A 124,681-nucleotide genomic window follows, 5' to 3' on the forward strand; every position below is an offset into this window, starting at 1 on the left:
CCCCCCCCCCCCCCCCCCTTCTCCTCTCTCCTGTCTCCATGACCTTGGCAGCTGGCATGCCTTATCAAGCAAGAGACAAGAACAAAGACCTAGAAGAATAGCAGAAGGTTATGGCAGCTCTTTAAAGCATTTCAGAGGCTTAAACATAAGTTGTGCCTCTTATAAGAGTGAAAACAAAGTCAGTGTAGCCAGTGATGCTGAGCTCATTAGGTGAAGCCAAGATGTAGGCAGAGGACTGTGCATCTTTACAAAGAGGTCAATAAAGGACAAAGATCTGAATATCATTAATCACCTCTTTGCCTCCACAAAGAGCATCCATGCTGTGATGTAACTCCTTAGTTCCATGGAAGGTGTTCTAAATTGTAATATACTTTATTATGAGAGTGCTACTTATTTTCACATCACATATTCACATCCTAGAAAAGACAAACACAAAACACTATATTTAGTGTACATGCAGGACTGATTAATGACCTGAAGGTTGTTGTGATGTGTCACCGTTCTTTGTGACTCTCCTCTGAGGCTGCACATGTGGAGTGTCCCTCAGCTTCTAGACTCAATACCCAGGCCAGACTGAAACGAGGGAGTGGGGAACTAAGGAGATCGTAGGGAACGGGAAAAAAGGTAGAAAGCAAGGAAGAGGAGTGCATGAAGGGAACATCGGAACCGTCCTGCTGCTACAGAGTCAGCTGGCTCAGTTGTGGAGCTGTTCGTCATCCTTTCCCTAGTGGCAGCGACCTGTGAACCCTTCCCTGGGAAGGCAAGAGAGGAGAGAGGCTGGGAGTTACAGAGACAGAGATAGATGGAGTGAGATAGACAGAGAGGCGGAAAGATTTTTAAAAAAAATCAGAGAATGGGAATGGTCTCTCCCTCCTGTGTAGTCCAGATGTCAGACTGTGTGCAGGCCTCCCACTACAGGCCTTTGGGACAGGCTCAGCCTGGTGAAGCCCACTGACAGCATGGGGAGAACAGCTGTGCACAGGTCTTCAGCGTTGCCGCTCACAGCTCAGATGTGGGACAAACAGCTACCGCTTTTTGTTTACACATAGTCGTTGTGTACGTATTGTGCCTGTTTACTTGCCTTTTGTATATGTGTTGTTTTTTGATGGTGTCCCATGACAGCCATTGTTCTGCATGGTCATCTTTTTTTCTTTCTTTTTTTAAGTTTTAGCGTCTGGCAGCTGATGGCCTAAGGTGTTGGGGGTACACGCCACAATGAACATTTTTAAGAGACTTTTACATTTACCTCTTATTGGGCAAGACTGCACCTGATGTCTGGGGTCTGTAATTCTTGTAACTGAGATGGACTATCATTTTACAGTTTGCCATATATATTGTCTTCAATTTCCTTTTCTTAGTTGCATTCAGTGTTACACTGTTACATGTAAACCACGATTAAAAATTAACCTGGCTTCTATAACCTTAGTTTCGTCATTTGCCATCTCCTATTCATGATCACAAGGCCAACAATAGGAATCAATGTTGCTTCTTGTTTACAAAACAAAAAGTTTAAAATTAAAACGTAATCTGTCCTCATAATGAGCACAACAGCAATTGGATTTGATGTCTGTAAGTGACTTCAGCTGTTTTTGAGATCCATCACTGAATTTTCAGCCATTGATAGACTCTTGGTGATAGTAACCCAAAAAGCTATCCATTATGAATGAAGCAGTGAGAAAGAAGACTGAAATTGAGTGAAACTGAAGAAGGCCAGGCTGAGTGCCTGACATCACTGCACACTTGACTGAGACCAGAGACAGGATTGCTTCAATAATGTTGTACAAAGAACAATGAATGTCTACACTTTCCCCTTAAGTAGTGGATGGCGATGGGGTCAAACGTAACTGGTTTCTGTAGCTCCGCTGTCTCCTGGGATTCCTTTTCACGTTTTAAATGAAATAGTGGTATATGAGTATTAAAACCCAAATGCTGTTTATGTAATTTTTGTTTATTGGACAGTTTACACCAAAGTGGGGATAGATTTACCTGTGTGTGTGTGTGTGTGTGTGTGTGTGTGTGTGTGTGCGTGTGTGTGTGTGTGTATTTTAGCACACACTTTACACAGTGTCCATGTACATAAAGTATTCAGCTACATAATAAGTTGCTTGAAGAGAGAGAAAGACCAAGAAGTTAATTATTGCAGCTAAATATCCTCACTAACTATATTATCAGTATGTGTGCAGGAACCTAGCAGTTCCTGGCTTTCTCCTCTTAAATGATGACCTGATGACCTGTCCTGAGCCCCTCCTGTGATAACTTCAAGGTCCAAGGGGGTCTGCCAGCACTGCATCCCCACAAGAGAAGGGGGAGCTGGGCCACAGGCATTCTGAAGACTGTTTTTATGGAGGGAAAACACAGGCGAACAAAGGGGTCTGCAGCCAGGAAGCCTTAATCACTGTCACTACCATTAGAGTAATGAGGGCTGATGGACGCAGAGTCTAGTAAGAGACGAGGGAAGGGGGGGCTTTCCTCTCAGATGAGGGCTGATTACCCCCCTCTCAGTCTTCTGCTACTGCCACCGTACTCTCAGGGGCATATTAATAAAACAACAGTGCCCCTCTCTCTTTCTTTAAAGGGTTTCTTTTCTTCCTGAGATTAGTAGGGTATTGTTTGAAGGAGCTCTGTGTTGTTTTAAAGGAGACCCTGGTCAGACAAGTTTGAGGGAGAAGTACATAAGAGAAAAGGTAGCACTTGTAACTTCCATCAGAAAAATCGACATCAGATGATTGTAGCCGTTAAAGATGTCACAATTAAAGAGTCAGACTTTGGTGAAAAAATGGATACCAATCCCTTTAAAAAATTACATTATATAGAATGCCATCAAATAACTGTCAAACGTGTACACATATGTTAGAGGATAATTCTGGTAAATTTCAACATGTAGGTCTGTTTGTAAATTTGGAGTGCTGTCAGTAGACAGGGTTAAACAGGCCAAGTCTTAAACGTGTTTTTAGCCTCTAAACCTGTTGAAAATGTCATTAAGGGTGCCTACCCATGTGCACGGATTCCTTCCTAGTGAACACAGTGAATTTCACTGCTGTAGGTGTGAAAGAAATGCATGAAAGAAGTGCTAATGTAGCTGTGGTTAGTTCCTGTGTTGATACTGCAAGGAGTGCATGGGGACTTTCTACAAACTACAAAACCAAAAAGAGTGCTCTAGTACAACTAGCAGGAGACACGTTATAAGTTTGGAGACACTTCCTTATTTAATCATTACATTGATAGCCTACATATTTTTTTTTAATCTCTTTTCAGTGTTGTAGTCTGTAGACAGTCCCTAAGCTCTCTAACTGCCATCTCAACACAGGAACTAAAAACAGCACAATTATTAGCACAACTTTCATGCATTTCTTTCACATCTACTGCAGTCAGATTCACTGTGTTTGCTCAGAAGGAGTAACTGTCCAAGGCTAAGAACCTTTAATGACATTTTGAATATAAAAAGAGGCTAAAAACACATTTAAAACTTGCCCTGTTCAAGCCTGTTGGGTGCAATTTCTAGCAGGAGGATAACTCAATGTATGCAGCAGCGATTGTTTTAGTTTTTCTCTCTACAGACAGCACTCCAAAATTACAAACAACAAACCTAAATGTTGGAATCAACCGGAAGTCTCCTTTAAAGACACTATTGATTTTAACAGTAAGCTTCAGAAATGATGCTTGGCTGTGGTTAAATGTGACCACAGTGCTTTGTGAGCTGTGTTGTGACCATCACTATCCAGGGATTGCCTGTTGTGTACTCTCCTGTTTATGGATCTCATAGCTCTTTACAACACACTTCAAAAATTAATCACCCCAGAGGCCCATACAAGTCTCTCGCATGCATCTGGTGAACTGCTCTGGCCAAGCTTGTTCACACTGGAAGCAGCCACCAGTGAACAAACATTTCAATATATAAAAAGGGAAAAATATATAGATCTGGCTCTTTTATATGAAGATTGCAATTAAATCACCCTAGAGAAAAATTAGTAACTCCCTCGTGTGTGTCTGGTGTAACATCACAAAGCATAGTTGACACTGATGGCTTGTCACAACACAGTTTGCTAATGGTGCATGTTGCTGGACCTCCTGTCTGCCTGTATTGGCTAATATTTCCAGCAGGTTTTAGTTTTAATGCTCTCAGGTGGGCCTTGAAACAGTCAGACGACGGCAAAGGCCTCCCTCCAATTTTCCATCTCTCTCTCCTCCTGTCCACTGTCCTTTTCAATGGCTGATTTATGGCCCACATAAGTGTGCAGGAGATGTCAAGATTTCAGAGGAAGTCATAAATAGAACAAAACCAAAGAAGAGTGGAGGGAAGAGGAAACCAACTGAAGAGGTGACGGGGACATGCAGAGTGAAAGCGAGAGTGTGAGAGAGAGAGACAGACACAGACTGATTATTTCAGTCAGTTTGACTGTAGAAAGAAGGCTTTCTCTGCTGCTGTATTTACTGTACTTGACGTCTGTCTTACCGCCTTTTTTCTTTCCTTTCCGTCAGCTGACCATTGAACTCTGATTTTGGGTATGCCTCCCTGTGGTTTGTTCTCCTAATTGGAGTCAGGATGCAGATGCTCTGGGAGCTCGAGAGCAGTTTATCTACACACCTTCTTTTTGAGATAAAACCAACACAGGAGAAGGAGGATGAACTGAGGGAGGTCGGTGTAGGAGGGAAGGTAAAAGAAGAGGGGGGTGGGGTGTCTGTTGTTGTTTACATGAGCTGGGATTTTCCCCAGCATACATCACAGGTAAACTTTTTTTTAAGGTGGCTTTCCAAGAAATGGTGCTAAAGATTTTTTTTTTTTTTTTATCATAAAAAGATACAACAGGCATTGGCACAATAAATCTGATGCAAATCAGTGAAGTAAATGTGAGTTCTGATTTTTCATGTGGGTTCAAGAGGAAAACAGTTAACCTTGAACAACTCTTCAAAATGAGCAATACCCAGTAATCGTCCCTTGTCTCCTTAACACCACACTGAAAAAGGGTTTACCTATCAGATGACCTCTTTATCATACTAATGATGAGGGGGCTACTGTGTCCAGAGAAGGACTAACTATCCAACCTATCATCTGTCAGCCACGCAGGCACTAATCCAGGGTGGTGTTTACCAAAATAGCTGGTAATCACTCACGCATGCAGGCACGCACATCCCATATTAGCCATTATTAGGAAAATAAACATAGTATTGAATTTCTAGAAAGATATCTAACAAAGAGTATGGCTTGCAAAACATGTTTTAAGTGTGCTCCTGTGATTTTCACCGCGGTAAAATTTTCACCACTGACTTATTTGTGCTTTGAAAGCAATACCACCTTGCAAATCAAGACAGAGAGAAACCTCTGAAACAACAACATATTACTTATGATTGTGGCAGCCGGTAGGTTACAGTGACCTTTAATTGACCTTTTTGTAATAATCAGCTCGGTTCTACACTAGAGGAAACTTTGTCTTCTTGTCATGTTCATTTGCAGTTGTTAAACCTTTGGCTTGATCAGAACTTTTGCAGAAATCCGCTCCTTGTTTCTGAGATCCTCTCTTGTATTATACACTGAAGTGCGTGCTGAAAGTGTGGATGTATTTCTGTGTGCATTGTGTGAATGTCTCTCTAGCATCTTGATTTATTTTTTTACACTCCAATCAGCTGCTTTCCCCGCAGTGAACTTTTCAAAGGGAAATATGAGTTACGTGAGCAATGGTGTTTGTCACAGTGATCATTGTGAGATTAAGCAAAATGCAAGGACAGCACCAATCTAATATATTTTACACTATCAAACATCAGGTAATGTATTCATATTGGTAATTATAGGGGAACAAAGAAAAAAGCAGACTATTTCTTTAGCTTGTTCATTGTGTGTGTGTGTGTGTGTGTGTGTGTGTGTGTGTGGTGCACAGACGGCCCATACATCACATCCTCTTTACAGTGTTTCCCTGTGAGTCATTTGCATGTCGTTACAGCTTTGTTTTATAAGTGAGTGGCTATTAAGGAAGCTGCTCCATAAAACGCCTGTTAAAATTGAGGAAGGCAGCAATACGGATCTTAAAAAGCCAAGAGCATTCTTTTTTTCTCACCTTACGTTGTTGATGAAAAGTGTGCATGTGAGTGAGAGAGGGACAAAGAGGGAGAGGGGACCCAGATGTCTCTCCTTTGGGACTCACACATCTGTTGGGTATTTTAATGACAGCAAAATTTATGCAATCCCATTTCTCTGCCCACTTTTCTCTACCCTCCCTTCTGCTGCAGTCCCTCTGTTCTTCCTTTTTTCACACATCTGTACTTAGTTTTGTGAGCCCTGGTGTTTTCCCCATCTGTGAAGGACAACACAACTGTTAGCAGGATTATTATATGCTGGGCCCAAGATTGGACAGGGCATCCATGGAGTCTGTGCATTCAAATGGCCCCTCCTTGACAATTTAATTACATTTTACATTAATCTGATTATCTGTTCTGTTGGTATTGAATATTCCTATGTTGTGATCATAACTGTAAATATACTGTGTGTGTATATATATATATATATATATATATATATATATATATATATATATATATATATATATATATATATAGTGTACTATACACTGTGTGTGTGTGTGTGTGTATATATATATGTATATAAATGAATATACATATATTCTTCATCTTCTCTTTGTTTGGAGCATATGTGTGGGTTTTTCCATAAAAATGCAGTGTATGAGTTAGGCTCTTATACATGTCAATTAAGAACTTAATCGCCAAACTAGTTACAAATTTAACAACTGGTTCTTGGTCTTACAAGATTTTAAATGTCAGGACCAAAATGAGTCCAGTCACAAAACTACATACAATGTTTGTTTTCTTGTAAGAAGTTAAACCATTTTGCCAATGAAGCTGCACGGATTGAGTGTGAGACCTGACTCTCAGTTGGTAAGGGTTAGGTGGTTTGGGGTGTAGTAGGTAAGCCTCACTTTGGTATTGGAAGCATCTGGTTCACATCTGGATCTGCTTACAGTGTGAAGGAGGGCGCTTTCGTGACAGCCAGGCACGTGGCAACAAAGTAAATCCTTGGCAGAGAATATTTCCCTGTAACTCATTTGTGAAAGAAATGTTAGTATGGCAAGCAATTTTGACAAGCTTAGTAATGTATTTCTAAGAGATAAAGGAGGAGAGTTTTTGCAAAGTTTAACCAATTTTGGTATTAGGAGGAAGCTCTCCACTAGGCCTGCACGATTTAGGGAAAAATATGAAACACAATTTTTTAGCATATTGACAATTCACTGTCAAAATTATTTATCTTGCGAAGTGTAATGTTTATTGCATACATGAACCATGACACAACAAAACAAATTGACAGTACCAAACATAGATTTATTTTGGCACATATACCACACTCCGCATCCCCACAAGCCTGTAAACATAGAGGCTTCAGTGAAGAGAAGGGAGAGCCTTGTAGCGCTTTAAAACCTATTTTATACAGTTTATACATGCTTAAAACTCACAGAAGATAGTAGTAGCGTTTGTGATGCAGTTGGCTTGTAAAACTAAATGAGAATCAAAATCATTAAAAAAATTCTTACAGTGCGCATTTAAAACTATAGCTTCCATGTTAATGCATAAGTCAAGCATAAATTGGTGTCATGTGAATGTTACAAAGTTGTTTTTTTGCCTCAAAGGGTCAGTAGACCTCGCTAATTCCTGTCTTGTCAAGCAGTTAAGAAAGCTGTGGTCAGAACAACTGGTTCTCATTTGCAGCACAAAGACGGGTCTGTTTTAAAGAGGTGTATTTGTGAGATTACATTCCTTTCCGTCGTTACATGCATATGGTGTATTAAAAAGTCTGAGTGCTTTTTTCCTTCCTCACTTATATGTAACAAGTCTTATTTGGTACACTGCTGTATGTACTACATACTATTCATATGTTACACTTTGTCCTTTCATGACTGTTCTTCACGAGCACTTTCTCCTTCTCTCCTTCTAACTCCTCTGTCCTCTCAGTCCACTCTCTCAACACTGTTTCTCACAGCGATTTCTCTCCCTCCCCCTCTGCCCCACTCGCTCTCATGGACATGACAGTGCGGGGGGATAAGGGAAGAGTAATTATGGTTCAGTGAGGCTGCCAGGTGTGATAAATGACTAATAAGGGGAGCGAAGCCCTGGGTCCTCTAAGGAGGACTATTACAGTCTTATCAGCACAGGGCTGCAGCTCTCTGCCTGGCCTGGGACAGAGGCCCTTGTAGCTGTGCTCGCTCCTCTCCTAACCCCTTCACCTCAGTCATCCTCCACAGCCAGCATCAGACCAGCCCACCCCGGAGACAAGCTCCAGCTTTAACACCTTAGCTGCTGGTTCTGAAACTGCTCATTCATTTCTTTTCAATTAGTTCTCTTTCCATACACATTGTAGGACAAGCAAATTTAAAATGAGGTGACACTATCATTGTGGTTTTTATGTTGTTGATATAAAATAACCCCAAGAAAATGCAGTTAGACCCCGACAACAACAAAAGTCTGGGCTATAGTCAGCATTGAACTGTAAAGCTGCAATGAGAGTCAATCTGAAAAAGACTACCTTCAAGCATGTCAAGCTGTGTGTGTGTGTGTGTGTGTGTGTGTGTGTGTGTGTGTGTGTGTGTGTGTGTGTGTGTGTGTGTGTGTGTGTGTGTGTGTGTGTGTGTGTGTGTGTGTGTGTGTGTGTGTGTGTGTGTGTGTGTGTGTGTGTGTGTGTGTGTGTGTGTGTGTGTGTGTGTGTGTGCATGTCTGTTTGTGGGACGCCGTTTCCAAGTGAACTACAGATAGTACTTCTGATAAATAGTGAGAACACTCTCTGTGGCATAAACACCTCCAACGAAGCCTCGCTGACATTTTTATTGGCCATTTAAAAGCTCAGTTTCCTTGCAAATATATAAAGGGTAATCTATAGTACTGACTGTTGCTTATAAGTGACCTATTATTTCCACTGGGTGGTTATCATGCATCTCTTGCAATTACTACATGGAATAGCAATCGTTTTCCTTCACTTTGGTACATTATATTATGTGTCTATTTTTAGCTTTTGAGAGCTTTGCAACTTCTCATAACGCTTAAAAAGGATTCGTAGGACTGAACTGAATAACAATTAAGTAGACAACACAACCAACTGAGACAATGGAAAATGTCCTTACACTGACCATGCAGCCAATGAATGGAAGACATTCAAATTTGGCCTAATTGCATAAGCTGATACATTTATATCACAGCTTTTCTTTTAATGCCAGTCCACTTTTTATCTCATTTTGTGGTAAACAGCAGGAAGAAAATTTGTTATGTATCTCTGATATAACTAAGCCACACAAGTTCTTTATGAAAAATGTCCATGAAGGAACAACTGCTCAGGGCACACAATGTGTACTTTCTTAGGCAGTTAAAAGATATCATGGTTTAAATTGCCTTGCAGCAGGTTCTATCTGATTGTAGTATCTCCATGCATTGTAACAGAAAGATGGTGTGATAAGGCCCTTCAAAAAAATTTTAATAAAACTTCAATGTGACAAATGTTTCTGTATGCTCATCTATGTCTCCTCCCTCCAACCATATATCCCTCCAGCCATCATATTCTAACCAGTATGCTTGTTTATCAACCCAAAACAGCAGTATACATGTACATACAGTCTACATTTATTGGCAACAAGAAACCACAAAGCTTTTTGAGTCTTTCCAGTAAGAGGGAGCCTCGATGTAGGAACAAACATTTTGGCCACTCATATCTGCAGTCTGACATGTTCTGTCGTAATGCAAAGCCTACATTCAAGACCCCAAGATCCTTTCTGCTCTCCACTTTAGCCAGCAACTCCTTCCCAAACCAGAGAGGGAAGTCCACGTTTTTTTCAGCAGTGGAAAAGTGCACTGTGCAAGAGTGCAAGTGGATCAGATTAGAAGTGTTGACACTCATCCTGACAGCTTCACACATGGCTACAGACTGTAGAGTTAAAAGCAAGCTTGAGGCTATCAACCTGGACATTCCCTACTGTATTTAACCTGGCATCCTTACTGTATATATAACAACTGAACAAAGCACAACCTTTCCAATACGCAACACACACACTACGAACATGTTTGAATAATTGTTGAGGATGTGGATTCATGTCTTACTGGCATACCTCACAGGACACACCAAGGGAAACAGTAAGTCCTCCACCAAATCCACAAACAGTGGTTGATTGGATGGGTATTAAAAGAGTAAGGGTAAAGAGCTGATCCACCAGGACCAACATTTGCTTCTTTTTTTTTTTGTACTTTTTAATTTGAGATTCTTCTTTTCCTGTACCTTGTCTTAAGCTTTAAAAACAGAACGAGCAGTGTTTAATTTCAACACACCTTTACATTTTCATCTTTTAAAATAGAAGCCGCCACATTGCATGTACCAGAAGTAGCCTAAGCCTTTTGTCCGCTGATCTAGGCAAGGTAGCTCTGTTCTCATTCTGCTTCTTTTTAAATGGTCTTCAAATTGTTTGCTTTCTAAACTTGAATCAACCGTGTTGACCAGGAGCAGTTGCGCTTGACAACACAACTTCCATGGAGGTGATTTTGGAAGAGAAGGGGATTCACTGAATCCAAATCTGGGATTAATCCGTTCTGCCAGATTTCGCTCTTTTGTCTCCATTACCTTTTGCTTTTTCGGTGTTGTAATTTAACATCCCAGAAAGCTGTGTGGACGAGCAAGACTAAGGGCTTGATTAAGCTGGTGCTGTGGCCCAGCCATGATCAGACTATTATGAATGTAAACTGTATGCATACACATTATAACTATCTATAAAAGAGATCTAACACAGATGGGGGGAGTTTAGCTACATAGATGAGTTGATGAGCTCTTAATTATCAAGTGTTTTTTATTCAGTAGATAATTTGCATGTTTTAAATACTGTTGGCCATTGGTCCTGCCTGACCATCTCAGGTTTGTCTTCCCCAAGAAAGGGAATCCATTCAATGCTGACTTTAGCACAGGGGAAGGTTAATTTGTTAACCCCAGCCCCAGGCTAGTGGATGGTGGGTTGATGGTTGCTTCACTATTAAATGGAAGCCATCATCCTGTGAACCATAATCCACAGGAGAAAACCAAATGACCCCAACATTTACCAAAAGAAAAGGTGAACATGATAACCTGTGCATTACACCCAGGGAACGTGTACAAAGGATTTTAGAAGAGACTGAATGGCAATTTTTAAATGTCAACAAGTGCCAATGCCTTCTCCTTTAACCATTGGTTGGAGAGTATGAAGTTGCTTATAGCCTCCTCTCTGGACTAATGTTTTCAGAAGGAATGAACAACAAATGAGTTAAACGTGCACCCCATCCTTCCCCCACATCTAAAACTCGTGGCTAATTCATAGCCCTGTTGATTACCCAGGGGAATTCTTTTATCTCCCCCATTTCATTCCTGAAGCCCTTGGCGGACATTTTAATGGCTGCACTTTCATTGTCTGTCAGATATTTAAATGGAAAGGTGCGTGTGTGTGGTGAGGAGTGAGGCAGCGTGGGGGCCTTCTCAGATTCTGCATGTCAATCTTTAATGCCTAGAGATATGGGCAAGCTCTGACCTCTCACTTTGTCTTTCTGCCTCTCCCTTGCATAAATTGACCTCCTGATAATCATTTCCTACTCCTATCAGCTGTAACGAGTGTTCCAGAGCACTATGCAGTCACATGATCCAAAGACAGCCATTAGGGTTGAGAGATTGGCCCCTTCTGCAAGGGCTAGGCCATAGAGCCTTCCACTCACATATGCACTACAGTAAGACTGTTATGGCAAGTGAATTGCACTCTGCCTGTTTGGTCATGAACATCACAGAATCACATGTAGTAAAAGGGGGAACCATTGGTATAATGGAACTGCCAGAGCGATTTATTTGCCATTGCTGCTATCTGTTGGTAGTTAGAGCTAAAGGAATGGCTAACATCGGAGGGAGAATGTAGGGTGTGCCTAAAGAACGATAAATGTAAAGTCCATAAATATTATAATATATGGACACGTTCATATTGTTTGTATTGCATTGCTAGCGCTGAGTACCGACTTTTAGGCACTGCCCAAATTGCCGCCATAGTATCGGAAAATGCCTTGTCATTCAATACCAAATTCCAATACCTAAAGGAGTAAATCTTATCAACGTCAGTAAGCAAAGCAAGACAAGATCTATCAATGCTTGTGATTGGCCCCCTGACATTACGTTGTAGTGGCATGCAGGAAAACGTACGTTCTGTACAGAGACAGGGATCACGTGTGTGTGCTGTTGTGTGTTGAGAGGCTTGACAGTGTGTGTTGAAAAGGTGTAAAGGTAAAAAATTGTAGTTATGTTTAATCGTATAATTTATTTTTGTTAAAAGGGATTTTATAAAATTGCTGTTGAAAAAAAGAATCTTCCACGAACTGGTACTGAAAAAACACGGCATCGGTATAAAATTTATTTGAATGATGCAGCCTTATGTAGCTCAGTGTTAATTCTTTCAATAAGACCTAAATATTAATCAATGCCCTCCTAAATCAATTCAGCTGTTATCCAAATAAATGTATATTTTATTTAACTGTGTATAACTGTCGCATAGCATCTGCAACTAGTCTCTGCTGATCAAAATGGATCTCAGCGTAAATCCTTTCAGGAAGGCCTCACTCTTAATCAATGTTCTACCTAACTCGAATCAGCTGTTGGAGGCGTTCACCTTCCTTCTAAACCAATCAGAATTGTACACAAATGGCAGGGCGATTCACAGAGTCACAACCCTTCTTTAAATACAAATTTCTCTCTTTGCTAATCACTTGGGGTTGCAGGTAAAGAGTGCAGCCCTCTACCTCCCCTTCCAGTCATCTACTCCAGCTGACCGGTCCGGAGCCTCCTTAGATCTGGTCTTTGGGCGTCTTTTTTGCCACCACCAGTGTCTAAATTCCATCCTCGGGGGGGGTATACCCCTATACACATATATACAAATGAATTGCAACGCAATGGAGTCTAATCGCCAAAAACATTTTATTTGATCTGTAAAATAAATCTTATTTGCATGTCTGCAAACATGTTTCTTCTGATTGAAATGCATTGCTCGGGCATTCTCCAATATTTTGGCTTGAAATTGTCCCCTGATGGTGCTGCCTTTTGAGCACTGCTGCTTACCTGGTTTAGCACCAGTTTAATGAGGCCCCAGTTTCCTGTCTTTCCCCTTCCCAGGCCACACTGCATATGGCTAAACACCTGCTCCACAGCAGTGGCTGTTTACAGATGACCAGACACTTCCAACAGGGGCTAGGCCAATAGGGCCGGTATTAGCATAGTATTTTATTTTTTCAAACCAACTAATCAGTCTTGTTTTTTCGTCCATAAGGCCCCCTACCTCATCCGTAAGGGTTTTCTAATGCTCTGGTTGACATTTTCATGTTTCACATGAAATACATACATAATACATAATTCCTTCAGTTTCATTTGATTTGTCACCATCTTTCTCACCACATAGGACCACAATTTAAAAGCAGACAATTTTAATTGATTTGAATGATAAAAAAGAAGGAATAAACAACCCTGACCTTCTGGATCTCTCTGATTCTCTAAACGTATATGTCTAATTAGCTCCAGATGTAAATTCTTCTTAATTAGTTTACTTAATCCTTTCAAGAGTTATGGCCACACGCTAGTGGTCCTCGAATGCACATTTATTCCTTTTGGGGACACCTCTAATCTTTTCATATTAAATGCTAAATAGTTAAACGTGAGTATTGATCTAATTACACACGGATTGGTCTGGAGAGGGTTACAAATTAAAGTTTGTGTTGTATCTGATGATGTGTAGTTCTGAGCTAGACCCCATGGTTAGCATTCATTTATAATTTGAGGCTATTAGTTGCCAGTGAAAATACAGTATTAATTATTTAAGTTCACAGATAGTTACCCTTTAATTCCCTAGGTTTACATCTTACATCTACATCATCTTACATCTAGTTTTACATCTTACATTGTACGTACGTAGCTAGCTGTTTTATGAATTAATCAGTCATCACTTTACTCAGTTTTTTGGATTGTTTTATTCTTATATATAGAAACCTTTTAGTCAGCACAGGCCCTGCTCTACTTATGCTTTTTATTGATTCAATATGATAGGAATTAAGACAATATTCTAAGGTGGTGTTGTATGTATGTACAGTGCATATACTGAGATATGTTTAAAAGTAGTATTTACATATGTGAAAGAACACATTATTACAAAGACTGTTGGGTTTTAGATTTTTCAATTACTAAATTAGTGTGAATTAAGAGGTGGTGAGTTTTATCATTGGAACAATGGGGACACTTCTGCCAAATGCTTATCTTTTTGTGTAATTTGTTCATAAACTGGATTAAAATGTCCAATGACATAGAACTAACGTAAGGGATTTCTTTCCCCCTGTAAAACATTTTTGAATTGCTAAAGGGCACGTATTGTGCCCTTGATAGTATGCGGTGCACTGGACTGGAAATGTAATTGGTTTTGTTTATTTAGTTAGGAAATGTAGTTTTGTGCTTATGTAAGTGAATAATTTTTAGACAAATATGTACCTCCGACTTGGCTGGCTCACAGGAATACCACAGCTGTGGTGTTGAAAAATAAATGTTTGGTATAATCGCTGAGCAAGAATAATGCGTAGAGGCAAAGCTCAAAATCTTTTTAAACCATAATGTTTGTTCTGAGCAAGAGGGCCAGAGACATCTATAGATCTTGTAAACGATAGCATTATTTTAAAAAAACCTTTTAAATTTAGTTTCAAGTGATGTGTTTCCTTTTATGTGATAATGTATAGATGTATTTTATATGAACAACAGCTGTCCAAAGAGGTATAAGAAGACTGAAAATATCCAAAGTGCAAAATCATAAGTAAAGTTTAGGTTTTTAAGTTAAAACACTAAATGACATTGTTACCACTTGAATCAACACAACTGAAAATAAACATTAATTAATATCAGGTTTAATTAGTAACATAATCAAGATATTTTACAATTGTTTTCCCGAAATACTTCTGTGTGTTTGACTATTCCTAGTATCAAAATATATGGGCAGTGTATTCAGTATGGAGAAGGTCAGTAATTTCACCATCATAAGTTTTCCTTTGCATTATTTACGGTTTTAGATTTTGGGATGTCTTCATGCTTCTTTTCCACACAGTCATCTTCTTTTCATTTCTGAATGGTGTAACAATCGATCGGCAAAGTAAAGCAGAATAGAACTTGCTTTGGTTGCGTAATCAATCGTAATAATTCTCAAGTCTAATTTTTCTCATTGTCAATTTTTTTCTTGGACAGTAAATGCTAAAAAGTTTATTTGAAAAATCTACACTCTTTTGACCTGATAACACCAATAGACACCTGGAATGGTAGAAAAATACATCCACATTTTGGATAGACATGAAAGGCGGAGAGAGATGGGGGATGACACGCAGCAAAGGGCCGCAGGTCGGATTCAAACCCTGGCTGTTGCAGGACTCAGCCAACATGGGGAGCACGCTTTAACTGGGTGAGCTAGAGGCTGCCCCCCAGCAGAATAAAAAAAAAAAAAAAAGTGATGTACAGAATATGTGAAATGTAATGAATAGGCTGAGACTCGCACAAGCACTGGTATGGTCCTTTTAAAGAGCCGTGCGATGCTGATGAGGTCTGATGTGAGTTCTTAGAAGTGTGGAGCACTAAACTGTTGATTCCTCCAGTCTAAGAGAGCTCCCGGCCTGTCAATGTTATCTCCTTTTCCCTGGTGGTAGGATACATGCTCCTTGGGAAGGGCTAGCACCATGGTCTGGTGTGGAATCAGATTCTCCTATGAAAGCCCCTGACCTCACTGTTATATGATAGAAAGTGAAAGTTAAACTGTATCAGTGCCCAGGGACAGTGTCTGCCTTTGTTGTGGGAATATGATGTTTCACCACGTTCTGAGACTTCTCTCTCCTCACTCTCGGACTTGCATGTGTGTGGCTGTGTGCGCACACACACACACACACACACACACACACACACACACACACACACACACACACCTTACCTATCTAGCTATCTAAAGCTAGACCAGCCTAGAGAGCAGGTTTCTGAGTCAGTGCAGATCACATACGCTTTTTTGTGGACCTTTGTATATTTGTCAAGTACTCTTATATTTCCTATTTCATCATTCCCCTGTTTACTCGCTAAAATCATACCCCTTTTACAATAAGCTTGCTTGTGAAAAATTGCTAAATGCAAGATAAAGAGTAAGGGATAGTAGAGAACAGTACACACAACCATTTTACTGTTGACTATTAATACTTATGATAATAATAAAAATAAATAATGTAATAAATTCAGCTTTAAAAAATGAAACATTAGGTTCTCTAAACAACTACAGTGGCCCTTCTTAATGAGGAACAAATCCTCTATAATGAGGACCATAAAGAGTGATTGCAGCTCAGTCTATAGTCCTGTTGGGTTCGGCTATTGTTTAGCAGTTGCAGTCTTCACTGAGTATCACTATTTATGTTGGGCAAGTGCCAACACTTAATGCAAACCACAAAAGCCATGACGGGTATCACCAAAGCTGCACCTAAAATCTAGGAAAAAAAGAATTTGCTAGATTATCACCTTAAACTTTTACGCAGTGCAGCTGTACCTTTCAGTAGATGTGTGGGAGGACTACTGCTTATAATCCGCTGGGAAAGATCTGTACATGCACTGTTCTGTGTAAAGGTTAATGAAATAACGCAGGGGGCTGGTACCACAGCTGCAGGTGTGCTCTCTCTCTCACACAGGCACACTTAACAGAAACAGTGAAAAACAGGACAAGCTGAGTTCCTTTGTTGCAAAATAAACTCTGTACATCTGCATTTGCAGATTGCTAAATCTGCACACCTGACAACTGACCAGATTGAGAGATGTTAGTACACAGACGTAGTTTTACTAGGCTTGTGGACATGGTCATGTTAACTTTGAATTTTCTCATAATATTCTCATTATAAAAGCATTGATAATTTTCTCCATCTTTCATCTTCCCTTCCTGTATACCTCTTTTGTTCAGACCTTTTACAGGAGAGTATGTGATTCTATGTGGGTAGTTGTACATTGACAGTGACACTGCTAAACATAGTTTTGTGATATTGCCACTTCTACATCATAAAGTTCCACGCACATTACATTATTGATGAACCTTATTTACAATATATTTAAACCGCAAGTTGGACATGGTATTGAAAATGTAGCAAAATATCGTTCTTTTTTTCTTTTCTATTTTTTACAATTGCAGGCCATATGTTTTGTGGTATTTTTCATAATCTCTTGGTTTGCTGCAGCTGGTCACAGAACACATAGTGATGACTACATCCGTGCCCTAGCGATCAAGAGTGAACCAAGGATTAGAAGGAGCAAAAATACGAAAATAACAGCAGGACAAAGATATTAAGTTTCACTGTCTTCAGTCTGTTCTCTATTCTTAAAGCTGTTTACAGCTATGTCTGATCCCAGGGAACAGATGGCGGTCTCCCCCTCACTGTTTTGTGTAACGCCCTTTGCTCATGCATGTTCAAATGATCATATGTCACTTTTTTGTATGGGTTATATTTATAATCAATATCTTATTCACTTTACAGTTACAACTATCTAATGCTTTGCATATTGTCAGCCACTTTACAACAAATGTGTTATGGTGTTTTAGAGTAAATCCCATTTATAGTTTATTAGCAGTTTTGGTTGTTTAGACTGTTTTACTGTGTACAAAAAAATAAATGGAAAGGTGAGGTGACAAGTAAGACAAGTTTCTGACATCATACAATGACAGGGCCAATGATGAAATGATAGACAAAAATGTCATGGCCCGACAAAAGAAAGGAGATTGCAAGAAAGGAATAGATGGAAAGGGAAAACAGATGAGATAGAGTTGCATAGAGAGAGTTGCGTAGAGAGATGAAGTTAGAGACCGGGAGGGCTAGAGGGATTCAGGCAGTGTTCTAATGACTTCACACCCCATTAGCTACTTAGTCTGATGCGTCACACCTCATTATGCTGCTGGAGCAGCAGTGCATGAACGCGTGAAACCGTCCACTCAGCCAGACCTGTCCACCCGCTCCAAACGTTCACTCACTTACAGCAATTAGCGTGTGTGTGTTTGTGTTTCTGTGTTGCTTGCATGCTCGCATGTGTGCATGTGTGCGTAAAGGTAAAATCCAACTGGACTGCCTTATTCTGAAAACAAATGGTTAAAATTGATTGTTTAAAGTCCAATGAAGACCTTCTCAAAAGAAATATAGCAGCTTCCACTATGTGGCATTTCAACACAAGTTCACCATGACTACCCTGCTGCTCAAACTGGAAATGCTGTGAATAGTCCAGAGCAGGGCTTTCTTTGTCAGCCTACATAGGGGAGGAGGACCGAGTAGCGCGCTCCAGAAGCCTCTCTTTAATCACTATTCCTTAAACACGTGAGTGCACATGCACCACACACACACACACACTCTGATAAGGAGATGGGAGAAAATAAGTCTCCCAATGGCATTCCCTGCACAGGCAGCCCCAGTTGGCAGAGTGTGAAGTGTTCCTCTCCAGGACAAGGCCTGCTAACTCAAATCCCTGGCCAGCGGCCACACTCCTCTCCATTACAAACACTGGGCCCATTTATCCCAGTGCCCCGCCCCCCCTCCAGTCACACTGCCACCCTAGGGGGAATGCTACATAATGGCTCTGTAGCCACTGTAACTGACATCTCCATTCAGCTAATGTTTATTGTTTTGCTCTGCTTGGTTTGTTGATATTCAACAAAAAATGAACAGCACACAAGAAAAACCAAAATGAGTAGATAATTGTTTCATTGCGCCAAGCTTTGTATAATTCATGTATCCCAAACAAATATTTCATATTTAATCTGAGCAGTCTTCCGTTTCCAGCCAAGTTAGACTGTGTTAATACCAGGGAGATGAAGGAGCTCCTTTATTATGCAGTTTACCTCTGACTGGCATTTCACTGTGAGGTTGAACACTTGAGTTGCTGACCTTAAATGATCTTATATTTCCCGTTTTCATTATCCATCCTGGACAAATTTTGTCCCATGCCAAATCTGATCGCTCTCACTTGTTTTACTCTTTGGACTTCATTCATGTGCCAAGATGATAACATTTAAGCATTGTTTGACTCATCTCAGCAGCCTTTGCTTGCTTATAACATGCTGGGAACAGAATCCTTCTATGCGTGGCTCCTCGCAAGGTCACTGTCAGTTTGATTTTGCAAATGAGGTTTTTTTTTATGAGTCTTTTCCACATGAATTCCTTTTGTTCTAACTGAGGGTTAAGATTTGATATGTCCTGGGGCGGCCTCTAGCTCACTTGGTAGAGCGCGAGCCCTATGTAGGGTCCTCTCCAGCGGCCCAGGTTCGAATTGGACCTGAGGCCCTTTGCTGCATGTCATCCCCCTTGTCTTTCCCCTAGTTCCTGTCTGTCTTCAGCTGTTCTAAATAAAGGAAAAGCCCTATAAATAAAAGGTTTGTGTCTAGAGACAAAACATTGTTATCAATTTTTTTTTTAATAAAGTGTGGCTTAGTTTAGCGTTTATTAGCACTACCATGTGCAGTGCATCACCATCATTAAGGAACACAGTAAACATAGAAGTAGCAATGATAGCAGACTAGATGATTTGTCTATGCAAATGTCACAAATTGAAAAAAACAAAAAAACATTTAATGCAGTCTTTTGGCACCACTGTCTTACATGTGTTTGATTTTGTTCGCTAGCTGGTTCTCCCCCCTGACCTTCAGCAGCACTCCGAGAGATAATGTAATCATGGTCAGGGAGTCGCTGCTGTCAAACACGTCTCCTCCCTGTGATGAACGGATGCTGTGTGAGCATGTCAACCATCACACACCTGAACACCTGTCTGTTTCTGTCTCCAACCCCAACTTGCCCAACTCCCCTTCACCCCCCCTTCATACAGGACGAGCATAAAGGAAAGGACAAAAAACGGGGGAGGGGTTGTTCAAAATTGCAATGAAAGAGAAGAAATCCTCCGCTTAGAGCCAAATGGATGTCAGCACACATTAAATTACAACTCACAATAATTGCATTGTTAATTTACTGAAATGGTGGTTTAATTACAGAGCCCTTATCAGTGTGAAGTTCACATGGTGGGGTACATAAATAACATAATTTGTCAGTTATCAAACCTGGCTGACTGGCAGCTGTGACCGTGGGCACAGCTTGCAGTGTGTTGGCCCCTGCAGTGTCCTGTTACTGGGTCATTGAGGCCTTGCTGTGGCGCTGTGCACTGCAGACAGGGGGTGGCCTTTAGTGTCACATTCTTCTGTGACCTCCCTCTTGCATCCTGCCCCCTTTCCACCCTCCTCATCTTTGCCTTCTGTCCTCTGGGATAAAAATTGGGTAACCCTTATCAGCTGGGGGACCTGGCATGCAAAACATGGCTCGTATTTCATGCTGGGCTAAGAGTTTAGAAGGAGTGGATTGATTGCATAGCACACTCATGGATGTGTCTATTGTTGTGTGTGTGTGTGTGTGTGTGTGTGTGTGTGTGTGTGTATTTAATTGTGAGTGTAAAAGGTGTGTGCTGAACTGTGAGTGTAAAAGGATAACAGGGTGAATAAGTAATATCGTGCTCTGTCATCTTCAGAAATCCTTTACACAAGCAGGCTGTGGCTGCTCAGCCTTTGAACTTAACCCTTGCTGCCGGGGCGAACCAGCGTCAACAGACATCTGATGAACATGCCCTTGCCCCGTCCAGATGTACAAAGAATAAATATTACATTTTATTTTGAAGACACAGGCATGTGTGGGAGGGGTGATAAAACGTTCTACGGTCAAATATTCTCATAATCCCTCTCAGTTCATTATTCCCTCCACTGCTTCCATTTGCCGATCCCAAGCCTGCGGTTTCTCTCTCCGCCTCCCTCCTCCTCTTTCTCATTCACCCTCTCTTACTCGTTCTCTATCACACTTCTTCTATCCTTTTGGGCAGAGGTATGGGTGAGATCATAATTATGTTTTGACACATGGCGTTAGCCTCTAGAGTGCTTGGATTTTAACTCAAAGTGGGAGTTGTCAGTGCAACAGCCCTTACTGCTCTTAATTGGAGGGGAGGACCAGGAGGTCCGCCCACAGACCAGGGTGGCAGTTTTAATGAGGTTATGTTTGTACAGGAAGTCAGAGTTGTGACAGGAGGAAACTGTCATTGGCCTGTTAAAGAGTGCGGCTGACATCTCAAAGCCTACTGTGTTCGCCAGTGAGAGGGGAACACCTCTCCACTTCTCTCTCTACAGGTGGAAGCAGGCAATTAAAACAGAAAAAAGTAACTAAAAAAACAAGGCCAGCCACACCAACTTGAGTGCATCGCCCATAAACAACAATCAGAAGAGGAAAAGCTGCTGATAGCATAAAAATTGCCCAAAAAAAACGTATTAACCCCCTTGGCCTCACTTCAACAGGACTAAGTTAAAACGTAGCAATGATTACCCCAACTAAATGGCAATTAACAGAAATCAGCAAGAGTGTGTTTCATTGTGTACCTGCTGGTGAACACATACGTACATATGCATTTTCCAATGTTGCAGGTGCATGCATTCTGTATTTTATTACATGTCTATAGGCCTATGCATGTTGTGTGCAGTTTAGTGACTTTGGGCTAATGTTCTTCAGTCTTTAGTCTGCCTTCAGTCTCAGAAAAGGGGGAGCAAGGTGTTAAAAGCAAAGCTGCAGACTTCTCTAGCCAAACACTGCCTTTAGTGTTCTCCAGGTGCACCCTGTTGTGAAAGAGCGCTGTTGCCAGAGTTATATGGCTGTTGGTAGTCTGCCCTAACAAACAAGCAGTGCATAACCTTTGATCTGCACCACCCTCCAAGTGAGATTCCCCTGAGCCACCATTTCTACGAAAAGTCCATTTACAAAATGTTTTCCATTCTTTCTCCAGGTTATAACCGAAGCCAAAATATTGCTCCAACATTTCATTTCAAACAGACATTTATTTGGAATGGGAGCTGTGTTTATTTTCCTAAGTAGTTTTTGAACAGGTTTGAGTTTCACCAATGCTTTTAAGCACACACACGATGTGTGCCGGGGTCCAACCAAAATCATCACAGAGATGATAGCCATTTCCTCTCTGCGTGTCTCTCTACAGGACTCTGCATGTTTTAGACAAACCAGTTTGTTTTGAAGACAAGGCTAACTTTGATGGCCAGGAATTTTGTGGGATGTTGAAAAGGGATTTTACAAGAAATAAAAAGAAAAAAAGGAGATGGTCCAAGTTTCACACTGTTGGTGTTTTGTTTGGCGGAGCTCAAGTCTTATAAGAGAGAGATGGTTTCCTTTGTGTTTCTTTATTAGCTATATAAAAAACAATAGTGTTTGTATCAGTGGAGAAATGTGAAGACACTGTTTATGCCACATTCATTTCTGTGACACATGTGTCTGAGGCACACACACACACACACAGCTGATGGCAGCCGGCTTGGTTTTGACACATGGCCCAGTCTTTGGTTTGCTTTAGCTGAACCTTATATCATGAACGTAATAGACTCTCTTTGTCCACAATGACAATATGTGGCTTCACACAATTAGGGAAGACTCTTTCCTCCCATACCAGAGATAAGCATCGCCTGCTGGTTCTATAGATTGAAACAGGCCTTCCAAGGTTGTCTGGAGGTCTTTCTGTGTTTAGCTCTGCTTTCACATAAACACCATTGAGCTTGCTTCTCTGAGGAGATGGACGGGAACATGGGAGGATCTGTCATGACCTTGTGTGGCACTAGTCGGGGGAAGTAAGATGGGGATGAGGTAGAGAGCATGGTCCTAAGCAGAATGGGACAAGGTCACTGTGTATTTGGATGGGCAGGAGGAGGCTGTTTAGTTAGTGGACCTGGACCACAGCAAATGAGCTTATCGGGAGATGTAGACACCGAGGTGAGAAGGGGCAAAGTCCCATTTAAATCCAATCTGAATTTAACGCTATGGTGAACATGGTTCTTTCCCACGTTGCACATCAAAGCATTCTGTGAGTGTTATCCTGTGATCCAATCTGAAAAAAGAAGCAAGAGAGCAAGGTGCCTTTTAATAGCTACTCTGTCAAGATGCAGGATATGTAAGATCTAACAAGTACATTGAGTGGCTGCTACCCTCCGGCATGCAGGCTCCAGTGATATTGTTTGGTTTCAGCTTGTGACAATTGTTCTGCTGTCGGACGAATCTGTGAGAACTGAGAAATGTGGAGATGTGACTTTTGAGGTGAAACTGCAACAAGAGTGAGAGGTGTGCTATTCTTGAGCTGGATTGTGTGTGTGTGTCTGTAAAATGAATGCATTTGTGTGCTTGCATTTTGCTCAGAGCTGAAGTCATCACACCCACATGGTATCTCTCAATACGCTGGGATCAGGTCTGACTGTAATCTTACCACAACTCGTAGCTCAATCTGCTCACATTCAACTCCGAAACATTGTCATGAGTTTCAGTGGAGAGCACTATTACCCAACTGAGAGAAAATACTAATTCTCCGCGTGAGAGCTGTTAGATTGTGAGAACTGTCATGCTAATGTCATCACACAGTACTTTTGTGGTGTGTCAATGATGGAAAAGCATGTGCTAGAAAAAATGAACACGCTCAAATAGCTACAATATGCAACGCTGTAATCACTTCTATTATAAATTGGATTTTTACGTATGTATTTCAATGTTGTTTGACATGATCAGGAAACATTTGAAAAGTCCACAACTCAGAAAGAAATATGACAAATTGGACTAAATGTCGAGGTTTTTTCATTTGTTTTTCACCAGGGTTGAATAACTGCAGATTCATTAGGCTGACGGTTTCCTGTAAATCCTTCTGTCACACTGTTGTAGAAACATGTTGTACAGTATATACTTTGTGAGTCTACAGTGATCACCTCTGGTTAAACGAAGAATCCTTAATGCTCTAAGGTCCACTTAGCCCGGCCTCCACTAACATTAATAATGCAGAACATTTTCTTAATGAAGGAACATATTTTTTCTTTTCCATTTTTCTTTCAACATGTTGGATAACTGTGTTAATCAAGGCTTTACTTTCAGATTTCCTCTCTAATGGCATATCCAGTGGAGGGAAAAGGTCATGGTGGTAATAGACTGATGTGTAGTCCTCAGGGAGATTTTCTCTCTCTCTCTCTCTCTCTCTCTCTCTCTCTCTCTCTCTCTCTTCTCCTTCTGCTCAGTCCCAGACAGACTGTCTCAGTCCCAGACATCCTCATCTGCCTCCCACTGCGCTCAGCCCAGCTCGCCAGGATTTCAATCACAGGGCCAAATGAAATTATTAAGAGGTGTTAAACTTATTAATCATTAAATTAGCTAAATGATCCTCCAAGTACAGCCCAGATGAATGACATGTCATTCTCTAATGCAATTTGCCTCTCTGGCAGGTGAAGGTCAGGAGAGGGCCCACAGCATGGCAATTGATGGCTTCTTTTCTTTCTTATTATTCTCATTTAATCCCTTTCTTTTTTCATGTCAACTCTAAAGCTTTTTACAAGCTTTAATGGAAGAATATTTCCACTACACACTTTGCTTTGAGAATACAATACATGCAGTGACCGAATCAAAAACTGCAAAAGCGAAGTCATTTAATGAAGAAAGAAATGAATTGCATGAATACCTGACACTTCCTGTCATCATTTCCCATTTGAAATTACACACGTATACCATACCAGCTTAAAGTTCCTTCTTATCTGGAGTTGATCGGTAAGAAAGTAGGCGAGTGTATGTGAAACACACCATCTACACAACGCCTACAGTATAAGTCCTCTGTGTTTATTATGGGGTGACATTCTCTTGATATTATTTATTCAAATACTACGAAGTTAATGTCAGCTTATCTCGTCATGGCTGATTCACATTTCGTGTACGCCAAGTGTCACCGTGCACTGGCATAGGCGTAAGTGGTTTAGTTTTATGCAAAATATTAGGACTCCCCTGCCTAAATTTATTTTTACTCTTAGTTGGAGAACATCAGATTCAGCACTTATTTAATATTATTTCATTTGGTCATTTACATAGTGATGATATGTGATAAGCCTTTTTTCTCCTCTTCCCTTTCTAATTCATCAGCATCAACAGAGCAATTGAAAATACAACAGTGCCAGGCAATCAGTTAAGTTATTTAAGAATTAACAGAAGGCAAACAAAGAATTCCTTTGGTCCACCAATCACAACTGCAGTTAAGGTCAGTGCCGCTCATGAGCCGGCTGAGTGGATGGGGGGTTTGAGGCGGGACACATTGGTCAAATCGGCTCAATATAAAAGGTTTTACACTGAAAACCTCTTCACAATTAAACATTTTAATGCCAGCTTTGATTTTTCTTCAATGTGGGATTCTCTCACTTTGTCTCTCACATTGATTTATTTATTTATTTTATTGCATACTGTTTATTGATTCCCAGTATGGAAATTACAATTGACAATATGTTTTGTTAGAAATCACTACACATAGGCCTTAAATACACACACACACACACACACACACACACACACACACACACAAACACACAGACACACACGCGCTCAACACCTGCCTGACGGTGCCCTGCTCAAGAGCAACTGGCAGCACCCAGGAGGTGAACTGACATCTCTCCAGCTACCAATCCACACTCTGTACTTATTATGGAAACGTGAACTCTGGTATCATAGATGTCCTTGCTTATGCATACAGGTCACACAAATGTTTCTGTTTACCTGCAAATTACTTATCTTGTCCCCACCACTCATTCCTATGCAATGTTTGCTGCCATACCTGTTTGTGTGTGTGTGTGTGTGTGTGTGTGTGTGTGACAGACACACCAGTAGTGCAGATTACAGTCCTGAGGGATTTAAATATCATTTTAATTAATCTGCTCACGTGAATTTAATGAGACATGTCCAAGGGGCTGCATGCATGTGTAAATATGTGTGTGTCCATATATGAGAAGGTGTTTGCATGGTATGTTTAAGTGTGCATGCCTGTGACTAATGAAGTTCATTGCTGGACTTTAAATTGCCTCCTTAATTTGGTCCTCACAAAGATTTGCATATATTACCTGTACTTTAGCCAGAGAGAGATGAGATGCGGGATCAATGATAGCACTTCCTGTGTATTTACCTTTGCACTACTACACTACTTTTATATAACAAATGAGTTTCTAGAAATCAATTCCATCCGTATTAATACTAGTATAATATATAATAGGTCGGTGATCAATACGACATTGATTCCAATGCAAACAAGGGATTAGAGCTTTCTGTGTTCTCTGGACAGTTCAGCAGGCATGATCTGGACATGTTCGACAGGCTGACCAGCTGGTCTGTACAACCTTGACCTAGTTTACGTCAATATGTGATTGAACAGAACACAGAGGTTATGGGAAAATATAGAGTTAGAAGTTACCGAAAAGAAAACTTCTTTCAACATCCTGTCAATACACATTCAGAGTTAGGCATAATCCAGTGATTTATTTTGACTTATTGTATGGTTCATGATAGCACAAACTTAGCTGAAACCGTCATGGCAAGAGAAGAAAGTTGCAATGCAAATCCGTGCCTGCACTGGCACACGCTTCCAACTAACATAGGCTTCTTAGCACTTTACAAACATATCTTGCAGATCAACAAATCAGTAATATTCTAGTAAAACCTGGATGTGGTATTACCACAAAAACTTGGTTTTATCATCACTTTTAAGATGATTATTTGGGTTTTTCCAATGCTCTTCAATGTTGCATAAGGACAGAAGGAAGGAAGGAAGGAAGATTGGGTAGGAGAAAAGAAAGAAACTGGTAAAAGACTAGTTATATTCAAAATCAATCAGTCATTCAAAAGATCTATCTGGTATAAAATAGAATGGTTATATACACCAATGTATATATATTTTTACATATTTATTTATGTATATATTATGTATGTATTATGTTTCTGTTTCATTTAAAGGCCTGTACCATTATTGTGTGTGTGCTTGTTTGTGTTTAGTGTGACTGTTGTCAAAACGGGGTTGTCAGTGTGAAAGACGACAACAAACATGCAAAAACGTTGCCAGACATTACACAATAGGCGTGCATAAAACCCTCCCTCCTTCTATCACAATTGCCTGTTTCCCGCTGTTGTGCTTTTGTTTTGTCCGGCCTCATTTGTGATGGTATTTATCTTGGTAAAGGATACAAAACCCTCGCTGTTGTCTGAATGAAGAGTCATTTACAATCATTTACATTAACAAAAACTGTATTTTACCATTACAATAACCTCAGACAATAGCATATATCTGCCTTGTTCATTCTGAGCAATATATGAACAGAGGTACACACGCTCCCATTGTTCTGGGTAAAATGTGCCATATACGTAATCATCTCCCCCTGCACTTTGCGTATTAGATAATGAGTAGATGCTGATACGTTCCTCAACACAATCTGCTCCCCATTGGCTAATCCACATCATTCAGTATTGTAAGGATCACAATGATGGTTTATTATTGCTCATTCAGAGCTCAACAATGATTTAAACATTTGCAATATAGGAACAAACACACAGTCTCAGATCACTCATCCATTTAAGAGGATGCCAGTTCTGCTTAGTAGCAGCTGCGTGTCGCTTGGAGGGTGTAAATCAGTGTTAGTCTCACAGTTCTACAGTAGATACCTTCCTTCGAAAAAGCAGCATGATGGAGAGAATGTTTTGTAGAAAAATAAACACACCAAGGATCCCTGTCCCTGTGAAATGAGATGCAAGTGTGCTTAATTATACAATTGAATACATATAGGTATACAGTAAAACGCAGAAAATGAATCAAGAATGGAACTTTGACCTAACATGGTTGCAGTAAATGTTTCCATTTCCCCAGGATCTTATAAAGAGAAAATATCTTCTGTTTAGCTCAAATATCCCTCCTCTGTCAGGCATCTGGGGTATGGAATTTCACTGACACTCAAGCCCATAATGAGAAGCAGAACGACACCTTCATATTATAGCTTGTGCCCTACCTCTCTCCATTTCTATGACTTGCTTTAATAAATTACTGTCCAATAAGAACTTTTATGATCTTGGCATATGTTGCCTTTTATAGGTGAAAATAATTGCGTTCCCAGATCACCCTGCCCCTTCTGAACATGAGAATGAGACTAGCAGAGCCTACAAAATGAGATAGTTTCACAGTGTCTGCACAAGTCCTTCTCATTTGGGTTGTTACGCCTCCCCCTCCTTCTTTGTCGGTTTCCTGGTATACCTTTACAAGCACCATCCCCCCACCCTTTGCCACTCTCGACTCCACTCATGCCTAAAGAGGCCTGCGCTTGCATGCCAACCGGCACTCTCAAACCCACAACACCATCCCCCAATCAACTTCTCATACACACACACACACACACACACACACACACACACACACACACACACAGAGAGTCTTGTTTTTGAGTTCCCTCGGAAGTATGACAGAAGCCACTTGACAGGTGACACACACACTTGATGTTATCGGGTCAGGGCCAGAGATTCAGCCTCTTGAGTGATGAGAGACTGTCACTCACATTGTTTATCTATGCTACAGGAGGGAAGAGAGGTGAATGAATGATTCTTTCCTTCTTTGCCATATATCATTCCAGGAGAAAGGAAGGGGGGGACTGAGTCTACCTGTGAAATTTCTGGGCCAAGACCAGTGACTAAATCAATTTTTGAACACTTACTATTAATTATATTATCACGGTGTACACAGTTCATTGTATGTTTTCTTTTTGCTTAAAAAAACTCATGGGGCCTAAAACAGAAATGCTCTTCAATCATTTAGAGAAATGTGCTGGAGTTGGCTCACAAATTGATGTTGCTTTGTTATTGGCATTGTCAATTGATTACACCTAGGGCGATAATGAAATAACTAATTGAATGTGTCCTCTTGTAAACAATTTGTTGAAACGTACAAAACACAAATGACCGTATCTTGCCTTGCTCTGCGCTTGCAGCTTCTAATTAATTGAAAACTGATTCTGATAACCTTCACAAAACTATTAGCCATGCCTTTTGTTGCAGACAAGGAGTGATCTCATTGATGATTCAAAAAATGCTTCTACGATTATCCTAAGAATCACTTGTGGTGTTTGACAAATAATCAACAGCGTGGTGTGATATCTGGTGTTTGCCCAAGGCCAAGGTAAAGTGAAATTTAAACTCCCTTCTCCATCTTTCACAACTGGGAGCCAGGGGTCAAAGGTCATTGTTTCTGAGACTGTTGTTTCTTTGTATTTAATCATTGATTTAATGAGTAAAAAGAAAAGCGAGCACTTTAGCACAACACACATGTCCCCAAAGGGCCTTTATAACTAAACTCTGTCTCTTCAGGTTCTCTTTCTCTCACTTGTCTTCTTGTCTTTATTAATTGCATCCTTCACATCCATACAATGTCATCATGGGAAAGATACACAAGTTAAGAGGATAGTTCAGAACACGACACACATTTTCTTGTTACAATAATTATTTATTAAATTTAAAATATCTTTAGCACAGGTTAAAAATTAGACACTTCCATCTACCATGAGCGCCTAGGGATTTAACATGGTTCTAACATGGTTGAAAATAAACACTCTTAGAAACCAAAAAGATTTCTCCCTACTTTATCATTATCTTCATAAAATGCCACATTACAGGTGCTAGGGCAGAGGCAAATTTGGCATATATATATAGAATAATAATTTTCACTTCATATAGTATTAGAAATGAGAAGAAAAAAAAATTGTGAAAGTTTTCAAAATGTCTTTCCCTTGCAAATCATCATTTGGGGATTTTGCAATAAGTCAAAATTGCATGTTTTACTAGCTTCATAGTTTGTGTAATGGTTATGAGTTCTTTTATCAGAAAGAAATATTGTATATGCCATTTCAAAATAACAGCACACTTGACTTAAATGGCAGCCCATTTTCTACTGCTTTTAAGCAAAGATTTTGCCATGGAATTATATTGGTTGTGTTAGACACTAAGGATATGTAATTAATTCTTATCTGTATGCATGTGAACGTGCAGTGGCAATGAAAAAACTACAAAGAGTATGGTCAGACATCCATCCTTCCCCTCACCTTCTTTTCCCCCGACCTGACTAATCCACAAACCAGTGATTTATGGTCCTTTTTGCCTCAGCCCTACCTTATGAAGCATAAAAAGATAACCGGTAACATGAGCAGAGCACTGTAGTAAATGGCAGGCCAATGCGTTAGTTATCAGTAAGAAAACATTAAGAGCAAATACATATATTTTCCACTTTTGAAGTTGTTTACAAACCATATCCGTGTTCACAATTTATTATGTTTTTTTATGTTCAACTTTTTCATCATTACATGCCATATGAGAAGTCTGGATTACAAAAGTACCTGAACAAATTGCTTGTATATTAGCATGCATAGCTGTTTGGTATTTACATCCTATTTACAGACTTGAACTAAGAAGAGAATGATCTACAATACATTTTCTTTCATGTTTCATTTACATTTCTAGGATGGAGAACAAAAAGCAGCCTCATACCGATTTGCCGAGTACACAGGACATGCATATGAAATAGAATGTCTTTGACTGAACAAAGTGTTTTGTTTCATTTTCTATCACTGAAAAAGGAATAGCTTAATTCTGTAACTGGCTATGTCTCTGACCAGTGCTACTGCATTGCATAACACAGATCTACTTCTTTCCCTTTGTCTGTATTGCACACCAGTCTCTGAGCACAGGGGGCTTGGAAAGGTTAATTTATGATGTTAACCGTGCCGTGAAGGGAAAAACAAATAGGAAAGAGCATGCACAGCACCAGAGAAGGACATTAAGCTGCGGCTACATCTCTCTCTTTTGTGCTCCCTCTATCTGTCCAGTGACAACAGTAGGGCCCCCTGATGTGTACAAAGACACAGGGCTATCACCATCCATCATTGCAGACATACTGAAAGCATCTTTCACCAGTGATCAGCCTGTAAGCAGCCGCACACTACTGACACCTCAGTATTTTTTGTAATCCTATAGTGTCGTTCATAGCCACAGGAATATCCCCATATTAACTAAACAATTGAAAGAAAAAAAAGAAAAAAATACATCCATTAGACAACTTAGTCAACAGGATCAGTGTAACGGTAAAGGAAATTTCTGTAACCTACTGTTTACAGTTAAGCTAACAGACTAAATTATTACAAATTACAATGCTACATAATGTCTATATGTATACTTTACATCTCTTACATTATAATAGTTTCCGGTTTTGTAGAAAGAATGGATATATTTAGATGCAGACAGTATTTGTAATCCAGCTCATGGTGGGTTGCAGTCATTAAAGATATTGCTCATTTAGTGAAAATAAAATCAGTATTACATCCTTATTTCTCCCCACTGCTACAGGTTCTTTGTCCACCTCTGGCTCATTCACACTCAACCTCTAAAATAGGCAATCAGCAGCACTGTACCCTCACTGGGGTTCCATGAACACTTGATTCCACAGAACTGTCTTTGATAAAGAAGAGAGGTGACTGCAGGAGCATGTTAATGTGATTTCCCATAAAGCTTATCTCTGACTGGAGTCAAGGAGGCCAAGTGGCAAGGGGCTGATTGCCATAGCAATAAGACCCTAGAAGCTGTTACTGCAGCTTACGACCCCTTTGACAATAACGGAGTGAACCAAGGCCTACCTTTGGATAATCAAACCCGTCCACCATGCCCATGTGGGAAATGATGTGGACATTTACTACAGTACAATTGAAATAAGGGGTTAGCACAAATTAACCTCAAGTAACAGAGAAGGGGTTCATTGGGATAGGAATTGTACATGTTTAATTGTCCCTTTTAAAAACGATATAAATACAAAATCATGAGTGGACTCACACTGTTGGGACATGGCTAGTGTTTCAACAAAGTTTAAACAAAGTCATTCCAGGAAAAAATACAGTTCAAAGGCAACACATTTCACATATTTCAAAGGAATGTATTGTTTTTTTCTGTTAGTGTGTTGAGCTGCATGATTATTTTTCGTCTATTTTTGTCAGGTATATGTGATGATACTGTGTAATTTAGTGGACTAAAGATGGGAGCTTTGAAGAACACTTTGATAGCATATGGTTATCCCCTGCTGTCGCACACTCTCTGCTCTGTGGGGGGCCCACAAGGGATGTATGCGTAACTTTCTGGACTCTGCAAACTTTTCACTTCTCTGAAACTGAAGGATTACACCCTGTTCACAGCAGGGGGAACAGCATGCAGCCTAGCATCTCCCCTAGAGCCACTTTAATCTCTGTTTTACACCCTAAAGACAAATCCTAATGTCCCCCCAAAGCATAACCAGGCTCAGATGGGCAGAGAGTAAGGGTGAATCAAATCAATGCTGTTGTCTTCCTTACTTCCCAGTGTACCTGACCCTGAATGAGTGCACACTGTCTTTGCACGATCACAATAAGCTTGGTACAGCTACCAGAAAGTCCATTCTGTGTTTTCCATATACATTAGCTTCATCAATAGTGTTTCAACGCGGGCAGATTGGAATCTAGTTAAGCTTTTATTCCTGCCGTTAATTTTCTTTCTTTTCTGGCGCAGGTGCAAGAGACTAAATCAAGCTGTCAGAAACCAGACTGCACAGCTAAACGGTGCATGCTGAAATGCCACATGTCCACAGCTTTTGGCAATTTATTATTTCCCTATTTATTTATATCTATAGTGGCATTGGGTATTTGTAAAAGTACTTGCTTCTTATGGAAAACCCACTCTGTTTGTGTTTTGATACATTCATGTACAACCCTTGCGTGAAGGAATGTGCTATTTCACCAGCTAATGGTTGCTTAAAAGCTGTCTTTTCCTCCATTACCTAATCCAATGCTATAGATTTGCTTTACAAGATTTATCAATAGTATACAACTGAGGCCAAACCAAAGCATGTACTCCAACTGAGGCATTTTGGTTAATCCGATCTCTCCCCCAAATCTTCTTGGGAGCCCATCTCATCTCAGTGAGGGGCTTGATGGCTAACTGCTCACCCAAAGAACAAGCTTATGCGCAGGCCAGAGTGGGGCGGGAGTAAGGGCTTTAAAGTCTGTATAATTCCTCCTTGTCATTAGCTATGTGACAGAAGGAAGTCTGCTCTCTCTTTGCTGCTGTCTGGCTATTAGAACAACCCTCATCCACTCTATGTCTAAATTCAAATCCGTTTTGCTTTAAATGCAACATTTTAATCATTTTACAAGTTATTTTTAAATCAAATTACCAAAACAAGTCAGTAATTCATTTAGTAATGTCTGGGTGGACACGCATTATGTTGGGCTCTTTCATTTTTCACGAGTCTCGGGTCGGCTTGGAGGTCAGGAATAAAGCAGAGCAGTTGACACGGGTTGCCTCACTGTAATCCTTTCCCCCTTGACCCAACTCCCACTACCCCAACCATTTCTGTTTTGAGGTCACTGTTAATCATGGCACCCTATCAGATACACGTACATTTGTGTCCATGTGCATTAAAGAGAGAGAGTAAAAGAGCATGGATTTGTAGCTCAGCATTTTTCAATACTCTAGAGTTGGTAAGCGAGCCGCTGGTTGCTTTTTTTTCCATGATACATTCCCATTTCAAATTTTTCTTTTAACAACATCCTCAATACAAACACAGGTTTGTGTTGTGGCTGCCAGTTTTATTTATTTAAACTTTGAATCTAATAAATAATGTGTTTGCCATGACGGAAAGCTCTAACAGCGAATTAAAAGACTTTAGTAGCAGTTGGGAACAAAACATGGCGCTATAGTTGCTGAAATCAACCAAAATGTATCCAGAATTCAAAAGTACACTAATAAGCTGGGGGATGGATGTCTCTTCCTAAACGGCACATTGAGAGTTGTTGTTGACGTCTAGAACTAAACCCTTAAGGTTTTTATATACACATGCTTCTACCTTCTATCTTGTTCTTAGAAGAGCAGATATTTTTGAACGCAGTTGTAAATCTTTTGAACTGATGATTTTTGCGGGAGAGTTTCATGCACATACAAGCTTTAAAAGCGCCTCAACTGTATGTCACGTAACATTGTCCACGGCACACAAATATTGTGACTTTCAAATGGCTCTTTACACTAACCAACTCTGTTATTGACTGTGAAGTGGATCTAGCTTTTTGACTGTCCAAAAATGTTGTGTTATATACTTATGCCACCGTATTTTTACATTCTTACTAGTCAAAATGAAATCGTTACTGGTAGGCCTGGTTGAAATTGAATAACAAATATAATAATAATAATAATAATAAAATATTTAGACATTGTATCTCTATGGTCATCTTGATTTGTCTCTGTTACTGTGTTCGTATTTTATATTGGTTGTCCATACAAAAGCCTTAAAGGGGACGTACTATACTTTTCTGTCATATCTACAATGTTATAATGTTGGATTTTCATGTTACCTCAAATAATAAGGTAAACGTACAGTATTTTAGACAAATCCTTGAGTAAACAGTTTTTACTCACGGCCAAGTCTTAGGCAGATCTAAGCTGGACTGCTATGCTTGATTTTCTGCTCCAAGTAGGCAGGACTGGAGTGTTTTTTGTTTTTAAGCCACTACGGTGTTAAAATTGTTGCATGTAACCACATGCTAACGACAGTAAAATATGTCATCTTGGCTGCCAGAGTCGTTAAATGCTCCCTAATTCCGGGTCACATTACTGAATTCCTGAAACATTTTCAGTTTAAGTCGTATTTGGTTTAAAAGCCTTTGTTTTGATTGTAGAAATTGCTGCTATATTCTATTAATTGTCCACTGCTAACAATAGTAGCTACATGGCTAATGGCAATAAACAATGTCATCTGGGCTGCCAATGTTGTTAAGCTTTCCCCAATTCCGGGTTGCATTAATGCTGAGACATGTTTGTTGGGTAGTGTTTTGTTCAGAGGCCTTTTCTGCCTTTATTTTTTTGACAGTAGGAAGTGCTGCTTTGTTCCATTACAATCTCACGTAAGAATGCTGCTAACTATTAAGCAACTGCATGCTAACGCGACATTGCTGTAATCTTATCGAATGCTGGTCATTTCTCCCCAAATTCCGGTCACTTTACTGCTGGGACATGTTCGGTTGTGTAATATTTGGTTAAGAAGCCTTAATCTATAATATTTAACGTTACAAACTCCTGCTATATACTCCATTGCAGTAGCTCCTGCTTCAACTAGTGAAAGACCATAGACAGTATGAGAAATGGACAATGGCTGAGCATTACTGCGCAGCCTCCAACTGAGCTTGAAGACATTGATGTGACATGAGCAGCCTGTCAGTCAGTCTTCTGGTAGTTCTGCCAAGAGAAATATCAATCATTCCCAATCTCAAGAGACGAAGAGCAGGTATAAGTAAGGAGATAACATAGGCACAGGGTAATTATTGCTAACTAAAATGCTAGCTAACATTAGTAATTAAACTAAAAACAAAACTGCCTGCAAGCTTGTCTTGACTATATGGTAATTTGTCAACTTTGCAACAGTAAGTTGTTTGGTTATAATACAATTGTTACTAATGTTACCTATTTTTACTAACAAGTCTGCTATGGGGTCATTACATGAGTTACTTTAGAATTTTTTTTAGAAATAAGCAATAGACAAATAAAGTCTTTAAACGATAAAAAGTTATTTGCTGTCAAAGTGATGCCAAAATGAATGACAGTCAATGGAATGCCTTGGCGGGGAATGGCTTGATAGCACCAAAATGGCTCTATAGGAGGCGCGCTTTGTCGAGGCTTGCTTACCCCCTTATGAAACAGGGTGTCACTACCAGATGTAAGTCGAAGGCAGATGGGGGTTTCACTTTGCGACAAGTGCAGATTGGGGTTGCGCATGCGTCACTTTGCGACAAGTAGCTTACAAGATGCTAACGAGAGACTTCTGTAATGTCAAAAATATAAATATGGACCTACATAATTCGCTCACTGCTGGACACAAGTTAGCAATCAAACACAACAAAAGCTGTCACTTGAATGACATGCTGACATTCAAATGCTATATAATAGTTGACCATCAAACCACATCTGAACCAAATGTCAATGGGGCCAGTTACTGTCATCCGACTGGCCACCTTTGCACCGATTGCCTGTCTTGCAGGTTGTTTTTCTCCCCAGTGTTCTGCATCTATGTTTACTCTGTTACTTGGCTCCAATGTGTATGTGCCCCAGTGGTCCACAAATGTACGCAACACACAGACACACACACACACACACACACACACACACACACACACACACACAAGCTAGCCAATGATGACACTAATGGAGTGTTTAGTCAGGAGGACTTATACTTATTAACCAGTTGAGAGAATGGGCTAGATGGTAATCAAATAAAGCGGAGACAAGTTGCTCAGATGTATGCACAATGAAGTAAGCTACACAGGATTTATCTTGACTGACATGGCGCTAGTGTGCTGCTACTCATTGAGACACAAAAGCATGGTGCTTTTAACATGGTAAAGTAGAGATAAGGCTTGGGTGTTTAGATGTATCTCTATCTCTAACTTGATGCTACAAAAACGCTGTCCTCCTGTCTTATCCATGCTCTTTTGCTCACCCACACCCTCTTTTGCTTAATCCAAAAACAAGATTGTGGAGCTGCTTTATCCGGCTCCCACACTGACCTCAGAGATGCATGGATCGCTTTGCTGAAACAGATTATATCCATCCCAAAAAACAGAGAAATGGAAGGAGGGAATGAAGATAGAAAAGGTATTAGAGCAGAGAAATGGTACAGAAAGGTAAGAACCTAGTATCTAAAAAGGAGGTGGGTGAATAGGGGAAGCAGCAATAAGAGAATGAGGAAGGCTGATTAAGTGGGGCTCATACGAGGGAGGTGGGGGGGAGAGAGGCTGCGGACAGGGCCCAATAGGGGGTATATCTGAGTTGGTAGCGCTCTATATCTTTCATATCCCTGCCCCCCTCCTCTCTCCAACATATCCATCATGTTAATATACCTCCAGTGTGGCCTTTTGGGTAATATATCTTTGACCTGTGATTACGCTAACAGCTTATTGTTTGCACACTGAACAATCCCATTATGTCGACGAACTGTTTACATACAGCCTTGCTGTTTATATTAGCATGGTTTGTGTGTGTGTGTGTGTGTGTGTGTGTGTGTGTTTGTTTGTGTGGTTTGCACTTTTACACATTCTGTCTATGAACATGTACATCACTGCATATTTACATACAGTATGTGTGCTGCTGACCCCGGTCAGTGTCATTGCCAGGTAAAACAGTCATGCTCCCTGACTATCAGGGCAGAACAATGCAGTACTTGCATTCAAAAGCAAAGAAAAACAAATCAACCTGTCACACACTGCCTGCAGCTGTGCAGGAATTGAGTTTTGTTTGTCTTCTAAAAAAGTGGAAAGCCTTGAGGCTCAGAGAAGACAAGCACTTGCTCAGTGTCTTGTTTCCTACCAAATACAACGTCTCATGTTTGAGTGACATCTTCATCCTTCCTCTATTATAAATCTTTTTTAACTCATCACTGCTAAGTCAAGTTTGTTTACATGTTGACTGTAAATACCCTCATCTGATACAGTGTGCCCTGACAGTATTTGAATTAAGAAGATTTCTTTATTTAAATTGCCCGCACAAGGGGACATACAAATTAATGAATGTACTGTAACTGTATTCTAAATTACTATTTTTCTTGATAATAAATGCATAGACTAGAATTTAATCAGTTTGATTATGTTCTGTAAAAGGGGAAACACACCTGTTATACACAGTTTTAATCTAATTTCTCCTTACTTAACATGATCTTTCACATGTTAAATTGTTACTGGAGCTTCATCTGTGAAAGAGTACAGCTGTTGTGGACAGGCATTGAAGAACCATTGGTATAGAAGGGTAACAGGTATTTAACCACAGGGCTGAACATCTGGTAGAGCTGAGGGCCATGCTCATTAACACAGTGTTAACCTCAGACAGGACGTGAGGTCACGACAGCCCAGAGAGCTGCATAACGGTCTAACAGTTTGAGGTTAAGGGGTTATTGAACTCTCCAAGGTGGCTGCCGATCAGAAAAGAATATTATATAGGCCATCTGTTCATAGACCGACAAGGAGAATATTTGTATATAAGCTTAGTACAAGCTTAAATTTTGGTCAAAATAGTCTCTTTTCCTTTCATATCCTTTCTCCCCAGCCTTGCTGCCGTCCTCAGCTTTGCTCTCGGACTTCTCTGGCAGTGCGTAGACTCATTGAGATGTGCAAATCCCTTTGACATAGGATGAATAGACAGTTGCTGGAAGGATGCCCCATGCCACTTTGTGTGCTGCCACTTAATTGGAGCGCCCCAGTTTGCCTTCTCTCCTCTCTCTCCTAACCACGCTCACTGTGACCAGGTTCTGTCTGACATCAAAGGCGAGGTTATGTGTTCCTTCAGAGAGTTTAAAATCTATCAGTGCTGCTGTTTGGCGGAAGAGGACCTTTCACAATAGAAACGGGGGTCTGTTAAACAGTTTATTTTGTGTTTTGTGTTTGTTACCAAAAATAAGTAGATGCAAAGCTGACAAAGAGCTTGCATTGGCTTAGTGAGTCAATCTCAAAAAAGAGTGACTAGGCCTACCTGCACAACCTCTTTTATGAGTAATGGTCACTTGCCATCTACAAGTCAACATGCAAAGTACAGCATCTGAGACTATTCATAGGGGATACTCTGTACATATATACAGCAACATATTTGAGCGCTCTTTAATGATGCGCTCCTATTTGAGGGTGCGTTGGTGTCAAAGTGAACCAGTGTTTGTTTTTTCCCCATCGCAATGTGCATCCATAAGAATGGACACTTTTCTCATGAGGCTCTGGGAACATGCAGTATTGACGTGGGCTGTTGAGATAGTAGAGGAGTCACAGATAAGTCATGGTTTCCTAATGTAGATGCACAGCAAACAGTGAGAGGTAGAGGATGCACAAGTGGAGATGAGGTGTTCAACAAGTAGTATTATCCCTGTTGTCCATGCAAAGGTTTTCTGTCTTCTCCAGTGACGGGGTAACCTGTGAGGTTGTCTCTTCATTGGCTTGGCATATTATGTCAGTCCATTTGGTTATCTTTGTAGTCCATAGAAGACGGAGGTCAGAGTCCTCGTGTCTACATTGCAATCAATAAAGTGTTCTTTTCCCCCATGTGTAGGCTCAGGATCCGAGCACCGTATCAAACAATGCAAAGAAGAAAATGGCCCTCACAGGCTGACAGCAACTTTGCCACAGCAGTTACAACCCACACATGTGGATGCAGAGGGCTATTATTGCCATGGGAAAGATTAAATAAGTAGGTATTGGGGCATAAAGTGTAAATAACAATATAAAACAATATAAAAAGTTAAAAAATAACATTTAGTAGTACCAAGGTAGACTGGCACTGGCTTTAGTGAATTGTCTTTTCCTCTTCATTTTGACCATTTGTTAACTGATGGAACTGATTGATGATACCAAATGGATTGCTGCCTTTGACTACCCTAAGGCCCTAAGGTAGTCAAATAATATAATTACCTATAGCTAATGCCTTTATGCATCTATTTAAATACATAGGAAAAGTCAAGATACCTAGGACTATGTCTTAACTATCAGAAAATAAGTTCAAGTATTTAAAACTTTTAAAATGGTTAACTGAAATATCCACATATTGCGATTTGTGATCTACTAGGGGAGTGGTAAATATACACTAAAGTCTGTTCCATGCTGTTGTCCTCATTCATCTCTATTTACATGTTCTAGTGTGGATATTGGAAAGGAAGACTAGGCTGTTATGTTAAGAGAATAAGAAGATTAGGAAGTACACTTTTTACAGTCCAAATAACTCCAAAGAGTAGAGAAATGATATTGGAAACAATAAGTACATGGTCTCTGAGGAGATAAGAAGAATACCTATTTTATATGGAAAATATTGAACCATGAGTACTCAATCCACAGACATGAAGATTTGTGAAGTTGATGAGAACGACTTGTTATGTTTCCTATACTAGGAATAAGAATTGGGTTTTATTATGATCTATTTACAGAGGCATGCATTAATGATCTTCCCTCCGAAGAGAAAATAGTCCTTCCAGTGTATTTATCTGACATTGTCAACCATCTCAGGAGTATGAGTCTTTTTTTTTTCTTTCGTGTTTTGTAGAAAAAAGCTGGAGGTAAAATATTAGGGAGAGAATCAGGAGTAGTAAGAGGCTTTCAAGAATTTCACTGTAGGACTTTCAGCGGGTCTTGTCTTTTGTTCTTCAGTGTTATTTTTGAACGTTGTGCTTTGTAGGTGTCTTCGTGCAATTGGTCAGCCGGTCTGATGTCATCACTGCTCAGTCATTGGGTTATCTGTTAACAGAAAGAGGAAGAGAGGAGGGGTTAGACCAGGAAAGAAAAAGAAGGCATCAAAGTGTGACCTCGACAACAATTCTCTCACACGCTTTAGTGTAGTGATTCCATTCCTACACGCACGCACACACACACAGACACATAAAGTGCACCATGGGGCAATGAGTGAAGTCCTTATTGTGAGCTATACAGAACCCTCTAAACTCCATCCCCCAGTCCAGAGTTTATGGTGACACACAGTGAATCACAGTCACAGTATTTGTGGGGGGGGAGTTGGCTCCGCTGTCCCTGGTGCCAGTGTAAAAACAAAGGCAGAGTGACCACCCTGTGAGTGGACATGGCAAACCCAGTTGGCTGAGATTCAGAGTGACAGTGGCGTCAGCATAGGGGGTGACTCTTTAATCAACTTCAATTAGGGCCAAGGAGAGACGAGCAAGTTCAGTGTGGATGAATCTACTCCATGTCTAAATCCTTCTATTATTCAGATTGTTTCACTCACAAAACACTGTTCATTATTCTGTTTTTGTGTCTTGGAATGCACCAAGTTTGTTGGGACCCCTCAGCAGCTTGTGCACTGTGTAAGGATGATTCATGTAGCCAGAAGGAGCACTTTGTGGGTGGGCCATTAGACACAGACTATAGTGGAATTCAGCTACTATCTACTGGAGATCCAATTACATGACCCTACTGTAAAGGTGCCTAGCCTGGACCCATTATAAATCACCATAAACAAAGCAGGTATTGACATTGCATTGCATAGTGTTACAGCTCCACTCAGACCAGTAGAATCAGAAATTATTATCTTAGTTTGATACACTGATTTCTTTCAAAGATGGTGTTATTTATTAGCCATAGGATATTTAACTTTTATAATCGCCAACACAATTATAGTATTGCAAAAGAGCTAGAGACAACTTGTACAACATATGTTAATAAAGGATAGAATCAAGACTATAATTTAATTCCTAACAGTATTACAGTATTATCAACAGTTATTTCCAAGATTACTGTCATTTGTGGTATCATCACACTCACTCAGTTTCTCAATGGCCTCTCTCCATGTGACATTATCCCTGAGTGCCCTTCACCCCCACAGCACAAATAACTGCAAGCTATATGTCTCTGTTTTGTCCACCTTTTGCGCAGCAGTGAGCCATGTTCTATGAGCTAATATCCTTACAACTGAGATCACAGCCATTGCCCCCGGGGCATGCTACATCCACTCCCAGAGAACAGCAACAGTCAAGACTCTAACCATTCAAGTCTGAATGTGGTCCCAGGGTGTGTGATAACTGAGTATGTGATGGGAATGCAGGGCTATTTGGACCTCCAAAGCCAGGTGTTAGCACTTCAGCTCACTGCCTCATCAATAATTGACAGAGGCAAACCAATCAGAACAATTTGCTCCCCACAGCGAAGTGCTGGAGCCTCCTAACACCGGTGAATCATTAATGAGACAATTAGCTGAAATGGTTAGACAGTTAGCCCTCACTGGCAGCGCTCCTGTGATGCTACTGCGACGGTTAATCTTATACAAGAGCGGCACATGATGGACTGATATGCTGGCTAACACAGGCTGAGGGAGAGAGAGTGGAGTCACACAACAGTGCTTGGAGACAAAGCTGAGCCTCTTTAAGGTTGGAGTGTAACTTGTGTCAGAGATGGTAGCTCTCCATCTGTTGACCACGGATCAGAGGGCCAATAATGGGAACAAACCCAATTGGCCATTACCATGGGAGATTGACCTTTATTGGTTGTTGTTACCATTGCACAGACCAGCAGAAGCCGTCTCCCGGGTGATTCAAGTGTGGGAGAGCCTTTATGGACATGGATAAAATCGACCTCAGTGACATCACTCAAACACGGGGGAAGGAACAACAACAATAACAGCAGAGATGGAGTTTGCCTTTGAAGAGCAGAGATCCTGGATTGTTGTTTGAGAGGAAAATCAAAGCCCCAAGAGAGCTGCTCACAAAGCCTCATCGATTGGCCATATTGGAACCATTTCATAGTTTATCGATGCTCCTCTGCCTGCTCTCTCAGCCCTGGGTCCAGTGCATGCTCAATTAAACCAGCAACCTTGATGTCAGGAACAAACCATACAAACATTAAAAGCTAAATGGATTATTCCCAAACACACTCCTGCACACTCCTGTCTAAAGTAAATATTTCACACACGTCATATAAGATTAAAATTGTGTTGTTTATTGTACCAAATTTACAGCTTTTCCCTGCAAAAAATACAGTATTTCCTTTTTAATTTGTCAGCTTCCCAATCATCCTAATGCATTCTCAGTTTCAATATATCTTTGTGATGGAAGGATTTGGAATGAGAGTGAAAAAGCTGGAGCAATAGAAAGGGTGGGAGCAAGGCTAAAGGAGGGGAGGGAGAGAAAAGCATACTGAGCTCATAGGGTTCATTTCTGGATTATAACCTTATACCAGGCAAATTCTACTTTCCAATTCTGATGGCACAAACTGCAACACTTGTTCACGCTTCCGGGATTATTTCAGTGCCACAGGAAATTATGCCGGATTCATATATTTTCGCTGATGTCTGTTTCCTTCCGCTCTCTTTGTGTTGGAATTTTAAACTCCGGTAGTTTTATGAGGACTCTTGTTGACTGCTCCTAATGTAAACTCACGTGAGTGCAGAACAGAAAAGAAATACAAAACATCTTTCTCAGGCAGTCAGAACAGTCACCTATTGTAGCTAATAACCACATTCAACAGTAAGTCCATGATCCTTCATTAATACACTGCTGTCAAATTACTAACTGTATGATGGCATATTTTAATGCCAGTGGGAGATAAAGCAATTTGCAGAAGGAAGAAAATAGCTCCAGTTATCTGTTCCATTATTTGCCCCCATTTCAACAATCTTGGGTTCCCTCTGGTGTATTGGCAAGTTACGCTTCACAAAGCAATCAGTTTGGGAAATAATTAAGAATGGTGATAGCCAGCGCTTCACAAGCGCTATAGAACATAGATAATGGTGGTTATCTAAATTTATTTGATAATCAGAAATTTAGATGTCTTTTGTCCCCAAAACTATTGTGTCAATTAAGAGTCCAAGTGTTCACCTCAACCTCAGATTGCAGTTTATGGAAGGCAGTTCTGACATTTTCACATAACCTGTTGACCCCAACTGTATGGAGAACAATTAAGGTTGCATGGGTACTCCCATTGTGAAAGCTGCAGAGTGAAAGAGTTGTAGATTAGTAACCACTGTAGCAGGTCTTTAGCCTGGTTATCTAATCTGTAAAAAATAACGTGTATAAATAAAGTATTACAACACAATTTAAATGAAAACAGACCAGGCAATTCTGAAGTATGTCAAACATTCTGTCAGGCTTTTCCCATTTAATCTTCTATATAACAATTGTTTGAGTCAAGAATTGTATTACTAACGGTATTAATTGTAGCTCTTTTATCATGTCTCTCTTTTAATGACCAGTTTTCTCAAAACAAACCTCATTCCTCAATTTTTAAATGGCTAAATGGATTGGGACGAACCAGTACATCGGGAAAGCCTCATGGCCGACACCGTCCCGGTGACGGGACCGTTTTCTCCACTTAAGAGAAAACGTTTTCTCCACTTAAACGTTGTCATAAATTACAAGCATTAAATCTTCATAAACACGATCATGCAGCACTCCATTTGAAAGCTCAGAGTCTCATGATTCAATTAAGCCCACACACAAAGCATAAGAGGACTTATAGTGGTTCCAATCCTGTTATGAAGTGAAGAAATACAGAAAGTTACTGCGCCGCTAGGTTCTAAAGTCGAGTGTGCATCCGTACCTTTTTCCTTCTGTCTTTATTCACAGCGGTGAAAGATCACCGAAAACTTTTTTTTCTTCCTACATGGCCAACAATCCAAGGAATTAGAACATCCAAGCCATTTTATCCAAAACGAGCTGGTCCCCTTACAATCTTGTAGTTTGTGGCCAAGTTTCAACGGAAAGAAAGCTAAACAGTTTTTGGGTTTTGATGGCTGCAGCTGTGTCGAAGCAAACACAGGGCCTTAGTTATTGCATTTCAACATTTCATCAATTTTGTAATTACTTATTTCTATACATGTATATAGTTATTTCAAGTATGTGTGTGATTGATGTGGATGTGTTTTTTTACTTGAGAGGTTTTGTATTCTGCACTTTTTTGGCTTTTTCCTTTGCACTTTTCAAAAGGAAATAAGAAAAACGCAAAGACATATCTGTAGAAATAACTTCATAAAAAATACATTTTCTAAGTGTTTTTCTTCTGGATTTTTTTTGTATTAAGTTGAGACATGTGGCTATGGTACTAGTTTTGTGTGTAGCCCATCTGATATGCTTACAGTAGTGTTTTCAAGTCATTTTACAGATGCTTTACTTGGACGGAAATTCTCTATTCTAACCTCTGTAGCTCTGTGTCAGTAAGGCCTAGAATCACACTGAAACTTGTAACAAAAAATTGAGAGTGTTAACTTCCCAATGACCTCAGATATGAAGAATAAATAGAATGGATCCCCTTTTTTCAACTAAACCTTTTCATTGTTGATGCATATGAAAGATTACAAGTACTTGATTAGTAGCTTGGTTGACCTGTGTTGCAGATATTGACACTTGTGCAGATATTGTAGACAGCTAGTCTCTGTTTAATGATTGCTATTCACTTTTATAGCCCTCTCAGGATGCCATCCTCAATAAATATTTGCAAACAGGAAATTTGCAGTATGACTTGAGAGAGTCGTAACACTGGCACCTATGTGTTTTGAGATTAACATGTAATTAAAATAGTAAATCAATATTTATAAAACAGTAGTGCTAAGCAATTGCGAAATGTAATCGGGTCATATAATGCGTCACTGGATGGGGCAGGGCCCTTTAAAGCAGATTCTGCAATGCAAGGATTTATATACTGTACGTACAGGGAACTTAGTATCTAAAAAATGATTTAATAAAAATCAATCAAACACACTGTACACATACACACAATTTTCACATATAAGCACATTCACAAATGCACATATAGAAACCTCACCCAGAGACCCCCTTCCTCTCCAAACCACACTTTTTAAATGTGGAGTGTAGACTTTTTCACTTACTCACCACAGCTTTCCCACAGTTATCGTTTTAAGACTTTCATGCTTACAGCAGCTACAAGTGCAGAGAGAAAACACCTGAAAGCACCCCCCAAACATTACCAAGCACAAATAGAGTGAGACTGGCCCTGCGCACTGTCCATATTTTCCATCCTTCTACTGGAGTGTGGAAAAGCAATGTTAAAAGCTTAATAGACCGCTCCTCTTATTGTTTAAAAATTGCTTGACATATAAATGGCTGAAGAAAACAATGGTTGACCTCAATTATGCATTGAAAATAAAATTATGAGCTAGTGGCTGAATTATTGATGCTGGCACCGGGAACAAGAGCATGTTGGCAATGTGTCACTGCTTTTTTTTGCTGATGCTTCATCTTGTATTGATAATATTTTCATCTAAAAAGCCCATGAAGTCTTGATCTGTGAAAGATGGAAAAACATTCCATGAGTATTGGAAATCTAATGCTCTATTACTGGAAGAGGAAGATGGATAACACAACATCAAGTAAAATAATGGAAAAAAAATAAATAAAAAATATGTAGCTTTGAGAAAGGACTTAGATACGGACTGTTGTTTGAGCAATATACTGTGACATACCTAAAACTTTAATATATTCTCCAATTAAAGAATTGAGACCGCATTGATACATTTTCTAGCCACCATGTTCCATGCCTTATAGAGGCGTTGCGTTAACATTTCATAACAGCGTGTCCGTATCCCGCGCATGAGTGTATATATAAAATAGGACATACAAGCACTAAGACTCTTAGTGTTGGGACTGTCCCATGTGGCAGACGCACTTCCTGAGATGCAAATGCTTGTGGTTCATCTGCAGATAGCCTCTCTCTTATTTGTCTCACTGACTCTGTCTCAGAGCCACTATACTCACACACACACACGCGCACACACACACACACGCATTCACCACAGGCATGTGCACACAAGCATTGATCTGTACAGAGCAATAAAGAAATGATATGCAAAATACACCAGCAGACATGAGCCGACAGCTGACGTGGTGAAGTAAAAAGATAGAAAGCAGAGAAACAAAGTCATATATAAAAAGTTGTGTCTGAACTACCTTCGTTTTTCTGCAAAGGGAACAAAACGCTGTTATCCAGCAAGGTTAGTTGAACAGATATTTTGACGTGTTGAAGATTCCAAATGATCTTCCACTGATCTTTTCACTGACTAAAAACTTAGTCTTCTACCAACAAACATTTCACAGTGGTTGTTTTTCTCCCATTCTAGATCACCACTATTACTGTAGTTCAGAGTGCACAAAGATATAGCCATACATTCACACACTGTTTTGCAATTCATGTCCTCGGTAACAAAGAGAGGTTAAGAGTGTCCTTTTTTGGAGTCGCGTTGTACATTTTTTAGTCCGTGGGGTCAAGTGAGATTGTAAAACTTCAAGGAGTAATGTACTGTACTGCAGCTCGCCTGACTGACTCTGTTAGTTATCCTTCCTCTTTTCATCTCAATGTGAAGCACAATGTGGCAGAAACTCAATCACACTCATACTATATGCACGCATGACCCAAAATGATCACCAATCAGCAGAGTTAATATTACTCATCATGATGGACTTTAGCGCTGCACCTATACGACTGCTGTGGAAATTCCCTATTAATATTGGCAGTGAGTCAAGGAGTACTCATCCCTTATCTCTGTGGATGTTTTGAGAGTTACTCTGGAAAGCTCCAGTTCACCGGGGTGCATTTACTGTTAAAGAGACCATAGTGGAGACGCCGATTACCCAATCAGGTCCTGTGTTTATAGAATAAGCCACAATGAGAGCGGAACAGCACTCATTTAGTGTTTCACAATCGGCGGCCGTTTAGCAGCCTCTGCACAGCCAATCACACTGTGAAGTGAACGTCTTTCACTAGTTCTAGTTGAGTGCAAACTGAGCTCCTTTCTCTACTGACATTTGTTATGTAGCACCGTGAAAGCGTGTTTAATTAAATTTCACCTACTTACCAAGTTATCTCCTTCATTTATTTCCTTATTCAACATGGTTATCGAAATCATGTGCTGTTAAAACATGTACACACACCCTGTCCCTTGGTAGCAATCTAGGGTGCGACAAGTGTCCTCCACTCCAGTAATAAATCAGAAAGAAGAGCCATTCAATTTGGGATGGTGATTGCAAAAAAGTTAATTTTACATGTATGGAAAATGGACTCTGTGCCTTTATATAGTTTGTGGCTGCAACAACTTTCAAACACTTTGCATCTGGAAAGACTGAAATTTTATACTGAAGACAGAGGAGACATGTTTGATAAGACATGGGTCTCGATAGTGAATCATCTAAAAAATGTGAACCCTTAGACGTTGGCTATTTTATAAGACCTCACTGTGAAAATTGTGATTTGTAGATGTCAAATTTGTTTAACTTTATCTTAAGATGTATTTGTTTATAGTATCCATCCTTACCATGGCCGTGGAACATTATTGTAATCCAAGATGAGCTGTGTTCTTTATCTTCATTATATTTAGTTTTAATTTATTTCTTTTGTTAGGTTTTTATTTTCCGTTTTCCCTCTCCCCTTTCCTTGTTCTTTTCTTGAAAATCAATAAAACTTATAAAAAAAAAACATGTACACACAAAAGTTGTATCTAAGGACATAGAAAAGAATTTCCTTTTAAATTATAGTATTTTATAATTTTTTATTGTGTATAATTCTGAATGCTTCTAAAATAAAAAAAAGGTTTCCTAGTGATATTTTCTGAGTTGATGCTTTGTTTATTTGAAACAAAATGAAATGCTATATTTGATCAAAAATGGAAGTAGTGTCTAATTAGTTTGTTCATTGTTTAATATATAATGGAACAAAATCTAAACGTAGATGTATTTTCCAAAAGCATTTTTTGAAGATGCATAAATACATAGGAATGGTTATCTCGAACAAAAAAATGTGAAAAGAAGAATCAAATGTTCTTGTACATTGTAATATAAAATGCTCCATCTATAAAAGAAAAGAGGCTGCTGTCTATAGTCTTTGGCAGCTGAAATTTGTTAGCATCCATTAAAAAAAAGCTCAATGAATGCTCTGTTAACCTTTGAGCACAGAAAGGTTGAGAGAGGTTGACAGAGACATGGAGATTAAGAGAAAATTATACAAGTAAAGCTAAAGTGAAAAACGAGTGCCTGTGATACTTCTCATGAAGCCGTATGACTGGCCTCAGCCCGCGGCCAAGTTTAGGCCACTCACAATCAAAAATCCTGAATATCTTGTTGCATGATTCTCTGAGCAGCACTCACGGCTGATGCATTGCTACAGGGAAGAATATGTTGTAGTGGTTGTTTGAGTCAAACAGTCACAAGTCACGTCTAGTTTTACGTGCCCATACCTCTCCCGCCTACTCATGTGTGTCTTTGGATGTGCAACACAGCCTTAAAAAAACAAAACAGCATGAGGATGTATTTTCTGCTCTGTGTCAGTTTCGTGCCGCCCGTGACTCAACACCTGTCATGCTTCGGTCTTTCATCTCCGTGGCGGTGACTGCTGAGATGCTCTTATTTTTATTTCCGATAAATGACTGATTTTACGTTTAACTGGCAGTCACACACCACTGTTAACCTTTTCACACCTCCACAGCAGTGTGTTTTTCACCTCATTTGTGAGGTGTGAGATGTGTGCTATTAGAAAGCCGCCCACTCTCTTCCTTTCCAGGGTCCCATAAGCTAGCCTGTGGAGGAGCTGCTGAGGAGATCAATATCCATCAGACTGCTAAAATAAATACATTTATCACACCCTGATACTTGCTACACTACACCACACTACAACAGCATGTTACATCTGATTGGAGGCTGAGATACTCAGGCTCACCCACCAGCTAAAGAAGCTGTTGCCAAACTCTCCTTTACTGTGTCTATAAAAAATAAAAATAAAAGTTACATAATACAAGAATTGTCACTTTCAATGGTCTTGAGAAGGAAGATGGCAAACCTATGATTCCTCCGGTTAAAGGAAAAAACAATACTTTTGACTGTGCGCTATATCTTTTGTAAGCTCTCTATGTTCTAAAATCTCATCTGAGGAGAATGTTCCTTCTGTCCTCCCTCTGCTGCAGATAAAGAACAGGCGTTTGAGTAATTATGGTGCATTATCGCCAAGGAACGTTTCATTGCTACATTTTAAGCTGTGTAGTGAGCGGTGACAAACGAACGACCATTTTAATTTCTGTCAGGAGGAAAAACACATGGCTGGAGCCAATGAAGTCAGCTCTCTCATTCTGCCTCTGACTGAGACCATCTGGACCAAATAAAGTTTTTCCCTTTGAATCAACAGCTGTTGGAAATTACGTGCAAACACTCCTCTATATATCAGTCTTTTTTTTTCTTCTTTTGCACTCCTTTAAAATCAACCATGTTTGTTTTATGGTTTTAGTTTAGTGCCAGATTTGATCAGTGCTCAAAGAACAAAAACTAAATAAAACATGACTTTCTAACTGCACCTGTTTTCCCTCATGTCTTTCACTCTGTATCTTTCTCCCTCTCCCCCTGCCCTCGCTGTGGTTGTGATCGAAGGGTTGACCATGTCAGTCAATCTGTCAGTGGCTGACAGTTTTACAACACATGCACTACACTGATGGGGACCATCGCTCATGTAACGATTTCCTTCTACACTGAAATCTAAAGACAAGACAGAGTGAGAGGATTGAAGAAACGGAAGTAAAGGCAGTCAAGTAAAAGTAACGGTTGTGTCTAACAGAGACTTACAGTGAGAGGAAAAAACAATTTGATCTTAGTTTCATCTATGAAACTCAGGTTTTTTTCTCTCAAGCTTTTCACATGGTTTTGAACTCAGAGGTAGGTTTTCCTCTCTGTGCAGCGGAGATGAAATCAGATTGCTTTTCATTTTCCACTGGCCAAAGAACTTGTTCCACTCTGCTGGCAGATAGGGTTGTTAACACTTAGTTGTTATTATAAGGCTAAGACATTTAAACAGTTTTGACAATGATTTTTTTTTTAAACCATAAACAATCTATTATGTGTTTAAAGTAGTATCATCTCTGTCAAAAACACACAAATGAAAAAAAGTTCATTTCCATAGTTTTCTTTCCTGTCGCTAGTTGACAGCAGACACAGACAGTGACAGGAAACAGTCGGACTTGATGGCACATGTCCTAGACGGCTGGGTCAGCAGGAAGCCACAAGTATGCACGTTTGACCTTGGAGTTTTACTTTATATTTTAGCCAATTTGTGGATATAAATCACTTGATGTTTTTTTTGAAAATGTAGTTTGAATTGCCAACAACTTTAGATTAGTATTTTTCTTCTTGATTAAATACTTTTTTTAGTGTTCGCTCCACGGAGAGATAGACCCACGTTTTTCCCTTGCAAAACAGGAAAATGTCTAGTACGTAGTTCATTCTCCCTTAATGACATTTAAGAAACAGTTTGGCAGTTGACTTAACTGTTAAATGTTTTTTGCACAGGGACACAAGATAGGTTTACTAATCTATCTCACAGGGTACACAAAGTGCTGTATAGCTTGCTCCTTTGAGGAAAAATGAGGGAAAGGAGAGCAAACTATTTAAGAAGTAATCCGGTTCTTCGACTAAAACATCTTTTAATTATTTAGAACATTTTGATCTGTGAATGTTTTAATTAAACCAGTGACAGTTTGAATCACAGCCACTTATAGACTAAATGGGTTGAGATCTGCTTTCAAAATTAGTGTGACACTTGACAGTGCTCTAGATTTATTAAAAGGAGCCATGCTACAAATTGAAATTACAGCACAAGTAGTAGTCTCTTCGGAGACCCACGGGAGGAAAGTCCTAAGCGTTCCTCAGAAAGCAGGAGGCAAAAGCTGCCCAGAGGAGAGAGGCAAACGAGCCAATCTGTTTGTCTGTTTACGGGGAAAACGGCAGCAGAAGCATCCTGCCACCCTGCACCGTCATATGGGAGCCAGGCTCCCACAAACACATGCTTAATGACTCGATTTATTCATCCCGTCACTATATCTTCATCTTTGCCTCTCTGTTTTCTCTAATGGTTTTGCCCATATGCACTTCCAGTTTTCCATCCCCATTGGTATATTCAAGTTATGGGCACAACGTTTAATAGCTTATCTACGCTAGCTCCTGTGGAGGTGCGGAGGAGCATGCTTGTGGATGGCGATATATAAGACAGAACTGTGTCCTTGGAAAATGGTGCCGTGTCCCATTACAAACTCAGGGCAGGGGTCGCTGGTAGTTTCCAGTCATGCGGTCATAGAGGGGTTGTGTTTTCAGTAGCCGTGTGATGCATGTCAGTGACATCTGGGCCAACGTTGCCAGAGCATCGATCTGAATGTAGCTCTGGAAGGTCTCTCAGAGGCTTTATTCTTAAATCTATGCTGACAGGCGATGACATGATGGAGACGGGCCTGCCGAATAAATTGTGTCCTCTCTCTCCTTTCACTGTCCTACTCACACTCCCACTTCCCTTGTCCTCTCTCTTCTCTTTTACTTCCTTGTCCTATCACTCTTCCTTTCTTCAACCCCCCCCCCCCCCCCCCCCCCCCCCCCCCCCCCCCCCCCCCCCCCCCCCCCCCCCCCCCCCCCCGTCTCTATCCCACCTACTTCTCTACTCATCGCTTGGATGTGTTGAGCACAAGATGTCAGATTATTTCCCAGCAGACACTGCGTTGTGTGACAGAGGACTGGAGCTGTATATCACTGGATGACACTTCCTCCTGCTTCCCCGCTCTCTCCTCAGACAACATCAAATATTTCCAGGCCTTTTTGATCACTTAAAAGGCTTGTATTAGGAGAGGAGCCGGTGCTTAAACAAAAGCAAACAAAGTGTTTCATCTGTCATGTTTGTCAGTGGGCCATGTGTAACAGCTTTTCTATCGGAGAGGTGCTAAACCACACAATATCACACGTTATGGGACTCTAAAGCAACCCTGACTCTCTGAGATTCAAAAGAGGCAACACAATTGTACAGTAACATATATTTTCTGTGCTAATCTCTATGTTTAAAAAAACAACCAAATACACGTATTATATTTAAAAACTAAATTAAAACTTCACTTCTTTATCACTTATAATGATGAAACATAAAATATCTTCAGCTTTCAGAATTGTTATGTTCTCTAATACTGGGCTTCAGTCCATTCTATGAATTGTAATTGAATGCAGTGAGGGCTTTGGCACGGGTGGGGCCGATCGCTCAGCATATTGTTTCTACGGCACCTGTCCCCTCGCAGATTAATAACTCTGTAGTCTGCGCAGGCAAAGCATGCATGGATACCAGAAATTACAATACTAATTCAGGACTAGGGATTTATACACAGCCTCTCCCAGGATTTATGACGAAGTGAGCAAGGGAGTAAGAAAAGAGAGAGAGAGAGACAGGAAGAGAGACTAATAATACTAGCAAAAGTGATTAGCTCAAACGGAGAAATTGTGCGTATGTAGTCCTGCGATTATTATTGTGTTTCTCATCACATAATGAGTTTGAACAATGCAGTTAATGGAATTATTGGCGAGCCACCAGAACCGGGGTGTATATAAGCTTGATAGCATTTTTTCATCAATAAATCACTCCAGTGCACATGGCAATATTTAAATCTATGTTATTAAAATTGTTGGAACAACACTATCAGATTTATGTTGTGTTATTTTATTATGGATTGATTATCATCATCACAGGCATATCTGATTTGCATGGAGGCAGCTGGAGCGTGGTTGGTTTAATCCATTTTGATTGCTCTGCAGAGGAATGCCACTGCTTTGGTTGAATGGACAGCCGTGTACTTCTGATGATTGGCTTAGAGAGAAAATAAACCAGTGTTCTTCCTTTGTTCTCCTATAATTTTAAGTATTTGTTTCTACCAGTATTTGTATCTTTAAATTATATATGTCTTCTTTCCTGGTATTATCGCATAAGAAAATACATTACAATAAAAAAAACACAGGAACAAATCTTGTATCATTACCTCTTCTTATCTTGGTGAAAGTTGAGGCACAGGGAGGCTTCATGATTATCATTATCAGTTTTATGAAAGCATTATGACTCATTAAAAAAAGAAAGAAGCCAAAATCATTCAGTGGAGGAAGACAATGAAAAGAGTTCCATAAAAGGCATACTGGCGTTTCCAAGTCATTTCAGTTGCATTAAAACCAGAGAAACACAACAATGAAATAGAAGCAGGAGTGGGACCACCATACTATGCTCTCTGTTTACAAAGTAGCCTGATGTGGATCTAATTATAATCAGTTTAGTGTATTCTGTTTTGTGATGACTGTATACATTTTATCTAGTCTGGACAATGAGGGAAGAGATCAGTCTCGGCACGGAGAAGCATCCAAGTACGCCCATTCACCGATACGGCAGCAGAATTACCGGCTCTCAGAAGTGTGACAGCCCTGAAATTACAATTGAGTTTCACTCTTTCCCTCTTTCAAACCTACCTCCTTCTCCCTCCCTTCCAGGACTCTCTTTCATGTTCTCTCTCTCTCTCTCTCTCTGGCTCTCTCTCTTTCTTTCCTTCTCTTTCTCTCTCACTCTCTTTGACGGCTCAATAACAGGTGCCATGCTAAGAGAGCTGTTAAAGCCGTCCCTGAGTGGTTGTGTCAGCAGCAATGTTAGGGTTGAGCTTTCCAACCTGCTCACCATGCAGGAAAAAGGAATGAGAGAAGTAAGAAAAAAATCACTCTGTTCCCCAAATGACGCCCGCTGGGAGCCATCGTGCGCTAAATTTCACCGGGTGGTTCTCCCCTGTTTTCTGTCTTGTGGCCCCCGGACTCCGATTTACAGACAGAGCCATATTGGGCCTTTCTGCATGGAGGGGCCTAAGCAGCTGTGTTCAGCAGAAAAAAATGACTACAACAAAATAAAGAAATAAATAAACAAATCAAAAATACATAAGAAAGGCTTATTTATTTGCAAATGCTTGAATAAGGACTTTTTGTGTGCCATCTGCAGAAAATGAACCGTGTAGTCGGACCTTGATTGCAGTTACGCAGGTTTGGCCTGACTATTCAAAAAAGCCCTAACTTGAAAATCCACTCAAGGGTTGGAAATTCTCCCATCTGCATCAAAACAAGTTGATAAAAGTTTTTGTGTGCCGCTGTTGACTTGAAGAGCCAATTTACTGCGTGCCACTCAGCTGATACTGATATTGCCCGCCTTTAACACAAACAAGGTGATCTGTCGTCATGATTGCTCATCTTCATCTCGTCTTTAAGCACACTCCTTAAGATTTGAGAGGTTCTTGGCAAAATCTATGCAAATGAATCTGCTTTGTGAAAAGACCCATCACTTTGCATGAAGCCTGGAGCGGGCAATAATCACAGACGGATTGTGTGCAAACAAGAGATGCTAAGCACCTCAAACCTCTGCAGGCGACAGAAACACACAGAGAAACACGCCACATGGTGAAGGAGATAAGTCAAACAGTCAGGTGATTGCTCTTTTTTTTTTTTGTTGATCAGCAACAAAACAACATTATGTTTACCTTTAAAACTTTCTGATTCTGTGTGCTGACTCTTGTAGAAATGTGCATACATTTTAAGAATAACACTTACACTGCTAATATAACTATGACTGGGGAAAAATGAAGACAAAGTCCAATGACCAAGATCAGGCTTTTGATTTTACATGTCACAAGCACGTTAGCATATGGACTCGGCGTCTCAGCATCATTCATAAACCTTTTTTTGAGGGGAGTAGGGGTAGAGATATGTTAGCATATAGGCAATCTAAATTTAGTTTCCATCCCATCATGGGGCGTTTCAATTTACGTGCACAAAAAAATGATAAATTTCAAAGGTGACCTGATGGGTTTCATTACAGCTGATTGATTGGCTTATGTGAGGGTGTCACGAAATGTACACAGTAGACATAGTACACTTTCAGGATCCAACATAGGACATATAGGCCATCTAACCATGGCGCCTGTATACCGTAGGTCAGTGACGGACAGTATATCTGAATATGTCTGCAGCTTTCTGAAATATTTAGTACTGAAGAGTTAGAATACATTAAAATGTTCATGCTTTGCTGCTTAAAAAATCAGAATGATGATGAGTTCAATCAGAATCGGCTAAAACAAAATTGCTAATCACAAGGAAATGGTGGGTTATTATTAACGTGTCTCACAAGTGAAAACAAGCAGTACACACAGAGGAAAAGCATTCATACAATTTTTAAAACAACACCACTCATCTGCTATTATGCTTTACTTTCATACTCACAATTATTGTTCTTTGAGTCTTTAAAAACAGACCGACAACTCATCTAAACTATTTTACAAAACCCAGACGTACCAGACATCATTATTTCCAAAAGTAATAAACAATGTCTAACTTAGAAAAATGACATATACTTACTAATTAAGTAAATATTTAAAAAAATGATTTATACTGTTTTATGGGTAGTTGGGTAGTTAAACAAACTGAGGTTATTTATAGTAGATGTAGTATTTGTGGACTATCCCAGTTCATAGAATAAATTAACAAAAGAAAATCTTACTTTTAAAATTAGGTGTGATGGAAAAAGTTCCAGAGCAGTTATTGTTTTTACAATGGATGTTTCTGCATTATTTGCGAGTGTTTGGGAACAAAGTGGGGATCTGTGAATCCCTCTATGAACTAGTAAATAACCCCTGCAATTCATCATAAAAACAAGAAGGAAATGTCAAGGGCACAGGAGGCCCTTTTTTGTCGAGGTCACACACAAAATATAAACAGTAACACACATGCAAACACAGACACACAGACACACACACACACACACACACACACACACACACACACACACACACACACACACACACACACATTTACATGCTGCATTGTGACCACACTGTGCTATATAGAAGTTGAGGCATTGACAAATCACTGAGACCGGAAAGTGGGGCTGAGGTGGGACTAATTGAAATGAACTTTAGAAAAGGGGGGACACCTAATTAAATATGAACTTTCTATCCTGTTTGTGTTGACATCATGGGTCCTAAATTTAAGCTCATCTTTGTTTGGCCAAACCTGGCGATGCAGCTAAAAGAATACTGTATGTGAACACGGAGAAGGAATAAGGTCATTGCTTTTCCTCAGTGAAAACATATTTTTCCTTGTCCCAAGTCACTTGCGACACTTTTCTGTAGTGTGTGAGGGGCCCATTCATTATCTACCACTTTCCCGTAGAGAGACCGTAGCGCATATGGTATCTTGTGTTGTGTGTGTTTCCGTGTTTATCTGTTCTGGTTTGAGACCGCTATCATGAGCGGTGCACTTATTGGCATACATACAGCATGTCCTTATGCACCTGTGTATATGTGACTGAGTGTGGGTGGAGGATGGATGGGTGTGCGTATACGTGCATTTGTTTGTTGCTGTTTATTGCCTGTTCTATTTTCCGTTTTACCTAGTCGGGGACACAGCCCTGTGCAGGAGCTGTGAAGTTTCCCAGTAACAGGCTAATTCCTCAGTGGCTTTTTAGAGTGTCTCCAGCAGTGCTAAGTGTTCTCCTCTCTGTGCCTGATCAGAAAACAGGACCACTTTAGTCAGTTTGTTTAAGGTCCCCCGAGAAGGCTCTCATATCCTCCCTCTACTCACCCCTTCCTTTTCCCTACTCTGTGTCTCTCACACTCTCACACACACTTACAGTGCCACCTTCACACTTCCTATCCTACATGGCATTTTAAATAGATAAACTTGACATGTGGATTACTCAATTCCATTCTCAGATAATTTTCTAAAGTTTGTGCATTATTCCATCATCGTCATTTGTTTCAAATTTTTCTGTATTGTGTCATTGTGAGCTTTTGTTTTAAATAGATAGAGTACTGATGAAGATGAGGCCATGGTTTTTCTATTTGGAATTAATGGTTCAATGACTAAAGCTTGCTTTCCTTCAATATGAAGCATTCAGTACAAGGAGCTTTACAGATTGTGCTGCACCAACGGAGGAAGACTCAGATGTGTAATGTGCCTCCTCAAAAATGACTCTTTGAAACTTCATTCGATGAAAAGCTTTGAGTAATATAATTTGGTGAATACAAGAAATTGCTTTTGAACATACTGCAGCAAAATATTTATGCTGAGGATAAATGTTTATGTGAGATATATTAAACAATACATAAAACTATCCACTTTTTTAAATCACTAAATTATACTCAACAGGTGTTCTTCTCCATAATGTTCAATGAATTATCTTTTTTTCCTGCATTTGCTACAAATTGTAGCTGGAAAATTTCATAAAGAAACAGTGACATTTAGCTTGAGGAAACCAGATGACACGTTTAATGCAAAATACTGTATATGAATCAAAGGATCTTTAAGGATTGGCAACTAAAACTGCACTACATTTCACACTATTTTATTAGAATAGAGAATAGGATATATTTGCAAGGGAAATTTTTTGCATAGAGAATTTATCCCACAACATCGAGACATATTCACTCTGTTTTCTATGGCCTGTTCTGCTATCCTTGTGTAAAGGTGAAGTTTTCTCACAAGAGCTGACAAGTGTGAAATTACGATAGGAAGTGCTTCATACCCTGCCATTTACCTTCATTCATTACCAAGCCCTACACACAGACACAAAGTCACATACACACACACACACACACACACACACACACACACAGAACTCATTTCTTTAACCAGGAGTCTAGGAAAATATTACACATAAAATGCATGACAGTTTTGCATTCCGAAACTCTGACTACTCTCTCAAATGCATCTCCTTGCCTTTGGAATGGTATTGAATATAGAAGTACAAAGGTATTAGAAAAGGGGTTGGAAGTAGAGATAGACCTACAGTACATGGATTATAGATGTTCAAAGGAGCGCTGGACCACAGATTTTCTACCAAGAGGTTAGGCAGGTCACAGGACACCGAGGGAACCCTCTCTCTGTCTCTCTCTCTCTCTCTCTCTCTCTCTCTCGTTCTCTCTCTTTCAATTCACATTATTTCTATTGCAAAAGAAAGAACTGAGGTACACAAAGCATTTCTACAGAGTATAATATGGAACCGAGTCAAACAATAAATCACACATTGCATATGGTATAATTAGTGCTCACAAGTCTTGAATTGTCGTTTATATAGAAAAAGAGTGCAGAAAATAAATAAAAAATTATCATTCTGTGTCTTTATGCTCTCTAGTTAGTGTGTGTTGTCTGAAGGTTATCCAGCTGACTCTGTGGCCAAAGGAACTGAGGAGACGCTGGGCGGTCATAAGTCTTTGTCTTTGAAGACTGCACGCTGTGTTCGTATCGCTGTTGCAGCGTAATTGATACAGGCTCACGCTGTTGAGCTTAACGGAGCCCCATCATGGCCTTACACTCAGATCTCTCACAGCTGTAGGGCTCAGAGCACTGAGCTCTCACAAAATCACACAAACATGTGCTGACACACACACACACACACACATAACACCCAGCTGGCTTCTGGCGAGATCACAGCTAAAGTGATCCAGAGCGGGGCTGGTTAGACTAACACTAATGGAGATGAGCTGCCTGGTTTGCTCAATGGAAAATTGAGCAGAGTTGATGCTTATTTTATCACAGCAGTATTCCTTTCCCTCGGGAATAAAGAGTCATCTTACACTGATTTTAAATCTTTTTGAAACAAAGAAAAATGTACATTGTGGCATTTTTTGAGGGAGCTTGTTGGCTCACTACAGAGAATGCTTTATCATCTGAAGTGTTACAGTGAATGAAACCGAATGTGATGGATGATTTTTCTTCAAGTAGCATGCAGAAAGGATACATTTGTAAGGGCATGCTGTGCTCAATCCGAGCTCTTTCACTGACAACAAGCTCTTTCACTTGGCTCCTTAGAGGCAAGTGCATTAAATCATGTCACCAGTCGGTCCGGTGAAATCTGGGCCACACCTGAGTGCATATGTCCTGCCCAGCAGCACTGTAGCGTAGTAAAAACTACAGAGGATCACTGGCAAGCAGGAGGAGGTCCAATGCTTTTATTCCTGCGCCTGACATTTTGTGACATTTAGGAAGTCGTTAAAGGTGTGAGCATGTGAAGTTGGAGAGCGTAGCACCTCAGGCGGAGAAAGACCCTCAGTGCTGTCACAAAATAAAACCTTGTTGGATGAACTGATTATGCTGTCAGAAAAACCTTAGCATTACATTACACTTTCCTGGAAAGATGTATTTACTGTGTTTACATATCAAGTACGGTGGTGTGCGCTATAAAGACGCCTGTGGCTGTGTAGTAATATAATTCATCCTTGTAGAAGGGAGAATGCACTGCAACTCTCAGATGGAGTGCAGTCCATCTCTGGCCTGGACTGTTCTGGTTGTTTTTCCTTGCGGTCAGTCTTGGCTGTGACACAAACACACATGGTCCACAGAAGATAAGAGTCTCCTCTTTTATGAGCCTCTTCCTCTCCACCAACAAACAGCTATTACAGTTTGCCCAGATCTGGCTCCTGATGGTGCTGCTGACAGCTAATGTCCTGCTATTTGTCCATCTCTGGCATCCGTCTCCATAAAGGCCTTGCTGTGAAACACCCCGCTGACCTACATCGTTAGGGGCCAACCCTGTCTTTAAAGCTGTAAATGTTTGTTCAGAGGCAGTCCCCTGTTCTGAAGTAGCGATTAGCCTTTGGTAGAGAGAGAGGAGCCCTCAGGTTCAAAGCCCTTCCTCTACTGACAGGATGTCAGCTCCAATACTAACAGAAAACACAGACTGAGAAATGCAGAGGCAAAGACAGGACTGTGATTACAAAGCTTCTCTGCTCTGGGCTCTGTACTGCTTCTCTGGAAGGAAAAAAAAACAACCACAAAAACCTTCTCAACCCAATGAATTGACGACTATATGTGTACCTGTAGTGGGGAAGTGGGATGCATTCCTACACTATTAAAGGTAGGTCTACATGGTTTAACCAGGCAATGCACCAGAAGACATAAACCTTTAGCAGGTCTTGCTTGTGTTATGGGTGGGCTGTTAAAATTTTTTAATAATCTCTACAGTTCACAAATGTGATATGTATTCTCCCAACAATATCACAATTGTTGTCAAATCAAACTATATTGCTGATAAATTGTTGTGAATGTCAATTATGTGAGCATGACATCAAAGATGTTGTTTGTTATAAAAAGTTTACTATTACCAATTTAAGGATAATTAGTTGAGTAGACAACTAAAACCAAATGCAGAATGGGATTTTGGACAATGTAGAATAAACCACGATAAAACCATGTCTATTGTGTATATGGATCTAGTGGTGTTTTTGCACTTAATCCACGTTGTGACCACATTTCAAAAGTGGATACTGTTGAAACTTTAGATTAGAAGTCTTCAGTGCAACAATGCGGCTCTGCCGTAAAAGATTGAGGCTTAATCATGTTTAGGCATGTGAATACCATCACGTCCAACCCTCTTACTTTCCATTTTTACTATTTTATGTCAAAATACATAGTTTTGCATCTTTTGTACTTTACGTATCACAATCATCTTTTTTTCTCAACTTTTGAGCTCTGATGTCAGTTTAAAGACATGAAATTTGTGATGCCCAGGCTTGGTAATCAGTCATCTAACCCTTCCCCTTTTTACACCTTGCATCCAGGGATATCACAATCCTCTCCCATGATGCACTAAAGCCTAATGCCTGTTCCATGTAAATCTGTCTATAAGAGTAAGAGTGAAAGTCATCCAGGTCACAGTTAGACCTTTGCCCATCAATCTGAGGCACAAACTCTCCACACATGGAGGTCCTGACATTCCCACAATAAATGCAGTGGTAATGGAGTCCCAAAGATGCCTGAGGGGACATGAGTCACAGAGAATAGAGATGGTGACAAAAGTTTGCCACAGTTGGATGCCTCCAGCCTCAGGTTCAGGCCTCGAAAAAGTAGCTCCAGTCCTAAATCCTTTGTGGTAACCAGCACAGGTCTTTCCTCAGCCACATCCTTCATCACATGGAGAGGACAGGAGGGCTTTATGATGGATGTTACAAAGTTGACGGCTGGGGATTTGGGGGTTTAAATAGGAAGCACATCTGTAATATCCTGTGTGGCCTCTCATCTGCTACATTTCAAATTTCTCTCTCTGTCTCCCCCCAGTATGACAGCCACAGGCCTACACGCTGATCTGTGAGCAGGTACAGCTCAATCTTAGCTGCTCCTTCCCACAAGGCAGATGCATAAGAGGAAACCCAAGGAGGTTCTTAATCTGCACACAAACATCTTCCAACAGCCGTACCTATAACTGAACTGAAGTACAGATTCTACATATTTGCATATTTCTACATCATGGACAGCTTTACACTACTGTACACAAAGCAGTCACACCATGTAGACACAGTGGCAACTCTATGAGCCCCTATTATACATTCACACTATGTATTTTGGCAGCCGTCAACAACCCAATCCAGTGAAGTCTTTTACAATAAATTAATTTAGTCCCTACAATAAAGAACATCAAATGATGGAATATAGCCATATTGAGAGCTCCCTTGGCTTTATAGCCACTTTTGATGAATAATTCAAGTAGTACTTTGAATTATTTACATTAAAAAAGAAAACTAGCTTTCTTGTTAGTGTAGCACTCTCTTGAAGTCATGGGGAGATTTTTGTAATCTTGTTGTTATGATATGGTTTTCATTATTGTAACTATCAGCACCTGGGAACACAGCAGCTTCTAACAGAACGGCTGTACAACTTCAAGGAACATGAATTCTGTTTGTGTTGGGTTTTTTTAACTCGTCGCGGCCCGTCTGACCTGAACCTGTCTGGGCTAAAGCCAAAACTAAACACACAGACATCTGGTCCCTGTAATCCTCTTATAACCCCCCCCCCCCCCCCCCCCCCCCCCCCCCCCCCCCACACACACACACACACACACACACACACGTACACACACACACACACAGATCTCGATGGCCAGCCTGTGGTGTCTGTGACATTGTGACATGGCAATTAACTTTAACTTATGTCCATTGATTATCCAAAAGCAGCTTAGCCTAGCAAGGGTCAAGGAACATACTTAAACTCTAAGCATTGAACATGACAAGCGAAGAGAGGTCAAGGGGCTGTCACACCCATTTGACAATGACTGTCTGAGTATGTGTTGTGTATACAGTAGATACATGACTCCACACATGCAGTGACAGAATGCGTTTGTTTTACAATGTAAAACAGACTGTCCTAAAATCATATTCCAGGGTGAAAAGCATGAGTGTCTCAGAGTGACACAATAGAATATGTATGGATATATACATTTTTTTTTTGGAATTTTAAGAAAGAAATGATCTTTACATGTGTAAACTCCCAGTGATGAAAAACAAGAGCATTTCATCTATGTTTGGTCTGGACCATCCAATCTTAGTTTTGTTGATATAAATGATGCAATATTTTGTTGTGTTTTTAATGAAACATTTTGATCTGTATTTGATAGCTTTTCTGTAATAGTTATTACGCTGATTTGTTGGTTTACACTTTTTTAAAGGTTTCTTTTTTTGGCATGTTCATGTTGTGCTCTTCATTTTCCATAAAAGATGCTATCAAGAATTACAATATGCACAAAACAATTTCTCATTTATTGCTCATTTACCCATCAGTTTCTTAAATCTAGTTTGGACTTTACGGCCCAAAAAAGAACAGTTATTTTTAAATTTGTTTGATGATCAGTAAATTTGCTTTGTTGTTTTATAGTCGTCTCTTTTAATAATAGTAGTGTACGGCAAATAGTCTTACTGGGCTTTGAGACACTATGCCAAATAGTTTCTGGGGTTTTGGCAACTAAATTAATTTATTTAATATTTTGTTCAGAGATGATGTTACTGGAAGATAATGTTCAGAGATGAACCCTATCCCCTATTGATAATGCAAAAGCCCACGTTTTAGAGAGAAGAAAAGAGAAGGGAGAAGTTTGAGAGTGACAGGAAAGCCTGAGTGAGGGCCCTGAGATAATGAAGAGGAAACTGTAGTGTCCCTGCTACACGACCCTGTTGTCATCACTCACAGAAAACATTCTTCATCATCCAAGTTTGCATCTTGTTGTTCTTAATTTATTACATGTTCCACATGTTAAGTGTGCAAGCCTCTAGGGTGCAATTTTAGCAGCACGAACTATCAACAAATCTTTGTTTCTCCCCTGGCAGAGCGCTTAGTAGAAGCGATAAAAGCATTTTGAGAGAAACAGACTGGAACAATGGTGGGGACTATACTCTAAACGGCTTCCTGTTGCGCTGCAGCGCAAGATTGAGCACTGCTTCTGAAGAGGAGAGAGAGAGAGAGAGAGAGAGAGAGAGAAAGGCGTTTCCTTTCACGGGTACATAGAGCTAAGCAAGAGATACACAGAGTGAATAAAAGTGAGAGAGACACTTAAAAGAAACAGTTTATTGAATCTGCCGGGGTAGAGCTTGTGTGTGAAGTAAGAGCAGTGCAAAGATGCATGCGTGTTTACAGAGGCATGTCTTTAGTCTCTACACAAGTCTCTCCAAGTCCTTTCAGCCACTTAGCCCCCAGCTTGAGGGAGCTCAAGATGCTGTTGTTGCAATGTCTCAAGGGTTAAAATACTAAAGAGCCAGATACTTTCAAAATGAAGAACAGTATTGTGTTTTAGATGTCTCTGTATCCTTAAATTGTAAAGAACAATAGATATGTTTTTGCAAAAGTTCTTCATCTATGACACACTAATCAGTGCAGAGTCATTTTACATATTCATAGAGACCAACACTTTCTGAGACCCTGTTCTAAGATTAAAAGATGAGAGGCAGAATCAGCTGTAAAGAATTACTTTGAAGATTTGCAACCACTGCTTCCATGGACCAAGCAACTTTCTGCTCTTTGCATCTTTTTCAGTCAGTCTTTACAGTTTTAAAACAATAAAAACAACTTAGGATTCACATTGGACCTCAAAGATTACACATCTAAGCGCTTTGTGTGCAGATTCAACACATTCTCACTCCCATTGTGTCAAATACAGACAGTTAGCCATTTGCTTTTGTCTCCTTTAGCTTCATTTCTAAACACACTTTACTGTATCTAAACATGCTTGGTTGGGACTATTCACATCACTTTGGACGCTCTGGGTTGGGACATACATTTAACTGACATGCGGGACAAGAACGGGACAGTTTGGTTTAGGAAAAGATCATGGGTGCTGTTATAAAATAAATGTTATAGTGACACGCGGGATAAGAACAGGGCACAAACCTTGGTCTCCGGGTTGAAAGTCCTGTGTTGTTTGACCCATTCACCACTCCAATCAGCCTCTATACTACTCGCTGCCATTGTCGCTGATAATATTAAGTCACCTTAAAGCACCGCGGAGCAGCTGCTCGGCCCGGTGTGTTCCATGAACGCTGAAGGGTGCTTTTGCATCAGATCTGATGCTGAGAGGCAAAGCCCAAGCGTCTGTACGGGTTGGAAGAAGGAATGGGTAGGAAGATTTGCATTCATGTCTTTTAAAAAATATGTTCACATTAGTTTAGCAAGTCCATTTTGTAAGAAATTGAATGCTAGCTGGATTTTGTCCTTTTTAATTAAACAACTTAATCACTGTTTGTTTGTGTTTGTCTTATTGTTAAGGATCCTGATTTGACTGCTAGTCTCACAGTTGAATCTTTGCAGAGGCGTTATGAAATGAGGATCATGCCGTTTTGGCTGTGTGGGGGTGCTGAATGTCTGATTTGACACAGAACTACCTGTTCGACGCTCTTACATACTTTTATCTCTTCACACATTGACTAATGTAACTCACTATTCTCTACACTCAGTATGTCTGCCTTTGTTCACCTTCAATCTAGTTAAACATGCTTCCGCAAGGCTGCTTACCTTTTAAAGTTATAATTTATGATTCATATAGCAGATACAAGACAACCATACTGTACAGTTCCAATCCTTTGTAACAACTCCCATGCCAAGAAGGCTACTTACAAGGTCATCTACATGGTCTCACATCACCCTTGATGACAACAACACAAGCGTGCAGTCTAAATAACTTTAAATTAATCTTATACACCCCTGCCCCACTAATGCAAAAGAAACTACTCTTTTAATTTCGGTGTCTCAATCGGTTGCATGTTTAAAACAAGGAGCTTTACACACAACCTTATCACAGCTGAATATATCATCACTGTAGCCAATGTGGCAGGTGAGCGAAAGCGTTAAAGGTGCTCTAAGCGATGTTGAGTGACATCACTTCTTGTTGACGTTCGAAGTATTTTCAAACAAAACGAGACTAGCTTGCCCCTCCCTCCTCCTCATCCCGTCCCCTCCCCCTCCCTTCTGTGCTTCCGTACACTAACTCCTCACCACCAAATCCTTCTTGTTGGTCAGTCAACACTGTTTGCCGTTTGTAGACCCTGGGCGGTCTACAGAGAACGCATTTTCTTACAGTGTGTTCTGGGGACAGGCAGCTTGCGGATAGTGAGTGGATGTTTGTTGTATGTGACAACAAATGTTCTAGGCTAAAACATGTGTGACATCTCTTAGAGCACCTTTAATGTCAAGTCCTTAATGTATGTAATGAAATCCATACAAAAACACATTTTAACTGACATATTACCAAGACGTGTTGCACTATACATATATTTAAGACACATGGTCATCTCATGCAAGTACTGAATTAGAGTACTGGCACTATTTTTGGTCCAATTCCGGCACAGTTATGTGCACTGTTATATGTTAGTGCCCCTCTCCCCATATGATAGGCATGATATAGGGGACACCCCTAGTCTAAATTTCGCAAATAATGAATAGGAAACAAAAAGTCAGTGAACCAAGCAGCAATAATGTTTTTTCCTGGATGCATTTGTTAAAGCAAATTGCAGTATGCAAACATAGTAGAGACTGGGTTAAGATGTATAGTATGAAGATATTCCATTAAGCTCTGACTGCCCTAGCCATCTAAACCCATGTATAGAACTCTACCTAATTACCTCTGAAAGAGTGATATATTCTAACCCCCATCTCTCATCCCAAACTGGCAGAGTGTCCCCATGTAGGCACCCTTAGCCTTGAACCAGAATCCTTGACAGGGCCTCACCCAGCTTAAATACAGGGTGTTCCTTATTAGCACAGTGCCCAAGATAGGACCGTGAAGGCTGGATAGGTGAGAACTCCCTCAGGGGAAATAGGAAGGATAGATGACATTTTGGCTTTGACTCAGACCTATTTGGATATGGTAGTACTTTGTCACTGTCTTGACTTGCAGACATAAAAATGGAGCTGCTACAAAGACCCTACACCCCACACACGTGGCTAAGGAGAAAAGAGCATGGATACACAGAATCAAAAAGAGAAGAAAAGAACATATCAATGCAACTTTAATCATATCCAGACTTATATATGTACTCTGAGCCGTAGTAATGGTAATCGGAAACAGAGTGGTCCCGTCAGGAGCCAATCCACTCTCTGTTTTTCATTAAAATGCTGGCCACTACTTCTCACATCTCTGTGTGCATTTCAATAGTTAATGGACTGCCCGTCCGCTTGGCTACTGTAAATTGGGGGAGGGCTGGAGGGGGCCGGGTGAAGCTCTTCAAAAGTTTCTTTTCCAGATCAGAAAGAGTGACTTTATGTTCTTGCAATATTCATGATGTGTTTAGGAACTCTAAACCCTTTCCTGACTTTGAAGATAAAGTAGTAACAGACTTCATCCAACTCTTGAAAACCCTCACACCCAGTTTGCACAGGATGCGTAACGGCTGCGGGTCCGCTCCGGAACGTCAGCGGAGTCATTAGGTTTCCATTAAAGTCAATGTGTATATTTCCATGGACTGCGGAACGGCTGCGTTCAGACTCAGTCCCAGCTCCAGCGAACCGCAGCCCTCCTCAGAGCTTCTATTTTTGCCGGATGCCTGAGAGCGCCGCAGCAATTCAGCACACGACAGATAGTATGGGACAGGAGGTTGAGCACAGAAACAAAATCAAACATCCAGTTAATTTTCAAAATAAAAGACGGTGCTCACAGCTGATCATATTTCCATGCACTACACCTGCACAGCACAGAGTTGTTTCCTCTCAATGCCTCTGGATGGAAACAAACAGTTGTTGGTTTTGGGGTTCTGTTCTACATGAATGTGCAAGATCTCCCCGGTCCTCAAGATTTTAGCTGTCAGTCATGGCCGCAGCCGTTCCGCAACAATTCCGAACCTGGTGGATACTGACGGAGAGCGGAGTCAATCCGCAGCTGTTATGCATTCGATGGAAATTGGGTGTTAGTCTCGTTGACTGGTCAGTAATTTGACACTAACATAAAAACATAGAGTAGATATTTATGAATTCTTTCATTACTTCTTGTTGGACATTCATGTGCTGATGCCAGTCTAAGGAGCTATAAAAAACAAAACTGCTTGTTGGTACACTCATAATTCCAATTTAACTAAAAAAAATTTTTTTGTTTGCCCTTATTTTACGCAGCTGAGACATGTCTGGTCATACATCCGCTGACTGTGTTTAGAAGTAATACTGTTTGTGGGTTCAGGTGAAGTGTGCAGTCTTTGTTCTGTGGTGATAACGTGTGAGGAAGGAGATCAGTAAAAGAGAGAAGGGTAATTCTAGACAGGTCCAGGATACCAGGTAGGAAGTCTGAATTCTTGCACTAAACCCATACAGCAGCTTTTGTATGAGCAGCGGGACCTCTTTGAAGGAAACTATAAAATATTAAGGGGAAGCGGATACCTGACTTGGCTTAATGCAGACACGAGTCAGGCCACACATAGATACATTCTCATTTTCTCTCTTTTTCCTCTCTCTTTATCTTGCTCACTCCTCCTTCTCCTCTCTCTTTTTGTCTTTTTCTGCTGTAAGGAAAGGGTTATGGGGCTCTGAGCTACACAGACTTCAAGTGTGTCTGTCTGCTGTTGGCAGTCTTCCCACAGGGAGGGGGTCAAGTTCCTCAGCTAGTTTACTTAAGTACAGTTGCTGATTGAGTGGCCACAAAAAAAGCCATAAATGTCAAACTTTCAATGCTAGGAAAACTGTTTATTATTTAAAAGATATTGCTAATGCTACACAAGTAAGTGAAAACATAACTTCTGCTTAATCAACACAAAATGAATCTCTAATGCATTTTGATGTCAATGGTCAAAACAATATGAAGACGTCTTTCACTGTTTTCGGACATTTTATAGATCAAGGATTCATCAAGAAAATAATTAGAAGATTAATCGATAAAAAAAAATTGTTGCAGCCCTAATAATGCATACAGCACCAATAGAGATGTATTTCATTTGCGTTAATAGGCTGGGTTTACTTTCTCAACATAGAGAGCAAAAGAGAGAGAGAGAGAGAAAGAGAGAGATACGACTACATCAATCAAATTGGTGCCACTAAACTCTGGCTGCTTTAACCCTACAGCTATCTACCCCTCTGTCTCCATCCATTCATCTCCCCTCCTCTCTTTTGCAGGACTGCTCAAAGTTACTGGTACACAGTATGCCAAGCCAGATGGTCAGCCACACGGTCAAAGCATGTACCACTTGGTTTCAACACCCCTCCAACAAACCCTCCTCCCAACTCCAGATGGCATGCTGTGCCCGGTTCTAGTGCCACAGGGGGACTGCGATAATATCAGTGTGACTCAAACCCCTTGGGGCATGGTCCATGTGCATGTGGGTGTTTGCATGTGTGTTGGGGTATGCGCATGTGTGCAATGTGAGCGTATGTGCTTTTCCCTTAAGTGCTCTTGTTTGATTGTGTGTTTTAGAGAGTCCCCAAACCATCGAATGCCCGTGTCTCACGGGCTGCTGATTTCTCCCCTTTGGCCGCATTTGGCTGCTGTGGTTCAATATGGAGATCTTTCACTAATAATCGTCCCCGCTGAGCCTCCCTGTTTAAGTGAGTGATTTCAAAGGAGGAAAATACAGCCTGTGAAAACTGCACTGCTGGAGGTACCATATACAGAACATAATTTAAAGAACGTTTTGCATTACTCTCTCATAGCTAGTCTAACAAAGCAATACGCAGACTGGTGACTTTTGAAATTGCATTGATTGACATTGATTGACTAAAGAGTTTTTTTTCATTGTTATGGCTCTGGAACTGTTCTCTATCAACACTGCTACGGGAAACCACAAATCAAGAACAAAAATAACTTAACTAGTTATCCCACATTATTACAATACTATGCTGTAAAACTAGTCTTTCTACAACTACCCCTGTACTACATTTAAACTGTACAAGCATGGATGGATATGGCAGGATTACTGTCCAAACTCCCCAGAGGGTTTGAGACCCTAAGGGGCCCCTACAGTCATGTGTTCACTGTGCGTCAGTGGAGTATTGTGTTTATCCAGGCAGAACACTGTTGTCCAGTTTCAATCAGCTGTTTATGCTTTACCATCGGAGGCATGTAGACAACACTTTGCAGGTGCAGCTCTTTCCACCACCCCAATCTGCGTCTTCTTGTGTGTTAAAGCTTTTTGTTCTACTGTTGACTTATGATCTAAGGTATTTGTGGCTACCTGATTTCTTCATGCTATTATTAGTGGGTAATACACTTGGTGATTACTTTACTGAGTAGAACATTGTCATTGCTGCTCAAATTCTTTTAAATCTAACTGCCAATTCATTTCCAAATAATGGCCAGTTTATAATCACAAGTGTTTCTGCTTGAGGAAGTTTGGCTAACGCATGTATATTTGTGAAGATTTGCCATGCTACTAAAATAATAATTATGTTGGGCCTTATGGGGCACTGCATTATTATCACATATGTGAGGCTCAGCAAAGCGACTGTGTTTGCAAAATACACTGATGTGATCATACCTTTCTTTTTGATAGTTATGTAAAAAATGTGTCAAAAACAATTGCAGTTATTCGAAATATCCCAAACTTGTTTACAAAAGGTGATAGCAGATTAAAGTTCAACGCACAGGTTAATTCCGCTGCCCTGGACGAAAGTTAATTTCTGGGGAATAATAGATTTTTGTCCCATGTCACCCTTGTGTGCAGAAACATTGCGTTAGCATCCATTGCAAGGGAACACACCAGAGGCGCTGCACTGTAGTGTTTGTGTTTATTGTTGAAATAACAGGGACAACTCTCTTCTGCTGTGTGTATTCTCCTGCTTCACCCTGCAAATTTCAAGGGAATAGCAGTGAAAGGGGAAACCAGAGGAGAGACTTTGCCTATGATCTGGGGAATATTTCTGCTGATCACCCTTCTAAATTAAAAAGCAGTTATGAATAATCCTCACTGGATACTCTAATTAAATTAATGCCTCAATTAGATTGGGAACATTAAAGGTAGTAATGATTCCACTACTCTGTATTGTAATTTAAGGCCTGCTTGCTCTTCCCGGGGAAAGCAGCTCTTTGCAGTGAGTGTATTAGAGTAGATTAATGAGGGGAAGATATGGAGGTGGCTAGCAGTGAGTGCCAGGCATCTCTGCATCCTCTTTCCTCACACACCCTTAATGGCGTGGAAAGAGGTGTATCAATCATACAGTCTTTGCCAATCAGAGATTGTAGGATACTTTTGCCGTAACAGTATTGTACTTTACTCTTAAATGTAACTTTACATAAACAGCCCCTGTGCCAAAGAACAGTCTATAATATTTTTAAATTGTTGCAATCTGGGCAAGGGCACAATTCAGTCAGGAACATCACCTCTCTGTGCTTTTGTGAGTCACTTCGTGGCTCCACCTGAGCAATGGGGTGGGGTTGTAACGATCGCTGCGTGTAAGTGATCCATCCCTAATCGATCCAGACTGTCAGCATGGACTAGACATTCACCTCTGCCTGTTATCTCTATCTGTAAGGAAGCCTGCCTTAGTCACGGCAGTGACCACAGCCTAACCTAGCTGGTCGGCTCCAATCATAACCTAATGTAGCGGTGAGGAGTCACTTATGACTTCCAACCAGGTTCTTGTGGGTTCGGATCTGGGTCTGAAGTCAGGTTTAACTTAGGTGAAATTAACAGCAGAGGGATGTAGGCTGGCTTATATTGTATTAATAGGTTAAATCTATGATGACCTTATTTTTGTTGAAGCAGAATGATAATTGGAAGTCCTGCACAACATTGGGGATTACCATGTTTATCCTCGCATAATCCCCATAAACATTAAGACACAACAAGCAACATGCTGATTAGCTTCAGGCAGGAGCAATCAATCAGCGACAGATAAATAGCTCCCTCGCTTTCTCTCCACATGAAAGAAGGGTAAGTAAATAGCTAATATCTCGCTGCACAGAACTTTCTGTTGCTTTACCACCTTAACAGGCACCATATGAAGGGAATAAATACCTCCTCACTAGTGAATGTCTGCAACAGAGCCAAGTCACACTTATGTCAATAAATCTTTATTGTACTGCATTTTTCCGTAATATTTTTGGATGAAGTCTGTAACTTTAAATTAAAGTGTTTTTTTGCAAGTATTTCAAATAAATAGTCAATTATTTTTCAAAACTCCTAGTTGACAATCAAGTGTAAACATTTATCACATGTTCCAGGCCTGTGGGTAGGGAGGGCCATTTTGCCACGCTGCATATTTGCCTATTCAGACGGGAATGGGCAGAACCCTTCAAGCAGAACATATTCAGGGGGTGCGTTTTGAGGACTTCATGTTTGCAAATGACTTGCAGGTACACACATAAAAAACCCTACCTGCTCTCGATAAAGAGACTTGTTGAAACCCAGACAAGCGCGGCTGCTCAGCGACTCTAACCAGATGCAGGATGGAGGAGACAGGTTGTATGGTGAGATGGAAGAAGGACGGGGGGGCAGGCACACGCTCTTTCCTTGTCCGTGCGACGCCATGATAAGGAGACACTAGAGCTTGTTTACATGAGGCAATGGAAAAACAAATTGAAAATTCCTGCCGGGACGCAGATGCATATCAAAACAGGATTATTTTAGAAATAATCGCCTATGCCACAAACTGTCACCAGCTAATCTCCACTTTGTTAGAATTCAAATTACTTTCCCATGTTTACATTGCCATTACTGCAAGGGCAGGGACTATGGACTCTATGGGGGCCTATTTGCACAAGAGTAGCAATAAAATACAGATAAAATAAACTTTCCATAAATATTCCAGACCAGAGAAAATGCTCAGGTCCTGTTGGTGAAATAGGAATATTGAATAGGAGAGGCTTTTGGAATAATGGAGACTGAAAGACCCAGCTATAAAGTAGAAGCGGACAGATTGTAATTGTGATGGTCTGTCAGACTGGGGATAAGATAGACTGGCATAGGGTAGAGCCAATCATACGTGGTCAGAAAACTGCTGGAAAAGCCTCCGCTGACCTCCACCTGGCCAGGCCGTGTCAGGCTCAGCAGGGTTGAGCGAGGAAAATCTGGACTTGGCTAAGAAGAATAGAAGTGCATTAAGTTTGAACTCTGTCGGAGGCAGAGGCGTCTCTTGTCTCTGGATCAGGTTGCCAGTGTTTATCACTTCTAGCTGTGCTGGCACTGAGGGCAGACACACTATCCCTTATCCAGGGCTGTCAGTCAGCGGACTGAGCCATCTCACACATATAGCAGGCCGGAGCATCAGCCTGCTTCAGCACTGGAGGGAGCCATGGAAAAACACACAAGGCTTATTACCCTATATCCAACCGATCAATGGGGCTTGTCCTTAAGTGATAACGGAAGTGCTAACCTGTGCAAAACAGTTCTCGTGTATCAGAAACCCTGGCAAGTCATTACGATGTTAATACTTAATATGCAGGTAAAAAAATAAAAAATAAAACATTACACTTAAATGATTTTCAATTTAAATACGCCTGCTAAGATTCAAACTGTGCAAATGTGTGATTGACATTAAAATGATTCAAAGAGGCAAGTTTCTGCACATGCAGAGACAACTAGTCCCTCCTTCATCAGCATAAGAGATACAATCAGCCTGCATGATTCTCTAAAACTCCTTTCTCGCGGTCAGAGTCTCTGCCCTAGTCCATTTGTTGCTTTGCCGTGCTGTCATGGAGGTTGGCCTTATGGTTCCCAGAAGGATAGGGGATGTGTCTTGTGGTGAAAACCACACTGTGTGACAGACACAGAGGAGACATGAGGAAGGCAGTTCTCATCCATGTTCATTGCAGCAGTGGTCACATCAAAGACTATTAACTTGTTTTTCTTTGGTTCTCCAAAGGCTCCGACATTCCAATTCTAAATTTGCGACAAATTCATTTATAAAATTACGCATTCGCAATGTGCTTGGAAAAGAAGAATTGTGTTGATTTTGATACCTAAATATTGCTACGGTTGACCAAACACATATTGATAGAGTTAACCCCAAGTGTTTGGGTCAAAGCGTGGGCCTTTTTCTGTAAAGCAAAGCAGCCGGTGAGGAGACACTGTGGGGGCGACTTGAATCTACAGCTCTGCTGTGACTTTGCTCTTATGTTCCTAGCCCTTGCCTGAGGCAGGAAACGGCTTTGCTCACTAAGGGAGAGAGAAGAGGGGGTGTGGTGTGGGATGGGAGGGGAGAGCAGACAGAGGTAGGTTATATTAGGTTTGACAGGGTAATGCTTTGAAAAGGGGCCTGTTAGATGATTTATTCTCAAACACCTATCCATAATGGGCTGCTGCGTGTTTCTATTAAGGCTGATGGAGACTGTGCTAAGCTCACTTTCTTAGACACTCAGTGGTCTGCTGTGCTGTCTGTCCCTCCTTCATATCTTCAGTCTCTTCATCTTTTTTCATATGTCAACTACTCTCCCTCATGCACTCCCACAGAGATGCACACATGCAAGTTCTCGCCACACTCCTTCCTCCTCCTTTTACTTTCTTCAGCATTGCTCACTCATCAAAGATTCCCAACAGATATTTTGTCAGTTCGTTCAACTTTGGATCTGTAACAGCAGATCAGACATGCAACACCATAACTCAGGAGAGTGAGCTGAGCTGATTTGGTGCTCACGTCTTATGTCTTCTGCCTTCTGTCCTCAAACTCAGCGTGAGACTTAGCACCTACTAACTGTGTGTGACCTATGCTGTAACCAACCCAGTCTTTTTAAATGTTTAACTTGTTGTCTCACCGTTCAGCTGTAGGGCTTCAGTGCTCTGTGTGGGAGTGTAGTGGTTTAGAGTACACCAGAAATGGAGGAGGATGGAGAAGACAGTCAAATAGAAAACATTTCTGAAAGAGTGAATGAAAGATGATGGTTATACCGCAGATAGACTCCAGAAACAATCGAAACCTTAAGATGTTTGTTTATTCTAAATGGGAGGATGACTACAATACAATGCATACAAACCCATACAGCACATCAATTATATATAGCCCAGTGAAACCAACATCAATTTGTCCACTAGTATCACTACCTTTTATTGTACTGTTTTATTTGTGCTTCAGTATGTAAGCCTTCTCTATTGACAGCATTTACAAAGTGACTGTGTTACAGTATATGTTCCTGCTCAGTGTAGTTTTGCTTATCACTCTTTTTACCTGTTTTCTTAGCCATCTCTGAGGCCATGAGTTCAGAGCATGACTTCCTGTGCCTGGTGGTTTCAGTTAAGTAGGGTCAAAGTTGACATAGGAACATTTGAACAGCAAGTAAGAGGCATTGGTTGGACAAACCAAACAGGAAGCAGCAGTTTTACTCTGTGAGGCTGACAGAGATATGAGGCTAAAGAGAACTATGATGGGGTTATGGTAAGATATGGATGCCTTCTCTAAGCCATGGCAGGAAGGAACAGAAATAGATACCATTCTTTCCGCAATGCTGGGAAGGTGCAGCTCATATCGGACAATCACGTTACCAAAGAAAACAAACACAACTGTAAAACAAGAAATTAGAGATTTGAGGGTTCATTCTAGACTCACAGTGAGTAAGTAATACTAATACTTCCTTAAATAAAAACTGGATATAAATACACTTCAGTTAAAGGTGATCACAGATTTCCTTTTCTCTGCAACCTCTGATCAAGTTGACCAGCAGAGATTAGAGTCAATATTGACCATTGCTATGATCTGATGATTTAAAAGCCAGATTAAAGCCAATCTTATGATCACAGTTTATTTTAGTAATAAAAATTGTTTTTATTAAGGTATATTGCTTTGTTTTCTGTTCCTCCTTCTCTGCTTTTTGGTTGTGTCTTAGTTTTCTCCCCGGTCTTGTGTTGTTTCTGTCTTGTGTTCCCTTGTGAGTGTCTGCAAGTTCTGTTTCCTGTTTAATTTTGATAGTCTAGTTTTCTGTGCTGTCTTGTCTCCAGTGTTACTACCTGCCTTGCGTTTCCCGCCTTTGTGATTGTCGCCCCCGCCCTGATGTGATTCACCTGTTGTATTATCTGTTCCTCGTTTGCTCTTGTATTTAACCTCTGTTTTCCCTTTGTCTCTTGTCAGATCCTTTTGTGTTGCTGTGTGTGTTCCTGTTGGAGTGTTCAAAGGTTGGATCCTTTCTAGTGGCCTTTTTTTTCCCCCGTGACTTTTTCCCTGCGCCTGTGCTTCCGATTTGTACTCCTCTGTTTCTTCTTGCCTTTTCTCTTGGACCTTGTTTTTTGCATTCTTTGGAGTGCTGTGTTGGTATGGACATTCTGTTTTTGTGTAAAATAAACCCTTGTGAAACTCTCATACGCCTGCTTGCATGTCTCTGCGTTTGGGTCCTCCCTTCCCTTACCGTGACAAAAAAAGAGGGTGAGTGTTCTATGTGATATTTTGCAGCCTCTTAGGTTATCTTCCCTGTATCTTTTACTTTTCCCCCACTTTTAGTTACATACCCTTGTGCATCCCTTAATCTTGGTCACACACTTATAAAATGAACAGGAAGTTCTGTTTTCATTTGTACACAGGCAGGAGGAGTGGTTTGTTTCAAAACAGCCTGCAATGTTTAGCCCTCAAATACTACTCCATCCTATTTCTCATGTATCAACATTTGTTTGTTTGGAATTTATCACATTTTCAGAAATGTCACTTAACTATAAAAAAACATGTTCCCACAACACACAAACACACATGAAAACAAAAGCAGCACACCTGCATAACTGGATGCATTAGGGTTCTGACTGTAACAGCAGAAAGCCTGGGTCACTATGTACTATTGCAATTATATCCAGTCCATTCATTGTCAAGACAGTTTGCAGGAAACCAGCATTCATTATGAAAACTCGCTCAGCGGAACATGTCAGCGGGCATTTCAGATATTCGTAGTCTGATAGTGTTTTCGTTTGTACAGCAGCAGTAGCTGAAGTCTCGCATTTTGAGGACTTTTCAGGTGGTGACAAGTGATACGGTATCTGTGGCAACAGAAACTTCACTACCTACCTACCTCTGTCTCCCTTTTTTTGGCCCCGGATTTAGGTTTGCGCCTGCAGGTGCACACACAAACACAATCCATAATTCAACTCTCGCACACATCTTTGAACCTCAGTGTGACCACCTTTACCACAGGTTTTCTATGGCACCCCCTCCCTAAATATAATGCGCTTTTTTTTTTTTTAAAGAGGAGACCTGTTCATAATATCTATGAATTATAATCTGCAGAAGCCCGCTGTTAATTGAAGTCAAACTTGGAAAATGTGTTACAATGCAAACTAAATACTACTGAACAAGGTAAAAAGATTGATTTAATTGAAATGCACTTTTTTTCTTTTCTTCTACCTTGCTGAGCACAGAGCATGACAGAGGCAGAGAAGTGGGGGTGGTTTGAGAAAAGAGGGTAAAGTGTGTCTTGGTTAGCTCACAGATTACTAGAAAACAAGGCTGGAGCGGTCACAACCCCCATACTGTGTTCCTGAGGGAGGCAGAGTGTGATGATGATGAAACAACGGATGATTCACACTTTACTGTCAGGGGTTGTATAGGGAACGCTCGCTCACACACCTAGAAAAACAGCGTACGATTGCACCGTCGTGGCTGTCATTGACTCACTCCCCCATGTCGCTCAGCCAGTTGCATTTAGTCATGACAACAGAGATACACAGCATTGTTGTTTTTATGTTAACAATGCTGTATGATCTCCCTAAACAAAATGTATTTAAACACACGTTTCTTTTGATTTGTATAAATGCATTTGTGTGTTTGTGTGTGTGTGTGTGTCTTAGTGCCTTGGAGTTGCAGATGGTGAAGTCTCTGTTCTCCAGCTCAGTAGAAACAGATGCCCATGCAGGCCTGCGTGTGTGTTCCCATTGTGTCTAAACCTGTCTGTGCTCCGTGCCTTGTCTCTGTCTCCTCCTCAACCTGGTCCCATTAACTCCTTACCATGAGGAGGTTGGGACAATGAGGATTAGTCTATAAAACACTGTTAAACTGCCAAGTGGACCAACTCCAGTCACAATGAAAGCTTGGAAAACCAGGGCAAACACACACTGTAAAAAATCACTGGCTATGTTAAAACAGTCCTCTACCTAATGGTGTTTGTTAACGATTAAATGGATAGTGTTTACCACCGGCCCATGCAATGAGTCTTAATAAGCTGCCTAAGATATTACAGACTTATTTAAAAGGAAATTTGGTACCTACACTAACTGAAATGGTCCTGACATAGTAAAACTATCCATCTGGTATACTGAGCCAAATAAAAACAAAATATTCCCAAATTTTTGCCAGTACTAATTAACTATAGTACGTTTAAGCACAACATACAATATTTTTGTGGACTTTGCTTTGCTTTATGTGCAGTGTCCTGAAGGCCTGAGGATAGTATGTGTCTTTCAGACCAGGTAGTATCTGTCTAAACACTGATACAGCTCTCCCAGAGCTTCCTCCTGTCATCATAGGCCTAGCTGCTAAAACAAAAACTGATCCATCCAGCTGTCAGTGACATGCCACAGATATGTGAAAAGAAGGAAACAATCTTTTCTTCATGTTTGTCCCTGAATATGACCACTTGTTTATATTACGTTGTATTTGCCTAATTATGCGACTGTACAGGTACAGTTTCAAATGAATCTTTTAAAGAGGGAAGTTTGTAGTAATATGTGTATACGGCTCTCATTTCATGAATTGAATGATAGTAGTGTTAGTTGGTAGCCTAGCCTGGTCCTACCAGACTCTCGTACATTTCATTTGTACGGAGAGTCTGGCCACTCTCCATTGACAAGTGTTAACTTCCTTGAAAGCGGTTACTCTGTTGAAGTTTAATACTATTGGATCTGCTCAGAGCCACTCTGGATCTGCCATAACCAATCACTAACGTTTGGTCATGACGTTGGCTTACCATTGCGAGCATTCACCTTAGCAAACTCCTCCACTAACGGTGCGAGCTGGAAAAATCTAACTTTTCCTGAGCCCCGTGGGGAGGAGGGCCACAACATCATGGCCACCAACAAAACTCAGCAAAGGTTGTTCTTGCTTCGGCTTTAACTTCTGGATATTGGGCATCATTGCCACAACCACACAAATGGTTTTGCTCCCGTCTTTCTCCGCCGCCATTACAGAACTACAACTCATACATGCGCACGTCCTCAATGTCATTGTTTTCAACCACTCCTTCTGTGCCTGATTTGGCCGCCAAAGATTTGGACTGAGAAAACCCAAGAATATACCGCCAACACAGATGGTGTACTGAAGGATAATGAAAATTGACGTACATTGGGGGGCGGAGCCAGGCTAGAAGTAAGCCACTCTCACTCTTCCTACTGTGGATGGGAAGACATTTCTCAGATAAGACTGAACTCTGACCAAACAGGCATCCTGTCCCTGTCCCCCATGCTTTTTTAACCCTAACACAGGGAGCAGCTGAGGGCCTGGAAGCTTGTGTCTTTATGGTTCCCACTGGGCTCATAAAGCTTCCAGGGCCAGGACACAGTGTACTCTCACACCAGCAACCATGTCACTGCCAGCTCTCTCCACATCAGCGGAGTATGCTCATGTCAAGTGAAGAGCCGGATGTTTGATGATTGTTGCTTGCATGCCTCTGGGTGTTAAAATAACAAAAGCAATTAGTTTCTCACCCCCTCACTCTGCAGCACCCCTTGAAAGACATTTACTATTAGTCATTTCTTTGACAGAGAGGGAGGAGTGGAAAGGATGAGGAGGCAGAGTAAACAGGATCATAAAAAGTATTAAAAGTAGACAGACAACAAAAGGGTAATGTCCTTCCTAAATGTCTTTCACTTTCTTATATGTGAGTCCTCCAGTGCACACTTTCTTTTACTTGCTATGACTCCCTTTTCATTTAGGCCTGTGCTGGTGACCTGATGCTTGATTTTTTGTGCTTTGACTTTCTCAAGCTAGGAACAGGAGAAGCTTTGGCCTTCTTAGAGAACTATCTTGGTTAGAAAGGAGCACGTTGGCCATGCAAAGCACTCAAAAAATCCTCACAAACTCCTCCTCAGATGAAGTGCTTAATGCTTGAAGGCGATGAGAGTAGAGCCAATAGCCCAGAACAGACTCCCATGGACCAGGTTAAGTTACTGCACAACTGGCGATGGGTCTATTTGCTTTCATCACACTCACTCACACACACACACACACGCACACACACACACACACACACACACACACACACACACATGCACGCGTGCATGCAAGCCTTGCGACCGCAAACCAAATACTTGGATTTGGTTTTAAGGAGTGTACCAGGTTAAAGCTTATGCTGGAATGCTGGTGACTGACCAACTGAGTGGATGATCCTATTGATAGAGATCTGGGTTAGGTTGCTCTCTAATTAGCAAGCAGGCAGAAATTATCTTACATAGGTACAGTGTGTGTCCTGAGTCTTGCCATGTTATCTAATACACACATACAAAATTTTGTTTCCAAGGTATTTGCTCTTTTATAAATTAAAGTTGAGTAAAATGAACCAACATATTTCACCAGTGTGTATTTATGTGGCTGTCTCAGAGATAGAATGAGAACACATAGCTCACACTTTGGCACAGCACACACAAGCCAGAGGGCCATGTAAGGGTCAGTGATTTATGTTTATATAACATCTATAGAGGGAATCATATTGGTGTAAATGAAGTCCATATCCTTGACGTTAGACTTGTGTGAGTGTAACAAGGCCCAGGTTTGCACTGAAAACACAGTATAGGACATTGTAATAGCCTGTTTGATTAGCTTGCACACCCATAACTACATGATACTGTATCATATAATCTTCCTAGGCAACAAGTAACCACACATCTTTGTGAAAGGGATTCTGTATCAATGAAAAAATTGTGAAGAAGGTCAAGCTGTTGAAAGGAATGCACAATAAAGCAATTCAGGAAAAGCCTGTATTCTGAGCCTGTGCTTGGCAGCCTGTGTGATCAATATAAATAGCACCAAATGGGCTGTTATAAAATTGTCGAGAATTGTAAATGTTCCCCAAAGACAAAACTGAAACATAAAGAGCATAAACTTGTTGGCACAAGCACAGACATTCAGCCAAATATACTGTATATTTTCAATATGTGTACGTATCCAGTAGGTACCCTCTCCCACCACCACCTTCACACTCTATCACACAGAGACAGCTGATTTCTGATTGGCTGAGCAATTAAAAATACTATTACTGTGTGGAATATAGAGAGCCAACTCAACAAAACATGCTTTTTGTTTCTCTTAAGCAAATAACTTTTTTTTCAAGCAAAAAATATGTGCATCCAAGCACACAACACCGCTTACAGCTGACCCAAGATAATACTTTTCCTTCAATAATGCAAACAAACATCTTTAATGCTTTGTTTGGTGGATGGCATGATTTATGGGGAAATCTTCCGATCAGCAGTATTGCAGTTGCCGTATACCAGGGAACAGTAAAAGGGCTGACTATAAGGGAGAGGAGGAGACACTGCAGCCTGGTCCCGGAGACTAACGTCCTGTACACGCTACCCCTTGTGGTCATAAGTAGCAAATGCAATTGTAAAACTGTAAAATTAAACTGTCTATTTTATAAACAAAGATAAAATATTTTTACCTTTTTTCCACTACCTTCCCTATTTAAACCCATTAATTTATCCTACGTAAGTCAGGAAAAGGAGATCCAATGATTATAGGGATTTATTGTATTATAACTCAGCCAAAGATTAAAGGGAGAAATGGGGGTGGAAGGATGAGGGAAGGCTAAAGTGCTGTGCTTGCATTTTATACACACAAAGACTTTTTAATGCATATGCATCCCCAATTCCTCTTCACAAATGGGTGCACCTTGAGCGAATATATTCCAAGATTTCTTTCCAACTAACTTTTTAGGTAAAACAAAAGAGGAAAGAAAAAAGTATTAAGTTGGATTCCAACTGACAACAGCATGTGCGTAACCACTGGATGTACTCACTTTGCCACAGTGCTCCTGGTGACAGTCGCTAACAGTAGCCGTGATTCGGGGGATATCACACAGACTGGCTAATGAGCTTTGGAATTATACCTAAGAGATGCAGAGGTAAAAACAGAGGAAGGAACCTCCTGAGGATATGTCTAACTTTTTAAATCCCCCTTTTTTCCCTCTCCTTTATTTTCCCCCTACAGACCATTAGCCAGTAGATCCCTCCCATCTCCCTCCTCCCCATTCCAACTCCCCCCTTTTTTTCTTTCTTTCTGCACGGTGCAATTAGCGCTCTCATTGAATATTGAAGGTATGAAGAAGAATAGGGCTTTTTAGCCGTTTCTCTTCCGTTAAGACCATAGCTCTGCTGAGGGATGGCTGAAGGCTTCAACTAAATCAGGATGCTGAGCTACAGCAACAGCACTTAGAGCCAAACAATCACTGATCATTTATTTAGCCAGCCTTATTTATTCATCCCTGTTTGCTGTTGCTCAGAGCTGTGATTATTTCACTTAGGATTATTCTCATGTGATTTTCTCTCACTGAAGCAGACAATGTGTATGAGCTCCTCAAATTAATGAGAAACCTTAAGCTTAGTTTTGCCAAAAGCAGATGGTTTTATCACTTCTGATTGTTTTTGGTGGTAAAAATCAGGATCTTTAATTAAAGAAAATGGTGCAATCATAACCTTGTAATCTCCTTTGTATTTGCACCATCTCACTATACTCTTATTTTCTAAAGTCTGTCTTGTGTAACAGAATGCTGGATGTATCAAATCCAATGTGTAATTCAGAACAGAGAGAATAGCCCTTGTGTACTCAGTTGTGTTGCATGGAAGTTTGCCTGAGGGCTGTACGGCATGTTATTAGCAGGCGGATCGTCCGGATCTGCCAGTAGACTGTCTCAAGACCCAACCCACCAGTTTGCCAGCACAAAACACAAACATTGTCTATACAACCCTCCATGGCCTATGGCAACATAATCAGACATGATTCTGGTGAGGACAAGCCTACTCCTGCCATGTATAAACATCCACACATGCAAACACACACACACACATACGCATGCTTTCTCCTAGATCTTGCACATTCACGTGCACAAAAACCAGACATTGACACTCACAAATGCTAGGTTACAACGTCTCACTCGCTCACAGTCTAATACCCATACCGGCTCACATTGCACTCTATAAATACATTTACAGTCTTAACAAGACTCAGTATTAGGTCTGGTATGCTGCTGAACTCCAGCACTTGTTGGTTGTGGGACAGATCTTTCAGGGCAAGGCTCTGTGGGAGGATGTGTCAAGGAGAGTGGAGGCAAGGCAACTAAGGGCATTTTTACACCTGTAGTTCGTTTGCCTTGGTCCAAATCAGTCGGTGAGTTGAACACTTGGAGCGATTTGCCTTCAGTCGGTTTGGTTTGGTTTGGTTTCACACCTGGAAAAATCCAAGCGTACCAAATTGTGTCATAACAAATCAGGCAAAAACGTCCAACCCGCTTATCGGTCGTATATGTCTGGGGCCGGGAGCAAGAAAGTAAATACAGGAAGAAGTTCCTGTGTTGTGGTCTAGTAGTCAAACCAGGTCATTTAATTAATATATCAGACATAATTTTGCAAGAGACGTTACTACATTTACTCTGTTCTACTGGCGTCCGTCTGCAATTTTAGTGGCTGTTTGTTTGACTAGGTAGATATGAGTGACGCACGCAAGCTTGAGCGCATTCTATTTCTGTAATAGAAACATTGCAAGCTGTTCTAGTTTGCTGCTCTGCTGCATCACAGACTGCTAAACACACCTGACTACAGGAGATATTAGCTCAGACTGGCGGAGGTTGTGCAGTTGGTGCCGTTCGAGTACGGATCACGTTCTCACCACAAACGAACCGCTCCAGAGTTTGATTGACAGCGCAACGAGACCACCTCTTCAAGCAGGTCTTGTTACGTTTGTTTGCTCCGCGTTTGGTGCGCACCAAAGTTTGATTGCCAAGTTGTCACCTGCCCAAACAAACCGCACCAGCGGGCCAAACAAACTCTAGTTCGATTCAAGCAAATCAAAGCCTGCCTGTGTGAAAATGCTCTAAATTCTTCGTGGATCTGTAAGTGTTTGGACTTGTCATTATGAGCTGTTCTGCTAGCCCTTTGGATTTTTTGGCATCAACAGAACTAATTAAACATTATTAATACTTATATTTGATACTCAACGCATTTTTCACCTGTTTTGATTTTAGTTTTAAACCAATTATCCAATGATATGAAGATGTTATTTAAGCAAACAGGTTAAGGAAAATGAAGTGATAGAAAGGGTGCTAAGATCATACTCTGATGTTATGCAGCAGCACTGGAACACTCACACACACACACACACATACAAACACAAACACACACACACACACGCGCACACAAACACACTGATAAGGAAGGAAAGTATTGCCTTCTTGTGTCTCCTACCACTTCCTTTCATATAGCTGTGTTCTGTGGTAAGAGTCATAATGCATAACATAAATGCACCACACATAGACAGAGATGCAAATACAGGAATTTAATACACACAGTCATTTCCAGGAAGTCACGTCTAACTGCTGTGCATTTGGCCACAGGCAGCAGCAGACACTTATCACTCTCATTTCTTGAGATTTGATGTGTCTCTTATACTGAGCAACACTTGCTGCAGACGGCTTCATTCAACCACATTGAAATAACCACAGCAGCAGCAAAGATATAAATCGCAAAGGGAGGGAAAGAAATTGAAAGAAGACAAGTTGCAGCCAGAGAAGAGACCTGCTATAGGCAAGGGCTGCCCAGAGTAGGAGACAGGCTCCAGCCTTCTCTTACAGCTCCATCAATGTTTAATGTAGTGGGGCAGAGAAGGGGCCGAGCCTGGGTTGCCACCCTAATAAAGGAGGTGAGCACTGGAGTCATCAGGCTGGAGGGAGACTACAGCAAAGTTAGAGGAGTGTGACAGGAGACAAGGGTCTGCCACACAAATGCATCTATTGGGAGACAATCCATCTCAGAGGCCCCACTCTTTTGTAAAGCTTTGTTACAGCAGGTCAATCCATCCAATTTCTGCTTATCCGGCCTGGGTTGCAAGGGAAGCAGGCTTAGCAAAGTATTCCAGTCATCCCTTTCCCTAGCAACGTTTTCCACCTCTCTTCCAGATGACATATATAATCTCACCTTTGTCTAGTCTGGGGCTTCTCAGTTGGGCTACCCTCTAACTGGAAGAGCCCCATAGGCATTCTCATTGGATGCTGGAACCACCTCAACCCATTGAAGGCAAAGGAGCAGCAGCTCAACTCCAAGCTACCTCCAGATGTCAGAGCTCCTCGCCCTATCTCTAAGGCTGAGCTCAACCATCCTAGGCAGGAAACCTATTTTGGCCGCTTGTATCTACCATCCCATTCCTTTATTCACTACCCAAGTTTATGACCATAAGTAAAGGGTTAGAACGAAGTAAATAGAGAACTTGGCAATGCACCAAACTGGCTGTCATTCTCACGATCCACTTTATCTTTACAAAATAATAAGACTCAAGATACTTTACTACTCCTTTGATTGGCTCTGTAATTCTAGTAATCCTTGAGGGGACAACCCACTGTTTTCTGCCAGAGAACCATGGCCTCAATCTTAAAGGTACTGACGCCTCTCCATCTCTCTGGCTCTGCTTTGAGATCCTGTCTATGAAAATCACAAACAGAATTGTGACAAGGGACAACCATAGCACGGGCCAACAACCACTGAAAATTTGCTTTACTTTGTGCCAAGTATACAGACCAAGCTCTTACTTTGGTTACACAAGAACTTGATGGCTCGTTGCAGCGCCCTGGTACCCCATATTCCCCCAGTAACCCCAACAGGATTACCCCGAGGACACTGTTGTAGGCTTACTCCAAGTCCACAAAATACACGTAGACTGGATGGGCAAACTCCCATGACCCACCGAACAGCCCTGCAAGGGTAAAAAGCTGGTCCACTATTTCAACACCACGGAAACCAAAGTCATTGCCAACAGGAATCATTTACAGGAACATATCTGCTATACGTTCACTGGCAATGAAATATTTTTATAGTGAACTTATCTGCTAAACATTCACTACAATATTGATTCTTGGCAGCTGACACAAGGGAAATTTTTATCTCAAAACACCAAACTTTTTTTTTATACAAGTAATACAATACTCTCCAAATGTAGATTGTAAGCATTACTGATCACTGTAGTTGTTCCACCAGTCCGCACACCACAAAGAAATCTCACTATGAAGGTTTTAAAACAAGATATACTATTTAAAATAAAAATATTATTTATTCAGCAGAAGGTAACGTGAGGATGCAGCACTAAGTGAATTTTATTGATTTTTTAATATATATATATGAAAAACAAGAAAAAAACAATAATGGTGAACATGCGAAACAAATGAACATTTCTTACTTGAAAGGGAGTAGGAAAAACCATCATGCTTATCTAGTCCTACTCCTACTACATTGATTCTACATCAATCAAATCTATCAATGTTCAATCAGTTACATAAACCGACTATCCACCAATGCGTCCATTGCTACAACTAGCCACTTTTCTCTTTATAATTAATCAACAATACTACCCGATCAGGATGAAAAAGGAAAAAAGAAAAAGAAGAAAACGTATAACAACAATATTACCATTAGCATGCTTTACTGTCCCTATCCTTATTTTTGTACCTGGCAAATATATATATATATATATATATATATATATATATATATATATATATATATATTGTATACACATATTTTACCTTGTTTGACTCTTTCCCCCAGTTTAATGCAAAGACAATGTTGTTTCATATAAAATTGTCTTCTTAAGTTATAACCCCTCTCTCTGTCCAAGAAAGAGAAAAACATCTTAAATTCCACCAGATCCCTGAATTTCAAAGCATTACTTTAAAAAAAAATTGTTAGTCGGTTCCCGATATTCAGCATTGTTTTCTATCCTTCTGACTCTTTTTGGAAATATGCACAATGCAATGCTGAGTGAGACAAATCATGTAGTTATCTTCCAAAGGTAGTTTGTTTTTCCCGCTTCTGTGCCACAGCGCACTTAGTTTGCTCGCTGAGCCACAGCAAAGGGACAGTAACACAAAGTGGTGACCAATAATGCTCTTTAATGTGGCATGTGGGTATAGTTTGAACCTACCCTTTAAGGCTAAGGAATATTGTGGTCTTGGTTAAATATTTCTAAAGTCTTTGCTGACTCAAAGTAAGAGACGGGACTTGCTGAGGTTTTTGGTGTTGCTTTTTTTTTTCTCACCCTGACATTAATGGGTCCATGTCCTTGATAAAAAAAAACAAGGACAGTTAACGTTATCCATAGCATAGAGACTAAATAATCAGGTCAAATCAAATGGTGATCATTTAAAACTAACTCAAAATCATATGTGACTGCAGGAGTTTAAACAAACATGTTTCCCATCAGCCTAAATTGCCATAAAATACAGCACAGAGGTACAGTATTTACCCTTTGGCTGAAACACGAGAATGTAAAGGATAATACCTTATGAGTGAGAGTTAACATAGGGCTTGCCAAGTTTGCATCCATTTGTGAGAGGACATCCTGCAATGATAAACATACAGCACCAGACCGTGGCCGACCAGACACAAACTCTGTGATCAGAGCACAAAACGGCCAGCTTTCTTCAGGTCCACTTCAACTCAGTGGGATAGACTTCATAGTCATCTCGTCACGCAGTATGAAAAGCCACACTCACTCACACACGCACACACGCACACACACACACACACACACGGGAAGCATCCCTGCTCACTTTTTAGAGCCCAGGCACCTACAAGCTGTGATTACCTGGACTAGTGTCTACCTTCTCTGTCATTGGGCCATCAGCCGAAAGAAGGGTCTGTGTGTATTTGAAGGGGGGGAGGTAACATAAACACAGTTACATAGTGACCTTCATCTGCTCTGCCCAGTGAGTGGACTGTGGGTTGGGGCAGAGACAAAGGACAGAAGAAGACAATGACAGACACGATCGCAGGTATAGATGGATGGATAAGCAGCAAGAAATAGACAACGAAACACAAGGCAAAGAGGTCAAAAATTACTTAAGGGACTTATATGTTAATTTAGCAAAATTTCCCTGCTTTTTAGAAACATGATTTTTAATTTTTACTACATTAGAAAGAAAAAAATTGCAGCAGTTTCAATTTATTTGTCAAACTGGCAGCAGTAGCGACACACCCAAATCCTCTGTCAACACACAAACATTCTGCAATGTACATATTAGCTCAGGCGTGTGTCCTGAAGGGATGTCAAACCTGCAGCATCTGTGGTTGGCAGGCAGGGAGGGATGGAGAAAGGGAAAAGGAAAGGGAACGTGGGAAGAAGGAGGGAAAATGCTGACTCTGACACCGTCTCTGTGTGCCGCTAACACAGGAACCAATTAGCTAGGAGCCAGCTTCCGTTCCCTTCGCTGTTATAGGACCTCCTCTCTGAGTCCCCAGGGCTGACTGCAGCTTCAGGGCTATGGTGGCACATATACTGTATACAGTAGACAAGCTATAGGAGAGACACAGATACTCTGCAGACATGCTATGGACAGAGACGTGGTGTGGCCTTCCTGGCCGAAAGGAACAAACATGAGAGTAGACAGATGCAGAAGGTCAAAGAGGTAAAGGTCAATGTGTAAAATAACAGGTCTGAAGTTGTAACAAATACAGGCTGTAGTTAAGTGAAACGACACACTATGATTGACCTATATCACCCAACCCTTATACGTATAGAATCCTGTAACACATCTTAAAAAACACCATACTGTCTGTAACTCTTTTCCTTTGACGTGACAAACATATTTCACATTTTCCACAGATTCTGACGTTGTTAAAATAAACCACTAGCAAACAAACCTTAAATAAACCACTAGCAGTTCTTGTCAACTCATACCTCATCTAACCTTTATAATGCACACAAAAACCTAAATATTCACTCTACATGCTCAAACATCCAAATGCAGACCAACACTTGCAATCACACACACACACACACACACACACACAAACACATACACATGCCTCCCTAACCTACACACACCCCTCACTGTTCTGCTTAAAGAGGGCACCGGGTGACGCAGTCTTTTTATGACAATTATTGATCCTCTGGAGCGCAGTAAAAACTATCCCCAGACAGACAACAAAAATAACTGTAACCATATAACAGCTTCCTGCCAGGGGAACAGATCCCACAGAGCAGCCACGTGACTGGACTATTCCTGGAGCATACTGTAGACCCCTAGCAGGGCCCAGGGCACTGACCAGACATACACTCACATACAGGCCAAGCAGAGGAGGTTATAGAAAAGTGTGTGTTTAGACTTTGTCAGTTCTTCTGGCTGAAAAATGAGTATTTCATGTATTTCTGTTCACTGACAGGCTTTCAATTTGATTGTTTTTGTGCAGCTCTTTTCCCTCACCATATGGGGCTGCTCACTTTTAATTATGATAATATCAAAGTCTTTGTCTTGCATAGTCCATTTATGTAATACCATTTTCTCAATGCAGTACTTAAGAAGACATACACCCCCCTTCATACTCACACACACACACTTTGCACGTTTCCTCCAATAAAGACGTAACTTATCAAATCCATCCTCTTAAATACCTAAATAACTTTGGAATATTACACTGACAACACACAAAAGGAGAGAAAACTAAATACCAGCCTTATTTCAAGTGTAACAATGTGCTTTTGTATTCATGGCTCTGTTGGTGTATTTGTACCGCAGGGACAAAGAACGAGATAAGTCATTATTTCTTCCTTGGTTGTCGGTAGGGAGGAATTTCTTTTATAAAGCTGTCTATTATGCCACACTGTCATTAATAGAGTCACCTACAACACAGCTGCTGGACGGACAGTGACTACCTGAGATTAATAAGGCAATGACAGAGATAGGCAGTTAGAGAAAGTGGGAGCCCAAAACTTGGATGTTAGTCTGTACACTGTACGCTATGAAAACGTTTTCTCTTTGACATATTTGAGCACCCCTTCTTACTAATCCTTCCCTAGATGGGCTGGCTACATGAGATTGTTCAAACATACTTTACAGTGGAGAAAACGCAGTTGTTGTGGTGAATATGTGGCTGCACATGTGAATCCATACAATACATAGTGATCCAGTGTTTTGGCTTCTTGTACCTTCTTTTCTCCAGGTATTATGACTCACTAAGGTTTATGAGAAACTGAGGCCTTTGCTGTGCATTCAGCCTGTCATAAATGGACATTAAATCTACTAGGTGTCAATAGCACACCAACTTTCATTGCAACTTCTGTGTTGATTGTCCTAAAGTAAAAAAAATTGGATGTAGTTTTTGATCCATTTTTTGATTTTATATAAATATAATTGTTTAATAGTTAAGCTACTCATATATGTATAGGGAGAGGTAGAGTTAAAGGGAGAGACAAGATAAAGTAATCAATAACAGATCTGAGGGAAAAACCTGAACTGCTTTTTAAGACTTTGTATAAAAGGCTAAACATGTACATTACATCTGGCTAGAGAGGAGAGAACAAATCCAAGCTGGCTGTCAAACAAACAGTGGCCAGTCTTGTCAAACTCTAACACTCAACAGTCCACATTAGGTTCTGGCTCCCAGCCAGCTCAGTGATGGAAACCTCTCATCAATGCCAGTTATCATCTGTCCTCAGAGTCCCATTGTCTGCTGTGTTTGGACAACTTCAGCTCTAATCTAACTTCAGACTAACGTATAGTAAAGCCACTTAAGTACTGAAATTGTATTGTCTTTTCACTATTTGATGTAGAATTTATCATGAAAATGCCATTAAATACTTTACAGTGACACACAGAATAACATACAGAGAGACCAATGAAAAGGGACATAACTGATCTTTTTTTTTTCTCTTCATCACTTATCGTCTGTCCGTCTCATCACCTTGTTAGTGGTTGCTTCCACTAAATGAAACATACAGTGAGCTGTGCTTTGCAGCCCTCCTGCCCCTCTAGGGGAGCTATTGACTGGGGGAAGGTCTGTTTGATCTCAACACTTATCTGCTTCATTTCTGTTCTCTTATGTGGTACTCACCAGCCATCACTTTGATTTGTGGTCAGGCTCAAGTCAAGTGCATTTGCCACGTACCACACAAGATGTGCACATTTAGCTGCGTAAACACACAAACACAAATACACACACTATCAAAAAGAAATGGTCCCTTTGCAAACCTCAGGGGAGTGAGATGAATGTGCTTGCTCGCAGGGTGTTTGATATTGTAGAAACTGTTTGTTTAGACTGTATTCATGTACTGCTGATGAAAATACCAGCATGCTGCTGGCAATGTGTTAGGTATTTCAACGGGTCCAGAGCCTTTTTTTTTTTTTTTTTGCCAGAGTGACTCATTTGTTCAGTATTTGCTCTGAGAAAAATCTGTAAATTGCTCCCTTCTTAACATCCAAATGGCCAATCCCATAATTATTCCAAATGACTACAACGTTTTATACCAAAGCAAAGTGTTTCACAAGTATTTTAACTACTTTTGAAGATTTTAAATGTATTATGTTTACCCAAACCAAGAACAGAAGCTGTAATCTCTGCATCAAAAACAATGGTTAAAGTAAGTGTTGCTCCTTTAATGTAATATGTACTGCATACAGTCTTTCTTTATGTCACACTGTTCACTGTTTATACTTTCATGTTCAAATTAGCTTTGTGCTTAAAAATTACATTCATAGCCTTGTACATTTACAATAATTACAGACCATGTTTTACTATTTACTATTTGTCCAGCTATGATATGAGAAGATTACCGTATGGTTTAGGGAATTGGTACAGTAGTTTCTTTTGAAGTCATATGCGTTTGTGGTGATTCGTTACTGTAACTAGAAAAAGCAGATTGAATATACAACAAAAGCTGCACTTGTTTTTGAATTATCTGAATTGATTGTACATTTTTTATTTTTGAATTCATTGAGATGTACAGTAGTCTAGCTTTGACCTTCGTCCTTCGCAGTGCTGTGGAGGAGGTTCTGGCAAGTCCACACAGCTTTTTGAATGGGAGAAAAATGTGCTCTGATTTATTGGCATTTCAATAAACCAATCACAATTGTCATTGCTAAGCTCCGCAGGGAGCCGTTGCAAAATAGCCTCGGGAAGTAAGTTTTGGTGAAACATGTACGTTCAAAAGTTCTTTTAGTCATGGGTGAGAAAACTCAAATTGGACAGTCTAGCTAGGTGTTAGTATTTACTCTGCATAGATCTGAGGAGCAGTTCACCATAGTCCTCATAAATCCACCAGAGTTTAAAATTCCAACACGAAGAAAGCGGAAGGAAATGGAGATTGGCAAAAATACATGCAACTGGCGGAATTACTTGCAGGACTGGAGCAATCCCAGAAGGGGAATATGTGAGGATATAGACTAGATGGACGGGAACTGTCATTTAGGCTTTGCTCCCCAATGTCTATAAATTAGAATAATACCTAGGTGACTAACTTAAACAATGTTTTAGATTTGGCTGCTTGCAATTATGGTCTGAACTACAGTATATGACATGAATGTGGCATTAGTACTAGTTTTGTTTAAAAAAAAAAGTTGATATTTTTTTATAAATCAAAATTGAGAAACCAAGACCACCTATCCTGTTTCATTAAAAAAAAGAAAAAGAAACAAAGAATTTTTTAGAAGATTCCTGTAAAACTGTATATTTTCTTTTTTCTTTAAACTTGCTGTTTATTCTGCCTGCTGAAGCAACACAGGCAAAGTCCTCAAAAGTAATACAAAATAAAAGTGTTCCTCTACCTTCAAGCTTTTAAACTGTGTTTTAACACTGGTCCCTGAACAGGCAGTGAAAAAGTACTCAAATAAATAGAATTAGACAGCGGATAAGCATGGCACAATACAAGAGAGGGTCAGTGAAATTGAAAACACACTATTCCCTGCTCTATATCCTATTCCTGCACGCTAGCCCTGTGCATCTATATGTGAAATAGATTCCTATGCCATCCAGAGTCCTTCACGCTGCTTGGTGGCGTCATCCCTAAATATAAGGAAGGTAAGTATGCATGTAGATTAGGTTGAGCACGGGAGACGCACCCCCAGACAAAGTTGGCCTGTTTTAGTGGAGAAAAGTATTTTTTGTTGGAGAAGGAAAAGCACTGCAGGGTAGGCTTTTCTGCAGTGTCTGCAATAAGAGGGTTCATTTCTGGAGGTGTCTCCTTTCTATGGGGTTTGTTGTGAAAGACTGGGAGGCAAAAAGGAGAGTTAGGAGGTTTTGGGGAGGCTGGGGGCTTCTAGTAGCACGTTATCTGTTTAAATAAAGCCCTGCAAAGCTGTGTGATAGCGGAGGAAAAACACACATGCATAATTCTTCTTTTTCCATGCAGACACACTCTCACGCATGTGCACAAAAGCAAAACATTTCAGAAGTCAACATGCAAGCAAACACAAACTGTTTGCCTATTTTTTCCCTAAAGCACTATGACTTATTGTTTCCACTCTTTTTTAGAGGCTTTTTCTGTTCTGTTTGTCTGTTGTGTGTAAGACATGTTTAATTGAGAGTTGATCAATAGTGAAGGACAGATTTTGTTTTGTGGTTTTGCTTCTGGATTTAAAAAAAATGTTTTCTCTTAAAAAATAAATAAGCATGAGGTCACCATCACAAATGAGGCACAGTCATACAAGACAAATTTCTCAAAATGCTCATTTCACAGGCCGCAAAACCAAGTCCGAGAGCTACTGCTGCTTTTTTGATTTTTGCGTGTGAGGCTCTGCTTGCTTATTAACCACTCGCGTATCTTTATGTCTGCAAGAAACCCAGCCAGAGGAAGAAATAAAGATAGCGAGAGGGAGAAAGAGAGGAAGAGATGCTGACAGACACAGAGAATGAGAGTGAAAGTACTGTAGATAAAGAGTGGAGATTTCAGATATAGCCGTTAGCAGTTCAGCCATTATGGTGGCTGAACACAGCTGTCAGACCCAGATGGTGAGGTGCTAATAACATTCAGAGTTTTGCAGCGCACCGTTTATTTTCTAATAATAAAACTGTTAGCGCTTGCTAATAGCATAGCCACTGCCTGCCAAGCACACGTTCCGGCTGACCACTCACACCACTCTGCTGCCATTTCGTGCCATACTGCTGAGCTGAATGGTTCTAGTAGGCCCTAACACAGAAAGACACACACACACACACACACACACACACACACATACTGACCAGCGAGCTGTTATGTGTAAGCAACCAGAGCAGAATGACAGAAGGTAATAAACAAGTGGATGTCAATGTTAAAACATAAAGAAATAGATATACATTTGGAGGCTAATGCAAACACACACAAACCACACTCATACACACACACACACACATACACATACAAACACACACACACACACACACACACATAGCCTAATGAACCTGAGAAAACCTGTCTATGTTGTATGTGTTGTTTCAAAGTAAATAATTTTCCTAATTTTAAGACAATTAGATCTGTGATTATATGGTTCTATGTTTAAATTCCTCACTTTATGTAAAATGTTACTGCATCCTACAGTAAAGATTGTTTTGAAAGGTGTTTAACATGTGCATTTAAGATACCAGTTTGCTTTTAAGTTTAGTTATTTAAAATGTCCAGAAAATGGAATCTCTGTAATCTCAGAAGATGTAAAGTGAAAGAGAACCCTTTAGGGAAAAGAAGAATAAGAAATCATAAAATATAAAAAAATCTAATTCGTGAATGGGTTGTGTCTGGACAGTCGATCTGGGCAGAACACCTATATTCCCAGGGACAAAAACAAAAGGTGCTATTCTGCAAAAGTGCTGACCCATCAGAGTGCGTCCTACAATAGAGAGCTACTGTGGCGTGACACAGTAAGTCACTGGCCCTAAAAACGCCTGTTTCCTTTTATAGACTTTCCCATTTTAGGTTAGATCGGTAGTGTGCATCCATACCTACTTCAAAATAATTTTATCTAGCTGACAGCAGACAGTGACGGGAATTATGGGGAGAGAAAGATAGAGGTGACGTGCAAAAAGGTCTACCACCGGAATTCAACCTGTGTCATCATGGATGTGTAATATGTATGTGTAATACATATTATACAATGAGCTAGTGTGACACTGCTCACAATTTTTTTTCAACTCCTTATATCTGCGTGAGCTGTGTATGTTCGTGTGTGCACGTGCGTGCTTGTGTAAAATACAGAAAGTACAAGCTACATTTGTCAGTGTCATACACAGTTGTTTTACCTCACAACTTATTTATTAAATATTTCAACAGGAGCCAATTTCCTGTTAAGTGTCATTACAGTGTTTCTGCACACACGTACGCCTCCAAAGTGCCACAATTAATTGGACTTCATTTCCAGGAGATAATTTCCGACTGTTAGGCAGGCTGTAAAAGCACATCACCATGCACATAATTACATAGAACGGCAGGAGCCGCCTGCAGAATTTATCTTCCACCCCAAATATGAGAGGCTGGTGAGTGGGACTCTGATATAGCCTTTGAAAAGGCATTTATGGCTGTGTGCAAACGGTCTAAATAAGCTAGTGCTCATGACACTGACATGCAGCTTTATTTAAATATAATCTCACTGATTACCTCAACAATGTTTAGTGAGTGAGTAAATTACAAAGATTAAATTAAATCACCCTGGCGGGCAAATAAAATTTAAAAAAAATACACGGTCCAGAAACATAAACCAGAATAGCAACAAAAAAACAAACATGAATTAACTCAGAATTAACTCTAAAACTATACTGTGCCAGGTCTCCAGCTGTCTAGTGTAGCTTAAAGCAGGAACATGTCATGGGTAATTGAGCTCCCCTCTGCCAGAGATATCAGTTGCTTATTATGCAGGGATATGTAACACAGAAAACAGTTAGATTCTCTAGTTTTGAAATGTACAATACTAAAGACAAGATGAGGGAAATGGTACAGGGGGCTGCCAAGTGACACAGCAGGGTGCTTTTGTTAAAGGTCTTTCCAGTTAGTTTTTGGAAAACTGGAATAGAACAGAGGTATGAGAGAAGGAATGTTGACTTAAAATGGAAATTAAATGATTCGTGGAAGTCTGTGAGGTGGATGAAGCACTGCTAGTTTGTTAACATGGAAAAATCCTGTCTGTCTGTGTGCATTGGTGTAAGTGTGTGCGCGTGCATGCACATGTAAGTATGTGTGTGTGTGTGTGTGTGTGTGTGTGTGAGTGTGCATGCATGTGTGTATGTGTGTGTGTCTGTTTGACAGAAGGTTCCGGGGCTGCTGTGTGCAGTACCGGCTGGCAGGGTGGCTGTCAGAATGGCCCTGTTTCCTGTGTCAGCTCTAAAATAGGTCCAAACACAGCAGAGATGCACGACACACTCTGGCTATTTACAGCACTCACACAGTGTGTGTGGAGGATGCTGCCAAATGTATGGAACCAGACACACTTAGTGTTATTCTGTATCTTCTCAAAACATGTATTCACTTAAAACTTACAATATGACAGTGAACGAAAGAATATTCTCAAAATTAAAGGCACATATATTATCCTTTTGTGAAATGTTTTTTGCATCACAATAAAAGCGTGTTTGTGTGTGTGTTTGTGTATGTGTGTGTGTGTACGCCCTTGACCCCTCCATATGTAGGGGTTGTGAGAGTCTTGTCTATGGTAAGGGCACTGCGCCCTGCTTATGTCACTGCACCCACCTCCTGTTCACTGGAATGTCGCCCTCTGCGTGTCCGTGACAACTAGCAAACCTCCCAAATGACGCAGACTTACTGCCACCTTGCCTTTTCTCTCTGGGCATGCTCAGTGAAGCCTCACATGTGCAAACACACACACAGATAAACAGATTCACAAGTCTTACACCACAGTACATAAGAGCAGGTAATTTCATAAACTTGTCGTTTCTTTATCATTTTGTCACACCTCTACATTGGTTCTTAAAAACACGCACCTATCATTGTATTTAGGTCTTGAAAAGCGCTAGTTCCATATATGATTGTCTCTCTTTATTTTTATCCTCCTTTCATTTCATCAACAGACACACATGCTGATTGCAACATTTTGGAGCCATGTGTGAAAAACACTGGTTCACTCTTACCGTCATTACCCAAGACACACAAACACACACACAAACACACACACTCACTCACACACACACACACACACACACACGCATACACACACACACACACACACACACACACACACACACACACACACACACACACACACACACACACACACACACACACACACACACACACACTTATCCATAACTGCCTCTGACCATTTCCTGCCACAATTGTTTATGTTGTGCAAGTCTGTCAGTTGTCAAATCACATCAGCTACCAAGAAGACTATCAACAGTTTGACCTCGACTCTACCACAAACTGTACAAGAAGAATTGAACAATTATCTTGTGGGAGATTATTGTATCTCAATAGGGATCCTCATTTTATCAGTGTCTCCAAATCAGTCTCTATAATGATTGAATCCTTAGCTGCTGGTTCCCCAATGACCTACATTGTAAAGCAACGCACCCCTTATGCAAACAAGACAGACTCAAGTCAGGTTTGACATAGTGATAGTGTTGAGAACACACATTTGATTCTCTTTGCCGCTCTGTTTTGAGATGGTCCGCCCCCGCTGTTCCCAAGTAGCACACCAATAACTTAAACAAGTTCATATAAGACAGGTTTAAATATCTGCAAGATGCCTCAGCTTTCGCGTGCCTCAGCATTTCGACCAATGAAATTTTAGCAGTTACTGTCATTGCGTGCATGCCCACTACCTGAGTGTTGATTTTATCTGCTGTGGCTTTTAGTTTAGCAAGTAACCCCCATGAACAGAAACAGCATATCACCAAGTTTCAGTCCCATGTTTGGTTTTGCTTTGTTGCTTGCCCACACTTTCTCTAGTTTGCACTCCCTCTCCTCTCCCTCTCTTTCTCTTTGTGTTTTTTTAATCAAACTTTCCATCCCTGGTTTCAATTAGGAAGCCAAACGCTTAAAGGTGCCCTGTCAAACAAAACCATTTTTACTTGCATTTTTATTTTTTGTGTTATGTCATGAATGTGAAAATGAACTGCTACCTCTTCTGTCAGCTCTAGCCACTGAAAAGAAATAAGCAGAGAAAGTGGGCCAATTAAAAAAGCTGGTCAGTCTGACGTCATGTTTCCTGAGCTCATTACTATTCATGAGCTCCCCCAGTTGCGCTAGTTAAAGGATGCTGATAGTAAGGCCCTCACTGGCTAGCAATTAGCTAATCAGAGCAAAGCACATTAGCTCATTGAATATTAATGCGAACTAGCCCAGATTGAGGGGAGTCTTCCTGCAGGCTTTCTATACCACACTAGAATGGCTTGAAAAAAGGTAACCAAGGCCTTTTTCTACAAAAGAGTCCATTGTAGAACTTCTGACATTACCACAAAGTAATGAAACATGTGTGGCAGGGCACCTTTAACGTTTATTTCTTGGCTTAGGTGAAAAATAAAGATAAAAACCTAAAAGCACATACATGATTTTTGAAAAAGTATGTTCTACAATATAGTAAAAACCACATGCACACACAGACACACACAAATAGAAATTACAATTCCCAAAATACACCAGGAAAGCATACAAGAAAGATGACAAATTGAGCCAGTGCTCACTTTTGGATGTTGCTACTGCCCCTTCAGAATCTGGGTACCACCTGTCGGCTAACTTTTGCATGTTTATTTGTGCGTGTATGCGTATAAGCACATGCATCTGTAAGTGTTTGTGCAGGAGCAAGTGAAGGGAATTTAGTGGAGAGCTGGAAGCAATATGGTAGCAGATATCAGTGTACACTATGTCAGTTTTTAGTTATGAAGAGCCTTCATACATTCTTTTTGGGAAAAAGAGGAGAAGGAGGAGACTTATCTGGTAACTGATAAGACAGCTCAGGCCTTTCTGAAATTATACAAAAAATATGTTAATTGCTAGTGAGAGCAACAAAGCTTTGAATAGCATCTCCCTGTTTCTCTTTGCCTGCATCAATTTCTTTCATTCTCACGATCCCGCCTCATATGGCTCCCCTCCTATTCCCAACTGACTTGCTTTACCTCATTGTCTATCAAGTTTTTCCCTAAATATCTTTTTATACACATACAACTTTTAGTCTCCATCTGGGGCTGCTGGTAAGTGGGTGTGAATGCTTATATCTGCCAGTGTGTTATGTGTGTGTGCCGGTGTGTGCTTGGAGCCTTTAATATACAAAGATCATAGGGTTGATGTTTAACACCCAAGCACTGCATGACCACGCAACAAACCAGAAACCTGAACCAAGAACTCTTGTCTTAGTTGGTTTGTGTGAGTTTGTGTGTGTGAGTGTGTTTGTGTGTTAGTGTGAGTGTGAGTGTGTGCGTGCATATTTCTATCTGCTCCATGAACCAGAGAGCTCAGGTCAGATGCCTCCAGTGTTGGGCTTAAAGCTGCTTTGAATGGGGCAGGCTGTGCTCATCTTCTGTCTAATCTTCCTGCTCTTGTGAGTGTAAGGAGGTGGAGAAAAAAATCCATAGTCTTTTCATCCTCCTGTGACCACAGTGCCTGTGAGACAGCAGCCGTGGGAATGGAGATGGATACAGGCAGCCCTGCCTCTGACCTCCCTCTACTCCAACACAAGGGTGGAGATAAACAGGGCCACAAGGATCGCTAACATCTTTCTTTCTCAGGAACACACAGCCACATGCACACACACTCATACCGACACATACACAGAGCGATGCAGACATCTCATTAAAGCAATAGTAGGTGAATGTTGCAACAGCAGTGTGCCACTGGGAGAGAGGTCTATTAGGGATACTATCAAGAGACGGAGTAAGGAAATGAGAGTCGGTGTGCTTGTCCTGTGTGTGTCTAATTCTGGTATGGCATATGTATTTGACATTTGTCTAATTCTGAACCAGGGATCCGGGCAATGATCCACCATTAATACCTATTGGCTGAATCATCATGTTAATGTAGTGACTAGAGAGTTAATACAATTAATATCTATTACCCTAAGTGTGAGTGTGTGTCGGATTGAAAGAGACTTGTTCACGTGCGTTTCTGGGTGTGTGTTCAAAAGTGCGAGACAGCAGAAACAGACAGCCTGAGAGAGGCCACGGCAGGCGCTTCATCCTCGTCCTAAATTACTCTTCCCTCCTCTATGTTTCCTGGGGATTTTGGAGTGATACTCCCCTCTTGCTCCCTCACTCCCTCAGCTGTCACAACCCGTCACCACAACTATTCCACTTCCGCCGAGGGATAAAGGGAAAGCCTTGTCCCTCTCCATCACCCTTCCTTCACATCTCTGTCTCTCTCTAAAGGTAGGCAAACTGGGTTGTGTATTGAGTATGCATTAACTTCAGTACGTATTTAACTCTTTAGTCATTTTTTTCTGCCATGACCTATTGGTTTAAAGAAACAACAGAAAACTAATGATGTTTTAGCTGTTGCTGACAAGAGTCTTATCATGCAGAATGTGAAATTGGAAAGTGAACTCAAAGCCATTCCTTTGGTCATGGCTAGTATCCATAGAGATACATGTGTCTTATTGTGGTTTGTCAGGGGTCATTAGTGTAATCCAAGCAGACATACGTTTATACTGAGAGAAGTGCGCCATAGTATTCTCTTTCTGTTTTCATCTTCTTTTTTTGTTGTATCTATATGCAGCCACTTCCGATAATGTCATCCTACACTGCTCTCCGCTCTTCGCAACCAGAGACTATCAGCTGTGAACTCATCGCTCTCCTTTAATGGCCAGGTTACAGAGAGGGAAAAAACAACCTAAGAGCGTTGCAAAGCAGTGAAGATGTTGTGTATGTTCAAAAGAGAGGTTGTGTGTGAGAGAGAAAAGATGGTTTCCTTAGTTCTGAGAAAGAGTGAGCAGTGGCTCTCTTGATTTCTGTTTTTGCCTCTGCCACAACATTCTTTCTTAGGGTCACACTCCCTTCAAAGGCAACAAAAAGACAACCTCAAGGTGACCAGCTGAGTTAGCAGTGTGCCTGGCCTGGCGTGCCTGTGTTACACTTCAAAGAGTAACCTCACGGCCCTTAACTGTGGTTAATTGTTATTTGTCATGAGGTTACTCTCTGAATGTGCCTTCTCAGTACAGTAGTGACATTAAGAAGTGTGCTGTTCCTCAGCCTTACTTTAAGCCCCAGCCACTACATTGTGTCTACAGAAAGCCCTGCTCTGCCAGGTCTCTGAGGCCATGTAGTCTCCAAGGGTGACACTACTCAAACTCTGTAATTATAAAACAAAAACAGCATTCCTTAGCCTGGTTAGCCATAACTATGAGAGAGAGGGACAAATATGTACCCCCTCCACCCGTTCCCTATGTTCCTTTTCCTTTAACGCGCCCCCACCCCAATAATTTAACAGTCAGAGCAACTCAGCCTTGTAAACACAATAGTTATGTCTGCGCTCACAGAGCCATGAAGCAGACATACAGGCTCCACTAGCCCTGCAGCTACTACTAATACAGGCTCCTCTCCTCTCCTCTCCTCTCCTCTCCTCTCCTCTATCATACACTAAAGTTATCCCAAAGTTTGTTCATCTTGACATTCACCTTTCAGAATATTTTATTCATTTACAGATTAAATGAGGAACGACAGAAACTCAACGGGATATTTACAGCTGTGTGTATGTCAATTGTTTTCTTTGTCACTGGGCACAATGTCTTTCACAATGTCTTCCCTATCAAAATTGATTCTCACATGCTGTATAATCATGATCATCAATCTTCTATGGCTGAAGCAGACCCTCTGGGTAGGCATTACCTGCCAATGTTGTCAAAACAAAACACTTACATACAAATATAAATACAGTTCAGTGGATTATGGACAAAATACAATTAAACATTCTACTCTTCTCTATGTGAAGTTATGCTTTCTTAAAGGTAGGAAACTTAAAGGTCAACCAGCAGCGCTTTTATTTTCTAATGCACCTTGTGCAAATTTTCTACGACTCATTTCTTATATCATAACTGTTTTACAGAAACATGTTTGTGCTGTATGCTGAGTCAGTAGGACAGTCCTAGGAACCTGAAGTCAATAAATTAGTGTGGTGTCAGGGACACACCAGCAAATTAAGAAAGTGTTGGCCTTAATAAAACCTTATATATACCTATTTATACCTGTATATTAATGTGATACCGAATATTGTTTTAATTGTCTGAGCCAATGGAAACATAAGCCTTGTCGCTGCAGAGCACAGACCACACAACTGTGTATGTGTCTCAGACATGTATTAATAGGATAGTCAACCAGACTGTTTGTCTTGACACTTTGTAAACAGCGTGTTTGAGGCTTTAATTCCTGTGTCTGTGCATGCATTATGGTGATCCTGCTTTGATTAGACACCCCAACTCATTTTAATTAAATACATTAAATAGATAATAATAACTTTTGGTGCAAGCATCTGTCTGACAACAATAAAAGTAAGAGAATTGTATCATCTTGGATGCTATTTGTGTTTGATGTTAATGGCCAAGCACAATGCATTAAGCCTGGAATGTAAGTAATGTGCACTTAGACATATAGCGCCAGTCACACTGTGTGGACAGCATTGTTTAATGTGCACCAATAACTCTGTTAGGCTAGAGCATCTCATTGCCTGTCTTTAGTCCTGCATCTTCTCTATATCTCTCCTCATTGTCACTCTCTGTATACACTTCTCAAATGGTGCACTGGTGTGAAAGATGAAAGATGAGAGCGGACACTGCAGGTCTCTTTGGAGCTATTTACTTTGTAGCTTTCCGCCTCCCTCTGGTCCTGTTTGTCTGAGTGAAGCAAGATACTGAAAATACTACAGAAACATTTAATATGATGCACTGGTACCAGCTGACTTTTATTCCCACTGTAAAAAATACTGAAACATGTTGTGATTCAAGAGTGGAGCTGAACTCAGTTTATCAGTTATATCACTGTTATATCAGTTTAAATGCAGGCCTGTCCTCCACAGAGGACCCGCTTCCTGGGTGAATGACTGTGAGAGCTGCTGTATGGCAGGATGAAGTGTGTTCATTTCCTTATTTATTGACTCACTTGCTTTTCTCTGAGTGTTTGAAATTAATAACAGCCAGCAGAAATCAGACAGAGGGATGAAAATCAGCACTTTCCCTGCAGTGAAGCCATTCATCAAGCTAACGAGGGGGAGAACGGGAGTGGAGGAGTGGAGGGGAAAAGTGACGTTTGGAGAGAAAGCAGGGAGCGGGAGGGAAGCAGGTGCAGTGTGAGGCAGAGGGGGGAGGGAAAGTGACGTTGGGTACAGAGGCGAGGGGAAGGAAGCTAAGTTTGTTTGGGAGGAGGAGGAGAGTCAATTGGAGGATAGCAGGGCAGACAGAACAGGGGGAGCTGTGTGTCACTCTAAAAAAGAGGGGTAGAGATAGAAAGAAAGACAAGTTTGACATTGGAGTATAAATAGAGAGCGAGGAGAGAAACAGAGAAGGCAGACAGCTTCTTCTGGACTGAATGACTGAGGGATTGTCACTGAGATTAAGGCAGTATAGAAACTGATGTTAATGTCTTTATATGTTTAAAGTCAATGCCTTTGCTATTGGCTAATGAGTGGATCCTGCAGCTTCAGAGACAGCAAACTACAAGATCTAGCCGCAGTATTTCCACATGATGATGAGCATTGAGGCAGATACAATACGGAGCTCTCGTTCACTGCTCTCCCCAATAGTAGTATTTTACTCCCTTTTCTTTCCCTGATGGGTGATGATGGGCCTGCCCTCTCCTCAAAGCCTTCGCCCTTGCAATGGCTCGGTTCCGTGCTGCTCCGCCCCCCCGACAGTCCACCAGAGACCCAACAATATCTCACACCCAGAGCAGGGCTGACTAAGCACTTACCGCTGAGCCTCTCTTTTCAGAGCGAGAGAAGAGCGCCATGCTGAGAACTCTGCCACAGGAAAATAATTAGCAAAGTGGAGCTCTGCCCAAACACACCGGGCTAAATCTAGTACTACTTCACATACAAATGCAGCCATAAATCTTTCCCTGTCTTCCTTTCTTTCGTTCTTTGCTAGAAAATCATTTTCACAATCAGAAGTGGAATGTGAGTTTATTGTTTAAGTTTTATCTATATGCTTAATCATTTCGGTGGTAACTCCAATGAATGTGGCTGCCTACAGTCTGCAGCTACAATTTACTTTGCAGTCTTTCTTTGAGTTGGTTGAAGCTGAGAAACTTGTGCTTGGTGCCATGTAGTGACGCAAACTGTGCCAATCTCACTGTACATGGATATCTGTATTTTTAACTTTAGAGTTAGACCACAGTGTCTTTGGTCACTAAGGCTGAATATAGTCAGCTTCTCCTGAGCAGTCTCCAGTTTCTCACTCCTTTCCGAGAGGCAGGTGGACCAGAGAGGAGGAGGGGGGAAGGAGGGAGTACACCCAGTCTTGAATAAATCATTCCTTGACTTTTGACCCATATGGAGCAAGAGGTTGTTTTTGTACTTCTGCACTGCCCCCCTTCTCTATATGGCCTCTGCACCCCTCCTCTATCTCATTCATTTTCTCCTCCACATGACAGGTCAATCTGGATCGATTTCATCTGCCCTCAATGACTGAGACCAACATCCTGGCACCCAGAAATAGAGCTCTCTGTGATAGAAGAGCCTCCGACCAAGTGTTACCGTTAGCACGCAGCTCTGAGAACGGCTGAGCAAGAAAGGATGGGGGAACTACACCATTTAGAAATCGTTTACAGGATGTAATGTACTGTACTGATAAACTACAAAGATATAGGGAAGCAAAATGCATGAGAAATGTCTTTTGACCAGACATGGTGTGTTTAGGTGACAATGTTTCAGAAAGTTTCACCTAAACCATCCTGCCATACACTGACCACATGGTTGGTGGCGTTGCCTACCTGTTACAGTATGCTTTTGTGATCACACACACATGCATACACACAGACACACTCACAAACAATCCCACACAAGCCTGCTTCCCCCAATCTATATTTGCAGTCAGCTCTCTTTCTCACAGCCTCTTTCACACACTTACTGTGCATATACACACACCTGGTGTTTTATCTTTGTCAGCATATTCTGGGTCCTTCAACTCCCTGCACGGCTCTGAACTCCAGTGTGTCTTTGCATGGCGAACCCCTGAGGTGTGCCTGCCTTCATAACACACACACACACACACACACACACACACACACCGGTCGGAGGTGAGTCACACTGGCAGCCTCCTACCAACGTTAACCTCTCTTTATCTCCTTGCCATCCCAACATCTCACAGTGTAAATACATTTGTGCCTGGAAAATTCCTTTTCTCTTGCATTGGTGGGCTAGAGGCGCAGTGACACAGTGTCCTGTTGGTGTCTATAGGCAGTCCAAGCCGGAGTCAGGACACTCTTTCCCCAGGCAAGGACACAGAGACCTGGCTCTCCATCTCCATCACTCAGCCTGTCCTCCTGGAGCTACGTGGCCAGACTGCTCATCGCCCTCCCCCCCTCCTCATATGCATGGATTTGCATAAAACAAAGACATGGCTCTGCCTGCAACGTCTGCCTTGGTTGAAACTGCTAAGAGCAGGATCGACCAGACCACACCGCACACAGCCCCTCTGAGCTCGGCTGGCAGGTTGTCAGAGCGCAACATCAGTATAGCGCAGTGGCGTGGCAAGGGAACTGAGATTTACGAGGCTGACTAAGATAGACACCCTCATGGTTTTCCACTTTCATTCGTTTAACATCCGTTCCCTTGGCATTGTTTATATTCTACACCCCTTAGCAGTGAGCAGAGGGCACCTAATTCATTGTGATGACGTGGGAGGAGAATCAGAGCACTTAAAACACTTCATCTAAAGATGATTTGTCCTTGTCTTCCCTGATGGCTTTTGTCCTGCTTCCCCTACTGAAGTTGAGTGAAGCTGGAGAAAGGCCAGCTTCTGATCCCCACACCCCACTTAGACACAATCAAGTAAAATACATTACATTCAAGTACATGTACAGTAACACACATACATACACTACTTCACCAAGGTACAAAGTCATGAATGCAAGCTCAAACCTTCTCTCATCCTCTGTGTCTTGACCAGGCACATCACAGCGTTTGCTTTGGAACAATCAGTGAAGCCATTACAGGAACAATCGGGTTTGCAATGTACATTTAGCCAGTTTCCTCTCTGTCTCTGTAAATTGATTTCAAGACTAGAAGCTTATTCTTTACTCTGCCCCTCTCCTGCTGTCCGAAACTCTGCTTTTTCTCTCCGCCTTTTTCAAACAAAATCTCAACATACGATTTACATTTTAATGAGTAGCTAAGATATGCTGGTTTTTCTGTTGATCCAGGATGAGTGATATTGTCATATCTGTTTTTTTGTGTGTGTGTGTGTGTGTTGATTTAAATAGGTGCATATAGTACTTGGAAAAGTTAAGAAACTGGGACGATAGAGAGAGATGGGGATGGAGAGAGATACTGTTTGGCAACATAAACAAGGTGTGTGCTCGCTATGAATAGGAATTGACAATATTGCACATCATGTATCCATTATGGAAGCCTTACAGACAGTTGTTATGAAACATTCAATATTATGTGTGGTGACTGTGTCCTCTCAAAATTTAAAATGAGAGTCTAATATAAATGCATAATTAAAATGGATTTCATTGTGTAGGTGCATAGTAAAAAACAACGTGAGCAGAAATAATGCTCTATATTATTATGATATTTCTACAGTTGTGATCTCTTTTTTTCAAGCCTGTTTTACAAATCTGACTTCACCTACTATTATGAAGTCAAAGTTAAAGGGGAAAATAAAAACACAAAAGCTGAGAGAGATCAAGTGAAAAGTGTTTTACCTCAGAGAGCCAAGGGCACGGACGATTGGGGCTTGAAATCACAGATGGAGGAATTTTCTGGATGACCTAAAGGAGTAGATAAGATTGGACAAAACCTATGAGAATAGAAAGATGAATATCAAGGCAAATACACATGCTGTCTTCTTCTGTGCCTCCTCTGTTTCCTCTACTGTGTGTGTCACTCTCTACTACCCTGTCAGACACACACGGACTGAAACGCACAATCACAGAAAAACAAGTGGATCCATTCCGAGCGAGATTCATTCTCACCTTGTCTGTCTGGTGAAACACAGTACATGTATCATAGTAAGCGTTTGATGCGGAGGGAAATGTAAAAATTTGCATGCAAATAGATTCTACAGGCAGAACCCATGCATCAAAACACTGTAACCACAAGAGAGAAAGCTAAAATATCTAAGCATACAGTGTGCCATCACACAGACAAAGCAAAAGAGTTCTATGCCAAAGCTGTTAGTCCTGTTCATCTCATTAAATTACATAATTAATTGTTCTAAAAGGAAGGGAATTTATCATGCAGACAAATGAACACTGGAGGGTGTTATTGTCTGACTCCCGTACTACCATGACGGACACTTTTACAAGCACGCTCCTTAGAACACACACAAGTAGGCATGTTGCTCAAGGCAGGTCCAGATACAGTTATTCATATCTCCAATAAATGTTTCTACACAAGTAAAAACATTAGATTAGCTCTTAGCTCTTAAGGCACTGATGCCAAGTTGGGTCCCTTTTAAAACACTGTGGGAAATGACAGTTGTGGAATAACTTTGCCCATACACTGCTGTAGAGGAAATTTTAAATCATTGGATTTTCAAATAAATGTCACATAACTCAGTGCTATAGAGTTCATAGAACCTGCAGGCAAACAGCAGCATGATATGCAGCAGAAAAACGAGTCATTGGATCTAAATCACAAAGTGTAAACTTTCATTAAAGTGACTGATTTAAAAAAACAATAACACTGTTAGCAGTGGTAAAAAGGGAAAACTTCAAATAGAAATAGAAATAACAATAACTTAAAATGCCAATAAAACCTCCCATTTATGGATTGAAACTGTGATTTTGATCATCACGCTGGCCTGCTCCTTACTCCCCACACCAGACTCAGTACCTTTGGAGACAGAGCCTTTAATGTTGCGGCCCCATCCCTGCAGATAGTTGAAATCCTACATCCCTGGACATTTAAAAAAAAAAAAAAAAAAAAACTTCTGAAACACCACTTGTTTACCATAGCCTACAACCTCCGTTGATATAGTGACTGTAATTATGTGTCCTTGGATTTCATAAAAGACGCTATATAAATAAAAGTTATTCAGTATTATTATTAATAATATTATTATTAATATTATTATTATTGCAGTATATCTCAATATTATCAATATATTTGAAACATTTATGCTACTTAAAAATACACTAGTATCCATCTTACATTTTTTGTCACCTTTTGTGCAATGCGGAGAGATGCATTTATTTAAGTCCCAGGTTCTTGGTTTGGTTCCATTTACAGACGTATAAAATTACCCCAGCAAGTCCCGACCCCCTCATTACCAACATAACCTGCAGCCAATCTTTCAAGGACAACTCTCTAATGACACCATGCATGTCCGCTTAATGTCTATTTGATGCACACTGAGACTTTCTGCCACAATGAAAGAAAGACATGTACTGTATAGAAAGAGCAGAGCATACTCTGATCAAATAAGCAGCTTAATTGATCCCTGATGTGTGTTTAATTCTAAAGAAGTTAGTGTTTCTGTACTGTACCTCTCATATCCTCTGTAAAGTGAGAGAACGTTTGTGTGTCTCTGTATCTGCGATGAATCTGGTCACATTTGTAGATGTGGCTGCCAGCTGGTTGGGCTGAGACACCTGACTGTTACTGTAATGTCCTCCATCTGCATTGATGTTTTTCAGAACCAAACTCATGAAGTTTTGTAATTTGTCACAAAAAAATCTTAACTTTATGAAATAAATACAATAAAATTCAATTATATGATGATTTTTTTTTTTAAAAGGGCAGCATGGCCTTGGGCTTGCAACATATTTAAGAACGTACAACCCGGTCTCGAGGCAGTGCGTAAAATAGTCACGTTATTTTGATCTATTAATTCGTCAACAGGGACACACTTGTCTTGTTTATTTTGCAGTGGTCACCATGAAATGAACAACGGCTGCCAAGAAACATGCCGCGGTCTATGGGGTACGCAACAACGAGGGAAATGAAACGCCACACGTGGTAGACAGTGACCATCATGGCCGCTGGGACACAAAACTGCGTTCTCTGGGGGAAGCAACAACAGGGAAATGAAGCGCCACATGCCGGCAAAAACTGCCATGAAACTGGAATGCTCTGGTGGACGCAACAACGGGGAAATGAAATGTTACACACCGGTGACAACAACGGGACAGACCGCCACACCCGGGATGCGCTACAACAACGGGACGATTGTGGTTAGGAAAAGAACAACGGGGAAAGGAACCGTCACACGTAGGAGACAGTGACAACAACACGATCGCCGGTCTCTGGGGTGAAAGTCCTGTGTCCGGCTTTTCAATATTACTCGCTACCGTCGTGCTGTTATCACGAAAGATGTTTCCTATTGAAATACATTAGTTTAAAATTTGTGCTAACAAAAAAAGTAAACAATTGATTACATAACGTAACCATTTCACAAACTGCCGAGAGACTGGGTTGGAATATGAGCAGTGCATGTATGTTTTTGAATTGCCTTTTTCAGAGCAGCTAAAGAATGACAGGGAAGGGGGAGAGAAAGAAAGAGAGGATGACTTGCAGAACAGGGCCGCAGGTCGAATTCTAACCCGGGCTGCTGCCAAGGACTCAACCTACATGGGGCGCACGCTCCACTGGGTGGACTAGGGGTCGCCACAGTGTATGAATGTGAGGAAAGGGTTCATTACAAGGATAAAACTGAAATGAGACAAAAAGAAAGGGTTAAACATCTAGCAGAAGTTAACTTCTTATCAAAAATGAACAATGAATATATACACGGATACAAAGTTAAATTGAACAGGAACTTACATCTTTTCAGATCTTTAAAATGACATCATGAAATTAGTTTTTACACTGTCAACTTCTTTTTTAAGTAAAAAACAAGCTAACTAAAAACTGTAAAAACAAAAGAAAGAGAGAAGAATTTAAAATGATTCAATTATTTTGGATAAGAAACAATACATATTTTCTTAAAAAACTACAATTGGAATTGATGGTATGTCTCAGATTTTATCTGTTCTTTTTCCTTTAATGTAAATGTGAATTTGAGAACGACACTGAAAATCCCAATTTAGCAAACCCAGTCTGACTCAGTGGATATTATTAGAAGATACAATGAGTTTGGCTTTAGCACCCCTGCTTGTTTTGTTGTGTCTTTGCAACACTCAAAATGCAATCCTTGAATGATGTGGGTGTAAGAATACCATGAACTGCTGTAAGTGATCATCATGGCTGCCATGAATACTACCCGACAATTCCCATTATACACCAATGATTAGTTAAACCCACTAAAAAGGCTGCTTTTCTTTTACCATCCCTATTTCCACTTGACAGTGACTCAATGGCTTTTTCTGTTCCGCTGGGATGAAAAAAGAAAACTGTTTGGCAGCATGAAACTTAACCAGCCAAGCTTTGGCTGAGTGCTATGTCTGCCCTGTTCTACATATTTTTAGGAAACACTTGTGCTGCATACACGAAAGGACATAAACACCTTTTGTGTATTTAAACCTACTGTATATGAGTCATCAAGTGGGAGCTGAGTTATTTTCACACATTACCTAATGACAAGGAACCCTTCTACTAAAAGTTGTTTTTGTGTTAAAGTAATTTGATTTTGTTCCAACCTTCAAAAACATACAGTACTTTTGTAAATATAACAAAGTATGCTGCAAGACTAAGCCAGTGGTGACATACAGGAAATGGGTTAAAAAAAGATGTCAGTAACTAGTCTTGAATTGACTGTGTACTATACCATGTCGGATGTGCATGTACATCTTATTCAGTGGGTTCTGGGCAAAGGAAATGAGCTTGAGCTCCCCAGGGCAGGGATTACTCTAATGACTTTGAGAGCAGCCTTGTGCACTGTAACTTTTGACCTCTGCTCATCCTCTTCTCAAAAAGACGACATGAGACACATACACGCACACACACACATTTACAGACACATAGGCCTACACATACATTTACATATACACGCACACATATTATCCACATAGGCATTAATCGACCTTGCACACCGGCCGGCGTAAGTTAAGAGATGCAGAATCACACAAACAGTAACACAACAGATCCTCTCCAGCCCTTCCTGTGGCACCATCTTAAGCCATGAGAGAATTCAGACCCCCAACAAGCTCTGTCAACTGGCGTACTGCTACTTGAGTGAATGTCGTGCTGCATCTTATGCCATCAGCCTGCATAGAGCCAATGTTCCATATGAGTGCATCACTGGAAAATCAATAGATTTATCACTTGCACAACCACTGCGCACTGGTGCCACAGATATAACGGGAAATATATTTTGCAAATCAGAGCTGTCTTCACGCAGATGTCCTTTAGCTGGGAGACTGAAGTATTTGAATCATATAAATACTAGACTACAGAGAAACACAAGGAACATCATGCAGTAAAACAAAAAGCTAGGCAAACTATGCAGGGCCATTTACTGTTTGTCTGGTGTGTGCTTGTGAATGAGTTTTCATTTCTAGTCTCTGTGGTGTGCTTTCAGTTCTAGTCCTTGGACATTAGATGTCTAACTGCTCTATCCCAATAAGGAAACAATCAAAGTAAAAAAAACTAGAGAGTGAAACAGGGCAGCCTTAAACAGAAACCACATTTTCATTTTTTACATGCCACTCTAAACACATAAAAAACACCACACAAATACACAGCCTTAAGAGAAGCAAAGCCTAACTCTTAAATAAAGGAAAAAAAACATTCTCTCTTTGAAATGGCAAGTACAGACATTTTCTTTAAAGGGGAAAAAGGCAAACAATTATCCTCCCTGTAGTCCTTCAATACATTCTTTTGGTTAATATGAAATATCAAAATATAGCAGCGCTACAGCGTGGATCAAATAGATGTAATTAGATAAATTGAGGAAAAAGGAGAACAACTTGGATGTAAATTGCATTGTGTGTGCATGCTAAGCCCCAACACTGGCACAGCTGCACGGAGCTGCACTCACAATTTATCATCTCTACATCGCAGGAGCCAGTGGCCCACACCACTATTAATCATCAGCAAAATCATTTAATTCAGCCCAAGCCCGACTATTGTCTCAGTTTCTCCCCTCACTCTGGGCAAATCAGCCACCACAGCAGCAGTACGCACCTCAGAGGAAATCACACAAAACAGATTGGGATACAAGTGTTGGGTTAAAACTAGCATTTTTTTTTTTTTGACAAGCTGTGCAGCACATCATTCCTGGCAGATGTTTTTTTGGGGGTAAAGTATGAAATTTGTAACTTCAAAGACTACTGTTCATATAGAATAGCAGTTGATCACTCAGTGCTTTGGTAACACACTGACAATGTGGTTCACTTTCATGAAAGGTGCCTTGTGTGTATATGCTTTACTCACACAAACGGTGGCTAAGTTGCAAAAAGCTGATGAATCCAGACTCAATCGGTTTGCAGAAACCTTAGTCTTTCTTCAAAGAGGATTTTGGCACGTGGGTCTCCCTATTTCAACAAAAAAATTGTTCTGGAACAGTGAAATCAGATGCCCACCAGGCTATTCTATGTCCCAGAATTTACAAAAGAACTTTTCCTCTTGTGTTTCAGAAAAGTGGCCTTTTCAGTTAGTGCACCAGTGTCCGAACACCAACTGTAATGCACAATTGGGTACAGCAGCGCTGAGCTTCTTTCTGCCACTGCAGTAGCTGACTTACATTGGCACCTTCTCCAGCGCCCCCACACATGCCTGACATGCCCTCACTACACCCCCCTCTCCGAGAGCATGTCTCCTCCCTGCCCACTGACAAACCGAATAAAACGGGGTGAAATTAGGAAAGCCAAACGCTGACAGGCTAATAACAGTAAGCACACGGTGTCTAAAAAACACAGACACAACACACAAACACAGAACAGGAAGCAAGCAACGTGAAAAGGGCGAATGGATGGGTCAAATATACAGAACATGCAGAGCCACAAGAGATTCACATAGAGATGTAATCCTCAGATACTGTCCTTCAGGGAAAACACCCATTCACAACTATTTATGTTCACACCCATACACACACACAATCACAGAGACAGAGAGACTCACACACATCACTTATCACAGGTCATATTCTACAATAAAATGTAACACAATGTAATTATATTATACAAACCATACTGGGCTTCCATAATCACAAATGAGGGTGTAATTCATGAACCAAAATATTTGCAATAAGGCTACATAATAATGTGATTGTAAATATGATTTAGAATGGAAATGCGGTTGAAAACAAAAAATGACAACAAATAGGAGTTCAGTCTAAGTCTATATTTTGGGATCATTATAGTGTAAACAAAAAAATGAAACCTCTAGCAGACAATTTGGGTAGCCTAAATGTATGAATAACTAAAAACTATGTTTCTGATTGGTTCAGGGTGGCCTCTTATTAATTAGGAAAACACATTCAAAAGGGCGACAACTAACAAATAATCAAATACACTTTGTTAATAGTGCAGTAATCCCAATCACGTTGTGATTCTAGTTTCATTATGTTTCAATCACAAAACAGTTCTCAGGACAAGTCAAAAGAAAAGTGAGAAACTTATTGAAGACAATAACATACCTTTATTGCATATCATTTAATTGTGTGAAATGAAAAACGATCACATATGAACATCACATATGGTTAGTGAGTGAAATAATTTTGCACAGCAAAATATATATATATATACTGTATATATATATACTATATAAGATGAAAGATTAATTAACATATTTTCAAGATTTATTGGCGAATGATACTCCCTCATTTTGTACAATTGTACATTTTGTGCAGGGTGTCAATCCCTGACAATCTAAACAATGTCCAGACATTATTGATTATAATAATTGTTATTGCTTTGCAAATATTGAGTTCGTTTAAGACAAAACAACAGTCTCTCCTGAACTGATAATACAATGTTAAAAATGTTACGATTAAGTCATAGCAGAATGTCAAACTTATCTTCATGAGGTGTGGAGAATTCGAACTTTTTCCAGAATTTCCGAGAATATTTAGTGCATTTCAGTCCAAAATATGTCAATTCGTTGAAGACACAGAAGCATGGCAATTTATTTTAACTTCTACAACAATACTTTTTGAAATACAATAGTGAAATATGTTGCGGACCTCTCACACTACTGTTTGACGCACATGCTGCAAAAGCGCTGTTTATGCACTGCACAATACTGCTCATTGTAGCCTACAAAATGGAACCGAGCCAATTTTTTTTAAACCATTGTTAAAAAATACTGTTGTGCACCAATCACCTTATTAATTATCGTATAATATGCTTCAACCTGTAGCACGCTATCTTTTGCAACTTATAAAAACTCTGTACTTAAATTACGCTTTAAAGTGTATTTAAAGGTTGTCAAGTGCAGAGTGGAATATCTTTAAATAACAGTATAAGCTTTAAGCAAAAGACTAAACTTCCAAGAATCGGTGATTTCCTTAATAGTGAAGTCTTTTCCTTTCCCCCTCCGCCGATCAACTTCCAACAGGAATGCATAGCGCATTCACTGCAGCCTAATGACAGCCGGTGGTGGTGCACTTCAACACAGCTGAAATGCACTTCGATAAGAGGGGTGGGAAGTCCTGTCACTTTTTTGTTGCTGTCCCAAAAAAGTGAGGAGGCCATAAATGAAGTATAAATGCCATGCTGGAGTCATCCGACAAGAAGGACATCTTCAAGCACAGAAAAAAAAAACATAGCCTACATGTCCAGCATGCAGGGAAGTTCAATAAGACATCTCTTTAAAACAATGAATAGTTTGTAATGAATATTGTCTTTTGTTGCTCAACACAAAAGCAAGCAAACGCATGAGATGAGGTGGCGTCAAACGGCAGGCTCGCAATCCTCCAAGTTTGGCAAAAAAAAAAGAAAAAGAAAAAAAGGTAAAAATTAAAAAAATTAAAATAAAGACCAAAAACATACGGTCGATGGATGCAGTTTTGACAAGAATCTGTACACTGAATTCAAAGTAAAATGATGAAAAAAGGACAAGTTGATGAACTTCAAAGGAGTATACTCAGTGCTTGCATGCACACTTCGTATAGCCTACTGCAGCATTAAGTTGGATCAACTTTCAAAAATCACATTTTACTCACACACTGCAAATCTAATGAACAACGATGAAAGAAATCTTGACAAAAAGGCTATGCATAATATAGACTGAGTATGATAGCAAAACGGAGATGTTCTTAATATGCCTCTCAAACAATAAAAAACACGGATGACTAAACCCTCCAAATCTAAAAACAGTCGCAGACGTTTAAAAAAAAAAGTATAAAATTAAAGAAAAGAAGAAAAGTTGACAAGTTAGTTCTTGGTCTATAGGCATTTGCGCCAAATGAAAAAAGGTTTCATAATGAAAACTTTTGTAAGTGGGGGTGAGTAACCCTATTCTTTTTTTTCTCACGATAATGTCGAGACTCACATGAAAAACTCCGGGGATGAAGGGTTGTTGTCACTGCTGGATCCATTTTCTCTGAAGCCGTTGCTGATGAGCTTCTCATACTTTTCTTTGTACGCGTCCCTCTCCCGGACCAGCCTGGAGATCTCCTGCTTTAGGTGATCGACCTGCTGGACGAGTTGCGTCTTCTCTCCCTCTAGGACGTGCCGCTGCTGGACCCGCTTGAACCGGCAGGACTGCGCGTAGCCTCTGTTCTTTAGGGTCCTCCTCTTCTGTTTCAATCTGATCACTTCTTCCTTGCTGACCCCCCGTAGCTGCCGGTTGAGCTCCCGCACTGACATGCTGACCAGCTGGTCGTCTGAAAAACGGTCATCCAAGCGCATGTGAGGGTGAATTGTCCCAGAAGTGCCGTTGGACTGGACGCCAGGTGCTTGGTGGTGGCTGTTGCTGTGGTGGTGGTGGTGATGGTGGTGGTGTTGCCCTCCGTTCTGAGCGGCTGCAGCAGCGATAACTGCCGACACCACCGCCGCTGCGGACCCCATCTCTTCCCCGGCCATGGTGCCCCCTGCTCCGGCTGCGCCAGCGAACTGCTGGCCCCTGGCATAGCCATCGAACGACTGGAGCTGGTGACTGCTGTTGATCAGCGCCTCGACTGCGTCTTCGGGGCTGAAGCCCAGCGCCTCTGGATTCAACTGCTGTTGATAACCGGACATCCAGTAGAAATCCTCTATGTGTGTCTTCTGCTCGCTCCCCGAGCCCGGACTGGGCGCCGAGAAGCTTGGGGAAGGGGGCACCGAGCTGCACGGCGTGCTCATCGGGGTGGAAGACAAGGATCCCCCGGCGATAAGGCGACTGCACTGGCTGATGTTGCGATCGGGCTCCACCGGCTCCTTTTTCACTTCAAACTTCATCAGATCGAAGTCATTAACATATTCCATGGCCAGGGGACTGGTGGGCAGGTCGGAGTTGCTCATTGCCAGCTCTGATGCCATCCTCTTGCTGCTGACAGTCCTCCAAGTGGGGTGAAGAGCAGCTGTCAAACTGGGTTGGTTGGAAAGAACGTGAGCCAGTTTGATTTTTAAGCGTTTGTCTTGAAACTGAAAAATGAGGGTTTAAGCGTCCTTTTTGCAGCCGCGGACTTGCAGGCGTGCGAGAGTAGTTTTTCTTTGCAGAGTCTATTGCACAGACACACCAGTGCCGCGCGCACGAGTAGCGGAGTCCTTTTTCAGCATGTGGAATTCGGCGGTTTTGTATTTCAAACATTTAACACTTTACGGTTCTTCATTAATACATTGCGCAAGCGGAGAGGGAGAAACGCCGAAAGTAGGGGAGTGAATGCAGCCTCGCACGTTACAAGGTGATGACTGGTGGGCCGATTTTTTAGAGGGATCACACAGCAGATGAGTTTAAGAGCATTGTAGCTGCCCTGACGTCAGGCTCGAAATAGGAAATTGACTCGGACGAAGAGCCAATAGGGTCGCACACTCCGAGAGCTAATTAACATATTAGCAGCAGAAACCAAACTTTTCGCAACTGTCAAAGGCCATCAGCTGACTGTCAGCTGGGACACTGACTTTTAACTCTTTGACTACTATTGTTTAAATCAGTGAAATGAAGAGAAGCTGGCATGGTGTAAAGTCAATAAGATGTAGGCTAAGTCCAAATGCAAATCATAGAGAGGAGAAAACACAAAGAAACAAAGAAAGTGAGAGAGATAAATTGATAGATAGATAGATGGATAGATTTTTACATCTACAGTGTGTCATAACTGTAGACGTATTATGAATAGTGAGATTATTTACCTGTTTGCTGATGTAGGCTACTTCGTTTATGTGTTTTTAATGCAGTATATTACATTTTTACAGTTTGTCTTTCGTATGAAAAACACTTAAATCTATCAATGACACCCTCTTAAGTTTGTTATTTTTAGCGCAAATAACTAGGCTATATAAAACAGAAGTGCTATTTCAGCGACAATTGACCAAAAATATGAAAGGTGAATTGAAGTGATTTGTCAAGCCTCTGCGCACCATAATAAAACTCAACACTGCCACCTTTTGGACATGCCACTGCATTGGATTCCCTTTTCTATCCGATAATAACCCACACAAATGTCAAACCAAGCATGCAATATGCGATAAAAAAGATGAACAACACATACATAATTACATACAAATTATATTAAGTTCTTTATTTCATCTTAAAAAGCACTTTAGAACTCATGATACACACTGTGTGTGGTGTCATGTCAGTGGAAGTGAATGCAAGTGGACCCAGTGTAACTGATATTATGTCCCACAGCCATAAACAAATTCACTTTATCTATGCCCTGGCCAAGGCGTTTTGGGTAGAGTCATATAAACCTTATCTCAGTTCAGAGGTCTCCTACTTTTAATTGACTCATGTACAACAGTAACATAAGGCAGTCAGGGTATTCCTAATGTCCATATCACTGTTGCATGTGTAGTTAGGGGATCATCATGGGCTTAACTATGTGAATCAAACTGTTTTTTTCCATCCACACTGTCAAAAAGAAATCTTGTGTTTTAACTGGATGATAGACCCTTGTCATGCTTTTTGTTTAAATTCTTCTTTCATACGTTTATAGAACAGGCAACTTAGTTCACTGCTGGTGTGAATCGATTCAAACACAAACAATTTCAGCAGACTAGCTCGTGAATGAGAATCATGATGAAGTTCCTGATATATCCATCCATCCATCTTCGTACGCCTATTCGGTATCGGGTCGCGGGGGCAGCAGCTCTATCAGGGGACCCCAAACTTCCCTTTCCCGAGACACATCAACCAGCTCCAACTGGGGGATCCCGAGGCGTTCCCAGGCCAGATTGGAGATATAATCTCTCCACCTAGTCCTGGGTCTTCCCCGAGGCCTCCTCCCAGCTGGACATGCCTGGAACACCTCCCTAGGGAGGAGCCCGGGAGGCATCCTTACCAGATGCCCGAGCCACCTCAACTGGCTCCTTTCGACGCGAAGTAGCAGCGGCTCTACTCCGATCTCCTCTCGGATGACTGTGAACCACCTAATGCTAACTTTGGTCAGCTTGAATGTTATGCATTAACCTCGATTCATCAACAAGGATGACATTACGTTTGGATTTTTACTATTAAGTTTGAGTTCCCTTTTGTATTTTCTGATCAGGTGATCGCACATGGCAGTTTACTCATTCAATAATAATGCAACTTGTTTGGGTAAAGACTGATGTAAGCCATAAGGCTTGGTCTTTCTTTTGTGGACTCTTTTGACATGGTGCTGACAAATGACAATTTTTTTCCTGTGACAAAATTCTGTTATCATGGTTGCTCTCTCACTTTCTCTCTCTTTCTCTTTCTCTCTCTCTCTTTCTCTCTCCCTCCCTCCAAGTGTGTGATCTCATCGTTGCGACTATAATATTTTTAGATTCCTGGTTCCCACAAAAGCTGTGGAAGATGATCCTGCTAATCAGGCGGACATTTTCATAAGCATAAGGAGTTCAACATATTTGCAATAGTTGTCCCAAACTGTAGCTGACATTCTGTCTTTTGACTTCCTATGTTTTTAAAATATAGAGAAAGCACTCTCTTTTTCAATCTGTCTCTCTGTTTTGTGTGGCTACGCGATGTCATAACTGCTATAGTAAGTAGGCCTACACAAACATAGCCTACGGCAGATGCTGTATGTATCATCTAAACAAAATTTAGATTTACAACTCCGAAACAAGGACTTAAATATTCTCCTGATGTTACTGCTAAAGGTTAGCAGACTGTTTATGAAAGAAACAAAAATAAAGCAAACCAAAATCCCAGGTATCATTGCCAGTCATTAAATGTTCCAATAATTTATTAAAACATGTGGCTCAAACAAAAGTCAAATAGAACCCTATTGTTTTTATTCCCATTCTGTTGCCTTGTCATCTGTTTGGGCTTACCTGTTCATGGGAAGGCACAGCAGTGGCCCGTTCCCTGGGGTACGGCCACAGCAGAGCGAGACTAATACACAAACGAATGGAGAGCTCATTAGTCATGACAGAAGAAAGTGGCGGACTTAATTTAGCTGCTTTTGTTCCTCTGAAGTTATTGATGATGCAGAGCTCAGATATACATGGAGAGAAATCGGGCCACTGTTAAAAGAACACAGGTTGTTTGAGATGTAAAAAAAATTACAATATCATTAAAAGGAGTCCATCCAATTTTATTAGACTTTTAAATTGTTCCTAAAACTAGAGGATTTCTGAAAGCAAAGCAATTACGTGAAACAGAAGAGTGTGTTTGTTAGAGCACTGTAGCAAATATGATGTTCTCATTATTAGAGTTGAGGTTTGGTGGCCTCACCATTACAAAGTTCAGAATGACTAAGTCAGAGTTAACGCAAGCTTTTTACAACACACATACAATTCAAATGTGTTTAAAATCCCTTTGTCATGTTTTAGACTGATTAATGACATATTATCATGTCATGCCTTGACACTACAAGATGACTTCTGGTTTTGTCTTGGAGTGTTCTAGGGTCAGCCGTCAGTGTTGTCAGCCGTCAGTGTTGTCAGCCCCAGATTTAAACTCCATTCTTACCAGCCTCTTAATTAATGAATAATATACTGTTAGGACTGCACATCTTTTTTTTTTAAGTGATCAGGGCCAAGTTGTAAATTCCCGTTTACACACTTACAAACTTTGATACACACCTGGTAAGTCCATGGGGTCTTAGAGCTGTCCCACTGTGAAATTGGCAAGGGTTTGAGGGCTCTCTGATTTGCTTTTATTTTTACTCGTTATGCACACTTTCTATGAGTCTGCAGACTTTGCTTTGGTGGCAAACCTGCAATACATAGAATTTAGATATGTTCTGCTGTGGTGTAATGCACCTGTTGTAAGTTGTTTTGTGCATAAGTGTCACCTAAATAAATGTGATGTAATTTAAAATGGCAAAGACAGTGGAGATGTGCATCATTTAAAAATATAGGTAATTCCTTTTAACCATAAAACACACATATTGTTAACCAGCACTATGCATGTATACATGTTTGTCATGTGATGGCAGGATGGTGACTTCCAAATACTTGGTTTGGTTCAACAGAAGTGTTCAGCTTCTAAACAGGGAGCAAACAACAAAACACGATGTGGAGCCATAACACACTTCTGCCCTTAGGAGAATGTCACAGGTAAAGGGTTTAGTGGGCTCTCTGATTTTCCAATACTCAGACAGTAGTAAGAATTGTCTTTGATCAAAAAACCAGACCATCATTTAAAAAAAGAATTACTGAAGTTTAAAATCAACCTTGTTAAAAGGAAACATCAGGGAACGGTCAGGTAAATGTTCTCTCTGTCCTGGGTGAAAGACATGGGCATACAGCTTGCATTGACTCATGTCTTTAGGGACACATCTTTTCTGATTTTGTATGCAAGACATCTGCCAAAAGCTTCCAATAATCTTTAAAAAAACATGAAATAACAATAACATGAAGAATGTAATTAGGATTAGACTATTAGTGGGGGTATCAGTCTGAACTCGTCTTATTTTTGTGAGAGATAGAGGCGACTGAGTGGAAAGAGCAGAGGTCAGTGAATTGTTTGCTGTATGTCTGTCAGATTGTGTGTGTGTGTGTGTGTGTGTGTGTGTGTGTGTGTGTGTGTGTGTGTGTGTGGTTGGTTGTGGGGGTTGTTTACTTCCAGTCAGGGCTTGATAAGGCCATCTAATCAGCCTCTTTGCATTCCAACACTTTTGTAGCCACCACTAACCTGAGCCTATTACTGTATCCATGTCTGCATTGCTGAATACCTGAAAGCTGATAGCCCCTGCATACACACATGCAACACAGGTGAAATAATAGACTCACACCCTTTTAATATGAAAAAAAAAAACTTTATTTGAGCACCGCTTTTAACTTTAAGATGAAGAAGACAGAAACACTACCTGTGCTTTACATCGGCGTTAACGTGAAGGGCTGGTAATGCTGCGGGGCGATGCAATTTCATCAACGGTTAAGTGAGAACAACAAAGCTGGAATATCAATTGCCACCCCACCAACAGAATGTGGGCACAGCCATGGCATAATTACCTTAATCCATTAGTCAGAGGGAGGGTGAGGCTGTGAAAGGTGGAACAGAGGACAGAGCAGACAAAACAAGGTCAGGAAGAGAGCAAATCTGTAGTCTGGGGTGGATTTTGGATGGCCTCTCTGACAATGGTGGAAAGTATTTGGTAGGCTAGTGGGCTTGGTGTGACTGGAGAACTCCAGGGTACGATGCCGAGTCAGTATCAGTTCTGTGGCTTGAGGGCGAGGGACCGGCAGTAAACCAGTGAATGTGTTACAGTGCTGTGAACCGCAGAGTTGCACGTGTTTTCTCAACTGTCTCAGTTTCTCATGACCAGGGATGACAGAGTTTTGAGGTTTAATATCTCATATTTATTCCACTTTCCGTTCCAACTGAATATTTCTCAAGTTAAATAACATGGTTACTAATTAATACTGTGTGGTCTGTAAATATAGGCTACTGTGTTCATCACATGTAGAGTAATCGAAGGAGACTGGTCAATATTACACAAGAGTTGGCAGAGTGGCTTGCATATTAGCCATAATTATATTCACATGAACATAATGTATTGGTTTGCTGTCATGTGTAAGGTTAATGTGTATAGCAATTTAATGGCATATTAACTGTTGGATAGCTTTCAGGGGTTATCTCCTTTGGATGCAGTCTATACTTTAACACAACTTAGACTTTCATCTCTAACTGTGTGTGTGTGTGTGTGTGTGTGTGTGTGTGTGTGTGTGTGTGTGTGGGGGGGGGGGGGGGGGGGGGGTGCTTGAGCTTCCCTGTTAACCTGTGTATCTATGTTTGTGTGCCACAACTGCCAACAGTACAACAAAACAAAAAGTTTTTTACTAGACCAAGTTACACTTTACATGAAAACAAATTTAAGTTGAGAGTCTGAGAGCAGTTGTTTTTGCAACAGAGAAAACATTTTTAATCACGTCATTGTTTTTGTACTAATTTAAAATTGATTAGTATAGGAGCAAAATACTGTCTGCAATAATGCAAATCAACATACATACTCAATATGACCACAAACATTATTATAAAGTTACCAACACTTCTCTTACTGGCTAAATACAAAATTTCAAAAGGTTAATATTATGTTAGGGATATAGTATGGGCTTGCATTGTATGTAAATGTTTACTTTCTTTTTGCGTCCACCTCTTTATAGTTAGGGCCAATAGGATTTTTACATCAATGTATGCAGGAGTTGTCGCCTCCTACTCGTTTCTTTGGCCAGTCTCTTGCCTCCACCCCGCAGCTGCTACTGTAGCACAGAACTGACACTAATGTTAAAGTATCATTTTAACAATTACAGAGAGTTAGAAAGCCTATTACAGCAGAGATCCAATAGAAATATAAGAGACTTTTTTGCCCCCTAGCTGAAATGCTTTGCCCTGTTGTTTAGCACTTGAAAATGTGCAGAAAAAAAAAGTGTGGTGAGTTTATGTGTTTATGGCGAGTTGTAGCTGTGAAAGATAACACACTAATGAAATGTCCACATTTGTAGTAAGTAAACAGACAACTACACTGAATTTATGTTTAGTTTTTTGTTGTTGTTTACCTCACCAATATGACCTTATCTATGATGTTTTCTGATTCATTTCTCATCTCTTACAGGGTCATTACACTGAACTTATGAGACCATCTATTCATTGTCGTCTAGTCATTCAATGTTGATCAAATATGCCATTGCAGGCCATTGCCACAGTGAGGAGAAATGGGGGTAAAGGCTGTCTGCCTAAACAACTGTTTGATAAAAGCGGCATCATTTTTAGAAGGGATTAGTTTACAAAATCTATACTCAAGTCTCATTCTTCTCTTTTACAACAGAGTATGTAGACTTATCACAATTATTAGAAAAGTAATAACTTTCTTTTTGTTTTAGTTGGTTCAGTGATAGAAGTTGACTGCATATTTGTGCACGGATGATCAAGATGCCTCTCATGTCTTGTGTTCTTCTGATATCATAGATACAGTATCTCCAATCGCAGTGCACATCACAGACTAACAAGTAAATAGGAACTCACAAGCAGATACAATGACAAAAACAAACTCACAAATGCATCCATGGCTACACAAATGCACATAAGGGGACGCACAAGCGCATGCTCATAGCCTAATGAGAGATTTTCTGACCTTTCTTCATGTACCTCTGGAGAATATTGATGAATCCCCATTTAAAAATAACTCTTGCCTTGTAGGGTCATTAAATGATTTACAGTTATTTCACCAACACATAATTATTACATTTATTATGTTGGACTTTACAGGGTTGGGCTATTGTGGTAGGAGGTGGACCTTTTAACATACAATAGAGCCGATTAAAAGGGTATTTCTTTCTTTACACTTTACTTATGCTCAGAAGTTAACATCATAGGAAAGAGTTTACAGCTTTTAGAGTGGTACATTAGCCACTTTAAAACTAAATTGGTAGCATGTACGGTGCATTGTCTGATTAGTAAAAGAAAACCTATTGGAGGAGAAGGAGAGACCATAAAGTTTTAGTGTGGGCTTGGGCTAATCATATTTAACTTTGCCACAATATTTAACTTTAAAACGCTTGTCCTGAATTTCAACCATTTTTATTTGTAGGATTTGCAATGAAATTTTCTTTTATAGTCATCCAATCTAAACTTTTTATGAGGAAAACCTTTGTCACAATGAAACTTGAGTAGATGAATTTTGTCCCCTCTCAGATCATTCCTATTACCCGTGTCAAATTAGATGTAAAATAACATAGTGAGCTAAGTTATCATGGATGTCACATTTGGTCTTCTGGCAAAAAGACTAAACGCTACATTCAAATTGCAATGTTATGGAATCATCTTAATTAAAGCTATTTCTAACCTTAAAATGTGTGTTACTTGCTCCACTGTGCTACCCATGTCTCTAACAATATTACCAAAGCCTTTGTGTGTTTGAATCTGCAGTCTGTGTCTGTTTCTAATAATGATATCTTGTCAATTGTTATGCTGCTAAGCTGGTTAAAATGTCATCTGACTATGATTGTAAGCATGGCCCTTCAAACACTCCCAGTGGGTGAGGCGCTTAATGTTCATTTGAGCCCTGCGTTGAGCACTCAGCCTTAAAAAACCGACTGAAGCCCAAATGAAGATGATTTAAATGAACTCATTTGAGGAACATTTAATTACCATTGGAGCGTAATTGAATGCATCTCTGAAGTGCTGAGTGATTCCTAATGAAATGAAAAAGACTGGGAAGTTACTGACGAGGCTGAGCACAGATTATGTTATTTAGGTCCATGCTCAACCTACAGGACCGATTTCAAAAAGATCAGAGAAGCATCTATTAATAAATCCGTCACTGCTAAATTATCCTCAAAAGTGCAAATAAAAATCAAGCTTATTGACAGGTCTAGCAATCCGCTAAGCGTGGATTTTAGTTCATTCTTAGGTTGGTTTTGAATGATTCCCACAAAAAATCACAATAAAGTGCAAAGTTTATTAAGGAATTCTAAAAAGTAAGATGTTTAGTGTAAACAGAGATGTCAGCATAGAAATGGATGAGTTGGGTGGAGTCACCTATATATCATAGAGGAAGGTGACACAATATTTACAAGGCAGGTGTGCTGCTTGTCCAGTAAAAAGCCCTTCCTCTGGACACATGTGAAGCGGAGGCTACTATTGGCCCTACCATTGTAACTTGCACATTTCATGGCTTTTGGAAATTCCCACATGACAACATCCTCACACCTGCACCATCCATTACAGGGGATCCCATTCTCCCTCTGCTCTCTAAGTGTGTATTTGTGCATGTGTTTGAGAGGAAGAGAGAGACGGTGAGTTAATTGCAGTAAATATGTGTGAGTCTTTACGAGAAGCTGAAGCTGCAGCTGCCCC

The 124,681-nt window shown here is 40.6% G+C and overlaps 1 protein-coding gene and 1 long non-coding RNA gene across 4 annotated transcripts; one reads left to right on the plus strand and one right to left on the minus strand.

The window, feature by feature from the left end:
- Positions 1–39,282: 39,282 nt before the first annotated feature.
- On the minus strand, positions 39,283–116,198 carry mafa (v-maf avian musculoaponeurotic fibrosarcoma oncogene homolog a (paralog a)). Of its 3 annotated transcripts, none has more exons than XR_004656814.1 (4): positions 114,809–116,198; positions 106,138–106,203; positions 104,354–104,451; positions 39,283–40,202 (listed from the first exon to the last, which is right to left on the minus strand). XR_004656814.1 is itself a non-coding variant. In XM_034872937.1 (3 exons), the coding sequence occupies exons 1-2, from the start codon at positions 115,774–115,776 to the stop codon at positions 106,176–106,178; spliced, it is 996 nt and encodes a 331-aa protein (XP_034728828.1). In that variant the 5' UTR covers positions 115,777–116,197; the 3' UTR covers positions 39,283–40,202; positions 106,138–106,175. The 3 variants fall into 3 exon arrangements, 1 of the variants encoding a protein (XP_034728828.1); XR_004656813.1 differs by having other exon boundaries at positions 104,354–104,455; XM_034872937.1 differs by lacking the exon at positions 104,354–104,451 and having other exon boundaries at positions 114,809–116,197.
- On the plus strand, positions 43,323–64,911 carry LOC117945462. Its single transcript, XR_004656817.1, has 3 exons — positions 43,323–43,352; positions 56,750–56,755; positions 64,816–64,911. It is a non-coding gene; the product is annotated as an uncharacterized LOC117945462 (long non-coding RNA).
- Positions 116,199–124,681: the final 8,483 nt, after the last annotated feature.

This window comes from Etheostoma cragini, chromosome 1, assembly GCF_013103735.1.
Source record: "Etheostoma cragini isolate CJK2018 chromosome 1, CSU_Ecrag_1.0, whole genome shotgun sequence".
Taxonomy (NCBI): Eukaryota; Metazoa; Chordata; class Actinopteri; order Perciformes; family Percidae; genus Etheostoma; species Etheostoma cragini.

Coding starts and splice junctions, on each gene's coding strand:
- mafa (XM_034872937.1), bottom strand. CDS start 115,776: ATGGCATCAGAGCTGGCAATGAGCAACTCCGACCTGCCCACCAGTCCC. Junction 106,204..114,808: donor TCATCCCCGGAGTTTTTCAT/GTGAGTCTCGAC, acceptor CTACTCCTTTAG/GTCATCCAGAAAATTCCTCC.